Source organism: Tympanuchus pallidicinctus, unplaced genomic scaffold (assembly GCF_026119805.1).
Source record: "Tympanuchus pallidicinctus isolate F22 unplaced genomic scaffold, pur_lepc_1.0 scaffold9, whole genome shotgun sequence".
Classification (NCBI taxonomy): domain Eukaryota; kingdom Metazoa; phylum Chordata; class Aves; order Galliformes; family Phasianidae; genus Tympanuchus; species Tympanuchus pallidicinctus.
Window position 1 is genome coordinate 10,441,273 of NW_026294813.1, and position 120,861 is coordinate 10,562,133.

Here is a 120,861-nt window from a genome sequence, read left to right on the forward strand (position 1 = left end):
TGGCAAATAAGATGACAAACAAGAAACATGTGACTGACAGAAGGGATTTTACTTGTCCATTTCTGCAAATTCTGATAATTCTCCCCTAAGCACTATTTCTTATCACGGAGTTAATTACTTCAGGGGAAGGAAAAAAAAAGGAGAGAAATATTCTGAAAAATATACTGTTTATCTGTTAACCTACAAAAGATGAGCTAAGAGCAAGATAACAATGTAGTGTATTTTCTTTGGTCAGACAACTGTCACTGCTGAGCTCTCTGAATTTATATTAACTAAATAAAATAACTAAAGGCGAGATGTGTGCAATGCGACTACGCTGATAAATTAACCTAGTGTTTGGTATATTTACAGAAAAGATTATATTATCAGATATTCTCAGGAAAGATTGCACTCTGAAGTCCCTAGATTCAAAGAAGAAACTAACACAAAACAAACAAACAAACAAAAAAAACCAAAAAAACCCAACCAAACACCCAGATACCTTTATGAAGCCAATTCTTCATCAGCTGCAGGAACCCAAGAACCCTTACTTGTTCTTCTAATTAACAATGTTAATTTTTTTTTTATGTGCATTGAAATATACGCTAGATTTTGTTTTAAATCTTCTTTCTGATATTTCTGACTCAGGATGACATTCCCATTTCGTGTGAATTTTAAAACACAGAAGTCTCTATACAGTAAAACAAAATAAGTTCAACTATTGTGCATTTTTACAATCCGCTTCCTCCAAGAGCCATTCAATTCCACTTAGCAATCCACTTAAAGTTGCAGCTACAGTGTCCTGCACCTGTAAAAATAATAATATCACAGAATATTTTTTAAATCTCATATATTACAGTTAACAGGCAATGTAATCATATTTTAGCTGCACTCCATGTTTATCTTTAGAGTCAGAAATCTATCAAATTTACATTTTTACCACTCACTTCCAAACCCTTAGCACAAGTTTCCTGAAAGCAAGGTGCAAAATGAAAACATTTTTTAAAGAATTAATTATGAGATTCATTAGAAAAGCCCTGCATTCTTGATATTCTGGTGAATTTAATTTCAATTACTTCAATCGCTACTTGAGAACATTTTATTTACGTTACAGATGAGAAGCTACTTGAAAATCCCTCTAAAAAAATGTCAACACAATTCAATTACAATTCAAGACGTATTATTTCTTTTCAGATTTTGTAATGTATTGAAGTGCCTATTACAGATGTTACACTGAAAAGAAAAAGCTTCTGAAGATTTTTCTTAAAGAAAGCAAAGGAAACAAATTGGGATTTCTTTTCCTACACAACATTATCAGAAAACAAGTTACACGTAACTGAGCCACAATGATAAATATTCCACTTGGCACGCATGAAACAATTGGTCCAGCACTTCAGGTTAAAAAAAAAAAAAAAAAAAAAAAAAGAATTGATTTGTCAAGAACTCAAGGTTCAACAGAAGGACCAGTTCTGTTCAACATTTCTATCCGTGATTTAGTTGCAGAAGTGAAATACATTAAATACATTCTCAGTAAGTTTGCTGGAAAAGAGATGCAGATACCTTGAACCTCCAGACAATAATCAACAGTGTGAAGTTCAACAAAAGAAATGCAGGGAACTGCTCTTGGGAGAGAGCAATGCCAGACATAGGCACACATGGGAGTGGCTGGAAAGTGAGTCAGCAGGAAGGGATCTGGGCATGCTGGTGACAGCAGCTCAGCATGAGCCAGACAGCCAAATGGGCAAATCACATTGTTGAGGACACTGAACAGCACAGTCAGCCAGAAATGATGCTCCTGCTTCAGTTTTGGTGTGGCCTCACCTTGAATATTGTGTGCAGTTTAATTAAAAAAAGGATGTTAAAGTACTTCACTATGACAGGGCTGGAAGGTACGTCCTGTGAGAAATTGCTGAAAACACCTGAGTTGTCCAGACTGGATAAGAGAAGGTCAGGAGGTGACCTCATTGTAGTCTATAACTTTAGAGGAGGGGAAGTGGAGAGGAAGGTGCTGGACTCTGTTTCTGAGATGATAGGATGGGAAGGGCACAGATCTATGCCAGGTGAGGTTGACTGGGCATTAGGAAACGCTTATTCACCATCAGGGTGGTATTCACCATGAGGCTGGAACAGGCCTCTGGGAGGGGTGCCTGATGCCTGCACCTGTCAGTGTTTAAGAGGCATTTGGATAATGCCCTCACTAATATATTTTAACTTTTGGCTAGCCCTGAAGAGATCAGACAGTTGGACTAGATGGTCTCCAAAGATTCCTTTCAACTAAACCGACCAACCAAACTAGACTAAACAATTACATTTCTCTCAGTACATCATGCCAAACAAGTGATAATTAAGAGACTCATGAAAAACATCAGAGAAATCCATCCTATAGTTAAGGCTTTGGGTTGAGATTCAGAAAATTTAAATTCAAATTTAACTGGATTTTCCTTAATTCCTTTAAGACCAGCACTTCACACTTCTTTTCCGTTTTGGCTCCATCTGAAGCTTCTTGTGTGGACACCTGGCCAAACCACCTTTATGGTCAGCTTGGCTAATGCTTATCTTACAGGACCAGATACACTAAATTCTTCATTTAGGTGGAGTGCTTATATAGTATTGTTGAAAGCTGTACACTTTCTTATATAGGTACATTTCAGGAACTATAATGATCTTACATTACATTTGAGCCATCTAGAAACAGAAGATAAAGATTTAAAAGCAAGTACCATCCAGGGTCGAGGTAGCAGATTTAGTTGCAGCTGATGTGCCATATGAACACAAGGAATCCTTTCCACACCAAAATGAGAGACACAAGACAGAACTAGCAGAGGTCTGTTAGGAGGCCCAAGGGCTGGATCAATCATAGCCAAAATATGAGCCAGTTCCTCCTCACGATCATGCTCTAGGAAACAATTTTTAATAAATACATGAATATTAAATACACGTAAACCTCAAGGAGAACATTCATACATATTAATTTTCAATTGTTTTTAATTTTATTTATATATTTTCAAATGCGCATTAATTTTCAGATGCATAAGGTCTCAGAGTTGAGGAAAGAGGACTGGAAGAAAGAGAGGCAAATTATCCAGTTTGCTACTCTCAAGGCTAGATCATCCATCTTTATACCAAACTTAGGTGTTATTTAAAGAGCTCTATAAATTACACATACAGCTTAATCAAGTCCTTAACATCACAGTGTTTTCCAGGTACCCCGCAGAGTCCAAGACTACAACAAGCCACTGAGAAATACTGACACACTATACAGTCTGCAGCCTCAGTATACCTCTTATTTCCTGAATTAACACTTTTCGTCCATTTAAAGCTGATGTATGTAAAGACAATTAACATGATGCTTGTTTGGACTCGTCTTACTATATGACCATCCTGATCTGGATTAATTGCATCTTACACTGCAGCCTTTCTGGTGAAGGCTCTGTTTCCAGGCTGTTCCATCACTACTATCATTCCAGGCTGTCCTCCTTCCTAATCCCCAAGGTTTTTTGTTTTATTTCTGTTTAGTTTGTGTATGTGTGTGTGTATATATATCTAAATTCAAATCATTTACCAGATATAGATTAAATAACTGCCTTACCAATGTTAATTATAACCAAATCCAGGGGACATAACTCCTCACAGGAAAATAATGGAAAGTGTTTAGGTTAAGTAACCTCTGAGTAAGACCTGAAGAAACAGCACTAAAGTGAAGCAATCCGGACATGGATTTTCATGTATTTCATTCTTTTCACAGATCTTTACGACATTCCAGCCATCCGTAAAATACCATTCACGAAATATGAATTAAAACAAAAAAGAGAGAAGTTCCTTACTTTTATGAGCTTCTGCATTAGCAACATAAATGAATCCATCAACTACTTCGCACACCCTTTTAACTTGAGCTATTACGTTGTACTGCACAGCTTGTTGATTCCCTGCAGTGCTGTTCTCCTGGTAGAACATCTTATTCACAACAGAAGCTTGTTCTTCTCTCGCTCTCTTCCTTTCCACACTACAAGATATTAAAATATTTCAGTAGTCAGGTTAATTAAGTAGAGAATACAAAACAAAATCTAGGCAGTATAGTAAAGTGGAAGGAAAGTATTCTAAGCCACCAAAAATTTTCATTCCCCACCCATTTTTTCTACTGTATGTTTACAGATGACAAGCGATTTGTGAGATGCATATGAAAATATACCCGAAAACACAAACTAGCATATGTTTATTGTCTTTTAAGGTATTAAGAGGGACAGGAGGACCTGTTATGTGTAACAAATACGCATGATAAATATATAAAATTAGGGAAATAAGCTTATTACTTCCATATGAAAATGTAGCAGTTGAAGAAGGGAAGAGAAAGAGTGAAGATATGTATTGAAGTTTCAGTTTATAAGGAGTCACATTAAAAAAAAACAAAACAAACAAGAGAATCACAGAATCACAGAATCACAGAATCACAGAATCACAGAATCACCTGGGTTGGAAGGGACCTCAAGGATCATGTAGTTCCAACCCCCCTGCCTAGCAGGGCCACCAAACGCACACATTCAGATCAGGTTGCCCAGGACCCCGTCCAACCTGGCCTTGAACACGTCCAAGGACGGGGCATCCACAACCTCCCTGGGCAGCCCGTTCCAGGGCCTAACTACTCTCCTTGTGAAGAACTTCCTCCTAACATCCAACCTAAATGTTTCCTCCTTCAACTTGGATCCATTTCCCCTAGTCCTGATGTTGTCAGCCCTTCTGAAGAGTTTACTCCCCTCCTGGGTGTAGGTTCCCTTCAGGTATTGATAGGCTGCAATGAGGTCACCCCGCAGCCTTCTCTTCTCCAGGCTGAACAAGCCCAACTCCCTCAGCCTGTCCTCATAGGGGAGGTGCTCCAGCCCCCTGATCATCTTAGTCGCCCTCCTCTGGACCCTTTCCAAGATCTCTACGTCTTTCTTGTACTGAGGGCTCCACACCTGGACACAGTACTCCAGATGGGGCCTCACAAGAGCCGAGTAGAGAGGGACAATCACCTCCCTCTCCCTGCTGACCACCCCTCTCCTGATGGAGCCCAGGATCCCATTTGCCTTTCGAGCTGCCAGAGCGCACTGCTGGCTCATGTTCAGTCTCTCGTCCATCAGGACCCCGAGGTCCTTCTCTGCCGAGCTGCTCTCAAGGCCCACTCCTCCCAGCCTGTACGGGTACCTGGGGTTCTTCCGGCCCAAATGCAAAACCTTGCACTTTGCCGTGTTGAACCTCATTAGGTTCACCCGAGCCCAGCCCTCAAGCCTGTCGAGGTCCCTCTGAATGGCATCCCTTCCTTCCACCGTATCAACCGCACCACTCAGCTTGGTGTCATCAGCAAACTTGCTGAGGGTGCACTCAATTCCCTCATCGATGTCATTAATAAAGATGTTAAAGAGCACCGTTCCCAAGACAGACCCTTGGGGGATACCACTTGTTACCGGCCTCCACCTGGACATAGAGCCATTGACCACCACCCTCTGTCTGCGGCCTTTCAACCAATTGCTTATCCATCGGGTCGTCCACCCATCAAATCCACTTCCCTCCAATTTGGAGATGAGGATGTGGTGGGGGACCATGTCAAAGGCCTTGCTCAGGTCCAGGTAAATGACATCAATCGCCTTCTCTTCGTCCACCAATGCCGTCACTCCATCATAGAAAGCCACAAGATTAGTCAGGCATGACCTTCCCTTGGTGAAGCCGTGCTGGCTGTCTCGGATCACATGCTCATTCTTTATGTGATCGAGCATGTTGTCCAGGAGGATCTGTTCCATGATCTTCCCAGGCACGGAGGTGAGACTCACCGGCCTGTAGTTCCCTGGGTCCTCCCTGCTCCCCTTCTTGTATATGGGAGTGACGTGACCCTTCCTCCAGTCATCTGGGACCTCACCTGACAGCCACGACTTCTCAAATATGATGGAGAGCGGCTCAGCAACCACCTCAGCCAGCTCCTTCAGGACCCTGGGATGCACGCCATCTGGCCCCATAGACTTGTATTCATTCAGTCTAAGGAGGTACTCTCGGACTTGCTCTGCCCTTACAGTGGGGAGGGATTTACCTCCTTGGTCCCCACATAGAGCTTTGGGGATGCAGGGTTCATGGACGTGAAGAAGACTAGAATCCTGGCCACCAGTGAAGACCGAGGTGAAGAACTCATTCAGCACCTCAGCTTTCTCTTCATCTGTTGAAGCCAGTTCTCCTTTTAAATTTACCAAAGTAGGTACGCCCGTTTTGGCCTGTCTCTTCTGGCCAATGTACCTGTAGAAGGTTTTCTTATTGTTTTTCACGTCCCTTGCCAAGTTCAGTTCTGCCTGCGCCTTGGCTTCCCTGATCCCACGTCTGCAAGTCCGGACGGCGTTCCTGTACTCTTCCCAGGTGACACAGCCTTGTTTCCAGAGCTTAAATTAATTCATACTTCCAGAGAAGTATGAAACAACTGAAAAATTGTGCTTTTTTGTGGAGAAGTAATCTTACCTGGTGGTTGAGTACAACGTCAGAATGTTGAATTTTTGATTATTATTCATCTGAAAACTGACTCCTGATCCAATTCCTACAGGAAAGAAAGCATAAAAGATTACAAACACTTTGTCATCGAATATAATTAAGTTCCAGGTTGAAAAATGCAGTGGTGCGGTAAAATGGATACATACAAACATGCTGCTGCTAGGGGTAGTTTGCATACATTATTTCATGATGAAATTTTACACCTGCTCTAAATTGGCCACACAGACAGTTAATTTAACTAAAATAAGCAGCATTAGAAGAAAACAAGATGGTATTTGCATACATTTAACATTTAGGGTCGAACCTAGAAAGCTAAGAGAGGAGTTAGACTTGTGTCTGTCACCCTAAACTAGCACAGAAAAGTTTCTGGACTATTTACAACAAATTGAATTGAAAATGAGAGAAAAAAAGGTAACTAAGAAGTTCTATTTTCACACCATATTTTCACACCTCTTACAGTGATAATGTAATCATTCCAACTGTGCTGCATTTAAATAAAGGAAATAAAGTTTTTGTGAGGTCTGGACGTAAGTGAAATTACAGACGTTAAAAAGAAAGTTTTTAAACTTTGTCAAAATTCCTTTTCATGGTCCTACAACTCTGGAGTTTACACTGTTTGACACTGGATGACTGAATCACATACATGATCAGTCTTGAATTCCTGCATAAAAAACACAAACCTAGTTTTTAACCACTTCAAGCAAGATCTAAAGGAAAATTTCTATTACCACAGCAATTCTGACATGGAATTTAGGATCAAAATAGAAAAAAATAACAAAATCTTGATACCTTTGATTTTTCTTTAATGAAATCATTAAATTTACTGCAGCAACAATCTACAATTCTAATGCTTATTGTATTTATCCTTTTGAATAAATACATGCAGAGAGGTTTTTTTTTTTTTTTTTTTTTTAAAATCAGTATGCTTTTGAGTCTCAAGGGGAGCATTAAAAAAAATCTTTTTCCATTTCTCCCCTGCTTTTTGTTATATCTGTTCATGAAATTAAAATTAATACAAACAATAACCATCACTACCGTTACCATGAATTCGTCTTTGAGGTAAGCCAGCCACTAGCAGGATTTCTGGGCACGTCATCATCTTTTGTACTAAAGAGTCATCCAGCTCTTCCAAACCCGGCCCAAACATAGCAAAACGAGGTTCTGACTGAGTGACCAGCGATTGCAAAAAGGAAGCGACTGCACCATAGCGGGGGCGGCTTGATTTCAAACTTCTTCTGGTCTGGGGACAGCTTTTTTTATATCTGTGTTAAAATAGATGCAACTTAAACACAAAATACAAAACACAAAATACAAAAGTGGTATTAATCAATAAACATTTTTTTAGGTCCCACACTTCTCACGCTTCTATACTTCTATAACTCAAGCAAAGGGTGAAAATGCACTGGTGAAAGTTCCAAACTGATGATTTCAGACATCACCATAAAGCAGGCAAAAGCATCAGTTCATCCAGATTCCAAACACCGACTTTTCAAACCTTTAATATAAATCTTATTGTTTATTAAAAAAAAGGAAAATTAGAAACTCCAACACTGTGCATACAGCACTGTTAGGATAAGAGGTTGCATGGGGGCCTGGGCAGCCTGATCTAGTGGGTGGCAACCCTGCCTACTGTAGGGGGTTAGAGCTAGATGGTTTTAAAGGTCCCTTCCAACCCAACCCATTTTGTGACACAATGGCAATCAGTGACAGATGGTTTCAAATATATGATGTTCTTAAGTATTCAGACCTAAGAACATTTAAATCCTATGTTCAAAATCAGAAATATGTTTTACTTCACATTCAGAGTACCTCTTTCCCATCCAAAGTGAGGATGCAGGGCAAAAAGACTGTAGAGTCTTAGTGCACTTCTTCATGAAGCAAGTTTTATGAAATCATCTTGGGAAAAAGTAACTGCAAATGAAAAACTTTTACTGCAAAGTAACTGAAGTTTAAAAAACCACAACTGAATAATCTGTTTGTCACAGAGTTTTTGTTCACTCATCCAAACACACTATAGAGGTTTCTGTGATTTTAAACTACACTACTTCTAATCACAGACTTTATCTTTTAGCCAGTAATCAACAGAACTAAAACAGTACTACTTGTTATTCCATGCACTCTCAATATTTACTTTTTTTTTTCCTCCTAAGTCTTGAAAATAAAATACAAAAAGCATAAGAATCTAGAATGGCTTGAATTAGAAGAGACCTCAAGGACCAACCAGTTCCAACTCTGCCACCACAGGAAGGATCACCATCCATTAGATCACGATGCTCAGAGCCTCACCTAACCTGGCCTTGAACACCTCCAGGAACGGGACATCCGCAGCTTCTCTGTTCAACCTGTGCCTCACCATCCTCTAGTGTAATCCTCCCCTCTTGTAAAGGCTCTTCAAGTACTGCCACAGCCTTCTCTTCTCCAGGCTGAACAAGCTGAGCTCCCTCAGCCTTTTTTCACAGGAGAGGTGCTCCAGCTCTCCAGTCATCTTCCCAGCTCTCCTGTGGATCTGGTCCAACAGTTCCACATCTTTCTTGTGCCGGGGCCGCCAGGCCTGGATGCAGTACTGCAAGTGGGGCCTTACAAGGGGAGAACAGAGGGGGACAATCATCTCCCTCTTCCCTCTGACCACACCTCTTCTGTTGCAGAGCAGGATTCTGTTGGCCAACTAGGCCACAAGTGCACAGTGCTGCCTCATGTTCAGCTTTCCATCCACCAGAACCTGAAGACCATGTCCACAGGGGTGCTCTCAATGAGTTCCATCTCCAGCTTGTGGAGAAACATATACCTGGGACTGCCCTAACCAAAACGCAGTACTACACACTTGGCCTCGTTGAACCTCGTTAGGTTCTCATGGTCCCACTTTTCAAGCTTGTTCAGGTCCCTTTGGATACCATTGCACCCTTTTGACTGTATCAAACGCACGCTCAGCTTGGTGTCATCATCAAACTTGATGAGAGTAGACTCAGTCCCACTGTCTATGTCACTGGTAAAAATGTTGAATAGCACTGGTCCCAAGATGGACCCATGGGGGATAGCACTTGTGAACAGCCTCTATAGTCATGACCACAACGCCCTGGCTGTGACCTTCCAAACAGTTATCCACAGAATAGTCCAATCTCTGCCTTGAAGAGATCCACATCTCTCTAATTCAGAGATAAGGAATAATCATTAGTTTTGCTGTATTTGAAATACTTTTTAGTACTTTATATAAAGAGTGTACTTTTCCATTGTACTTAAGAACATTTTCATCAACATCACCAGGATTTGCAGCTTCTCCTGTTTTCCTGTGGTATAGTTTACAAAAACCTCTGCTTTCTCAAAGCATCTTACATCCTGCTGAATTCCAAACTGACCAAACTGTCATACAACAGGAAATCAGATTTCCAAAACAGGCAATGGGTTTAACCACCATCAACATTTATTCAGTATCATCTTACCACACAATCTTTCTACTGTAAATATAAAACCTGTCTGTGGGCTGCTGTGCAGGGCTTGTGAATTGTATCAGAGAACAGAGAAATACTTACACTGCCATATAATCATACAGGGCTTCATCGCTGACTTGTGAAAAGGCTTTATTAAAAATTTCTGCGGCTGGGAGAGATTTCCAATCAACAGATGTCCAAATCGGGAGATCCCGCAGGAGAAAATTCCTCCACAGCAGGGGGTCCTGCACAGCCACCCTCCAGTAACAACTCGTGCACCCCAAGCGGCACAGGTCTTGGGGAGAGAGGAAGGACATGATATACAGCTGCACGTCGATCTGCAAACAACCACAGCAGGGGGTTAGCGCTCCGGGAGCCCGACAAACCGAGCGGCGCAGAGGGAGAGTAGGACAAGGGTGCCGCGCATCATGGTGCGTTATCCCTGCTGCCCGATGCGGAAGGCCTAGAGACCGCGGTGTCCTTCCCTTGCTGCAGCGAGGAATTTGGGTTATTCACGCACACCGCGCCCTTACGCGGTCCCGCGCAGCGCCGGAGAAGAAGGAGGGTCTCGCTCACCGGCAGCGCCTGCAGGGCGCTCACTTCCTCCGCCGCCTCCTCGGCGCCGTCTGCGGAGCCCGGCTCTGCGGCCGCCGCACCCCGCTCCCGGCTGCCCCGCACCCAGCGCTCCCGAAGCCCGCGCAGGCGGCCGCGCACCGCCGCCTCCAGCCCGCCGCGCTCCGCCGCCATACCGCCGCGCTCCGCCGCCAGCCGCACCGCGGCCGGAGGCGGCGCCCGCCCGGGGCACGGAGGACACGCCGCCGCGGCCAGCGTGGAGTTTGCGCCGTCAGCAGGCCCGCGAGGAACGTCACCCGCGATTCGATGGAGCTCTTGAACGGTGACGCGTTCCAGAAGCACTACCGCACAGCACTTTGGACCGCCGTGCCGCCCGTTCTTTGAACTCGTGCTTTAATGCAACTTAGCATACATTCTGTACGAGCAGGCAGGCTCGAGGCACAGCAGGTCCCAACCTGGAGCAGACAGTCATCCTATGAGCGCTCATCACACAGCGAGCAGCTTCCGACAGAGCAACAGCGACAATTCTAACTGTGGGTTTTCCTGAGGTAGCATAGCATCTGGTTTGCACTTGTTGTGTTCCATCCTTGGTCTTTTAAAGGTCCCTCACACACAGCAATGTACTTTGTTAACATGGTTTTGCCCAGCTCTCGGAAATCCACCAGTGCACCCTGTGATCTGCAGCCCAGCTCACTGCCAGACACTGAGTTCATCATCTTGAGGTTCTCCTGCTTTCCCTCTCTACAGTATTTCAGTCCCCAGTAGCACATTTCTCCACTGTACATCATGGCCAGTAAGTGCGTGTCGCTAAATATACCTGCAAAACACAATTTAGATCAGGTATTTCATTCTTCTCTTGTGAACAAATATACAGTTTGTTACTTTTTTCTAGTAACACAGTAATCAATGCTGACAAAGGCAACATAAGCCTATTTGAGAGGTAGACTAAAGCACACATTTCTACAATTGCATGACTGAAGCTCCCCAGAAGAGAATGTGTTTTGCTCATTACTTCACCCACTTCGCCCTTTCATAATATTTAAATATTTAAGATGGGCATATAAATACTCTGCTAATTGTGTTTGCCTATTTATCCTAGAGAAGTTCTGTATTTCTTTAAATGCTGGTATGGTGAGGTATATTCATACTAGAGTACTTACGAGCCTTCCAAGTCCAGCAAAAAGATGCTATTTGAGCATTAACATTTGAACATTTTAAGCAGTAGCAGTACTTCTGCCTACTTTTCTCATATCTGTTTGTTTGTTTGTTTGCTGCTTTTGTTCTAAAAAGTGAGTTCAAATGAAATTAAAAAAAAACATAATAGAGATTTCATAAAGTGGAGCAGTTACAGGTGTGTGCTGTATTTATTTATTTATTTATTTATTTTACCTTCACTGAGTAGTCTAGCTGTGTCTTTATCTTGAAGTGAGATATCTCCATCTAAATGAAGAGGGCATCTGAAGCTAAGCATCTTCATCAGGTAATGAACTCCATCATTAAGACACTGAATATAGTTTAAAAGAAAAGGAAAAAAATTAGATAAATTCTCATTAATTTAACGATAGCCAGAAATACTTGCAGATACGAATTTCCTCAGTTTTATTTTAAAGGAGGAAAAAAAAAAAAAAAGAAATTTTAAAAGAGACAAGTCATGCTTTTAACTGTACTTACATGCACTCATACCCTCAGAGCACTTCACAAAATCTCCTTTACCTTTTTAAATAAAGCAACGTTTCCTCTCATCCATTCGCTCCTTTCTTTTACTCTATGGCAATACATGTAAAACAGGGCTCCTTTTCTCCAGTAAAGACATTCTACCAAGTCTGTACTAAGGATGTTGACAGGCTGAAATAAAATCCAGCAAACTGTGATAAGCCAAAAAATAAGCCATCTGAGCTATCACATACACACTCACGCATGCGTACATATTAAATGTCCATCTTTAAAGGCTGTGCTTAACAACAGTGCTCAGTCATATGTCCAGTACTTCGCGTTTATGTTGTCAAAAGTGTCTGGAATCAGGAAATGTTAGTAAGGAAAATTCTCGGCACACAAGTTACTTGAAAAATTATTTTCAGGAATCATTATTTAAATACAGCTAAAACGTATTTGTGTTGGGAAAAATTTAAGATCATTGGGGAAAAAAAAAACAACAAGTGCTACTACCCAAATCAGATTTTTGATTTTTTAAGTAATAAATAGTTAATTCTCTGGATGAATAATGTTAGTACTCACTTCTTCATTTATGCTGCATTCCCTCACTAAGTCTTCTGGGTCTGAAAGAATACAGATAAGTTCTTTAACTTTTTGTAATGAAGATTCCCCTGCAAAATCTTCATCCACAAGCTGGCTTTCCTCAAAATAGGTAATGTCTAGGACAGCCTATGGAAGCAAGAAGATACACAATGTGAAAATACCACCAGCAAACTAATCAGATGGTAGCGTGCAGTAACAAGCGCACACTTGTGACAGTTTGTAAAGGATTACAATTTTAAAGTAATCCTTAATTTTAAAAAGTAACCAGTTAAAAGTATGGTTGTTTGCAGTTGAGGTAACTCTTCATGTCTCTTTATGTCCTACATGTCAATTCTTAACTCATCTCCCAAACCAAATAAAAGCAGACTGGCATTTTATGTGTTCTGTGTTACCACACATGCTAGGTGACACAGATCAGTTCCTGCTGTACCCTACCCTTCTCCCACACACCAAAAGCAGGCAGTTAACGTGCTTCGTATGCACTACCTGTGTGTAAAGCTGTAGAATCGTGGAATGATGTGCTTTCTCTTTCCCTTCTTTACAGAGGTCCTTCAGTCTCTCCAGAGCAGCAGAGCCCTTTGCTAAGAAGATACCTGAAGAAGAACACAGTGCCCCCTTAGCAGGGTCAGCCCTCGTGATGCGTGCAGCGGCAGATAACGCGCAGCTCTCTAGGAGGCTCTGCGCTGCTCGCCCTGCCATCACCGACCGGAGGGCCCCGCGGGCAGCACCACACAGCGCACGGGCACAGCGGCCGCCTCGGTGCCACACAGGGGCGGGCTTCAGCCTCACCACCCGCTCAACAAAGCGGCCTCAACGTTCCGCGGACCGCGGTCTCGCCCCGGGCCCTGACTCCTTATTGGCGGGAGGGCGGTGCCCTCAGCGGCTCGCCGGGGACGAGGGAAACGGCCTCCGTCTCCACTCCCTACGGCCGCCCCTCACCATCGCCGCCCGCTCCCCTCGGCGCCTCCAGCCGCCGGCCCAGCGCCTCCAGCCGCGGCCCCAGCGCAGACATCGCGTTCCCCGCCTCGGCCATCCCCAGCCGCCCACGCTCGTCACCGCGAGACGCTGAGGCTACGGGGCGCCGCCATAACCGCAGCGGCAGCGCCGTGCGCACGCGCAGCAGCTCCGGCGGACCGCGCCTTCTTTCGAGAGCTGTGGGGGATGGAGCCGCGGGGTGGCGCTTTCCCGCCGTCAGTACGTCATGGCGGCGGCGCAGCGCTCGGGCTGTGGGGGTGTCGTTTCCGCCTGGCGATCTCCTTGCAAGCTGCGTGGTGCTCGTTCTGACAGTTATATGGCTCATCTCCCACTGCTGTACCTCCGAAGCATGGCTGCGCTTCGCCGCGGTGTCTGTAACAGAGCACCGCTGTTTGTGTACAGGCATGGATGCTTTTGCTGTTGCGTGAGTTATGTGCCATACAGAAGTGCAGTCAAACAGATCAAACGCAATGCAAAAGCAAAACCAAAAGGAAAAAAAATAATAATTTCGAGATTAAATCTCTTAGCGTTTTGTGTATCCTGTTATTTAGTCCAGCACAGTCCACACCCAAATACATATTTTCATCTAAAGAACATCTGCCTTAATACTGAAAGTACTAAGGTAAATAACTGCATTAGAGGAGACAGGGCTTCATGCCTTAAATGAAATGCAGTAGTTTCCACACTGTCAGTTTTGGGACTGAGAAATGGCTGTGTGTTGCTAAGTCGCCTTCAGGTTCTTCAGATTGCTTCTCGCTTACTCCTGCTATGATTCTCATTTCAACATCCAGCTGTGACTTATGTTGCTCTCTTATTGACTTTTTTTGTTGGCAAATGCGCCTTTAATAGGGAAGGAGATATCATCTAATCTTTCAAGGTGTCGCTTTTGGAGAAGCAAACAAACAAAATTAAAATGGCTGTGTGTTGACTTAATTGACAAAGGAAGCGGTATTGTTCCTCTGCCTGTACTCAGGCACTGCAGCTTATTCTACAAGTACCTGTTCCAAAACTGAAGGTATATGATTTTGTCCAAAAACTATTATCCGATGTTTCTTTAAATATGCTGTGGAATCTGTTTTTGACTTTTCTTGACAGTGGCTTGACTGAAAGAGATGATTCTGTTAATAGCAACCTGGCAAAACAGAAACTGCTAGAAATTGAGAGAAGAAAAAATGCCTTCTCCAAGCTTTATGCCCTCTGGCAGGAAACCTCCAAGCTGTGTGTTGAACCTTATAGAGCTATGATGCTAGTATTCCCCATGCACCTTGCAGAGCACTTTGTTCGAAGGACTGATAAAAGAACAGATGTCTGATTATTTGAGAGAACAATTATTTCAATTTGCTTTATGTTTTGGTTTTGCCTAGAACTTGTTTTAGATAAAAGCCCCTAGATAAAAGCCATTTAGACAAATGCTGGCAATCTTTGAAGACCGTGTCTTGATTTGGGGTTTTCTACTTCTTCCCCTTCTTTTCAGGGTTGGAAAATAGTAAAATTTAGTTTCTCCAAGTTTTCTACAAAGTTAGTTGCATCCTTTCATTTTTTTTTTCTATATGTTCAAGAAAAATATTATTTCTAGGTGTCTCCCAACACAAATCTTATTGAAGCAAAAAGGCTTTTCTCTATAGAATTGTTTTAGGGAATTGTTATAGCGTGATAAAAGAAGTTTCAAGTAAAAGCATTTTCCAGTATTTGTGATAATTTGCTTTCTAGTGCTTCCTAATTTGGAAGATACTGTTACTAGTAAGATGGTGGCTATTTAAAAACGGGCTCTGTTCTTACATTGGTGGAAGAACAACCAAAAGCTTCACAGTATGTAAACAGTTGTGGCTCATGCCACATACATAAGTAATAATTACAGCTATCATTTTTGTCTCAGAAATTTGTAGTTCCAAAATATTCAGTAGGTTCTGTTCTCATTGGGTATGCATTTTTTCTCATATCTATTTGCCACAGTAAATTCTACTGCTTTTTTTTTCCTTCCAAATCAGTACTAATACTCTTTAGTCCTTCTGAAATCTGTTTGTAAATGTGCATGCTGCTAGAGAAACACACTGGTTGTAACTGGTTACCAGTAAAGAATTATTTTTGTCCTGTGGTTCTCTGGCAGTATTGGCTAACTATCCTGATAAATGTAATTTATCTATGAATTTTCTATTTATCTATGAATATATCAGAACAACTATCTTGAATGCGTGTAATCTATGTTGCTTTAGAAGTGGTGACCTCTTTTATTTCTGGAAGCTAAAGAAATTAGAGATAACTATGTGGTTCCTCTGTATACTTAGTGTTACCCCCACTAATTTTTAAAAAGAGGAACTGGAAAACTATGTAGTAAGAAAATGCTTGTTTTCATTTAAAAGTAGAGAAATATCCAAGTAAATAATTTGCACAGCAATGAATTTTACACTTTTATCGTTACAAGCAGTCTCAAGAACTTTGAAATTTTCCAGGCTGTGCAAATTTTCTTGAGCTATGACACATAAATTGGGTGATAAAGAAGTCATTTTGATTTTTGGTGAAAATATGTGTACTTTGATTGTATATTTTAATAGTAACTAGTGATGAAGGTACCACTGAATGGTCTGTTTTGGTCACAAACTGACTTTTCTTCAAAATATCCCTTACCCAGCAATTCCTAGCAGTTTAAAAGTCCATGGTCAAAATTTGGCTTTGAAATGAACAGCAAATATATTAAAAGAGATATACTGATTTCAGTTTAGAGCAGCATGCTTTAAGTTCTGTAGTATCTGGGAAAGTTTATAATGCAGTAACTTGTAAGTATCAGAGAGTGACAGTAAATTACTATGATTTCCATGAGTAGTTAGCATTCATGTGCCTCTCCAGAATCAATATATTTCAGATCCATTGAAATAAGTACCCAGTTTTACTACAAATAATATGTCAGATTTTTCTAATATTTGTGAGGTAATTTGTAAGCTGTCTCTGATTTAAATGTAATAATAATAACTGAGAAAAATATGAGTTGATTTAGTAATGACTGGATAGGCTATGAGCTTCTAATAGAACCTGTACTTGATTTCTGATTGATTATTAAAGTTTGGTGTATATTTTTAAAGTGTTGGGTAGGAATGGCAAAGTTTCATGAGGAAATCAATGAGAAATGACTCACCTTTAGGCTTTGATTAATTAATTAATTTCAATTAAAAAGATTACACACTTCTAAAATGTGCAAAAACAGTGATAACCTAAATTAAAGGCAAATACAATTGCACTATTTTAGTGTGAGTTCAGAATTTGTGTGTGCAGTGGGAATTAGGCTAGTTTATCTGCCTTATGAAGGACAGTATTCTGGTAAGTTATATCTCTAATAATTGATGTGGGTTTAAATAATAAAGGTTTGCTCAAAATATGTTACTTTAGTTCAGTCTTGGATCGTTTTGCACCATCTGATGACCTTTAGTGAGTAAAGAGGCAAGTGGATGTGTCAGTTTCTCAATCTGTTTTTCAGGTCACATAGACAAAGCTGCCTCGGTAAAGATTGTATTGTTGCAGTCAGTCTTAGATGTTGGAATTCCAACTCTGCTAGCTGAAGGTGTATACATTTTGCTTACATAAATAGTTGAGAGAAACTGATTTTATGGAAGTGCATTGTATGCATAGAATATTTGGTCCTTTGCATGTCTTTCATCCCTGTATTTGAAAAAAAAATAGTTCTACTCTTTAAAATAAGTGAAAATATTTTGCATTATGCACAGAAACTATTATGTGTATTTATAGTATGTGAGCTTCATGACTTTCCTGTATCTAATATCTGTAAGAAAGATGGTCAGTATCGTGGTATCACTTTTCAAATGCCTCTCTGAATAACAGAGAGACATACTCTTCCTCATTAGAATTACTGCAGAAGGAGTGGAAAACTGGAATTCAATCCGAACAGTGCTAAGAAAATAGTTATCAGAGCTTTCCTTCATCCTTGTGGAATTAAATTCTGTGAAAATGATTTCTTGAGTTCAGCGTCACAGTGTCACAATGTCATATAAACTATTAAGGAAGCATTAAATTAAGTCGGTCAACTTAATAAGGCTATGTGTTCATTCTAAAATACATTTAAGTCAGCATATTTGATATTTATGATGCCAAATGTGAAATTGGGTACTTTGTTCAACAGATGCAAAATATATTAATTCTGGAGATGCATGTGAACTCTAGGTGGCTATGTTTTTGTTTCTCCTTGCTTGATTGTTTTCTGTTTTACTTGCTTCTAGTATGTTCATATTTCAGATAGTGTTTTGATGAAATAAAAACAATCTTCCTTGTTATAACAAGGTCATCTGCATGTGGGCAACATGGTACCTGCTTGGCATTTATGCATGTTCAGAAAATATAAGATGATTTAGCAGTGATTACTGGTTATTAGAAAGTGGCATATGCTGAGCTTTGAAGTTGGAACTGCTTTATGACTATGAAGAGGAAAGGAACCTGGGGGTGTTGGTTGATGCTTGGCTGAACGTGAGCCAACAATATGTCCAGGTGGTCAAGAAGGCCAACAGCATCCTGGCCTGCATTAGAAATAGTGTGGCCAGCAGGAGCAGGGAGGTGATCATCCCCCTATACTCAGCACTGGTGAGGCTGCACCTCGAGTACTGTGTTCAGTTTTGGGCCCCTCACTACAGGAAAGACGTTGAGGCCCTGGAGCGTGTCCAGAGAAGGGCAATGAAGCTGAACTCTTATGAGGAGTGGCTGAGGGAGCTGGGATTGTTCAGTCTGGAGAAGAGGAGGCTCAGGGGAGACCTCATTGCACTGTACAACTTCCTGACGGGAGGCTGTGATGAGGAGGGATTTGGCCTCTTCTCCTAGGCAACAAACAGGACCCGGAGAAATGGCCGCAAGTTGTACCAGAGAAGGTTTAGGTTGGACATAAGGAAGATCTTTTTCTCTCAGAGAGTGGTCAGGCACTGGAATGGCTGCCCAGGGAGGTGGTGGAGTCGCCGTCCCTGGCAGTGTTCAAGAGGCGTCTGGATGACGTGCTGCATGATATGGTTGAGTGCTTGTGGTAGCACTGCAAGGGCAGTTAGACTAGATGATCTTGTAGGTCCTTTCCAACCTTGTGATTCTATGATTCTGTGATTCTATGATTTTTCTAAAATCATCTTCCTGGAAACAGGGTATATTAGAGCCTGACATAGCAATGCTGCTAGAGAATTTAAGTATCTTTTAAACAGCAAATGTAAAATGTACAATAATCTATAATGCAGTGAAGCAGTTTATTGGCAACAGGCAAGGAAACCTGAATTTTTCTATTTTATGGTTAATGGTCAAAGAACTTTGTGTACTGTGAACAGCTTTGTCACTCTTTTGCCTGGCACATGTAATTTATGGGTTCCTGTAAGTGTTGGTTTGGGAGAACTTGCTTATAGTAAACATCACCTCAGTCTCCAAATGTTACAGATTACTGTGTTTGTAATTTAGTATATTATTTCATAGTTGACTTTTACCTAAGACAGAAATAATGTCATTTGATCAGAAAAAGATCTTACCTGCACGTTCCTAGCACTTAATTACATTAATTTCTGAGTTGCAAAATGGTTTGATGCATGAAGTTGGATTGTTTATCTGGCTGAATACTGCCTTTTTTTTTTGTATGCTGACTGAGTACCAAGCTGATATGGGTGGCTATAATCTGCATGGCAACCTAGACAATTTTCCCCCGGTTTGAAACAGTAAGTTCTTGAGACTGTAATGTGTAACTTACCTTAGAGAACTTTCACCTAACTTGTAGTAAGGTTTTTTTTACATCCTACAGAGTTTTTTGTTCTTAATTTCCTTGGATCAAAGCAAATTAATTCTACTAAGGGGATTTTGTATTAATCTGTGTGGCAGTATAATAGCTGAGAGTTGAGCTAATTAGTTGGCAGTTTAGGGAATCTGGGAATTTGGGAATATGAGAATCTGAAACACTTTCACCATTAGTAATTAGTTTCAGTGCAGTCCATGAGGTCACTGTGGTTACTTAAATATCTCTGTACTAAATTTGCTGCAGATGTAGTTCCTAATTGAGGCCTGCTAGTTTTAAGTGAGGATGTCCATGGTATCTGGAGGAATATAAATGTCAAACTGTGTGCCCTGTTTGAGAGTTCAGTGGGATGTAACAGGGCATCTCTACAGTGCTCAATCTATTCTGGGATTTAACTGGGCATGTTTCATGGTACTGATGATCGTAAATAACTGTATTTGCTAAAGCTGCACAAAGCTCCCAAAACAGAGTGGTGACTTCTTGTGAACTGTTAGAATATGTTTTCAAACTGGCCCCTGGAAAAAAAAAATAAAAATTCTGGATCTCTGAAGAGCTGTTTGGAGCTGGTGAAATTGTGAACAAAAGATCCAAGAGCTTCACAATAAAAAGATGTATGTTCATTAATGCAGGGAACTCAGTTGCGATGTAGGCTTAACAGCCATCTAGCACAAATGTGCACATTTGTAGAGCCAGATAAAAATGTTGTGTTTTACCAAAATCAAGAGAGCTAAAGGAAATCTTCAAATTCTGAGACTAACCAGTACTTCTAAAGATTGGATACATTAATATTTCTTTTTAAATCACCTTGTAACGAATATAATAAAAAAATCAGATTTTGTCCTGTATCTTATGGGATAGGGAATCTATAGGGAATCTATAGGGAACGTGCTTTGTCAGGGGGGTAGGACTCAGTGATCTCTGGAGGTCCCTTCCAACCCCTACAATTCTGTGATTCTGTGATTATGTGAAATCTTAGCTGCGTAAGTAATTCTTCTGTTCATTTGATTGAAACTGAAAAATGAAATGTGAAACAAAATGGCTGTTGTGTTTTCCTAATGTACATGTAGGCTTCAGATCCTGCTTCCAGTTGAGAATACTGACCCATTATTGATGGACTGGCCACTGCAGAAGGAAGCTCTGAACTCATGACAGTTTTTTCTCCAGCAGCTGAATTGAGCAAAGCAATTCAGATAAGAATTGATTGGCACCCAATTTTCCCAGTGCGGGGAACTGTCTCCCTACAAACTGGATGATCAAATACATGGATTTGTATTGCATGTGTGGATCTGCATGCCAGACTCTTGTCACCAAGAACTAAGCACCACACCCATGAAATGGATGGCAAAGTCCAAGTTTCACCTGTAACTCATTTCCTCCTTGAAACTGGTAGACAAGGCTCATGCTTTTCTTCATTTCCAGCTCCAATATCTGTCTTATAGTCTCATTGTGCAGCACTAGCTGCAGTGAGTTATGGGATGTATGATTTGTTTACTGCATGCAATTTCTGCAGAAGTGGCTCTTTGTTACCATGTTAATGTTTTGTATTTCTTTCTGTCAGTTACATTTCAAATACAAGGACAAAGATTTCTTCACTAGTAGTTTTTTAAAGACTGCCCGGAGCCTGCTTTAAAGTAAGTTGTGTTTGCTGATGAGGTTTGTTTGAACATACCCTGTGTAATGTTACATTGCAGAATCTAGAAAAGCCTGTTACAGCAGTGCTAACCAACATGAACTGACATGCAGTGTGACGGATGCTCAGGATTCCTGTTTCCAGTTTGTTTCTGCAGCCCCTTGTGTTATGTTTATGTTTAATCTTCAACAAGGGTAGATTGTGAAATAACCTCATTCTTGCAAAAGAAATCCTGACAAAAAGAAAGAGTAAGAGAGAGATTAGTAACATTTACTGAATTAGAATTTAAACCAGCTTCCAATTTACTAACGTACATCACCTGCACAGATGATGTCTGCAAATATCTGCTGAATGGGCTTTTTTTTTTTTTTCTTCCTTCTCATTCCTCCAGTAAAGGAAAGATAAATCACTTTTCTCTTTTCCAGAGCTAGTAGGTACGCTATCTGTCACAGCTGAAGGTTATTACACTTAACTAATCCAGACAGTATGGATAACAGTTACTAAATATGTGTTATTATAACATGAATAGAGGTGCCAAGGATCATGTTGAACAAGTTACTTTTGTGATCTTTTTTTTTAAATTAAAAACTTCCTAATCAAAGTATTGTATAACTTTATAAATACCCTGGTTTTGAATGGAGTCTAGTATCTACAGTAGTCAGAAAGTTTGAAGTTTTCTGTTTTTAAGACTACCCAACATTGCAGCATGGAGCTGTGTCAGAGGAGGGTCCGGTCGGGGATTGAGAAAATATTCTTCACCACAGTGTGTTTGGGCACTGGAACAGACTCCCCTAGGCAGTGCTCATGGCCCCAGGCTGCTGTAGTTCAAGGAGCATTTGGATAGTGCTGCTAGTCATGGGGTTTGGACTTTGGATGGTCTTGTGAGGGGTTGGGAGTTGGACTCGATCTTTGTGAGTCCCTTCCAAATTGAGATATTCTGTGATCCTATGACATGATGCATGATGTAGACACTGTACTGTTCTGTATCAGAAAGTATGGCATCTTGCCTAAACTATGAGTGTTATAATAGAAAATGGAGTAAATGGAGTAGTATGAAACAAACAAAGCCAACAGATCATGTTTTTTTTTTTTTTGTTTGTTTGTTTTCCCATTTAGGTGGAGTTCTACTAAGTTTCTCAATTTAATAAAAATATTTATTAGCTTTCCATGGGCTGCTGTAGAAGTTATTCAGGGATAAATAACTGCTCTTGCGAAACAGCTGTTGATTCTTTTTCATTATATAGCTTCAGGATCCCTTCATACTCTAATGTCCATTTTTACATCCTAGGCTCAAGAGAAATTGTTACCAAAGTCAGTTGCCAGGACTCCTCAAACTGATCAATAATTTTTTCTTCAGAAATCTTGATGCTGTGATTCTGACACTTGCTTTAATTTTTGTAAATCACTAGAATGTGGCTTTTTTGTTTTACAGTTGAATTTTGCCCTTGGTATTTACATTATGTATGAACTTTCATTTGCCAACTCCATGCTGATTTTTAATGTTAGTTTTCACTAAATCTGAAAATACCCATTTTTCTTTGCTAAGAACGTTTTTTCTTTGTAGTAACTTCCTTTCACTTGAACTTTGGGAATAACTTGAACATTTATGTTCACGTAGTTAACTGAGGTGTTCAGTCATTCATGCAAGTGGTAGCCCTTCTGTCTTCCTCTAGGTAAATATATGTCCTGTAAATGCTCTGAGAGAATCTTAAAGTTTTGGAATAGTATTGCACAGGATCTTGTCATTTTTTCTTATTATCTAGGTCAGCTATAAGTAAATGTTACAAAATTTGTTTAGAAATGAAGTTGTTCATCTCAGTTCTGGTTTTTCCTTATGTACAGACAAATAAAACAGTTTGCCCGTTTGCCAACATTACTGACAGAGAGCCAAACAGGGATACTTCACTGCTGCCTGTGAGGTTTGTGTGTTAGCTGAATTGTAGCTGTATTGGCATTGCTGCAAGGAGGGACCAGCACTGACCAAATGAGATGGATGTGCACAAACAATTCTGAGGGAGACCAGAAGCATTCTCAGGAGCTCGGCTTCTTTGTTGTAAATTAACCTGACAAAAGCTGAATACAGCAAGGCTGGTTAGTTGTGCTGCAGATGAGAACAGCAATGCAGGGAATGTAACTTAATGCAATGTCTGCTCTGGGGGGTTTTCTCTTTTCCTGCATTTATAGTGCTTCTTGCATTTTCCTGTGAATCTTTGTTCCATTTGACAGCTTATTATATGAACTGTTCACTTAGGGGTATTTATAGAAGGTGTAAATAATGGTGAAGGCATGCCTTGAATTTTCCTGCCAGCAGATACAGGAGTGCTGGCACTCTAACGTTCACATCATGTGACTGCTTAAACAAGTATACATCTATTCCAGTAACATTTTCCACCCAAAGGCACCATCTAGCTGCCTGGGAGAGCCCACGTGCTGCCTGGGACTGGCTAACCTTGAGGGCTCTGAGTCTGGAACTTAACCATTGAAAGCCCACATCTCTAAGTTTAATGCTCGTGGTTTCAATTGTTGATCAGGAGTTGACAGGACAGAATGTTAGGCGGTTAGATCTTCTCTGGATGTGCAAGAAAGACGGATCTGCGAATAAACTTAGCACACATCTGGAATCCTGAAAGAAAACTTAACAAGGATACATATGTCGGAGCGAGTTGTCTTGCTGTACAGTAGGGCGCTACCAGTAAAGCAGAGAACACACATCACCACTGATGATCTGTAACCTTAATTAGTACTCCACGTCGGTCGATGCACGTCTGCCATCAGTCAGAGCGTTTTTAAGAGCCGAACTGCTAGCCGTGTTCTTTCTTCAGCGTGCGGGGCGCGGGCTCGGGGACACTGGGCAGGGCCGTGACGCTGCTCGCTGCCGCCGAGGGCCGAGCCCTAGGGGACGCCCCAATTCCGGGGGCTGCCCCGGCCGCTCGAGCGGGCACTCGCCGCCGATAGGATCACTCCCGCGTCCGGTCGCCCGCCGCCGGCTCCCGCAGGCCGCGGCCCCCCGCCGCGCCACCGCCCCTCCGCCAGCCCCGCCTCGGGCGCAGCCGACGTCAGTGGGCGTCGGTGCCGAGCCCCTCACCCTCCTTCGGCACACGTGACCCCGAGCCGCCGTCCTCAGCGTGCTTGGATCTTCCGCCTGCCGCTGGACGGCCGCCTCCTCCTGCTCGCCTCTGCCCGCAGCCCCTGCGTTCCTTCTCTGGGAGTCGCGCATCCGAAGATGGCGGCGTACAAATTCCTGCTGTCGCCTCTCGGCCGCCGCATCCTCCTTCCCGCCGCGCGGGCACGGGGCGCCGAGGTAAAGCGCGACGAAGCGGTCTCCGGGCTGCCGTGACCTTGGCGGGATCCCCGCGGCGAGGCGAGAGGCCGGGGACCGCCCTGCCGCCAACGCCTCCGGGGGCGGTCTCGCCCGTGCGCGTTAGCGAAGGGATGCTTTTCACTGGTTTTTAATTATATATATTTTCGCCATTTATAGGACGCTTCCGGCCCTAGGGAGCCGGACGGGCAGCAGCACTGCTAGCGAGATGCGGGGCGGTGACCGTGGGCCGGGCTGCGGGTTCGGTTTTCTTGCTATCCGGCCGCAGGACGAGGCTTTGCGTACCGGCGCTCCCTGCCCGGGCGGCACTCCGCACGCGCTGCCAGGCGCAGGTGTCGGACCGCGGCCCCGCGCTGCCTAGCGGCTCGCCCCGCTGTCCGCGAAGAAGGTTGCGCCAAACCTCGCCGCTCTGGTGCTTTCCAGCCTATGTGGAGCCAGAGCTAATTAATTTCTTCCCCAGGTGGCTGTACTCATGGCTTTTCTTAGTGCTTCAGTTGAAAAACTGAACGGAAAAACAAATTTGTTTGCTTTCGAGTGCTCGTAGTTGCCTCACATCATGTCTTCATAAGCAAATGATCATCATTTTAGTCTTCATTATGCTAAATTATACTTCTGCTTTTCTGTGAATTTTGCCTTTTTCTTTCTCCCTGTCTTGCTGTTTTCTGCAAAGCTTCTTTCCAGTCAGTTGACCGTTGTGGTTGACTCCTCTATTCCCAGTTGTCCTCATTTTGGCTTGGGTAGAGTTTTCCATAGTGTCTGGCTGACATGGCTGTGTTGGGCTTTGGGTGTGATCAACTGTATTCTCACGCTATGTGTTAGTACTTTTTGAGTGGTGCTTTTACAGAGCCAAAGATGTTTCAGCTTATCATGCTGCCCTGTCAGCCAGGGGCTGGGAGGGGACAGAACCAGGACAGCTGACCCAAACTGGCAGAAGTGATGTGCCACTTTATGTGGTGTTATGCTGAACAATAGAGCTGGGGGGTTGGCTGGGAGCTTCTGATGCTCAGAGACTGGCTAAGCATTGGTGAACACTTGTGTTGTGCATCACTCACCTTAGGTATTCTTTTTTATTATTCCTCCCTTCCCTACTTCCTGATCTATTAAACTATCTGTCTCAACCCATTGGTTTTACTTTGCTTACTCCAGTTCTCTCCACCATCCCACTACAAAGGATAGTGCCCTGCCTGCTGAGTTAACTCTACAGAGTTAACTCTACTATGCATCTTGGGAACCTGGGCTGCCAGAGTTGCAGCCCTGTACAGAGGCTTCAGCTTCCTCCTCCAGTGCAGTCACAGACTGTTGCCAATGATACAGAGAATGAGGAAGGGGCTGAGAAAAACATACTTAGTGTAGTAGCATGGGAATTCTCACTGGAGACACACAGCCTGTTAGCATGCTGGATACATGTGCTGTTCCTTTGTTCTCTGCTGTTATGAAGATTTACCACGTGGTTGCTTAAGAACGTTCTTATCCATATGAGTTGAGCATGGTTATGCAGCAGTACCCAGCCTCCCTTCAGCCCACTTGCTCCGTTCATCTGCCATTCTGTGCCTGCCTGCAGACTTGTTGTACTGAAATACCTGGTGCTGCTAGCCCTGCTTCTTTTGTCATGCTCTTGCCAAATGGGGCCAGGAGGCGTGTGCTTTGCAGTCTGACTGCAGTTCTGAAAAAATATTTCTGAAAGAAACAGCTGTGGTACAGCAGAGAATAGTCTCTTTCTCAGTACTACAGTTCCCACTTAGAAATATTTTTCTGAGTTCATCAAAGTGGATGACTATTAATGTTCCCAATGGGAAGGAAATAAGCATTCATTCAGAAGGCTTTTCTTAATATGCAGTCTAAACCCTTCTAGCTTTAATTTTATGAGGGAAGCAGTTTGTGTAATCTTGAAACTGAGCCAAAAATTACTACCCTGGCTGTAAATGAATCTTAAGACAACTCTGTAGAGAAGAATTATGCCTTAAATTGTGTTTTAAATTGTGTGTAGATTAACTTGTTTGTTATTTACTTGCTCATTCTTCTTTCTCTAAGTTTTCCCACTTGCACTGTAAAAGTAGGAGAGGAAACACCAATAGCTAGTATACTAATTTCCAAGTACTCTCAATTTTTTGAGATTGTGGTGACTTAATCAATTGCAACTGAAGCACTGGCTCTGTGCAGTATTTATCCATGATGATAATAGTGGAAAATAATAAAAAAAAAAAAAAAGAAAAGAGAAAGAAAGGATTTAGGATCACTGCAATCTAAGAATACAGTAGAGAAATTGTGATGATTTCGGTATAGCAGCTGTGCCACAAAGTACACATTTCACATGTGCCCTCCCTTTTTCATGTATTTGTATCAGTCTCCGTGATTCTAGGTTGTTCTCTACCACTAAGACAACTTGAGACTGCATTAGGAGGCTGGGGAAGGATCATGTCATCAAAGGACATCTGGTTACTACAGTGCTGTTCTGCTCTGTAGTTGTTCTTTGGCCTCTCTGTTCTGAATTTGTATTGATGTTGGCTCTCTACTTGTGCGTCTCCTATACTCAGTGAGTTGTGTACCTTTGAATCTACAGTAGTAATATATGAATGAGAGCAGTCTTTTGGTTGCTGTAACTCATGCGTAGGAGCATAAAGATGGAACACGGAGTAATAGCCTAAAACTTCTACACTGGAAGTTCCATACTGAAGAATGTCTTTATGGTAAGGGCAACGGAACACTGGAATGGGTTGCCAGGGAGGTTGTGGAGTCTCCTTTTATGGTAATTTTCAAGACCCATTTGGATGCCTACCTGTGTGACCTACTGTAAGGAGCCTGGTTTAGCCAGGAGTTGGACTCAATAATCTCTTGAGGTCGCTTTCAACCCCTGTGATTCTGAAATTTGTGAATGTGCTTACAGTAAGTAAAACTTTTTCAGCAGTTGTGGATAAAATTCCAGAATTTTAAATCTCTTTGGATATTGTCCACTTGATGCAGGATTAGTTAGCCAGGGGCATGGTTATAATTACAGAACTGGTATGTATTTCTTTTTATTCATTCACTTCTTTTACTATTGTTCCAGGCTTTTGGATGCTATTTTTCTACCAGCTGTCATCGCAACACCAAATTTTATACTGATCCTGTTGAAGCTGTAAAAGATATACCCAATGGGGCAACTATACTTGTTGGTGGTAAATACTTCAATCCTTTATGAGCGCAAGCTCTTACTCTATAGATGAGAAACATTTGTTTTGATTCTTCTAATGTTAACTAATTTGATAATGTGTATACTTGTTTGGGTACTTTAAACAAATAATTTTCAACTCTGCTAATTGAGGGGCAGACCTTATCAGTAAGCATATCCCCATTTCTTAGGTGAGGGAAAAGAAAAACCTTAAATGTTTTTTGTCGGTAATAAAGCATTAGACTTTAATTGGGTCAGTTTGAACACTGAAAGTAAACTCAGTCTTTTGGATTAGCATCATTATTTCAAACAGAAGAAATGAATTTTGATTAGGCTATGATTATGGTAGTGTTCTCTATCCGTACCTGCCTTTTCACTGGCTCTCTGTGACCTTGAACAAATCACCTAAGCTGTTTATGGCTGTGGGAAGTGAAAGCACTACTTATCTACATTATTCTGAATGTGTCATATTTCCAGAAGAGTTAAGGAATTGTGTCACATCAGCTTTCAATGTGACTAGAGTTTTTGAATTTTCACAATTTCTTGTTTAAGCTACCCAAAGACGATCTATTTAGCTTGATATAACTGATTTTTAGTACTGGAGAAGAGTAATGAAAGTATTGTTTAAAACATGGGAAACATCATTGTAGTAATGCAGAATTACAAATAGGAAGAGGGTTTTGGGCTTTTTTTTGTTGCTGTTTATGGGAATAAATGAAAATCTGAGATCCAGTTGCAAACAAAATGCTAATAATCACAGCATCAGAGCCTGGCCTAGGACATACCAAATGTACCATTTTCTTTCATTTTAGGCATATGAGGCTTTTGCATAATAAGTCGGGGTATAAGGTACCTCAGCCTGGGTGGAGATCTGGATTATCTTGCTTCCAGTTTACAGGAACTTAGTTAAGGTTCCCAGATTTTTATCACCTAATTATAGGTTACACTGCATGGGAGAAATCTTTGCTCCTTCTGTTTGAAATTGTTCTGTGCAGTGAAGATTTGAAGGTTAGTTGCGCAGAAATAGGAGGGCTAATGAGTGTAGAGGCACAGTGAGCAGTTAAAACCTGCATCAGGAGAGACACGATCTTGGAGCTCTGCTTCAAAGGCCACTTGCAAATGAGCAGACATCTGATGGTAAACTGCTTTCATCCAGACTGGAAGCATCTAGTTGACTGGGAGATTTCAGTACTGGGGTGCAGATCTTTCCAGAAGTGTTCTTTTTTTTTTTTTTAATCAGCTAATGTGATTTTTTTATGTTCAGAAGATAGTTTTTAATTAACCAGCACACATTCTCACTTCAGTTTAAGCTGTTTTTTCAAACACTTGCTTCGTTTTCAATTTTCTTTCATTTGGCATAGGATTTGGACTGTGTGGGATTCCTGAAAATCTCATTGGGGGTTTACTGAAGACTGGAGTAAAGGGTATTACAGCAGTCAGTAACAATGCAGGGTAGGTATACATGTGTCTGTGGCTTAATAAGTACAGCCTGAATGTTCTGTTCTTGTGAGAATGCTGATATGCGTGGAAAAAGTATTACTTCTCATTGTAAGCATTTTCATGTTCACGGATGTGCTGTTTTTGGAAGTGTTACTTTTGGAGTGGGCCAAGAATACAGTTCTCTATGTATATACAAATTTGTCAGGGAAGAATTGTAAATGCTGTAGAACACAGGCATTATGTATATTTCTCTGTATTTAACTTGTTGATTTAAACTGAAAAAATATCAGTAGTTTGTATGGCTTTAAGGTAGGAAGTTTTCTTGACTGCACTTCAGTGCTTTCTGACAACGTTTTATTGTAGATATGCTACTTTAAAAAGAAAAGAAAAAACTTTGCAGCAACAGTGGAGAATATGATGGAGAAGCTCTATGCAGTACCTTGAATTTATTCAGTATTTCAAATGTTTACCCGTGAAGAAATTCATGTGAAATTGCCAGTGAATCCTGATGTCACATAGAAAAATAACTACAGCCACTTCTGTTGAAGCAGATTATTACTGAAATGAAATTAAATAAAAGTACTGACATACAGAATATAGTGACATATTTGAAATTGGTCTGCTCGGTAAGATTGATGATCGTCTCCTTGCATCGTGTTGGTCACCAGCATCTGCAGGAGGCCCCAAATTTGGTTCAGTGACTTACCCTATTAAATGTCACCTACAGCAACAGAATAATTCTGATGTTATTTGGTTTGTCATAGATTTGAGTAGTGTGGACTGATGTCTCCTAGTAGCATTGCACATACTTTAGCAATAGTTTTCATTGAGGCGCTCATTCTCACCTCTTGCCTTGTGAAATATGAAAATTTACACTGCTGGATATACTGGAGTTACACAGTGCTGACAATAAGGAAGCCAGTTGGAAGAATTCTTGTGTTTTGTTTTTTTTTTTTCTTTTCTTTTTAAAGATGCCTATTTTCAGTGAACAGTAATTCCTGTGTTATTACACTTTACTTTTGATTGATGCATTTGAGATGAAATCATAATGAGGATTTTAAAGGATGAGGGAACTGTTTTTTTTGTTTGTTTGTTTGTTTGTTTCTGTGCTTTCGTCAAATGAGATGTATGAGTGTGTGAGGCAGAAAGAGGGTATAAAGAACTTGATTATCTGTGTGAAACAAAAATAGATGTCAAACCCTGCTTCCTCAATTCCACCAGCCTTGATAAAAAAGTGAATTAGGTTGGAGTGTATTCCAATCTGTTTTGTTTTTAATCAGACTGGTGTTAACATGACTTAAAACTGGAATATCTTACAAAATATGCAGCTATAGCAGTTAATAACGAAAAACAACAACAAAAGAAGCTGCTTTAAAAGTTATTATCCTTTCTTATGTAAACCGTCACAACAAGGGAACTCCAAAAGTTTGGCTGTGGTCTTATGTACTACCTTTCCAAGTGAACATTTAATAATTAGCGAGATCAACTTCTGACTTCTGTTAGCTAATGTTATTGAAACTGTTGCCTGGATAATAAGTTAATACCAATGCCTAGATTGAAATTAGTAATAACAGTATAGGGAAAAGTGTTGAAAAATGTTATTTTGTAAGTTTCATTATAATAAAAAATGTATTTGATCAAAGGCAATGTTTTTCTTCAATCAAAATATACAACCTTACTGATTTTGGAACATTCTTTAGAGCGATCTTGACAATTCTGGAGTATTTGAGTTTGTACATCAAATCAAAACCTAAGTATGTCTCCTTGAAGCTGCATTGCAAAATGTCATATGTTTAATAGAAGGTCACTTAGTTACAGTCTGACTCCTAGATAAAAGTACGTGAAATCCTTATGCTTAGTTCTGTTAGGGTTCTCACTATTATTCTCTCCTGTTTGAATACTTTGGCCACCTTACAAATAAACTACCTCTTTTATTTTTATATTTATTCTTATACAAAGATAGCTGTGGCTTTTTTCTTTTTATTATTATTTTAGACTTTGCTCCAATGTATATGTATGTTGTTTCTATACGCATGAAAAACAGACATCTGAAGGTGAAGTTCACTATGCATTAACCTTTATATTTTTTTTTCATTGCTTCCTACTTGGCATTGCTTGTTGATGGATAATAAATATAATTTTTATTAGCACATAGACTCAAGCCCCACAGTCTCCTGGATGTTAAAAATGAGAGAGTTCGAAATTGTTAGTATTATGAGAGGAAAGACCAGTGACACAGATGAGATCAGTCACTCTTGCTAACACTGATTTCAGAATGATATACATATTTGTGAATTGTATGGGTGAGTGAATGCTTTTGGGGGGCAGACAGAGGTTTAAAAGTGAAGAGAAGCAATGTAGGATACAACAAAGCAGCTGACATTTTGTGTTGTATTCTCTCTCTCTCAGTATGTATGTAGTTGGTGATTGTGTAGGCTGGAATTAATTTGGCTTGAAAGAGTTTCCCTGAGAAATCTTGTGTCTCTGTGGCTGGAGACCTGACTACAAAAAGCTTGGTTGTTGCTGTGAAAGTATTATTTAATTCTTTTTGCTTGGAATTAGTTCACTGAAATCTGATCAGCTCCTTAGAGAAGAGTGTGATGGTCTGTGCCTTCTTTTAGGCATAGTTGGCATTCAAGTCTGTCTCCAGTACAAGCCTCCACACCATCAGATTTTAAAAGTGCTTTACACCTGCATCCTTCTGTTTTGTACAGATGCTAGTGCCTGTTACCTTCAGGGGCTGCTGGAGCAGCAGTAGTGCTGGGCTTTACTAGTAGGAGATAGCATATGTGAAAGCATATCCTCTTGCAGTGGAGAAGAGCAGGAAGGTTCAGCCAAGTTTAGAAATACTTGGCAGTGTATGGAAACAGCTAAGAAGGGAGTGGTATGTGCACAAGATCTTACATTACTGTGCGATGCTGAAGTAAAATAAGGAGGAGAGGATGTCTCCAAGACCTTCCTAAATTCATCTTTGTTGCTGGCAGATAAAGCCTTTTTTTTTTTTTGACCTGTGAAAGCCAAGGATGAGATGTACAGTGATGTATGAAGCACTTTTGTGCACCTTAGTTAGAAACTTGATACTGCTTAACATACTGCCTGCTGCTGTGCAGTGCATTAGTGTATGAACTCTGCACTAGCCAGTGAAATGGTGCATTTAAGAATAGTTACTCTTTTGCCAAGCCAAACAAGGCAAAGTGTTTGAAAGGGAAGCAGTACAAATATCCAGTATCTTTGCTATTTACACAGCTTGCTGCAAGGGAAGCTGGAACTTGTGAACTGGAGAGATAGTGAAAGATATTATGGTGGGTAGGTGTACTTTAATAATACAGACTCTCACACCTTTCTTATAACTTGCTTCAACATTGATATTCATATTTTAAATTTTCCTTTATGATATATGATTATGTCCTTTAATTTAGAGGATTCTGTCTCAGTAAATTTCTAGAATCCATTTCATTTCGTCTTTGCTTTGTTGCTGTTTAAATTTGATTAAATACACTCAGTACATCCTTGTTTTAAAATCTGATTCAGTAAATTCCCAGCACAGTCATGATTAACACATAATACCTTCTTGCACATGTCTGCTTTGTGTCTGCCTTAAGGGTTCATAAGATCTCTTATGTACTGACTTCAGTAGACTTGAGTGTTTCAGACCAGTTTTTGCCATGGCTACCGGAGTGCAGTCTTTCAGGATCTGTGTTACAACAGCAACAACAAAAAAACATTCTTGTTGGTAACAGAGACAAATATTTTAAAGGACAGTTTAATAAATTAGTTTCAAATTACTGTTTTAAATTAACTATAGTTACAAAACAGTCAACTAATTTTGGGTATAATCTAATTCTGATATCAACACTTGGACTCTCTCTGTCCCATCTCAATATACTGAGTTTGTGTTATGAAAAAAATGAAGTCCATTACTTGCACTGGCTGTATATGTGGTCTGACTTGCATACTTCCCTCTGGATTTTGTCTGGTTTTGGGATTTACGTATGCATTATTTTTGAACATCAGGGTTTTACTTACAATAAAAAGTAGAGAAGTCGCAGCTAGTATATCTTAATTTGTAATCATTTGAGTGATCATTTTAAAGACTGGCAATATGCTGTCAGATTATCACAAATATAAGCTGTCTGCTTAGAAGGCATTACCAACCTTTTGTATCTTGTGCTCTTTTTGTAAAAGTTATTTTTGACATTTCAGTGATATGCTTTAGTAAGGAGAAAATAGCTTTGTGTTAAACATTTAGTCCCATGCCTCAGTTCACTAAGTTACACAGATCCGTTGAATCTAAGGCCTGATTTTGGTAATGGACAGTTGTGGAGTCCCCAGAAAAGGAGGTACTCAGTGTCAGTTTTTTGATGCATAGTTTAGATAGTGACTTTACATCATCACTTGGTACCCCATATTGTAAAGCATGAATGGTATTTTTCTGTTCTTAGCAATTTTTTTTCCTGTATTTAAGACAGGGCTAATAATACAGAATGTTAGGACTCATCTCAGTTGTCAATAATTGCTCTGAATTGAATGTATCTCTTAAAACTAAAATATCTGCTAACTTTGCCACAGCCTTCCTAACTGCTCTTGTGTATGTAATCCCCGTGTCCTAATTTGTTCCGTGTAAGTTAATACATCTGTTCCTTCCTTTTAAATTTAAAAAAATAAAAACAACCACGAAACAAACAGAGCCCTCCAGTACAAGTTTTGCTCCAAATTCACAGAACATTGAGAACATTTCCACGTAGTATGTCAATAGGGTGTCAAGGCATGAAAGTGATGATCACTTGTTTTGGAGCTAAAAATATAACTGAAAAAGTCTATTGGAGAGCATGAAAAAAAGCTGGTGTTACACAGAGATATAGTCAAGATGATACTTAGAATTTCTCATGCTGCATATGTCATTTCTTTATGTACATTAAAAAAAATAAACATCCAAAATTAAGCATACTTTCAAAAGTGAACTGTGTGGTAACCAATGACTCTCCCTCTGCTTATGACATGTTGTCAAAGTAATGGGAAAGGTCTGTAAGACATTTCTTGGGTTAGGTTGAGTATTTGGGGCAATTTTCTTCCCTCCCCACCCATAAATTTACATTCTTCATAAATATTCTAATCAGATGCTTTATTACAGCTGTTAGATTGTTCACCTGGTATGAACTTTAAATCTCTCTTGATCTGAGCAGGTCATCTTGCTAATTTTAGTTTGGAAGTTATTTAGGGTTTTAGCAGGGCAGACTGCCCCAAAGTACTAAACTTTGCAATGGAAATATTGAGAAATATCAGTTCAGTAGATTACTTGTTGGTTCTAGTTACAAACAAGAAAAAATAGGTGAAGGACTTGGCACAGTTGAAAAAACGTGTCAACTGGGTTTCTAGGAAAGACAAAACAGAAGTTGACTGAAGTTTCAGCCAGGAGGCTTTTGAAGTATGATGCATGTGTGGTGAAATCCAAATATTCAACAGATGAAGTCTATTCTTTTTAACTTAATGGTGAAGGAAAAATTAGATAAATATTAAAAGTTCTTAATTGAGTGGGGTTTTTTTGTTGTTGTTGTTTTGTTATGATGCAGTATCTAACTTCATAACACAAGGAGATGAGGAGACAGCTAATTTAAGTTCAGAATGTACAGTACTTGTCTTCCTTAGAAATTATCTGTGTTCACAATTTCTTGATGGACTTGGGGTCGGTGTCTGCACTAGTCGTTCTTACATCAGTGATATGCTGGTTGTTTTTGTTTGTTTGCTTGGGTTTCTGTTGTGGGTAGGGGGGTGCTTTTGAGGAATATGACAGTTGAAGAATACTACTGAAGTCACTGGAATAGGGAAGACAGTTTCCCTAAGAAGGCTTTAGTGGTGGAGGGAGAAGTGTGCAGTGCAAATACTGTGGACAAAGAGCAGAGGAGTTTTAATGCTCAGTCTTGCAGGCAGTTCTTCAAGCCATAGACTAGCCACTAGCCATAGACTCCTTTTTCTTCCACCATTAGGAAGGGTTGTTCCAGCTGAATGTGGTTCACTGCATCGTTTCTTTGTCATTTGCCAGGGTTTCTGGGGGCTGTGATCTCCTACCATGCTTTCTGTCCTACCTCTTACTGACTCAGCACACAGAAGCTCCAGTGCTTCTCTCTTCCTGCTGCTAAGTTGCTCCCTCTGGCAGAGCTTCTGCCTCTCTTTTCTGCCTTCGTTAACCACTTTTCATTAGGACAGGTGGATAAATATCCTGGGGAAAAGGCTGATTGTAGTTTTCCTCTCATTGCTCATCTTCCCCTCATTCCCCATGTAATTTTTTGGGAGTCCAAGATAGAAAGAAAAACAGAAACAGATCCTGCAAAGGATCACGTTCTCATAATGTCATGATTACACATCATGATATTTTTTTTTGTGCCTGGGAGGTGGTGGGGGGGGGATCAGAAGTTTGTCTGATTTCTTCAGTAATGCATTTTTTCACATTGGTCAAGTTTTATGCCAATGTTAGGGTGGCCCTGTGAGCCTACAACAATAAGGCTGCATTTCTAAGAAATGTCAAACATGTGGTTAGTGGTCTGTCTCTTTTAGCTGGGTTGTCTATCTAGACTTGCTCTGAAAGTGTGAACGTAGCATGAGACAGAATTGTATGCAACTTCTAGCAGGTTCTATTGAAAACTGAGAAGCTGAAGTTACAAAGTAAAAGAATCAAGATGAAGCCTCTTTTAAGTGGTCAGAAATGGAAGAAATTGTGTTTCCAGACTGTTGAAGGAGGAAAGTCAGGTGTGTCAACACATCAGCTCTTCTTGCACCCATGTCTTTTGATACAATATAACCCAAATATATATGCTGACCTTTTCTGACCAGTGACTTCTAGCCTTGGTGTGATCTCTTCAAAATATCTACCTCAGATCCTGGAGGATCTTTGGACAGCAAGTATATAGAAACACTTGTTTTTAAGAGACATGGAAAAAAGTAATAGTGCTGATTGATGCTCCTCGCTAGTATTTTGAAGTGTTCCCAGTACGGAAACTGGCTGTTTATATGTAGACATCTACTTTTCTTGGACACTATAGACATATATACAAATGCAGGGAGGAGTGTGCACTTACCTTTATTTACTCAAAGGGAGTATGTCATTTGCCGAAGTAGTTTGACATCCCAAGTCTTAGTTTTGTTTTTCTTCTTTCATAATCGATTTCTACTCTATTAGTCTATGTGGGGCTTCTTGGTGTGTGAAGCGTGGAAACTTGATATAGTCATCTTCTCTGTGATGCTGCATAATGTATTTTGCTTGAGAGTCAAAAGCCATAAAGGTCTGAGAACTGCCAAATACCTTAAAGTTATTTGGAGTGCAACTTTGGCATGTAGTTTTGACTGCTTGTAGGTATACTTGAAATTTGTGGGCTATATCCAGCTGGGAGTCTTCTTTGGTTAATTTTTTAATTAAAAGGGCTGACAGTAGTTTTTGACAGGAAGATTTCACTGATCTGGGAGGAATAAAACAATAGAAAGTAATGTGTTGCTAAACAAGAGACACTTGATTGCTATTCCATTTTCTGGTCACTATTAGTAGAATGGAGACCATGAACTTGGATTACTTACATTCTTGAAGGGTGCCATTTTAGATCTCTTATTCTGTTTTTGTTTCGTGTATTCTGTAGATTCAGGTTTCATCCTTATAGAGTAGGAATCTTCTAGAAATCTTGGCAGTTCTGAGGATAAACCATTCTGTATAGCACTAATATGCACTTTCCTTCTGACGGCATGCATGAAAGCTTCCTCTTCAGGGCAACACATTTTTTATTATGCCCACCTTTGTTTCATTTTTTTTTTAAGTGATTGAATTTAGATTCATATATACAGGATGTACTCTTTCCATTTACTCAGTGAAGGATATTTTCCTATCATTTGATAGGAGGGACATAACCTGCAAGGCATATATTTAGTTATAACGTTTTCAGCGCAAAGCTGTAAAGTTCAAAGAAACTTTTGTGCCCTAAATAAAAAGACCAAGAAAGCAACACAATATGGAAAAGGAAAGCTAACAATCACTATTAAGAAAAAAGAAGAAAAAAATGGAAAGCAACCTTACATTGTAATAAACTTCTCTAAATCAGTAGTTGTTTTTTAATTTTATTCCAGGATAGAGATGTCTGGTTAAGGACAAAGTTGAAGAGAATAGAAATGACAGCAGCTTTCAGACACTTGCATGTCTGAACACATGAAATGTTATTTTCTTTGGATATTCAGAAAGGAAGAAAAAAATACAGGAAATGTAAATCAGAATGAAATGTTCAAAATGAAAGAAAAACTAATGTGAATGAAAGATGGAAGAGTTAATTCAGTAATTCAGATAGGCAGCTGAATGCAAATTGAGTCCTTAGAAAAGATGGATATCATAATATTTATTTTCAGAAACTGACACACAAAATAAATGTATAAGTAAAAATGATTGAGTTTTGCAGTGCTGCTTTGAAGGTGAAATTCCCCTGGTAATGGAATTACTTTTGTATTTGGAAAATAAGGCTGCATGGCCTATGTGCTTTCTTGACTGATCCTCAATGCTTTATTTTTTTTTAAATGGACCTCCTTTGATGTATGGAAAAAAGATTGGCTTAAGAAATGAGAAAAAGCTTGGGATGAGTGTGAGAACTTTTATCCAACTCTATTTAATTTCTTATAGACATCTTTGTAGCTGCAGAGTTCTCACTGAGAGGGAACTTTCCTGCAGCAGATGAGAGAATCAAGTGTATCTCCATGGGACCAGGCATGAAGACCTGCAAAATCCTGCTGAACATAATATGCTACAGTACTGTTGCTTCAACTGTGGAAGCAAACAGTTTAAATCTAGGTGAAAAGAGGCAGAAATTTCTTCGGTAATTACAACCGTCTGTTGCCATCCCTTTCTCATGGGTATGTGCAGTCAGAATATGCTCTGCATGCAGAAGTCTCATGTCTGCCTGTTTTGGTTAAATAGCTTGCAAGTTTTGAAATGCTAAGAGCAGTATAAACTTTGTGAATGGTGCATAGGAAACTATGGTTTATGGACAGTTTAAAATACTGCTCAACTATAAAACTCTGCAGACTGTTATTTAACTTCTTTTGCTGTACTGTACTCTGCTTATGCAACCCTGTTCAACCGCTTTCAAATATTAGCTGATCTGTTATGTTTGCTCATTATTTTTTAATAAAGAGAAGTTAGAGTTTGATGGTTTTATTAGGAGTTCTCTTGGTTTGAGTGACACTCACATAGTTGTGCTTATTTTTATTTTTCTCCCATTCTTCGCCCCCAAGATTCCTCATTCTACTTTGCTTTCATATTTTTATTTTTGTTTGTAGTTTCAAAATTGCTGAAAGTTTTTCCTGAAGGGATTTAGAAATATAGGTTGTTTCTAGGCAACACACATTTCTTAAGGCTTTGGCAGTGGGACAGTTTCCACTGTATGGTATTGCATCAGAGCTGGATTTATTTATAGGGCAGAGTTGGGGAATGGAGAAAGTATTTTGAATGGTCTTACATCTAGAGTGCGTAAAATAAATGTAGAAGATTATACTAGAAAATGTTGCTTTACTTACCTGTGTAGTTTCCAAATTGATTGAGTGTGCATAGAAATAGGTTGCCAAATCTTAAAACAATCCCTGTTATTGATGCAGTTGGGAAGCCTGACTTCATATCTTACTTTGTGGTAGTTTCGAGTATTGTGGTAGAAAAGGAATAGCTGATGCTGGTACTGCTCTCTCTGCTCAGCCCCTTTTCCTTCTCACGCAACACTGGAGCCAGTACTGCAATGCTTGCAGGCAGGAAGAGTGTTGTGCTATTGTATCAGTGTGAGTTGGGTTGGGTGCATCCTGGAAAAGAGGATCAGTGTGATCTCGTTAGTGACTTTGGGTTAGTGACTTTCAAAAGCATCCTCCTGCTCACCTGATTCTCCTTGAAACTTAAGGAAATAAGCTTCTCACGTACTGAGATGCTGGAAGTCTGTGTGAAGTAAGCTTATGCTCTTTGTTGATCCATTTGTGTTTGTGGAGCTTTCTGAAGTGTGAAATGCTATTTAGTACGTTTAGTACTATTTAACTGAAATACTGCAGTTTTGTAAGTTAATCAAACAGTATTAAGCTTTGGGATAGAAATTAAATACTGCTTTTCTAGAAAAAAAGTGCATATGGTAACTTTTTGAATCTGGCCTTTTGAAAGGATGCCAGGAGTGTGTAGCTGGAATGTTTAAAATCACTCCTAAATTGATGGAGTGTTAGTGTGTTTCCTAGCAGGTTCTTTCCTTTGATCTGCACATGTGTAGTGTACAAAACAAATACTACCTGGCTTACTCGGCACCATGACTGGATTTTTAAGATGATATTTATTTAATTATTTTTATGTGTAATATAGGGTTGTCTTGTTGTTGTTGTTTTTAATATTACTTTTACATACCTAATTTATATGTATTCTTTCCTTCTTTCTTTTCCCCCCATTGCTGTAGTATGTAACACCATTGTTAGGAAATATCCCTAACAGTAGTTGGAATAGTGCATGAGGAATAGTAGTCTAAGGCATTACTTTCTTCTGTGGCCACTGTGGTAAGAATTCATTTCTGGCTATCTAAAGTAGTAGAACTCTTGTAGGTGAAGAATACCAAGAGAACAAAATTAATATTGAGAAGAGATATATTTTATTAAAGCAATTAACAAAATTTTTTATTGTAAGTGTTTTCCATAAGGTATTTATAATGCAAACACTGGATCTGGTTTCTTTTAGGACTTTTAATATTTTTCACTATTTCTTATTCTGAAATATGAAGCCAGTTGTGAATAATTGTCTTATTGGGTCGAGACAATTGATGACAAATACACAAATACATTACTTTTGTGAGCTGATTTTGGGTTATGGCATCTCTTCTATAGTGAGAGTGGAGGACCCGAGTTCTCCACTCATTTGTTAGAGACCAACAGAAAAGTAGAAGAGCTTGTACCAGTTTGCCAATATCCTGCATAATGTATTAGAAACAGAAAATAAATGTTTGTAATATGGTCTCTGTTTATTTCTGCCTTTATATCATAACATAATGGTTTTCTTGTCCTATCTGTGTGCACAATAGAATGACAAAAGTTTTAACAGTGCTCAAGATTGTCTATCTTGAGAAGATTTGAATTTAGAAACATTTGGAGGAATTGGAACTTGAGGATATTTGTTATGTTTGGCATTCAGATTAAACTGGCATTGTTAAATACAACGTATATGATAAAATCCATGGAATGGTTTGTATTGAGGGAGACCACAAAGATCATCTAGTTCCAACCCCAGTGTCGCCAGAAGAGTTGCCAGCTACTAAATCAGGCACTAGATCAGGTTGCCCATGGCCCCATGTATCCTGGTCTTGTTCCTCTCCAGGACTGGAACATCCACAGCCTCAACAGGCAGCCTGTTCTAGCACCTCACCACTCTCTCTGCAAAGTTTCACCTGGACACGTAATACAAATCTCCCCTCTTTTAATTTCAAACCATTCCCCCTTTCCCTAGTGTTCTCTATCTGTGTAAAAAGTTGATATCCCTGGACGTGCTCAAGTCCAGGTTGGCTGGGGCCCTCTGCAACTTGATGGATAACAACCATGTCCATGGCAGGACATGGGAACTGAATGGGCTTTAAGGTACTTTCCAACCCAAACTGTTATGTAATTCTTTAATCTTCTTGATTACAATGTTAATGTCTCTTGCTACAGTAGACAATTTCTAAATAAGAAAGTGAAATATTTATTGTTACAATATAAATATTCTTTTGATTTTGGTACAGTCCATCACTATAAATGTATCTTTCTTCTTGAGCTGCTGAACAATCGTTTTAACTGGCAATTTAATGTAAGAAGAGTCTAAACAAAAATTTAGTTTTGTTTACTAAGAGCCAGTTTGTATCTGGTGTGACTCTTAGGTAGTAAGGCTTTTTAAAGGAGGATTTGTGTAACATATCATCACTTGTAAAGATGGTGTTTATAGCTGTTGCATATGGAATTTCTTCAATGCCTTAGAAGGGATGAGGTCTGAGAAATGAATTCCTAAATATCAGTATATTGGTTTTGTGTGTCCGTCCAATTCCTCATGTCAGAAATCCTTGAAGATGGCTCTACCCTTTCTATTTAAGTCATTAAAGTTTACCATTGATAAACATTAAATACATTGATATTGTATTTGTATACAATAGAACTATTTTAATCACCCAATATTGCCTTGTGTTTTTCTATGCAGTGTTGACAATTTTGGACTTGGTCTTCTGCTTCAGACTAAGCAGATAAAACGCATGGTATCATCATATGTTGGAGAGAATGCTGAATTTGAACGCCAGTATTTATCTGGTGAGCTTGAAGTTGAACTTACACCTCAGGTAAGTCGTCTATCCAGAGCTGTGGTATGTTTTCATTGAAAAAACGATTAGAATGTTCCTTAACTGCTTTTTAAAATTGATGTGCAATCTTAATGTTTTCTCTGTAAAAACAGGTGGAATTTGCTGTTTTAGGATCGTTAAGTTATAGAGTGCAACTGTGAGATTAAGAACTGATCAGTTAAATTTTGTGATTTATGGCATGGTATGCCTTGCGTTCATCTGAAGTAAATATATATACTTATCTATGTTTTAGCACAATGTTTGTTTTTCATAAGACCTTTTGGATGGTAGATAAACAGGTGAAATCTGTCTGCTGTGGCTCATACCGGGGAGCAAAGATAGAAAATCCCTGTATAACCAAGTGATGGTAGCTTTGCGTGCTTTTGGGGAAAGTGTTTGAGCAGTATCTGCCATCTAGTGGGTAGGATTTGAAAGAACAGACTTCAAATTCAGAATACTGTAAGTTTTTTGTGCTTGTTAGTTAAATCTGTGTTAAATCTCAATATGATCCAATATTTACAACTTCACTTTATAGCACCATAGCTTTAAGACATGGATGTCCAAACTTTCAGCTTTCCTGGGCCACATTGAGTGAACAGGAATTGTTTTGCGCCATGTACATGAGGGCTGCTCCAAAGTAATGCCTCCTATGTTTCCATGGAACTATAACTAATGTAAAGAGCATAACAACAATATTTGATAGAAATCTCAACTACAAAACACTATTTTTCAACAGTCACCACCATTAGCTCTGCATTTTCAGCTGCAGTAAGCTAGAGCCTGCATGCTGTGCAACTCCGTGCATTCCATTTGAAAATTCTTATGTAATGTGGCTATGTCAACTGAAAATGGAGTTGCAAATAAAAAATCTTGAAACCTGTTCTCAAGTTCCTTGATCAAAACAGAAAGCACGGCTGTGTATTTTCTGCTGTTCACAGCACTGTGTTCGGCCAATGAATCAAAACACACAGCTCTCTGGTGTGAGTTGAGCACCCTCCCTGCACCCTGGTGCAGTTCAGACAGCACTCGTTACGCACTGATGCTTGTCTATTGCAGAGTGGTGCGAGCGGTCGGGCTGCTCAGTGGTGGGGGCAGATGATGGCGCAGAGCAGGGGCATGGCCACAGTGCCAGCTGGGGTGGGCTGCATGTGGACCACAGCTTGAACATGCCTGCTTCTAGTGTTTTAGCACTGCCAAGGTACTTGCATAGCTAGCATACAATACAGTCTAAAATTGTGAGTATCAGTCATATTCTGTTTAGATCGAATTCTGCAGCATGTTAGTGTGAAGCAAAGCCTTTGAACTTTAAACAGTTATTCATTTAAACCATTGGGAAGAGCAACATTAGTAAAGTTTTGTGAAGAAGTCCTTGGCCTACATTTCTTTGGTCTGTCTCTAAGAAGCGCAGGGGTGGACAGGAAATCTCTATACTCTGTCAGCTGGCATGGAAATAAGCAGGTACTTCTCACTTTTCAGAAGTCACACTTTTCACCACTGTGTTACCTCAGTATTCATCTTTTCCATCCTCCTACTTCATGTTTGGTAATTCCATCCAAAAGATCTTGTACTCCCTAGGCTTGTGATTTGCTTTGTGGAATGCACTTAAGAGCTGAGTAGATCCTGAATGACAGTTGTGGGTCTGCAGTCCACACTGGTGAACAGTGAATGTCAGTAATGTGTTAAGAGATGCAGGGATTTTATATGTTCTTGTTAAGATAAAATAGCCTTTTGGAAAATGCTGTTTAGATTTTTTTATGACTTCAGGTAAAACTGGAGAGCACTATGTTCTTGTTTTGCAGTGAGGGAGAGATCATGGTGAGATCTAGAAATGCCAGGGCTGCTTGAAACTCAGAGCTCAGTATCATTGCGTGGTTTATAACTGTCTTTTTTTTTTCTGTCCTCGCTTTGCAACCTACAAGAATTCACTGTGTTTCTTCCAGAAATTACTGAGGAAAACACAACCCATGTTTTGGAAGCGGTCATGCTTGATAATTGACTGTGATTGGCCTTTTCTTGCTTCAAGTCCAGAAAAAAATATTTGGGAAAGGACATCAGTGAAAAGCAGGCTGATACAACTTCGACCATCAGTCTGCAATGAATGCTAACAAAGAATTTGAGTTGTTAGTATCTATGTAGTGGATGATTATAGAATACAGTACAGATGGGGCATTCAAATACATTCAAATCAAATAGTTCTATCAAGTTTTGGGCATTCTTTGCAGATGGTATCCAGACCAATCTTCCTTTTTCAGTCTATTGAGTGTGACTCTTTCAACTTGAAAAAAGGAATTTGTTTAATTATCCAACACCTTAAGAAGAAGTTAACATATTGAACTGATGATAAAAGTTAAAAATTCTTACCATCCATGTAGGAAAAAGAGCTCTACACTCTTCTAAATAAGAGTGATGGACTGGGAAAAAAGCTAAAGGAGAGAAGTTGCATAATCCTGGTAGTTGACATTGAGTTGAGTTACAGTGTGCTCTTGAACATTTGGTGACTAGATGTAAAGCATTTATTGCCATATGCAGTACCAGTTCCACAAAGGAGAGCTAAAGTGGGAAGAAGTAGTGCATGTGGTGGTCTGCGGAGTTTAAGGTCAAAGTTACAAATAACATAATATATAAGTAATTCCAATCAAATAATTCACCTGAGTTCGATCTGTTATTTCTAAATGACTAGGTCTTCAATGTGTTTTTTCCACAGGGTACACTTGCTGAACGTATTAGAGCAGGAGGAGCAGGAATCCCAGCGTTTTACACCAGTACAGGTTATGGGACACTGGTGCAGGAAGGGGGGGCACCTATCAAATACAATTCAGATGGCACCATTGCTATTGCTAGCCAACCAAGAGAGGTAAGATGTCAATCTGTTTATAGCAATCTGCTTTTGAAAATGAATTTCTTACAGAATTCCAAGATAAATGGCTGTTTAAGTTTTTTTTCTGGCCAAGTTTAACTTCAGTATGTTGGATTAATGGTGTGGCTTGTTACTAGTTACATTAATTGTCCTCCTTCTGCTCATTCCTGTCCCCTGCAGTGTATCACATTTCTTGGAGCATTGAGTGACTTAACATCAAGAAACTGACTCAGGTGAAAAACTTTCTTGATTCACTTTACCCAATTCTCTGGCCATACCTGCAGCTGTACCCAAAGCCTCAGCGTTAGAAGAGACTGGGCATTTTCTTGTTAAACCACAAAAAGCTCAGTTGATGCATCCAGGAAACGTTCGACAAAATGAAACGCTATTTAGTGTGAGTGTTCAAAATTACAAAGATATCTCTGTGATCTCCAACAGAGAAACATGAACTTGAAATTAGGTGGAAATCTTGAAGAAGGGAATAGGTTTCAGGTACTATGACTGTGTTTGAAGAAATGAGGATGAGGTTAGCGCTCTGAGTTCTCATTATGCTGCAACGAGTGTAATCTCTTACTCAAGAACATCTTACGGGTAAAGATAATTGTTTTTATCATAGAATCATAGAACGGCCTAGAGCGAAAAGGACCACAAAGATCATTTCATTTAAACCCCTCTGCTATGGGCAGGGTTGCCAGCCACCAGACCAGGCTGCCCAGAGCCACATCCAGCCTGGCCTTGAATGCCTCCAGGGATGGGGCATCCGCAGCCTCCTTGGGCAACCTGTTCCAGTGCCTCACCACCCTCTGTGTGAAAAACTTCCTCTAATATCTAACCTAAACTTCCCCTGTCTCAGTTTAAAACCATTCCCCCGGTCCTGTCGCTATCAACCCATTTGAACAGTCATTTCCCCTCCTCTTTATACGCTCCCTTGAAGTACTGGAAGGCCACCATGAGTTCTCCCTGGAGCCTTCTCTTCTCCAAGCTAAACAAGATCAGTTCCCTCAACCTTTCCCAGCAGAAGAGCTGCTCCAGCCCTCTGATCATCTTAGTGGCCCTTCTCTAGACCCACTCCAAGAGCTCCACGTCCTTCTGTACTGGGAGCCCCAGGCCTGGATGCAGTCCTGCAGATGGGGCCTCACAAGAGCTGAGTAGAGGGCGACAACCACCTCCCTCTCCCTGCTGGCCACTCCTCTTTCAATGCAGCCCAGAACACAGTTGGCCTTCTGGGCTGCAAGCGCACACTGCTGTCTCATGTCCAACATCTCATCCACCAGGACCCCCAAGTCCTTCTCCACAGGGCTGCTCTCAAGGGGCTCTTCACCCAGTTTGTACAAATACCTGGGATTGCCTCAGCCCAAGTGCAGCACCCTGCACTTGGCCTTGATGAACCTCATTAGGTTCACATGGGCGCACATAGCCATCCTGTCTAGGTCCCTTTGGATGGCATTGATTTATGCACTGATATTTTCATTATTGAATCATTACAATAGTTGTTTTTCCTTGGATTTCTTATTATGGCATTATGATATTTTCCTATTTGAAGGAATCTTGTTTGTTGAAATACCTTATAGTTTTGATAAGATTTTTTTTTACCTTTAGTATTTGTTAAGAATACTTCTTGTTCTTCTCAGTCTTTTGCAAAGCCAGTAACATCTCTTATGTGACTTGACTGAATCAATGTAAAGTGCAAATAACATTTCATAAATCTCAAATCTGCCTCCACAGGCCCACAAAACTAACTTTTGATATGCTTTTACCAGATTTTCTCCCCTCTGATAAGTATTAAATAATGCTACAGCAGTACTGTGTATACTCTAACATTCTGTATTGTTTAAATAAATGCTGCTCAGTGTTTCTGTGTATGATTTGTGTCTTGTCTACTCGATGGCAGCAATCACCAAATATTCACTGCATCTTTTCTAGGACGATAAATTGTTGTTTTCTTTCTTCTTGCTGTTGTTCTTTCATTTCTGCTATGATTCAGTGCTATACCTAATAATGGAAATGCCTAATGAAGAGATTAGATATTGATTTTCCTTGGTATATCTGTGTTGTTTGGAACTGAGGTCTTGAATGTGAATCCAGTAGATTTAAGTAGCTCTCATTCAAAGCCAGATGAAGAATAACAACGTTCTTGAAGAAGCCACATTGTGGCTGGAGGATCCTCAGTAGTTTCAGGCTCTTAACAGAGAACTTGTGAGGGGAAAGACGGTTCATCTAACTTGTCTTTGGTAGATTGAACTCCCTCCATGGAAGTATGACCATGTCCTGCTCTAATTGTTTAGCAAAGTCTTGTTGGACATCAGTAAACTAATGGATGCAAAAATGAGCTTACCGCTGTTGAATTTTCTAATTTGAATTCAATTCTGATTCTTTTCTCTAAAGTGGTTCAGTTCTGAGCTTCTCTTGTGAATGTGAAGAAAATGTAATTATGTTTAAAATAATCTAGTGATGTCTGCTAGAATACTATTTTCTTAGACCTTGTTTTCTATGTGGGGTATAATTCATGCGATATTTTGCTTCCCAACCCCAATTGTTATGAGAGATTGTGTGTCTCTGGTCTCTAGTCAATCAAGAGAGTTTTTATCTTGGAAAGACAAAATTTTGTATTTATTCTTGAAAAATGCATTTCGTTTTACAAAACTGCTAGCATAGTACCTGTTCATCTGTTACATGTTCTGACTTTCTGCACATTATTGTTACAAGTATTGATCATAAAGATAGTGAGAACCAAATGAAATTCAGCCTGTCAGATGATCTGAATCGTGTACTCAGAATCAAATTTTCTTTGTTTAGATTCGAGGCTTCTGCTGATGGGCAGTGAAAAGCTTTTCAATACTTCTGCTTTAGCAATTTGTTTTTTAATTATTTGCAAAGAGCATGTCTAATTCCAGTTGATGGAGTGGTGGAATATGTATTTTATTCTGTTCTGTGTATGGTTCTTCTGGTATTTTGCTAAACAGACACCTTAGGATGAACCTGAGGTTTACTACCTCTTGGTGCTTTTCTGTGGTTATACACTTGATCTCCATTTATTCAGATAGAATTGCATTAAATAAAATAGTTTGTAAAATTATCCCTGCAAAATAAACACATGAGAGATCTAAATGAAGAAATCTACATCTCAATATCGTACTTTTTTTCTGTAGGTGCGAGAGTTTGATGGTCGTCACTTTATTCTGGAAAAGTCCATTACAGGAGATTTTGCTCTCGTGAAGGCATGGAAGGCTGATCGTGCAGGAAACATCATTTTCAGGTATGACTTGTTCATTAGTTGGAAACCCTTTTCTTGATTGTTGAGATAACAAAAGATAAGAAGCCTTGTTTCATGTGATGCCAAAATAATGTCTTACTGATTTCAATTTCATTCATGTTGTCTTTCCTTACTGTCAAATTGTACTGCTATTAAAAAAAAACTTATTCTGATGATGTCTGAGAATTCAAATGCAGTATTAAATAAAACATTAGTAGTTATAACTTTGGTCTGCTATTCCATATTCATAATGTTGACTGTGGAGAAAGGTAGTGATGTTGTTTCTTTCCATTTTTCTGTTAATTTGCGCCACTTTTATTGTGCAACTGAAGGCTGATACAAGAGGTGTAGGATCATGTATATCAGAACCGAAGGAAGCTAAGTCAGTTTTCTGACCAGACAGTGTTGTGAATGCTTGATTCTGTCCTCAGAGAAGAGCATTTTAAGTTTGTTTGTTCTCAGTTGTCCAGGGGGTGACATCATATGAATTTAAACATCTTTTTAGTGAAGAACAAAGACACTACACTAGAGATTATGTAATTTATTTGGGCTGTTACACTTGTCCTCTGTTTTTTCCTGAACTGTAGCAGGAGAGATTTGCATATGTTTAATGCCTGGTTTTTATTCATTTGTTTTATGGCTCTCAGATGATTAGGTAAGTGTTAAAGCAATTAGTTGCAGTTTACTACATGAAGGTGCTGAATAATGCAGTTTTTTGTTGTATATATTGAGAGCAACAAGGAGTAAGTGAAAAAAAAATCTGTATGAAAGATAGGGGTTAGAGTACTGTTTTGTAGATGTATTCAAGTATATACATACACATGTATTTACATAACTGCATTTTTTCTATACATTATATAGTTAATATAATATTAAAATACTTGGAAAATGAAGAGAGAGATTAATTGACCTAACTCTTAACACAGAATCATAGAATGGCTCGGCTTGGAAGGGACCATAAAGATTATGTAGTTCAGCCCCACTGCTGTGGACATGATTGCTGACTGCTAGATCAAGCATTAGATCAGATTCCCCAGGGCCCCATCCAGCCTGGCCTTGAACAGTTCCAAGGATGGGGTATCTGCATCCTCTCCTGGCAGCCTGTTCCAGCACCTCACCACTCTCTCTGTGAAAAATTTCACCTGACATCTAATATATCTCCTCTTTATAATTTAAAATCATTACCCCTTCCCTATAATTCTCTATGCGTGTAAATAGTTGATTTCCCTCCTGTTTATATACTGGAAGTTTCCAATGAGGTCTCCCTGCAACCTTGTCCTCTCCAAGCTGAACAAGCCCAGCTCCCTCATTCTTTCCCCACATGAAAGGTGCTCCAGCCCGCTGGTTATCATTTTGGTCCTCCTCTGGACCTTCTCTGAAAGCTCTCTATCTTTCTTATGCTGTGGGCCCCAGGTCTGGGCGCTGTACTCCAGATGATGCCTCAGAAAGGCATAGCAGAGGGGGACAATCACCTCCTTTTCCATTCTGGCTGCCCCTCTTTTGATCCTACCCATGATACAGTTGGTCTTTCAGGCTTCAAGTGCACACTGCTGACTCATGACCGCCTTTTTTGTCTACCAAGATCTCCTATTCCTTCTTTACGGGGTTGCTGTCTAGTGCCATGACCCAAGTTCAATACCTTCCTCTTAGCCTTTCTTGAGCCTCATTAAGTCACCACCCTTCAAGATTGTTTAGGTTCCATTAGGTAGCATCCCTTCCTTCTGTAGTGTGAGCTGCACCACTCAGCTCAGTGGTCATCAGTAGGTCATCAGTAAACTTGCTGTGAGTGCACTTGTTCCTACTGTCTCTGTAATTGATAACAATATTGAAGAGAGATGGTCCCAAGATGGATCCCTGGGGTCACTACTCATCACTGGCCTCCCTCTGGGCATAGGTAACTAAACAATTTACGTAATCACAGAACTGAAGGGGCTTGAAGGGACTTCTAGAGATCATTGAGTCCAAAGCAGGACTCGATCATCCCCTTACTAAAGCAGGCACCATAAACCAGGTTGCACAAGTTGGTGTCCACGTGGGTCTTAATATCTCCAGACAAAGGAGACTCCAAAACCCACTGGGCAGCCTGTTCCAGTGCTCTGTCACTCAAACTGTGGAGAAGTTCTCATGCACACTTGTGTGGAACTTCCTATGCTTCAGTTTGTGGCCATTTCCCCTTGTCCTGTAACCGCACATTACTGAAAAGAATCTGGCCTTGTCCTTTTGTCTCCCACACTTTACATATTTATGGACACTGATCAGATACCCTCTCAGTATTCTTTTGAAGGGTTGTGATCAATGGTTCTTTGTCAGGATAGAGGCCAGTCACAAGTGGTGTCCCCCAGGGGTCGGTCTTAGAACCAGTGTTCTTCAACATCTTTATCGACACAGATGATGGCATTGAGTGCACCCTCAGCAAGTTTGCAGATGACACCACGCTGAGCCGTGTAGTCAAGACACTGGAGGGAAGGGAAGCCTGTCTAAAGGACAGGTTGGAGAAGTGGGCCCATGTGAACCTAATGAGGTTCATCAAGGCCAAATGTGAGGTGCTGCACTTGGGCTGAGGCAATCCCAGGTATTTGTACAAACTGGGTGAAGAGCCCCTTGAGAGCAGCCCTGTGGAGAAGGACTTGGGGGTCCTGGTGGATGAGATGTTGGACATGAGACAGCAGTGTGCGCTTGCAGCCCAGAAGGCCAACTGTGTTCTGAGCTGCATTGAAAGAGGAGTGGGCAGCAGGGAGAGGGAGGTGGTTGTCGCCCTCTACTCAGCTCTTGTGAGGCCCCATCTGCAGGACTGCATCCAGGCCTGGGGCTCCCAGCACAGGAAGGACGTGGAGCTCTTGGAGTGGGTCTAGAGGAGGGCCACTAAGATGATCAGAGGGCTGGAGCAGCTCTTCTGCTGGGAAAGGTTGAGGGAACTGATCTTGTTTAGCTTGGAGAAGAGAAGGCTCCAGGGAGAACTCATGGTGGCCTTCCAGTACTTCAAGGGAGTGTATAAAGAGGAGGGAGAATGGCTGTTCAAATGTGTTGACAGTGATAGGACCAGGGGAAATAGTTTTAAACTGAGTCAGGGGGGTTTAGGTTAGATACTAGGAGGAAGTTTTTCTCACACAGAGGGTGGTGAGGCACTGGAACAGGTTGCCCAAGGAGGCTGTGGATGCCCCATCCCTGGAGGCATTCAAGGCCAGGCTGGATGTGGCTCTGATCTGGTGGTTGATGACCTTGCACATATCAGGGGGTTGAAACTCGATAATCTTTGTGGTCCTTTTCAACCCAGGCCATGACTCTTTTCTCAAGGCTGAACAGACCCAGATCTTATAGCCTATCCCCTTTATCATCTTTGAGGCCTTCTGCTGGATTTTTTCCAGAAGATCCTTGCATTTTTTTTTTTTTTTTTTTGTACTGGAGAGTACAGAACTGGTCACAATACTCCAGGTGAGGCCTGAGCAGGGCAGAGTAGAGGGGGAGGATCACTTTGCTTGTCCTACTATGGTCAATGCAGTTATTCCTCCCCAGGTGCAAGACTATATACTTGCAACTCTACACACTATGCATTCCTTATTCACTTAATAGTTCAGCTTTCAAATTCATATCTCTCCAGCTAAGAAATAGGGATGTGGTGTGGGATCATGTCAAAGGCCTTGCACAAATCCAGGTAGATAGCATCAGTCCCAAACTTTGTCTGCTGATACTATCACTGTTTGAACGCAAGCAGACTGGTCAGGCATGATCTGTTCCCTGGTAAAGCTACTAGGCTGTCTCAGATAACCTCTTTCTCATATGTGCCTTAACTTGTCTTCCACTAGGGTCTGTTCCATCATCTTCCTGGGTACATTTGTGAGTGTTGCCAGCCTGTAGTTTCCCAGATTTTCCTTTCAATCCTCCTTAAAAATCGAAATGATGTTTCCCTTTTTCCAGTCACACCGTGACTTTTCAAATATGACGGAGAGAGCTCTTCAGGAGTAAAACCTTTTTCTTTTACAGGAGACAACTACTTCTGAAACAATTTTCTTAAATCTAAAACAAGTTCCTCTCATTCAGATTGTGTAAAATATCTGTCTTCCTCCTTATCATGAGCTCCTTGAAGTATTCAAGGCTGCAGGAGGTTATCCCACAGCCTTCTCTTCTCCAGCCTGAATAACCCCAGATCCCTCAGCCTTTCTTCAGACAATTGGTGGCCATAAATAAACATTTTGAACAGAGTTGCAATCTACCCCATTACCTCTTCTCATTTCCATGCTGAAATGTTTCTTCTAGTAACTTTTTACCTCTATTTAACAATAATTTTATGTTAGTTTCTTTTACTGTCAGATTATCCAGTATGATCTTGAAAGCATCTTTTGCTCAGAAAAGTAGTCACTTGGGATGACACACTGAACTCTTTATTTCTGTCTATCTTCTCCCATCTAAATTAATTTCCTTGCTATTTTAATTCAGTTTTGAAACTTTATTTCCTTTTTATTTTCTATTCTGCCTGGTTGAAGGATTTATTTCCTGTAATCACTACTGCTAAGGCTGTATTCGAGAACTAAGTAAAGGATATAAACTCAAAATCTTTTCTTTCATACTTTTGTATTCTTACATTCGTTTGTTTTAACACAGCCACAGACTGTCCCTTCTGAAGTGTCTGTTAAAGACTTCACAGATTATGTGTATTGCCAATAAAAGAGAATTTCTCAAGATATGTGTTTTGGGACATTGCTTCCATTCTGTGGGTATCTGCAGTAGGAGTTAGTGTAAAAATGCATGGCACGTTGGGATTTGGTCATTTCTGTTCCCTACCCCTCGTGCAGCCACGAGGTGGCAGCAGCATCTCAAAGTTCAGCATAGATATGCCATTAAGCATGGTCATTGGACTAAGGGGTGCAAAAATGAGGAAAAGGTATTGGGAAGTAAGAATGGTCCAGAAAAAAAACCAGTCCCTATGGAAAGGGGGAGAAAAAGGAGATATTGACTTATTTGGTGTCTTGTTTTCATGCATTTTGAAAAAAAAATAAAACCAACAAAAGCAGAATTCCACCTTTTAAGACAGTGAAACCCCATCAAAATACACATTTTTTCCTAAATGTTTTGCTCCACAATTTTATTTCCTTTCTGGAAAGTACAGAAGGGATGGAATGGATCACTTGTTTGTTCCTCGTCTAGGATGCTGGTGCATATCTCAGCATGGTCATATGCGTATCATGTCTTGCTTTTACTCCCTGGAGGTTCTTTTCCTTGTTACAGAAGACCTAAGTGGAAATACTTAGGATTAATGCCAGAGTCTTGCATTGGGTGCCAAAACTAGAACAGCTGTTTCAATCAAGAGAATTTAATTAAGTTTTCTACTGTGCAGATTGCTAGTCTAAGTCCATGTAGCTGCTTAGTCTAATTTATGAAGACATGTAGGATTTGGGATGGTGTGCTTGCTTCCCTATGGAGATGATTTTTATTCTTTGTGCAGAAAAGTTACATGACAATACTTTATACAGCCCAGCTTGCTGCTGCTCTTGAATCTGATAAATGATATCAGTAGCATTCCCAATTTCAATTGGACAATGTGCTGGTTAAAAGTCAAAAGAGCTGTAAATATTCTCTGATTTAGCAAAACGTAATTTTATTTTTTATGTATCTTAGACATTATGGCATATTTTTTTTCCTTATTTCGATTAGACTTTTAAATGTCCAACAGTAATATCTATGGTGTTCATATTACAGAGATTCTTGTATCTACTTGGTTCTGAAATGTGTTTACTTCTTAAGTTTTACAAATTATAATTTTTATTTTTATTTATTTATTTATATTTCAGAAAAACTGCTAGAAACTTCAATCAACCAATGTGCAAAGCTGCCAAGACAACTGTGGTGGAGGTAAGGAGATGAAACACAGTAGGCTCTACATCCCTGTAGTCAACAAACCCCTTTGGCTTGCATGCCATTCTGGGGACAGAGTTCTTTTTTTTAAATTAGTTGGTGAATTTCTTATACGAAACTGTGGTCTAATCTGTTCTCTTGGACTAGCTCCTACTGACCTTGTGTTCAGTTTTAGTGATCAGTTTATCACTTTTCATCTGATTATGGCTTGGACTTTGTTTGCTGTATTGAGCCTTTGAAAAGTTTTATATTTATTAACTAAAAAAATATGTGGATTAAAGAAAAAACAGAAGACTTAGCCTGTGCTTGAGGCCTCTTGTGAATTCTCTCAAGGAAATAAATAACAAAGATTATTTATATAAGACCTGATAATAAACACATAACAACATATATTGAGCATATCGTGGCTTTATCATAGACAAGGTCTCTAAAAATAAATAATGTCAGTCAAGTAGATGCAGGCATTTGGTTATGCCTTGTGAAAGAAGTTGGGCTAGGTTACCTATAATTTTCTTCCAGTCTTTCAGTCTTTTATCTTTGTTGTCTAAAACTATATGGAGCAGCCTACGTTGGAGGTGACATGAAAGTTGTTGGAACTTAGTAATATTGGTGACTGCTTTGTTAGCTTTTTCCCATCCCACAGGAAGGAGAAGAGTGAGCAAACAACTGTGTGGTGCTTAGTCACCTCCTGGGTTATACCACTGGTATAACTCCCTGGTAAATTCTTTATACATTTAATAAAAGCCAAATATGATTGACAGTAAAATGAAAAGAAATTTCTGTAGTGCACTTTCAGTAAATTCTAAGAAGAGTGTTGAATTGGAAGTGTCCCTTCTTAGTTCATGTTCTTGTTTGTTTGTTTTTGTAAACCTCCAGAATAAGATATTTGGTACAGAAACATCCCCAGATAACACATTTAGGGAGTTATTTCTTTATGTAGTATAATAGCAAAATATACCATACTATAGCATAATATACCATAGAATTTGTTAAGTGACTACTGACTTGTGAAAACCTCATGAATTTTTACAGCTGTTTTTTTTCAGAGAGGCTTAAAAGTGTTTTTCCTTTTGGAAGTGAAATAAAAAATCTTTTTTATTCCCTTCATTCTAGCTACTCACTTTTCATACTTAAATCTGGTGCTTAGAGAATCTGAGTAGATCAAAGTCTTCCACCTGCATGCCATTTCATTCTCCCTCTCTACTCTTCTATCCACATGTAATAGTGTAGAATTTTCTTGACAGGGGGCAACAACTATGTGACATTTTTTCTTGGCATAGTTCCATGTAATGTTTGAAAGATCTGCCTTCAAGTTTGTCCGTCTTTGATCTTGGTGCGGCTATATACTGCTATAACTGACATGATTTGGCAAGATAATTAATATTACTTTACAACTCTGTACAACTAATTAATGGGCAAAGAGGCATAAGCAGAGATTTAAGAGAAATTGCTAGCTAAATACAATACCTCGAGTTGACTTGTAAGTATCTTTCTTCTGAAATGGAGTTCAAAATGCTATGTTCAGGATTTTAGAGTTCAAATTCATAGTGTTGAATAGAGATGTCTCAGTACTGTATCTGGAGTACTGAGGGTTATCAGTCTGCGGCTGTCTAGGGCTAATCTCAAGATAGCTGAGGTGACTGCATAAAAGTTCATTGGGCTTCTTATCTGCATTGTTTGAGGCTGGAGGTGAAATTCTCAATCTCACAGAGAGATAGGAAAAAAAAAAAATTCAGTAGGCCAGTAATTCAGATTTTCCCTTTACAGCTGAGGTTCCTGATACCTGTTCCCAGCTTTTTTTTTTTCTTCTTTTTTTTTTCCCCATCTACGGACCATTTAACTTAATGTAAACAGACAGGAGTGGAGATTTGAAGCCATCCCTGGCACTGTGAGCTACAAGTCAGACCTATCTCCAGAATAATGCAGTAATAGCATGGGATATGCAGGACTGCAGTTTCTCAATCTGACGTTCCCTTTCTGAGTTTGAACTCGGAGCTTTATTCTTGTACAACCAGACTCATGATGGCAACATCTGCTTGTCTAGTACAAAGCACCAAGCTGAGGCTACCTACGTAACTAGGTAGCAGAAATAAAAAGCACATCCTTCTGTGTTTCTGGTTTTGAGATTTTTCCTTTTAAAGTGAATGCTGTAGATACACAAAAACATGATTTGTTAATTCTGGTAGCTACTCTGCTGGGTTACTTGTTTCCCTTCTCTGCTTGTTTGTATACTTCCAGTTTTATTCAGTCTTTTGGAAGCAGTCTCTTTTTCAGTAGTAGAGCTTTGTCAAGCGTTAAATTGGAAGGATGGATACTAGGCTATTCACCATCCCTGAATGTGTTGAAAAAACATTTGGATGTGGTGCTCAGGGACATGATTTAGTGGAGTGTGGCTAGAGGTAGGGGGTAGTATGGTTTGGCTGCATTTGAATTTGATAATCTTTAAGGTCTTTTCCAACCTGAGCAATTCTATGATTCTATACGAGTATGTCTCTGTTCGGTTCTCTTAAGTACAGTGGAACAGTATAACTTGAATTTTGGGAGTTAATTTTGATCAAAAAATGTATCCTGCTGTGACATGAACAAAGTAAAAGATGGAAAACCTATCATTCTCTTTGGGCTTGTTCCAGTGGTTAATCGCTCTCACTGGTATAAATGTCTTTTTACTGTAATTAATTTAGATTCCATCCAGTGCTTTTGCTCTCTTCTGCTAGATTAAAAACCTTTCTGGAGCTGGCATTTGCTTACCATGGGATAACTTCTCAGTTCTGCTGACGTGATAAACAGATCGAAGTCTTAATGATTCTAATTGTAAAATATTTTCAGTCCTACCCCTTTTATATCCTCCTCTCTCTGTTGTTTTCTGAAACTTCACAAATGTGACCAATGGAAATGTCTTCAGTACTGATAATAGTGCTGTCAGCTACTAAGGTAGAGTTATTTTTCTGCCCAGTTCTGCTGCATTCCTGCTTGTGCACCCCCAGACTCTGCTGATCATTTCATGCGGGTTGCCTAGGCAGTTAGCTGCTTACATCTTGTTAATAATTTTCTGACATACTTTAAGAAAGGTATAATTAATGATTTCCAGCATGAATTCTTTAATTATGACAGGTATTTATTGTTAACAGATGTTGTATTTTGCTTTAGAATTATCTTGTGTTCTACGATAATGCTGTTTCTGTCTTAGGTTTTATTAGTCCACCAGTCTTTTCCCAGATCTGTTTCAGTGGAATGACACTAGACTTAGTGAGATCTGTATTTCCAAGGGGATATAAGTACTGGAGATCCAGTCTTAAAGTGCAGGAGGAATTGATTGCATTGGTTAACCTGTTGTAAGATATCTTGTGGAGCTCTGAGATCTTTTGACATGCATGCACAGTAGAAAATATGTTTTTCTTTAATGTATTAAATATGATTGAGTTCAGGTCAATATGGCATTTTACTCTGTTCAAGAATGGGAAATATTATTTTTTGTGAGAATTTGGAAGGTAACTTGGCAGTGCTTCCTGATGTGGAGAATAAGAGCAGAGCAGTGGTTCACAGTCTGGTAGCTGTTGCTTACTTAAAAATACTGTTTGTCTTAAACAAAGCTGTCTGTGTTTAGAGAGAGCAGTGAAAGAGGCTGAAGAAATAAGGCTGTGCTGTTGTCGGTTAACGTCTGTTGCTCACAGATGAGGGTTACGGATTTTAAAATTTACCTTGAACAAATTTCTGGTTGAGATATCCAAGCTTCAGCTTTGTTTGTCCTGACAGACCCCCAGACAGGGGGGTCCTGGAGGATGAGAAGCTGGACATGAGCCAGCAATGTGTGCCTGCAGCCTGGAAGGCCAACTGTGTTTCTGGGCTGCATTAAAAAAGGGGTGGTCAGCAGGAAGAGGGAAGTGATTGTCCCGCTCTACTCAGCTCTTACGAGTGGTTGGAAACCCTGCCCGTGGCAGGGGGATTGAAACTAGGTGATGTTTGAAGTCCTTTTCAGCCTAGGCCGTTCTATGATTCTATGGCATAATGACAGTGCTGAAGAGTTTGAGGGACGATTTTAGGCGTTGGTTTTTACTCTGTCCTGGACAAGTATACAGACATCTGTAACAGCCCCACACATCCTTAAGCTGCGTCTGTTCCCTGCTATTGTTCTCTGTTGTGAGACCTCCTGAATGCAACTCTGGCATAGCAGTTTGAGATCTCAGCCATGGCCATGATGTGTCTGTGAGTGGCAACATTCAATATATTTCGACATACTTATTCACTGTTTGAATATCCAGTTCGAATTATTTTCTTTATCAAATTGCAAGAGGATGGTTAAATATATCTGTCTGTGTAAACAGCATTTCCACCTCAAATAACATCACAAGAGGAAAAAAGAGAATGTACTTTCTCATGAAAATACATTAAATAAAAATCATTAAACCCTGTATTTTATCTCTGGTTGCCTGGTAACAACACTGCCACGTCAGTGAGCGTCATTATCTCAGGTACAATGGTCTGTGCACTGAGGGACAGAAGTGGGCTGAAATAAGCCGTTTGTATCCTGTTATCTGTACTAAATAACAGCATTGCATTTTATTGAGGAAACTGAAAAATTAACTTTTTTTTTTTTGTTGTCTGCTTCTCCAAATGCTTTAACACTAGCAAAACTCTCCTTGTTCTGCACAGCCTTCTTCTGAGGAGTTCTGCAAGGCTTTTACATAGTGTCAATTTATAATTAAATGCCTTTACGTACTATTTTAAGGTGGAAAAGTAATCTCTTTCCTCGCCCTGGCGCTCCAGCAATGGAACTCAAGCCAAACCCTTTTACAGGAAGCCCACTCTCAGTTTGGCTCTGACTTTGCACTAGGATTTTATGGGAGACTTCAAATCAGGATTTGAGATCCAGAAGGATGTGGAACAATGGCATACACCCTCCTCTTGGACACTTACTGATCTGTATTGATATAGCCTTTTTCATTAGTTGTCTAGGTACTCAGAGATGACTGACTGTGCTTAGGGATTGGTTGAAAGCACCGCCAGTGGGCTACAGTGGACAAATGTTTTATTTGGCACAGGATGGACTCTTGACCTTATTCCCTACCACTGTCACATCAACTCTTAGCACAAACGACAATAGAAATGTAGTTTTCTTAATATATAAATGCTAGTGTAAAAAAAAAAAAAGTTTGGATGGGTGTGTATATATATATATATATATATATATATATATATATATATATATATATGGAAATCTTTGTATCTAAAGCATCTACAGGTATGTCAGTACATACATAGAATGAGTGGATTGATATAACTAGGTTGTGGCTGCATTCTGAATCAGAGATGTTTATGGATGCAGATTTAAGTAAGTATGAACACAGTTTCTTTAGGATAAAGGAGGATTGGAAGAGTAATAGAGTTTCACTTTGAACAAAATTGGCACTATCTCAAATGCAGAAAAGAAAAATGACAGGAAGTGAGAACAAGGTCAGGTATCCGAGGCAAAATGTTAAAAGTGCAACCAAACAAAAAAACATAGATGCATTGAAGCAAACTCAGAAAAATTCAACCCAATGCAAACTAAAGAAAATGTGAAGGTAGCAGGAAATCATTAGGAATACATACATAGTGGGCTGACCAGAGACTCAATCAAGAGAGTAAAATTAACAATACAGCATACAAAGAAAGCTGATCAGTTTAATGCTCTTCCTACCTCAGTTTTCAATAAAATTAAAAAGCATTTTAGCTGTTATGTACAGAAGGTTAAAGAACAAGTCTGAGTAGGGATGGAGTTGAATTGCAGGGGTTATGTCTTGGAGAAGCAGCTCATGGGAACATTTGCGTACCATTGCTAGAGTAATTGTAGTTTGGTAAAAGGAAGTCCACTGTCAGACTTCAGTGCTTATTTGTTGATGTTATTGCCCTTCATGGTATTTGATTTCTTCCTATTATCTGTGTATATATTAATCATAGAATCATAGAACAGCTAGGGTTGGAAGGAACCTCAAAGATCATCTAGTTCCAACCCCTGCCATGGGAAGGGTTGTCAACCACTACATTAGGCATTAGATTCAGTTGCACAGGGCCCCTTACATCCAACCCGGCCGTGAACACCTCCAAGAATGGGGCAACCGCTTTAGGCAGCCTGCGCCAGTGACCATCTTCTCAGTGAAAAATTTCCCCCAACATCTAATCTACATCTCCCCTCTTTTAGTTTCCCCCTTGCCCTATCATTATCTTGCCTCCAGCTTATGAACTTCCTTTAAGTACTGGAAAGTACTGGAAAGCGAGTTCTTCCCAGAATCTTCTCGAGGCTGGACAAGCCCGTCTCCTTCAGCCTGTCTTTGTAAGAGTGGTGCATTCTTGTGGCCCTCTTCTGGACCCACTCTGATGGCTCTGCATCATTTGTGGGTTGGGGTCTGCACACGGGGTGTTTCAGATTGGCCTCATGAGTGCAGAGAGCAGAGGGAGACGATCCCCTCCCTCACCCAGCTGTCGCCTGTCTGTTGGTGCAGCCCGAGATTCTGCTGGCCTTCTGGGCTGCAAGCACATAGTGCTGCCTCATATTCAGTTCTTCATCTACCAAAACTCCAAAGTCCTTCTCTCAGGGCTGCTCTCAGTGAGTTCTTCTCTCAGTGTGTACGTACAATTAAGTTAGCCCTGACCTTGGTGCAATATCCTGCACTTGGCCCTGTTAAACCTCATTAGGTTCATGTGGGTGCACTGTTTAGGCCTGTGCAAGGGAGAATGAGACAGCAAAACATTTTTACAGCAATTGTGCAGATCATCTTGAAATGTTTTGAGAAGCATTGAAATAAACTGGACAAGATGAGATGTCCTTCAAATATGTAATTACAGTGCATAGCATAATTGGTTATCTACCAGTTGTTGTGGGAAAGGAAAAAAGAAACCAACCTACAAAGCCACCCTTAATTTAGCTTTAGGATCTGGCATAGGCTTTCTATCAGTTTCATCAGTGCACTGACTTCTCGGCAAATGTTATCATCTGCTGATTGGCTACAGACTTGCTTTAGCATATTCTTTTTGAATGTTGCATTTGTTCTTAATATAAGTGACAAGCATAAGAGGATGTTTTTCATTGAATATTATATTCATCACATCAGCAATGATTTTCTGAAGCTGACTGCTAAGTAAGATCATGATATTAACTCAAGAATGTATCAATTTAAAAAGGAAAAAAAGAAAGAAGAAGAAAAACGAATGCAAAGCTTTCAGCATACTGTTATGTAGGGAGGTAAACCTGTCTGAGTAGCAGTCAGTAACAATCTTATCTGCTATGAATTTTAACCATTTAGCATTCAGTACTCCAGCAATGAAGTGCCAAATCTGAACCCACATAATTAGAAGTTTATTCTCTTGAAAATCAGAAGCATGTAAGAAGGGTAGCTTTGTAGGTTGTTTTCTTTTTCTTGTTTTCCATAATAATTTGTGGAAAACCAAATATGCAACACATTACAATTACATTTGAAGTACATTTCATTATCAGTGCTCACATTCTGTGTCACGAGGATTTGAAAATGAATCGGTTTTAAATATACTATAGATTGAACTTCTCATTGTAATAATACGTACAGTGAATCTGTGGTAATTCTTATGCCCTGTCATGTTTTGAATGTGTTGATCAGTGAACAATTTCTGTCTTTGTTTAAAATCACATTTCACATGATTATTTTGCTAAAAAATGCTGCAGTGAGAGTTCTAGGCATGATTCAAGGAATTTATTTGCATGTATGTTTCTGTTTATATCTTAAAGCTTGAATTTTTTTTTTATTGTGCTTTTAATAACTTTTTGTCATTTCTGATAGATTCCTAGCAAAAAAAAAGAAAAAATTGACATCTAAATTGAAAACATTAGAAGAAGATGGTTCACAGTGTGAGTAATACCTACTAGCATGAAACATGCATTTTATAAGTGGCCAAAATACTGAGTTTTAAAAAGCTGCAGTCTAGTAACTATTAATGCAGTGAGAATTTTTGAGCAGTCATTTGAATCAGCAGAACAGATTTTAATCTTTTCTTGCCGCACTCTTCCCTGCAAGTGCTTTAAAAACAAACTACTCAGCGAAGGTGATGATAGCTTTCTAGTACCTGAAAGTGCCCTACAGGAAAGCTGGATAGGGATTTTTGTAAGAGTGTGTAACAAGAGGACAAGGGGAAAATGGCTTTTAACTGGAAGAGGGTAAATTTAGGCTAGATATCAGGAAGAAATTCTTTACTGTGAGGCTGATGAGACACTGGAACAGGTCACCCAGTGAGGCTGTGGATGCCCCCTCCATGGAAGCATTTAAGGCCAGGCTGGATGGGGCTTTGAGCAACTTGGTCTAGAGGGAGGTGTCCCTGCCTATAGCAGGGAATTGGAACGAGATGGTTTTAAAAGTCCCTTCTAGCCCAAACCATTCTATGATTCAATGATTTAAAGCTAAGTGAAGAACTGAGATATCAGTACTGTTTTGACTTCATGGAACGATGATTTTTCTTTTCTGGTGTGGCCATTTATTGTTGTTCTAGCAAGGTGCAAAATATGGTGGCCCACAATGGATGCAGACCACAAAGTATCTTTTTATTTCCATCTCCCAAACAGATGATGCCCTGGTGCTCATTTGAAAGCAGACTAGTTTTCCATACATTCCCAGATTATATTAAATTGTTTCAAATGAACTTGAACTGATAAATTTCAGTGTGTGAAAATGCACTTTCTTTTCACTGATATTCTTTTGAATTATGTGTTGACTTTTTTGCCACTTGTGATTAAGCCAGAGAAAGCAAGAGCTAAATGTTTTTTTAATAATGTCATGTTTAAACTTTTTTTTAAGATTATAGAAAAAATACATAGATTTCACTTTTTTTTGTAAATCTTTGGAATAAATTGGAGGTGTATCTTTTCATTTCTTCTTCTCATTGAATAAAGCACTGACAAGCAGGAAGGAGAGCTGGGATATATTCCTGATCATACAGGGAAAGTGTGTAGACAGTATTTTGTGTAAGCATGCAGTTGGTGCTGTGCTAGCTTCTGATCTAATTATACATATGGATTTTGGAAAGAATGTTTGTTCCAAATTGCAAGTTCAAATGTGAAGTTCTACATTTAAGACTAGAAGAGCTGATTTTTTCAAACACTGAGGGTCAAGAGCTGCAAACGAATTGACTAACACATATATTAGGTTTTTTTAAATAAACAATTTCTCAGTAGAAATATTTCTGGGTACTGTTTTTTTTCTCTATGACCATCGAGTTTGAACTTGTATTTTTTATGGTAATTTTTTTTACCTGTTTGAATCCCAGGCCAATGGAAAGCATACTGATATCTTAAGGTTCACCTTGTATTTTTTTTAAGTGAATTAGATAAGCTCTTATGCACCTTCTTTTCTATTAATTTGCTCTGTTGCTTTGATACGTTTTGTCGTTTGTGTGTTTTTTTGTTCTTATTTTCTATGTGTTTATGTCTGAGGTGTCTTACAGCTTTTGTAGCATCTTGGGATAATGCCAGGTAAGAAGTAGGCTTCCTAGCTTGCACAGCAGCACATTCTTGATGCTGTGATACTAGGTCAAATTTTGTGAGGCATTTTGGAGAGCATTCTGTGCTTTGTGTCTATGTCACCAGCCACCAGAAAAGGACCAGAAATGGACCACCTCTTGATTTCCTGAGCTGAATGCATAGACATTCAGTTTCTCCTGGCATTCATGTATTCAGAAAAGCAGTTTTTACATGTATTTTACCCTTCTATTATACAGATACGTGGTGGTAGATGTAAGGTGTTGAATTTATTCAAAATTATATCTAATCTGGGATCTAAACAAGCACTAGATTTAAGGGAGTCAATTCTGCCACCATACAAGTAGGAATGTGCTGTTAGTGGTTGAATATTTGTTAACCAATTGTATCCAAGTTAGTTTTCTGGGAAGTTCATGGGAAAGGGTGACCTGAGGAGTTAGCCACTCCAACATCTGCTTCAAAGCAACAACTGAACTTTTAGTCACAAGAAAAATGGCTAAATGAATGCGTAGGTTTCTGAGAGTGCTGAAATTTTCGGATATCGATACAGGAAAGATACCTGTAATTAATGTATTTCTATTTTGAGGTCACTGAAGAGGGAAGGGTTACTAAAAACAAGGGGAAAAATAGTTCAAGGTATGTAAGAGTTGGGAAATAAAGCCAGTCAGTATTACCTTGATCTGCTTCAGTAGTTATTCCCTGTGATTAATAAATGCAGAGAGAACAGAAACTTAGTATGACCGGGAGATTAGAGGTTGTACTTGCTATGACTTATTCTCAGATGTGCTAAAGATGATTCTGCACTGTTGCTAGCATGAATCAAATAATTTTCTTGTTGGATATGAGAAACAAAACTACGTTATGTATTCTTATAATATGAAACATTGAATTTACATGTTTATGTCAGTTTCAGCTTCAGATAATAATTTTGATTCTGTAAAGGACTTCATTATTGTTATTCTTTGCTCCCATAACTTGTCTAGTGATCTCCTTCCTGGGCAGCATTCAGGAAGGGTAGTGTTTAAGTGCAAGAGCAGTTTTATTTTTCTTAAAAGTTGTTGCTTAAAATCTCGATGTTCAAATTTCTCTAGTTTCTGATGAAACTGTGGAAATTCTCTGAATGCAGTTGTTTGCTTTCTTCCTGCCTCTTCCTTGGAAAACTCAGACTTCATTCCTCTTCAACATTGCAGAAAAATTGTATTGGTCTTGAATATTTGGGGTTTTGGTGATTGGTTGTTTTTGGATAGCTGCTGTGATATTGAAGATGGAATGTATCTCTGTGATCCACCTTTGGGAAAAAGAAAGTAGTAGAATGTACTGGAATTCTGAGAAATCTTGTAAATTACAGCTGTTCGTAAGGAGTTTCTGAAATAAGAAGGACAACTAATTAATTATGTGTGTGGAAATAACGTGCCATTTCAAGATGAATTGTTTTTTGTCTTCTTCATTGAAATTGCAGTTGTTATTTTTGCTTTCATTTTTATTTTCTTTCCAGAGAGAACCACCAATATAACATGATCTGTTAGAAAATAGCTACTACTGCATGATTTTATCCTGACTGCCTTCCTGTATATCTCATGCTCTTCTCTGATTCTTATTTAAGATGTTTTCATTGGACTTTGGAGTGGTTTAGGAGGACTCACATAAACTGTGAAATACAAAGAATTCCTTCTTAGGTGCTGCAGATGAACTTTCTGTTTTTGTTTTAAATTTTTCACTTCCTCCTTCTGTACTGTAATTACTCTTAATTCGTTTTTAATAGTCAAGCTCCATTTATCTCCTGACATTTAAGTTACATTTCTTCAGATGTGTAGGAGGTTTGAGATCTTTCAGTCTCATTTGTCATTTCTTTGATATGAGTAAGAAAATACAATCTTTTATAGAGATTAAAGCTGAGATTTTGGGGGTTTCAATTCTTCTCTATGATATATGAACAACTGTAATTAAAAAGAAAGTCACTTACTTATTTTTAACTGGTAATCAACTCAGTGATTTTCAATCTAATGTATTTTGAAAATAAGAAGTGAAATACAGGAATAATTTGTTTAGAGTTTATATTGTTGATAGTGTACTGTTCAGGATGGGAAGATTTGGAGCATGCTCAGTAATGTTATTCAGCGGTCATAGCCATTACAGATTAAGCAGGTTCTTTGGTCATTAGGTAGCCCTTAACAAATGAGCAATTTGTTCACTGATGGGATTTTTTACAAGTTCTTTATTTCCCATTATTTTAGTAATATGAAAACTGCGTAATGCAATCTAAAAAATGACTTTCCAAAGTTGTCTTTTCTAGTTTAATGGAGTAACATCAGCAGTGAATAAAAGTTGGCAGACAGTGCTTTTTTTTTCTTTATCTACTTCACAAACATCTTCAGGAAAAATTTACAAGGTTCAGTTTATACATAGAGTCATTTTTACAGTACACGTTTATTGGTGGATCTAATACCAGACATTTATTGTGAAAACTACTACTCTTTCACAACTGTACGTACTGGATAAAACTATCCATTCATAAGAAAAAAAAAGGCCTCCCTTCAAGAAATTTCTGTATTTACTAATTTCAGTTATGATCTTGAAACTTAAGAATATTGTGTGTATTGGTTGTGCTAAAATTTGACTAACACCTAAATGTTTGGAAAAGTATAACTGTGTGGTGGAGCTTCTCCGGAGATTTTCTTCAGATTATTTCATTCATGCATACATGCACATAGCTTTACAGATAGATGCATTTTATAGATAATGAAGTATACTTTCTATTTTTCTTTTAGTTATTACCCCAAAACTGCTACGTGTGAGTACAGAGAGCAGGTAGTGTATATAGCGCAGCCTGTGTTTTCTTTGCTGTCGAACTACAGTGTAGAGGAAAACACTAAAAGCATGAAACGAGAAGTGGCCATTTCAGGAAACAGAGGTTAGCAGGTGCAGGAAATGTGAAAGAACTGACTTAGTAAGACAGAGGCAACTAAAAATGGAATTAATTCTAAAGACTTAGGGAAAAGAAAGGTGAAAGGAATATAATGTAGCTGGGGATAAATTATAAGAATATATAGCTATGAGGTGACAATCCTTAGAAAGTTCATGTCAGTTTTGTTTCTGTAATGGTCAGAGTTGAAATACTGGCCACATGTCTCACTGCATTTTATCTGCAGTGTTCAGAGACAGTAACAGTCTACTAGAAAGCAGAAAGGCATTAAGGTACATAGATTCTTCGTTGATGTAGAACAGACAAAGAGCCTGCTATTCCTGTATTGCAAGAAAAGGAAGCATCCAGTGAAAATACAAGACATGATGAAAAATATTTTTGCACAAGAAATGCAGTGGTACAAAATGTTTTGGGTGCCAAGGAAACTTTGACAAGTTCAGAGTTCATCAGAAACTATGACGCAAGGTGGTCTATGCCAAGCCTTTGACCACAGAGATTCCTAAACTGCATGTTGACAAGAAACCAGGTAGAATAACCAAAAGTAGTTCTTTAAGCTTCCATTCTTTACCAAGAAAGAGGGTTACTGGACTGAAAGGTCTTTCAGAGTGAATTATATCAGTGCCATTAGCCTCAGTGTGAAACTGAACTGAACTTTAGATTTCTGCTGTTCCCCTGCACCTCCTCCGTACACTTATTAAAAAGTTTATTCTAAGTCTGGCAACTTCATTCATTCTAAGACCTGCTTTTATCGGATGACTTAGCATTTGCTTGCTTTTCAGTATTTGAAAGTGTGCTTCAGGAATTTTTATTGACTGATGGCTGTTTCATTACAGTGAAAGCTGGCAGGAATTGAAATTTCATGGTGTGGCTGATCTTAGATCTAGGAAAGCACAGAACAGAATTCAGAACATCTCTTTTACCTCCTTGCATTCAGACAGAAATGACTGAATATTAACCTATTTTGCTCTTTCCTCCATCTCTCTGGCAGTCTTCAGAGTATATTCCATTGTTTTACAGTACTAAAGCTTTTTGTGAAAGTTCAATCTAAATAACTAAAATAATTAAGACTTTTTAAATTGTTTGTCATTAGCCATGGGGAATGTTTGATCACAGTTTCTGACTACCTTCACTCAGACTTTTCTTCAGTAGACCAGACAGACATGACTTTTCCTCTTAGCTGTTTTTTGTTTTTTAAACTTCTAATGATTTTGTAAATGTTGCAATGAATTTTGCAGAGACATACTGACTCTTTGAGCAGTAAACTGAAGAAGTATTAAAATAAGGTTCTACCTAGCATCTAAGGGGGTAAATTTATTTCTTCTATTGTTTGTTGACATGTTTTATTCTAGTTCCATTCTACTGAGTATTTTTATTATTTCAGTTTGATGAACTGATGAGTACTGTGATAATGGATATAATTTTGTAGGGGTTTAATAAAGCTACTTTAAAAATAAGCAATTTAGAAATGTGTAGGTTTGCTAATTTTCCCATCCCCCTCCTCATTCTCAGGAATTCTTCTTCTTTCCACTAGTTCTGTTTTTGACTATATTTTTTTTTCCTGTATAACAAAGAATTATGTATTCTTGTCTGGCTATACTTCAGTTTTATTAAAACATTTAAAACAGCTGAAATTTTTTCACATATCATAAAGCATGTAATTAGGCAGCAGAAACTGGTTAAAAAGTGAGTACTCAAAAGTCTTTCTAGGTTCAAGCATTTTTACATGAATAGTTGTATAATTACAACTTCTTTTCCAGTTTTTGATCAAGAATGCTGTTCATTATCTTAATTACTGGAAGCTTATAACCTTCAAGGTTCCTGTTCTTTCTCTAGAAGTCCTTAGAAACTCTGAGTTAAAACTTCAGAATACTAGCTGAATTTCCTTAAGTGAAAGTAAACCAAGCTACTTTAAAAAGGGGAAAATTGATGTAAATTACAGAAGGAAGTGATATTTTTAAACAAGTGACCGTTCATTCTATGAGTGCTGATACCAACATGAGTGACAGAACACTCTTGTGAATCATAGCAGGGGACAGCTTTTATGTTGTACTTGCAGATAAACTACTATTCAGAAAGTTTGAGTTTATTCATTCTACTTCCATGTGACTTCAATGACTTCCATTGGCAACAATCAGGCAAGATTTGCAAGGACATATACACAGGAAGGAAACTGATAATGTGAAACTCTTGAAACAATGAAAGAATATTTGAGTCATGAATCAGAGCCTACTGGAAGAGAGAACTCATCTCATATGGTCTTGAGATTACTCTTTAATTTTGCTGATACAGGAAAGCTGTACAAACTTTCTACCTTCTATCACTTTGGGATTAAGATTGAAAGTGAGCAAGTGATTAGGACAGTCAAAATAGAACCAAAATATTTTGATTTAACAATTTAAAAGGTACAGGAGGTAATCTGCCTTGATTAGTTATCTTTAAATGTTTTGCTACATTTTGTATCTCTTTGGTAGGATGTTGTATGATGATTTTAGGTGTGTATAGGAATTTGTATGTGGCAAATAAAGGTAAGGTAAATTTAGTATGTGGGAGAAATAGTAGAAGGATAAATAAAATGGAGAGTAAAACTTAACAATAAAAATGTTTTTTAAAAATTCGTACACAACCTTCTGATTATTAGTACAGATGTTCTCCTTTGTATCTGTGAGTGATTGAGGATTGGACTGTAGATGTGATACAAAAAAGACTTACAAGGGAGTAATATTAAATTACAATATTACAATTGCAATATTAAAGAGAACTGAATATACCCAGCTATAGAGCTATTTATTTTTAGATTATTGATCTTATCTAGAAAGATGTTTGGGTTTTGTCTTGCTGTGACTTACTGGGTCACAGTAGTGCTTATTAGAAAGTGAAGGTGCTGGTTCCCATGGCCATTGGATTTTCCATTTCACTTTTGTAGGCCTAGCTTCACCTCTAGTGGCAGTGTAGGCAACACTACAAGAGTTAGGCTGCCAGCAATTTTCAGTGTTTCACTTAGATCATCAAATCATGTTTCTGCTCTCCCTTTCAGAGTTTTTACTTTTTCACGTAGACATCCTGATCAATTTCACTTGGGGAACAGAATGATCTTTCAGGCATTACACATAAACTTATAATCCCTTTTCAGAGTTGTATTATATTGCTATGTAAGTATTTTGACATACTTAATTTTAATTACACAATTAAATGTACGATTGATACCTCCTAGATATTTCTAATTTCTAGATATTTCTATTTCTTTTCAAGCTATGGCAGGGGAGATTCAGGCTGGACATGAGGAAGTATTACTTTTCAGAAAGGGTGGTCAGGCACTGGAATGGACTGCCCAGGGAGGTGGTGGAGTCACCGAGCCTGGGGGTGTTCAAGGAAAGGCTGGATGTTGTGTTGAGGGACATGGTTTAGTGGGAGCTATTGGGAATAGGTGAACGGTTGGGACTGGATGATCTTTTAGGTCTTTTCCAACCTTGGTGATTCTATGATTCTATGATTCTAAGATCCCCTCTAAGTCTTCTCCAGGCTGAACAGACCCAGGTCCGTCAGCCTTTCCTCAGAAGGGAGATGCTCCAGGACCCATCATCTCTATGACCATCCAGCATTTTCCTGTCTTTTTTGAACTGGGAAGACCAGAACAGGACAGAGTGCTTCAGATGTGGCCTCAAAAGGGCAGAGTACAGGGGAAGGGTCACTTCCTTTGACATGCCGGCTGCACTCTTTTTATTGTACTCTATTTTTTTAATTTTTTCTTCTCCCTTTGCTGCTTTTATGGTGGATTTCTTTGTTTGTTGTCATAGAACGAAACACAGTAGGGAGGTAATTATCCTTCAGAAATGCTATATAGATTCTAATGTTGATCACATTTTGTAGTAACAATTGGATGTCAAATCGAATTTTAAATTCTTTAATGTTCCTTCATTGGTGATGGCTGCTAAATGATGTATCCCTACTGATATGTCATGCTCAGGGTCTTGTTTGGGGATTTTTAGACTTCTTTCAGAGATTCCTGAAAGTTTAATTAGTTTCTGATGATGAAGCAGTCTGGAAGCTGTTTAATTTCCTTATGAGTAGATTGTTTCAGACATTCTTCAATTTATGACTTTAGCATTATAGTAATAACACATTTTCTCTGTGATTGGATGCAGGCAGAGTATGTGTGTGAGTTTTATGAGTTTTATTTTGTTTGGAGATGTTTATTTTGTTGAGATGTGTTCTATGTTCTTGAGGTTTTGAGCCTCAGATGAGGCTGAGGTACTGCTGCAGGCATGCGGCAATATCAGGATCCCCACCTAGAGCATTCTGAATTCAGACATAGTCAGAAGGAAAATGTTTATGGTGCTCCAGTTAGGTCACATTTTAAATGTATTGTGTAGGTGCCATTTCTGTTGAATTTGCTTCACTAACTGTAGAAGCTTCTATATCTTTGCAACTAGTTGCTACAGTTCAGAAGTCTTAATTTTGTTTTGAATGTCTTGCAAAGAACAAGTTGTTATGGCTGCAAGTTGTATCAGAGGAGGTTTATGTTGGACATAAGGAAGAACTTCTTCTCTCAGAGAGTGGTCAGGCACTGGAATGGCTGCCCAGGGAGGTGGTGGAGTCACCGTCCCTGGCAGTGTTCAAGAGGCGTCTGGATGACGTGCTGCATGATATGGTTGAGTGCTTATGGTGGCAGTGGTGACGAGGAGACGGTTGGACTGGATGATCTTATAGGTCGTTTCCAACCTTGTGATTCTATGATTCTATGAAACTTTAAGGTAGCTTGTTAGTTTGTAACTTTTAAATTCATACTTCTGCTTTGTACTACAACTTCTTGTCTAGCTTATCATTTCCTTCTATTTGGGTGTAAACTGTAAATGTGACTTTGTACTTTTTTTTCTAAACTGACGTGTACTTTGTACCATGTACTTGGTATATTTCTGTATGGTGATTGTACAAATTGAGCTGTTAAAATATCAACTGCTTTGAGTATAAATGTAAAATATCCTTCTAAGGAATTGTGCTGTTTGCTATGTATGAAAGAAGAGGAAAGATTAACCATGAAAAGTAGCCTATTTTAAAGGGATTATCTGTTTTGTCCAGTTCGTTGGTTTTTGTTGGTGTCCACTTTAGTTAAGTCCACTTAACTGCTCATACTCATTAACTATCACTCTTTTCATATTGTTTGTAAATATTTGTTTTCTTTTTTACTTTTGTAGGTGGAAGAAATTGTTGATATTGGAGCATTTGCACCAGAAGATATTCATGTTCCCAAAATCTATGTTGATCGCCTGATACAGGGAGAGAAGTTTGAAAAGAGAATTGAAGTAAGTAGCCCTTCTTATTGATCACATTTCAGTGTCAGTAGTATTTTAGAATTTTTACAGGATTCTTACGCTAGCCATTAAGTGTTAGCAATGAAAACTTGCCAGGTTTTGCTTAGTACTGGGGTTTATGTATTTACTTAAGTACTTGGTGGAGTATTGAGAATTGAACTTCGTGTTTTATGCCTCAGACTCTCTTATTCAATCCCTAAATGAGCTAGAATAACTTTCTGCGTCCTCAATCACTTTATTGCAGTTGAAAATCTGATGATGAAAAATCCTTCTTCATTCTTCTTTCTTCTCCCAGATCACCTCCTGTAGACACAAGGGAAATACCTGTACTAAGAGCTGATTTTAACAGTAATGTTTCTTTTTTTTCTACTGGGAAGCTTTTTACATGGACAGGTAGAACTAGTTGCAGCTTCTTCTGTGCCTTGTAGTGGATTACATTACATTGTGGAGATTCTGGAACCTTTCTTTCCTTTTCATTAAATGGGACATTTTTTACACAGTGACATTTGTGGTCTGAATAAAATATGCCAATACTTAATAAAAGTTGAGGTAATAATATTAAAACACTGAAAACTTGGAAGGAAATCATCATGTGGTTTTTTTTTTGTTGTTGTTGTTGTTGTTGTTGTTGTTGTTTGTTTTTTGTTTTTTGTGTTTTTTTTTTTTTTTTTGTTTCCATGGCTCTATCTCACTCAAGCTTTGTCCCTCTTTTTTATTTTGTTGATGTGACAAAGCTCTTAAAGTGTAATTCAAAACTGCGTATTTTTCTGATGTGTCCGTAGTCTTGATGTGGAATTATTAAGAATGTTGTTATACGAGCTCGTGGAGGAGGAGACACATAATACAAGGAAGAAACACCTTGACAGAAAGAAAAAGCTGAACAAAGGGAATATAATTATTTTATTTTAAAATTATTTTATTCTTAAATTTATACTAAGTAGTCCTACAAAGACTTTGATCTAAGTAAGCTGATTTAGGTTAATGTATAAAGGGACATTATTATTGTATCTGTTATTGTAACTGTTATTGTAAGTTCTCATTCTGCAAAAGCAGGTGATTGAGGATCTGACTAGCAACAGACTACTAAGCCTTTTAAAAAAATTTTTCTTTGGATATATTTTGTTAGAATGCCCTGCTTCTTCCTTTTGAAATATCACAGTTTAAAAGCTTTTGACTTTCATGGAAGAAATCCATTTTGTGTTTAATAAGTTTCTGTTTTTATTGGACTTCGGCAGTGGGTAAAGTGTTGATTCTTTGTATAAGGAGGACAGTTACAAAAAGTACATGAGCTGCTTGATTATCTAGTCTGAACAAGGGGACTGGGTACGTGCATAGGCACCTGCCCCCTCTTACAAAAAAAAACGAAGTAAGAAGGAGATATGCTGCTGTAAACTATACAACAAAGTTGTAACAGGGATTAATTTTTTTAATGCTTTTATTCATACTTTTCTATCATAGAATGAGGTCTGTTCCAAAAGCATTGTCTCCTATTTTGTTATATTTGCTCATGGAGACAGATGTTGGAGATATGGCAGTAGAGGCTGAACCTTCCCACTGGTGTCCCTTTCCGTTTTGTTTCTGTGTGACAGATGGCAGCAGAGGGGAGCCTGACAGAATGGTGTCTGAAATGAAAATGTGTGTGAAGAAAAGGTGTGTCACTGAGTTCTTCCATGCAGATAAAAAGTCACCCATTGACATTCATTAATGCTTGATGAATGTTTCTGGAGACCAAACAGTGGATGTAGGCACAGTGAGGTGGTGGGCTACCTCCACGAATGCAGTTTGTATGAGACACAGTATGCAGGCTCTTGTTAATGGCTGATGAAAATGTGTAGTTCACAGAGGTGACTGTGTTGAAAAACAGTGTTTTGTAGCTAAGAATTTGCTCTATCATATAGTGTTATTGAACTCTTGGTTGTTACAGTTTCCATGGAAATAAATAGGAAGCATTATTTTTGGAGCAACCGACATCGGTTGGGAATGTCTACCCATATGAAAGCATTAATGAGGATGAATATTAATGGGGAGAAAAGGAATAAAGAGAACCTAGTCTGTCATAATTCATACTGACTTTAAATAGCAGTTCATGCCTAATTGGGCTCACACATGGTCCCTCATCGTATTTTTGTCATCCTTTCTATCCAGCTTTCTGTTTGCTACACAGAAATCTTCCATGATTGTTATTAATTTTTTCAAAATGCGCAAGTGAAGCAATTCTAGGAAAAATATGTTGGACATAAAAAGAAAGTTAATAGGAAGTGTAGGAGAGCTGATAATGACTGATCCTGATTGCTGAAAAGGAGACAGACTTCTAACATAGAGGAAAAAGAAAGTGCAAAATTTCTTTTGTGTTCCTTAAAAGGAATAGAGGATAATTTCGCCAGATCTGTTTTTTATGTCTTAGTGATATGTGAAGAGAAAATGTGAGTGAGTACAACAGAGAATGTTGTTTAGAGCAGCATTATACACTTGGGAGAAATCCATGGAGAAAACCATTTATGTGAAAGAAATATTCACAGAAAAGGTCTTAGAAACTTCTTGAATACTGTGGTATTTTTATGTGCGTGATTTAGAGAACATCAGTTAAAGGCCAGTAAGTCTCTGGAAGACATACCAAACAGATTTATGTGAGATTATGTAGACTTACTGAGAAAATGCAGTTGCCCAGCTCCTCTTTTTTTTTTTTTTTTTTTTTTTGTATAACTGGCATTTGTTGATCTTGTGCATGTCTAGAATGTCATCACTGAATTGAATGATTACAGGGAGGGAGCAGTATTTGAATTTTAGGCTGACATTTCAAAAATCTATTTGGATATCTCTGGAGTAATGATACTCAAACTTGCTAGTATTTGCACTAATGCTTGTTGCTTTCTTTCCCTCTTTTTCTTCTTAACAAGTTATGTCTATCAGATACTTTCTCAGACTTGACAATATAACCAAATAAAAAAGTCAGTGATAGCCATAGAACAATCTTGATTATTCCACTGGCTTAGGTGAGATTGAACTGCTAGAATAAAAGGTCATTCTTTCTAAGAGATGGATAAATAAAATTATTCTTAGATGAAGTATCTCATCAATCACAAATCAGGATTCTGCATCATAAGATGCAAGAATCTGGATGCTAATTTCTGATTATGATTGCCTCCTGTTTTGCAGCGCTTGTCAATCCGAAAGCCTGAAGACTCAAAAGCCAAACAAAAGGCAGGAGATAATGTGAGGGAGAGGATCATCAGACGGGCTGCTTTAGAGTTTGAGGACGGCATGTATGGTATCCTCCAGACATACTATAGGTTAAAGTGATGTCTTGCTAGACTAATATCTGCAGCTACTTATGTTTAATGGAAGTTAATTATCACACTCATTGTTCGTCTTTCACAGAGCCTGGAACTCTCTTTTCTCAATAACACCTGATTGAAACAGATGGGATATTGTGCATGCACGTCTGTAGCTCCTCTTCAGTCATATAGAAGAAGTCATATTCATTAGTGTTGAATGTTTGACAAGAATTTCTTTAAAAAGTTAAGTGCAATACAGATGTAGCTTACTTGAACTGTTTTGATTTTCTTTTTTAGCTAAATAAATATTTGACAGAATGCAACTAGCCAGTCCAAATAGGAAAGTAATTCAAGCACAAGTGTGAGACATCCAGCTAAAAATAGGAGTGTTTGTGGACAACAGTTCTTATGACAGTACAGTGATAACTTTTTAAGTTTGTTTGTGCTGTATGTTCCTATTTGTGCCTTGACCAATTTTCTTCAGCTAATCTGGGTATTGGAATCCCCTTGTTGGCCAGTAACTTCATCAGTCCAGACATAACTGTTCACCTACAGAGTGAAAATGGAGTCCTAGGTTTGGTAAGAATATATCACGGTCACTTAATAGCAATGTGCTTACGATGTTGTACTGCTAGGTTTTATTTCTCCCTGTTGCCCCTAAGCTGCCCATAAGCTACCATAAATAATTATGGTAGAAAACATATTCAAGCTTATTCAGTAGTGCATGATCATAAAATTCTGTATGTGCAAGAAAGTCTTTGTGTAAATGCTCATTTCAGCATTATAGTGCTAATTAAAGTATGTTCCTAAATACTTGTTTTATGGGAAGGACTCAGAACCTGGAGACCAAGTCTTGTGTTTGGTTTACGAGACCACTTCTTTTAGGATAGCTTACGAAGCATAATTTTTGGGGAAAAAAATTAAATTGAATAATATTTTTGCTGTAATAATGCAAAAACAAGTACCTCCGCTCTCTGGTTATGTAGTAATTCTAGCAGCCTCTGGGCAATATCTATCAGTCTTGATATATTAGTTGATGTAAATTTTGTCTTGTATCAAGAACTGTGTTGTGCAAAAGTGAAAAGAAAATGTGTGAATGCATGTTTGTGCTGATTTGTTTTCAGTAATAAGCATGAGAAATAATAAAGCAGTAAGAAATTGTACATCAAATGAGTCATAATGTAAATAAGTTATTAAATAATATGTCTGCCTTATTGTCAGGGTCCTTATCCACTTGAAAGTGAAGTTGATCCAGACCTGATTAATGCAGGTAAAATCTTTTAAATGAATTTAATTTTTGGTAGGTGACTTTCCTTTGTTGATATAAAAACTTTATTTTGATTTGGTATTTAAGCTCCTGATTTATTTATGTATAAATTAATGCATTTCACTTCTTGTAGTCTTTTAAGTGAAGATTGGCTTTGATCAATAGAGGGATTACATATTCTAGCTTATGCTTTTGTTCATTGTCGTAGCAACTGAAGGGAGCTCTTTTTCCAGTCCAGGTGATGAAGATTATCATTTTCCTTTCCACAAGTGGGCTTGTTTGGTGAAGCTGTTACATGAATGTACATTCTTCTTTTCCTGCTACTTTTCATGTCACGTCTTTGAGAACCATTTTCTTGATGATTTATTTGTGGGACTTCTTGTAAAGGTTCTTTACATGGTAGCCTGGCTTCCTCCTGCCTAGTGAGTTGTGTAAATGATATCCAGATGTGTGCTTGCAGAGGCAGCTGCAGCCTGCTTGCCAGGTGCCAGTCATGTGATGAGGCTAGGTGGATGGCTGCTTTCCCTGTTCTTAGGAGAGGACACAAGTCCTAGGTGCTATAGTGAAAGCAGGGATGGGGAGGTCCACAAAGGAGCAGCTCTGTCTGGAAGAACATTACCTTCCTGTCACACTGCCTGCTATGCCTCCCCTGCATTTCTCCAGCTGAATTTCTCTCTACTTCCTACTGCTCAGGGGCCTTACAGAAGCAGCCATTAATCTTGTTATGGCTTATTGCATCTGAATGAGGTCTGATTTCTGTTTTCTTAATGGAAAGTTGTGCTTGCATCTGTTCTGTTTCCACATAAAATTGGACCTCTATATTGCACTGTGATAAGCTGAAGAAACAGCCAAGGAAGTCTGTGTGGAAGAACTGGTCCTGGTGTTAGTGGTCGACGCTCAGCTAAATATGAGCCAGCAGTGTGCCCAGGTGGCCAAGAAGCCCAGGGGCATCCTGATTTATATCAGGAACAGCATTGCTAGCTGGAGTACGGAGGTGTCTGTCCCTCTGTACTCAGTGCTGGTGAGGCTATACCTCAAGTGCTGCACTCAGATTTGGGCCCCTTACTACAAAAAAGGCATTGAGGCCCTGGAATGACCTGCTGGTGAGCAGTCTGGAGCACAAGTCTTATGAAGAGTTGGGTAAGCTACTGGGTTAGTTGGGTAAGCTTACTTGGGTAAGAGTTGGGTTGAGCTGGGCAGAAAAAAACCGGATGAGGTTTAACAAAAGCAAGTGTAGAGTCTTGCATCTGGGGAGGAATAATTGCATGCACCAGTACAGGTTGGGGGATGAGCTGCTGGAGGGGAGCTCTGAGGAGAGGGACCTGGGTGTGCTGGTGGATGACAGGTTGGCCATGAGCCAGCAGTGTGCCCTTGTGGCCAAGAGGGCCAATGGCATCCAGGGGTGCATTAAAAAGAGCATGGCCAGCAGGTCGAGGGAGGTGATCCTCCCCCTCTACTCTGCCCTGGTAAGGCCTCATCTGGAGCACTGCGTCCAGTTCTGGGCTCCCCAGTACAAAAAAGACAGGGATCTCTTGGAAAGAGTCCAGCGGAGGGCCACAAAGATGGTGAGGGGCCTGGAGCATCTCTGCTATGAGGAAAGGCTGAGTGAACTGGGTCTGTTCAGCCTTGAGAAAAGAAGACTGAGAGGGGACCTGATCCAGGTCTATAAGTATCTGAGGTGTGGGGGGCAGAATGGCGAGGCCGGACTCTTTTCAGTGGTGAGTGGAGACAGGACAAGGGGAAACGGCCGGAAACTGCAGCATAGGAAGTTCTGCACAAATGTGCACAAGAACTTCTTTACAGTGAGGTGACGGAGCACTGGAACAGGCTGCCCAGGGAGGTGGTGGAGTCTCCTTCTCTGGAGATGTTCCAGACCTGCCTGGATGCCGACCTGTGCGACCTGCTGTAGGGAACCTGCTTTGGCAGGGGGTTGGACTCGATGATCTCTGGAGGTCCCTTCCAACCCCAACAATTCTGTGATTCTGTGAAGAGCAGCTGAGGGAGCTGGGGTTGTTTAATCTGGAGAAGAGGAAGCTGAAGGGAGACTTTATTGCTTTGTAGAACTACCTGAAAGGAGGTTGTGAGGTGGGGATTAGCCTTTTATCCCATATAACTAGCAGTAGGACTGGAGGGAGTGGCCTTGAGCTGCATCAGGGGAGATTCAGGTTGGACATCAGGAAATACTACTTCTCCAGAAGAGCTGTGAGGCATGGAATAGGCTGCCCAGGGAGGTGGTGGACTTACGGTCCCTGGACGCGTTCAAGAGATGTTGTATCTGAGGGACATGGTTTAGTGAGGAAGTATTAGAAAGTGGATAGTTGTTGTAAATGATCTTGGAGGTCTTTTCCAGCCTTAGTGATTCTATGAAGTAAGCCTTACCTGTTCTTCTATGTGATGCCTTATAAGCTCTTATCGTTGCTAATGGTATAAAACGTGAGCCTGTGCCTGACAAGCTTAGACTTATTACATTAATAATTCCTTACCCTACCACTCCTGCATATATATGTGTATGTATGTAGAAAGTACCTTTCTATCTCTATTAGCTAGTACAATTAAACTCTTTAATAGCCAAGTGAGATAAATCATTGACATCAAACAAGCTTTTAATTTAGTATCATAGTGCAGTCCAGCAATTGTCCGCTGACTTGAAACATTTGCTACCTGGCTTAACTAATTGATACCACTGTCATACTGCTATGTTATTTCCCCATTCAGTATTATGTTTTAAATAAGAAGTTATTTAAGGCATTCTTCTGATCTGAAATTAGAAATTATTAAGGAATTGAGTCCTGTGTTTCAACAGTAGGTAGGTAACGGTTGAGATACTTTGTATAAAGGAAAATGTCAGACACATGGGAGCTGAGTTGATGATTTAATTGAGTTTGAGAGTTTAAGTGAAAGTGTCATTGGAAGGAAAAGAATGTTGAAAGCAAAAAGTATTTATCACAGAAGGTAAAACTCTGCACCCTCATTAGAGCTTAATGATAAGTTCTAGTATTGATATATTTGTAATGAACGTACTAACAGAGTGACAAAGGGAAAAATAGCCAAGAACTTGATAAAGACTGAAAAAAATATTGTGTTTTTATATGGATGTAAAGATGATCTTGACTTATTGTTTGGTTGATAAATATTTTTGAGGTGAGAATGTTGTAGCTAATGTAAGATACTAGAATGTGACATGGAAGTCAGATTATTCTAGTACTGCTAATTCAATGTTAAGCATCTTAGCATCTTTCTCTGAAGGGGCAATAGACAGTACACAAGATTAGATGAATCTGCTCAGTCACCAAAACATCAGTGATATTACTGCTGAAGAATGCAGAGCCTTACTGACACTTTGTTGGATTAAGACTGCTCTGGATGCTTTTCCACCAAATTTATGAAAGCACTGGAAAAAAATAGAAGCTAAATGGCAAAGGAATAGGACTTTTGTTCACATTCGTAACCTAGCCTGTAATGATACAGTGTCAGCCCTCAAAGTGCACATTTTCAAAATAAACTTGAGTTTAGGCTCTTGCAAATTTTTATCTGCAAATAGAACTGCATTTTTCTGAAGTACCTGTTTTGTTGTTTGTCCCCTTTCTTGAATGTCTCAATTCAAGATACGTTATGTTCACTGTAATTTCAAGGTAGGCATTTGCCTTATGTAGAATTACTTACAGGTACAGACTTTATGAGAGCATTTTCAAGAACTGTTAATATGGCATTCTTGTTAAACTGTTGTTTGGCCCTCAGTCTGTGTCCCATTCTTCTCAGCACTGCTGTAGGTTGCCTCTTTCTTGTGTGGTTCTTTCTCCAGGTTACAGCTTACAGACTGCATCGTCGCTCCCATTCACTGGGAGCCTGATAGGTGGACAGTTCAGGCATTCTCAGAACTGGTCTGGGTGAATTCTTCACTTGCTGAATTCTTTGTGATTTGACTGCAGGACCTTAATTCTATACTATTTTAGTCTATCAAATTTGTTTTCCTCAGAAAATCTTTGTGGTATAATAGACGTAAAGTCAATTTTGCAAATTACAACAGATAACTTAGTTGTCAGTTTTAATTTTCCTTTTTACTTTTCTCAGCCTCTTTGTTTCCTTGTTGTCTTCTTTTTCCCTGTTTTCTGGAAAATGTTTAATGATGTCTAATGTCTGTTCCCTGCTGTTGTTACTTCTCACTGTCATCTTATGCTGAAGTCTAAAATTTTATTCTCTAAATTTTCTATGCTTGGTTGATAATTCTACCCACGGCTGTGTTTCTGGTGACTTTCCACAGGCACTCTACATACATGGTTTATTTCTCAGTCTGATCCAAAGTGCTGGCAGTAGTAAGAGTTCTGGACAGAATCAAAGTAAAACGTTTTTGTGTTAGCTCCCTTGCTTGACCTAAGAACTTCACATCACTAAGAGCTTTATTGTTTGTACTTTAAGAAAGCAAAATTAGAATCTGCCACTTATTTTTCTGTTTTCTAAATCATTGTCACTGTAGATTCTGTTGAATTTGATCTGCTCAATCTTCCTTGCAATCTTGCTGTCTCCTGAAGATGTTCTTTCTCTCTTTCAGAAGAGAATTACCTTAGTGCAGAAAGCTAAAGTCAATAGAAATTTTTTAACCTCTGGTGTCAGTGCTATCTTGCATGGTATTGCTCGAGGTCAAACAGGAGGAAGACACAAACTGCTTTCTAGCTTATTGTGGTTGATTTGGCTTATGTGTGATTTCATAATTGTAATTGGGTCCATATTAATACAGAATTAAAAAAAAAAAATACATAAAAAAACTTTCTTCTTCATTAATAGTTTTGGTTTATTTTACTAGAGACAAAATACATAGAAACAGTAACTTATTTCTTTTACAGGTAAGGAGACAGTCACTGTTCTTCCTGGTTCTTCTTATTTCTCTAGTGATGAATCATTTGCAATGATAAGAGGGTATGTAACAAGACATTAGAAGAATAAACTCAGTGGTTGAAGTCATTAGTAATTCTTCAAAATGTGGTTAATGTTTAACAGCTTGCAGAATGGTCATGGACTTAATGAGTGATGATTTACAGAATATTAGGTCCAGCAATTGGAAATTGAAAAACATTGTAACCAGCAGACACCATAGTGATGCTTGTGTCTCCCACCACCTGGCCATGTATAAACATATTTATAACTAGGTTTTAACAATTACTGTTTGGTCATTTCCAAGTATCTAATCTGTACTTGCACACAGTGTATTATCTTTCTTCAACTTGGAACTGTGATCCTCATTCCACCTCCCTAATGGAAATTCACCATCTGCACCTGTTTTTTGTTTGTTTTTCGGGAAGGAGTTTGGATGCAAACAAACACTAAATTGTAATGGCTCTGAAAAGATAATGAGTGTATGTAAATATGTAAAGGAGTGCACTTAAAAGTATGAGTTCAGAGCTGATTGTCTGTGCATGCAATTAACCAAACCCAGACAAAAATAATAGCATTTTTGAGGCTCAGTAGGCAGACAGAAAAATCATCAGCAGTGCATTTAGAGGAAGAGAAAAACCTGTGAGTGACAAAATGGTTGTTACCTCTGTGGTACGCAGTTTTTAAATTGTTGTAATGAGAATGCAAATAAAAACTCATAAAGATTTGTGGGCTGTTACTTGAACATAATCTGCTGATTACACACTGTGTTTCTCTTGCCAGAGGCCATGTTGATTTGACAATGCTTGGAGCTATGCAGGTGTCTAAGTATGGTGACCTGGCCAACTGGATGATTCCTGTAAGTTGGCCTTTTTATTACTGAGAGTATACTGTATTTAGAATAATATTTGTAGCTGATTATGAGGAAAAAAAGATAAAGGATTCAAAGCATAAGGGGTCTTGATGAGCTAATCGAGTTAACATAGAGAATGTCTAACAGTTTTCCTGGGCTCTCAGAATCCAGCCATCTAAAATCACTGTTATGTTAAGTGTTGTGGAAAAATTGAACGTGATTTATGTAAACCTTTCATCTTCATCTTGGATTCAAATGTCAAGCTTTTGAGATGAGGACTGATTCTTTATCTTTAGGGAGCAACAGCACTCGTGTAGTTGTAACTGGAGCAAAGTCTTTGAAAAAATATGTGAAATACTGTTGAGCTCATCATCAAGTGGAAAACAAACGAGCAAACAAAAAACATTGCCTGCATTATTTTTCTCACTGTTGATCACAGCATTGGTATTTTGAGTACACCTAGAGGAAAGTAACTTTGCTTTATTTTATTTACGTGAAAAGTCCTGCAGGGTTCAAGCTTAAAAAATATAAGCCAAACTCAGTATTATTAAGGAAGCAGATGACCTAGAGCCACGTGCAGGACACATTTTATAGTTTAAAATTAGACAATATTCAAATCATTTACAAGTTAGATATTTTCAATGACTTTGAATATTGCTTGTATCGGAATTACATGGAAAACAGGCATTATTAGCCTACCCTAAGGTATTTTGAAGTATTCTTGTAGGTAGAGTTCAATATGGTTTTAATCTATCTGTGTATCTGTTTAAATTATCAGATAATTTTTTTCTTTTGTTTAGCTGGTTTGTTACAGTCTGACATTCCCTTTATGCTTTTGCAAATTCTAAGTCACGATATTAGCATGTCCCTATACTTTTACATTGAAGATTACTTAAGTCTTTAGATTTTCTTTTTTTCCAGTCCTTTGGCTCTGCAAAAGCTATCATAAATGTTCCATTATCTAGAATAGACTTCTGTTTAGCAAAGTTGTTTCTGAAAGGCTTATAAGAAAGTGGAAGGGAAAAGATTAAATTCTCAGTAGTAGGATTGGTTGGGGTTTTTTGTTTGTTTGTTTTTTGTTTTGTGGGGCTTTTTTCTTTCCTAGATTGAAGCATTGTTCAAAATACTCAAGTGAACAAGTACTAAAAATCCTCACTCTACACTATTCCTAAACCAGGAAAAATGTAGATATGATAGTTCACAGTTGAAATGTTTTAAAAAAAGCCCCCCTATTTCATCAGTAGATAGGTTTTGATGACAAATAAAAAGTGCTTCTAAATTCAACAGGATATTAAATTTCATGCAGTTGCATTTGTGCTGAATCTAAAAGCTATTAACTAGTTTTCATTCTTGAAAAGCAGTGTCATGAACAGGGGCAATTCATTACTTGCTTTGATGATTGATTTCATTTTACGTTTTTTTGTTCTAGTTTTTCAGAAAAGACCCAACTGTTCTATCTCTTTAATTATATTTTTATGTCCACTCCCATTAATTATTGGTAGGCCTTTCCTGCCATCTTCCAAAACTGTTTAGTAAGCAGTATTCTGGGCTGTTACTGATTGCACTTTTTTTATGCACTTGTAGGACTTATTTGTTTAAAAAAAACTTCCAGCTCAAATCAATGTGTAGTTCAGGATTTTTTTTCATGCAAATTTTTGCTGTTTTTTTCTGTTCTGCAACATTAGTCACTCCTGCTTTTAGTAAATGCGATAATCTACATCAATTTATAGTACAACAAAATAGGTTTTGATATTACTTAGATACTGAATTAAACATTAACTTTTTGAAAGGCCTATCAAAATAAAGCTTTTTTTTTTTTTTTTTTTCCCCTCACAAATATTTTACTATTGTACTTAGATTAGTGTGCAGAGCTTGTTCGATTCCTGTCAGCATCAGTTGCTAAAGATAAATCAGTTATGGAAGCTATCAGAATTGTTTCAGTGTTATTTCTGACTTGGTACTAACACCTGTGTTGAAGCAAAGTGTTGAACAGTCTGAACTTCTAAAAGCTAAATTTAGACTCTTCTCTTAAACTTTTGAAACTGAGGAAAATGTACAATGTTCAGAGGTACAGCGTTTACAAATAACACATGTAGTAGTAGTAGTAAAAGGCAATGCTTTCTGCAACTAAATAGTTTTAATTATTCCAGTAACTCCGTGTGCTTTTTGCTTCTTTGCCATAGAGAGGTATTTTTTCTGGTTGTGATGTTGAAATTTCTTTACTGATAGCATTTTGGAACTTATTTTTCAAGATCTGAGCTATCAAAAGATGAAGCCAACGCCCTGCAGTAGAAGAGATTGTTTTACAGATGTTTCTCTAAGTGTTTTAATCTTAGATTGTACTTTCAGTTTTTCTCAAAAGATTGTAGACTTGCGTATTCCTTCCTTTCATGCTTGATATTTTCTAGACCATGCTGACTTTTGTTTTGAATCCATGATGAGAGCATTATTTTCTGTATCTTCTGTTGCTTATGTATCTTCATTCTGTTCAGTTAGGCTTCCCCCACATATGGGAATGACATATATGTCAGAGTTGGGAAGTATAAAAAACAAACAAATACCAAACTTTGAGTAACTCTCATTTGCTCTTTTTACTACCTTTAAGGTGCACCTTTTTACCAGCATTCATGTATGTGGCTAGAGAAGACTAAGAATATTTTAATATTTCAAGCATGTTTAGTAAACTGTGCTGTTAGCTTGCATATGCTGAAGTTAATCTCTCAACAGTGGCATTCATTGCATTAAACACAACTATGGGTTCTTGTCTTCCTCTCTTTGTAACTTGTCAAGCTAATGAGAGGTGGTTTCTGAGGAGGGAAAGAAGGAAGTGGCAAATTTATGAGGAGCTCCTGGTAACAGAGTGCAGCTGGGAGGGGGTGGCCAAGAGAGATGTGTAGGAATGCTGAGGATGTGGCTGTGGAGTAGGGCAGACTGGTGGGAGTGAATAGGAGCCATGACTACTGGAAGCTGTGTTTCACTTCACAAGTGAAGGGCAGAGACCTATATATGACATGTATGTTTCTCTTAAACTACTGCTAAAAAACCATTGAGCTCATAGTGGAGAAGCCCTGCAAGGAAACTGATGAATATGAAAAGAGTAAAATGAATATAATTTGTGACATCACATTTCATGAGGTGGAAACTTAATAGAGATAAAAGGGAGGAGTATAATTATGAAGCATGTCATAATGAGCGGGTAACATATCATAGAATGAAGGACAAAGAAAAGGCTGAAGTATTCAACATCTTTGCCTTAGACTTCATTGGCATGGTTTCTGTAGCTAGTGGTAGAATTCAGGGAAGTGAGGCTGCTACTTACTGTAGAAGATGACTAGTCAAATAACATAAACAACTACAAGTCCACAGTGCTGAATGGAATATATGTGGTGTTGCCAGGGAAGCTGTCTTTTTTCTGAACCATGAGGCTGAGATCACAGACTGAGTGAACAGGCGTTTCAGGAGTACTCAGCACAGATTCACGAAGGGAAAATTAGAGATGAGAGAACTGGGCAACTGGTAGAGCTCAGAGGGTTGTGATCAGTGCCACAGAGTCCTGTTGTGGAAGCCTGTAGCTAGAAAGTGTTCCTGTGCAATCACTACATTCTTTTTTAACAATCCTCATCCAGTGACTTGGATAGAGTGCACCCTCAGCAAGTTTGCTGATTATACAAAACTGGAAGGAGCAGCTGACACATCAGAAGGCTGTGCTGCCATTCAACAAGCCCTGAACAGGCTGGAGAATTGGACAGTGAGGAACCTGTTGAGGTTTAGCAAGGGCAGGTACGGAGTCCTACACCTAAGGCAGAATAACCCTACTCAATACAGATTAGAGGCTGACCTGCTGGAGAGGAGCTCTACAGAGAAGGGCATGGTGTCCTGGTTGATGACACGTTGTCTGTGATCCAGCAGTATGCCCTTATGGTTAGGAAGGCTAGTGGTGTCTTGAGGTGCATAAAAAATGTGGCCAACAGGTTGAAAGGTTTTTTATGCTGTCTCCCATGACATCCTGATAACAAAGCTGAGAAAGTGTGGGATAGATAAGTGGATGGTGAGGTGGGTTGAGAACAGGCTGACTGGCTGAGCTCAGAGGGTTGTGATTGGTGGCACAGAGTCTTGTTGGAGACCTGGGACTAGTGTTGTTCCACAGATGTAGGTGCTGGGTGCAGTCTTATTCAATATTTTCATCAGTGACCTTGATGAGGGGATAGTGTCCATTCTCAGCAAGTATGCCTGTGATACAAAGTTGGGAGGAGTAGCTGACATACCTGAAGGCTGTGCTGCAAGACCTGGGCAGCTAGAAACCAGATGAGGTTTTAAAAAAGCAAGTGTAGAGTCTTGCATCTGAGAAGTAATAACTGCAATTATCAGTACAGGTTGGGACATGACCTGCTAGCAGGGAGCTCTGTGGAGAAGGACCTGGGTGTCCTGGTGGACAACAGGTTAGCCAGGAGCCAGCAGTGTGCCCTGGTGTCCAAGAATGCCAGGGGCGTCCTGAGGTGCATTAAAAGGAGAGTGGTCAGCAGGTCAAGGGAGGGGATTCTCCCTATATACTCTGCCCTAACCTGGAGTGCCCAGTTCTAGGCTCCCCAGTACAAAAAAGACAGGGTTCTCCTGGAAAGAGTCCAGAGGCGGGACATAAAGATGATAAAGGGCCTGGAGCATCTCCTCTGTGAGGAAAGGCTGAGCGACCTGAGTCATTTCAGTCTTGAGAAAAGAAGACTCAGAGGTCATCTTTTAAATATCTTAAGTGTGGGAGTCAAAGGGACATTGCCAACCTCTTTTCAGTGGTCTGTGGGGACAGGACAAGGGGAACTGGCCATAAACGTGAGCACAGGATGTTCCACACGATATGTGAAGGAACTTCTTTACATGGGAATAATGCAGCATTGGAGCAGGCTGCTGGGGAGGTTGTGAATTCTCCTTCTCTGGAGATATTTAAGACCTGCCTGAATGCTTTCCTATGCAACATCCTGTAAGTTATCTGCTTTGGTAGGAAGTTGAACTCGATGATCTTCAGAGGTTCCTTCCAACTCCTACAGTTCTGTGATTTTATTATTCTGTTAGCAATGGCAGTTTTGGAGATGATGCTGGGACTGGTACTATTAGCATCTCTATTCCTTACAAGCAGTATAAACTAAATCAAATGTTGATTAAGAAAGTTAATACTAACTTTCCATAGTATTATGCAGGATTATAAAATTAATGTTTTGATTGCTGAGATAATGCATTTAGGGGCTGCGTAAGAGTGTGATACAATTTGTAGAGGGTGGCTGAGTTTGGCTGCATTAACATGGATTGTTTTTGGAAAAAAAATAAATCATCCTTTAATTTAGAAGCAGCAGCCTTAATTTTAATGCTCAGTCTTGCAGTAGCCGAAGTTAAAGGATTTAGGAGTTGATAATGAAGTAAGTCAAAAGGGAAGACAAATTTCACAAAGATTTTAAGCTTTATCAGAGAAGATTATCTATCTGAAAAGATGAGGAAGCAATTAAAATTTAGTAATAAATCTTCTAAATTGCTCTCTGTAGAGGTCAGTATAATGTCAGACAGTAAGAATGTAGTTTTATACATTATTGGTTGCCCTTTTGCATTTATTTTACAGGACTTCAAGGTTCATATTTTGCAAGTTTTTGACTTTGTGCTTAAGGGGAACTGAAGTTTCATTGGTAGAGAAAGGGAAAAGAAAAAAGGAAAGTAAACTGGCAGAAGTTATCTGAGTCTGTGATTTCAGGATTGAGAATTTTTTTTTAATTACTATTTGTAGGACCTAACCTAAAAGCAAAAGGCTTCACAAGAAGCATGTTTCTGACTTGAAATGTTTTATTGTTAATGTTGGGAGAAAGGACATGCATCCTTCAATACCTGCACATATTGCATGTTCTTCTCTAACAAGCCCAGTTTGAGACTATGTGCCTGTTTGCCTAAGTAGAAGAATTGCCAAACAAACTTTATCTTCCTTTTTAATGCGAACACACTGTCTTGTAACTGTTGCACAGAGTGCATCAAGCTGTCAGCATTCTGTTTCAAGTTGTACAGAATGTTGGTGTAAGAAATATTTTTAGTAGTGTTTCTTTCAATTTTTTGTTTGTAAACTGAATAAATGCTACAAATTAGATAAATTGTATATAAGCATACAGATTAATTACTTTTAATAACTGTTACCATCTCCTTCTAATAGTCTGACTTCATTTAATGATTATTTATGACATGGTGTGAGTAGAGCATATACAGTAGCAGTTTAACAAAGAGGAAGAATGAAACATGCAGTTACCTAGATACCTGTAATCTAAGTTTCAGTGGGATATTATTTTAATATGAAATTTGTTTTCATAGAATCACCAAAATTGGAAAAGATCAACCTACAAGATCATCTAGTCCAACCATCCACTAATCACCAGTAGTTTTCACTAAACTAGGTCCCTCAACACAGTATCTAAACATTCCTTGAACACCTCCAGGCTTGGTGACTCCACCACTTCCCTGGGCAGCCCAGTCCTGTGCTTGACCACTCTTTTGGAAAAGCAATTTCCTAACATTTTAGATGTCGGTTTTTCAGGGACAACTGTTTTGGATCAAAGACTGCAGTAATATATCAAGTAACTGTTCCTATCCCAGTAGATAGAAATCCCGCAGAGTGATGGAAGCCCTTTGCCTAGAAGCCCTGCAAAGCCCTTGTAGCATGAAATTACTACTGTTGGAAGTGTCGGGAGCCTTAAAGGATAAAGGAAGAGTTTTGTGTTGGCTGTAGCTCTCCTAACTTTTTGAGGGCTTTTCTATACCATTTGTATTCATTCTTCTTTGTCAGACTGCATGATGGAGGGACTGTAGGAACCCACTCTTCATATTTTATTCATATTCTCTCTTAAATTTTTGTTGTGGAAAGTGGCAGGTATGCAGTAGGCATCTATGTAATGAGAGCAGATGATGAAATTCTGTTTGACCTCAAAATACTAACAAATACCAGAAGACTCCTGATCTGTGGGTTAGTGGTAACAATGGTGACTACTGTATGCAGCCAATATTCAATTATTGCACAATGTGCTGTGTGTTGGGGAATGTTATACAGAGGAAAATGGAAGACATTACTTCTGCATTACACTGAAATAATATTCATCATTATGAAGTCCATCAATGTCAATGAACTATGCCACAATCTGCTCTGAGATGCTCTTGAGATATAGTTTCTCAGTGCATTCATTAGAATTTCTCTCAATCATCTGAAACTGTTGCTAGCATTTACTTCAGTTTAGTTTTATAGGAAGTAGATAAAATTTGACTAATGTTCTTTGCATTTGCATTATGCTGTCTTCATTTTCTGTTCATAGAAAGTAACTATATAAATACGTAGGCGAGTAATGAGTGGTATCCTCCAGAAGTCCATCTTGGGACTGGCACTCCTTAGTATTTTTATCAGTGACATAGATAATGGGATAGAATGTACTCTCAGCAAATTTGCTGATGACACCAAGCTGAGAGGTGTGGTTGATACAGCAGAAGGAGGGGGTGCCATCCAGAAGGACCTTGATAAACTCAAAAGTGGGCCCTTGTGAATCTAATGAGGTTCAGTATAGTGCAAGGTTTTGCGCTTGGGTTGAGGTAATCCCAGATATATATACAAACTAGGAAAAGAACTCCTTGAGACCAGTTGAGAAGGACTTGTGGGGATCTGGTTGGTGAAAAACTTTACATGAGCCAGCAGTGTGAGCTTGCAGCCTGGAAGGCCAATGGTGTTCTGCATCAGAAGAGGGCTGGCCAACAGAATAAGGAATGTGATTGTCTCACTCTACTCTAACCTCACGAGCCCCAGGCAGAGTACTGTATCAACGTCTAGATCCCCCAATACATGAAAGATCTGGAGCTTTTGGTGTGGGTCCAGAAGAGGGCCTTGAAGGTGATCCGAGTGCTGGAGCTGAAGGAACTGGGCTTGTTCAGCCTGGAAAAGAAAAGGCTGGGGGAAGAACTTGTTGCAGTCTTCTGGAATTTAAAGGGAGTATATAAACATGAAGAAAATCAGCTTTTTATGTGGGTAGATAGTGATAGGGAGAGAGAATGGTTTTAAATGAAAGGAGGGGTTATTTAGATTAGATGTGAAGAAAGAAGATTTTTGCTCAGAGAGTGGTGAGGTATTGGAGTAGTTTAAGGCCAGAGTGGATGGAGCCCTGGGCAATCTGATCTAGTGCTTCACTTAGTGGTTGGCGGCTCTACCTGTGACAGGGGATTGGAAGTTGATGATGCTTGAGGTCCTTTTCAATCCAAGCCATAGTTAGTGCACTTATTTGTGCATATTACATTTTAATGAAAATGTATTAATAAATGTTGCCAAGAGTTATTGGTCACTTGAGAACTTGTATTCCATCTTCTCTAAGGTTTTACTGAATTTTTTATTTTAATTTCTGTCATGTATGACAGGAAATACCTGGTCAACATTCTTGAAAATCAGGTAATTCTCTGCATGGCTAAGCCACGGAACTAAGACATTATTTTAAACATCCTCTAAAAAAACAAGCAAACAAAGAAAGAACTTCAGCATGTTGTGTATATGTGCATAACAGTGCTGGACTCAAATAGTTGCATTCAGTCAGTATTGAATGCTTGTGTTCCATTGCTCACTCTGCTGATTCAAAACTCTTAATAGTTTCCTGGTGTTTCTTACTAATGGTTATTCAGTTGTACTCAGTAGAATCTAATCCAGCAGTCATAGCTGATAATAAAGTTACATTAATTCTGTAATTGCAACACAAAGTCATAAATATCAGAGGAGGAAAAAGGACAAACCAAGTATATTTCAGAACATTTCAACATTCTTCAACTTTATCCATCTTTCTTGATTGTCTTCATCCAATCTTTTTTGCAGAAGTCAAAAGTGAAATAGCAGGCGTAGCTTTCATTTTGGAATCAACTATAAGCCTACTTTTCTTTTAAACACAGCATATGGCTATAAGCAGTGGACAAAGGATTGTGGTTTCTATTCAGTTAGAGTGGATTTATGCATATTTTTTGATGTTACCTTCTGATTGACATCTTTTATAATGCTATGATCAGTGGTAGTATGAAAAATGTCATGTATGATACTTCTGGTTAATTGCATGTGATTCTGATTATCTTTTTTGTTGTGCTGTGTATATCACTGTTTCTTGAATGCATCATTAGTGTCTGCTTTGATGCTCAGTTTATGTGCTGTTTGTTTCAAAAGATTATGTTCTTTTAACTTAGCCAGACCAGTTGAGATGCATTTTATCCTATGATGTTGAGAGTAGCCATAAATACCAGCTATGGAAGAGAAGATCTGGCCTTCAGGAGAAATAGGAAGCATGCAGAGCAAGAGGATGGATTCAAGACTCTGATAGTGTTTGAAAAGGCTTCCTCTTTTCTATCAGGCACCTCTCTTTACTCTGTTTGAAATACCCATATGCATAGTAACCATCTTGCTATACAGTATCTTTATGACTTACTATATCATTTTGGGAAAAACTTCATTCTCTTAAAAATATGTTGTATCTTGACTATCTCATCCTCTAAGGTACTTAGTACCTTAGAGTACTCACAGACTTCTGTTCGAATGCTGTAAGTTATCATTGGTACTCCCATCAGACCTACAGAAAGGCTGCTGCTTAGGAATCATTATTAAACAAAATGGCTTACTTAGACTCTTTAATGTTGTATTTTGACCACCCAAATGGTGTTCAGATGTGAAGATGTCAGATGAGAAAAAATGTACTTTCATCTGCTTTTATTTCTTCAGATGTTTCCTAGCTGCTGTAGCCCTTTAGGTATTAGAGCTAAAAGGCCTGGTAGAACCAGCTAATGACATTGCCAGGGTGAATGTACTGATAGCATAATCCTGAGTGCAAACACATTCTTGAGTTACTACGGAGATAATGTGTCGTCTTCAGTTACTCGTCAGTGAGTCTTTGGCAGGCTGACAAGAGGTCACTGCAGTTTCTGTGAGAGCTCTGTATTTCAGAGTAGGTTGGAGAATTATAAGAGCAGTGCCAGGAAGTTAAGTACAGAGAAATCCTCTCATTGCCGTTATGTATTTGCAAAAGAGTATTTAGTAGTAATGTTAATTAATGTGATTAATATTACTCTGATACAAGAAATTTTGAAGGAGTTGTTTATAGATACTGGAAGACGTGATTTATTCTTCACTGTGGAAAACAATTTTTTTTTTTAATATATATTGCCTTTGGTTTGATGAAGAAGCTTTCATTAAATTGCTGTCTTGACAGCTTAATGAGACAAATCTCTTCCATATGCTCTGTATCATGAGCCATAGCTAGTAAGGTACTGAACTGCCTGCCTAATAAGTGGAAGCACAAGAGAAAAACTTTACAGTAGGAAGTCCCATGTTGTTGAATCATATACTTTTAGATTTCGTATTTAAAACAGCATAACCATATTTCTGTCCACAATTTATTTTAATGAAAGATAGCAAGTGTGAAAACAGAGGAAATATGAAGCGTTTGGGACAAAAATAGTTTATTTTGATCTCCAAAATTCCTTTCCTCATGCTTCTTCTAACCTTCACTGTCATACCAGGTCCTTTCCCAAGTGACTCAGGAGTGATGTGAGGTCATTGCCTTCTGTTTTCTTGGGGTGTCTGGCGTTTGCAGTCTAAAAATAACTACTCTCCTTGTACTAATAGAATACTATACTTACAAATGTTGCACATCAGAAGTTTGCCAAGCCTGAACTGCTTACCTTCCAAGATCATATGTGTTCAGTTTAAGATGGTGGAAGCAGGCAGGGACTGAATGCCATAGCAATATAAAAAGCAGAATTAGGCATATCTGCACACCATAATACAGCTGCTATTACAACAGGTGCAGTTTTGACACTCCTTGAAAGAAGAATGAGTCTCAGAGGCAAAATGCATTGCTTGGTCTGAGGGACTAACTGGAGTGAATAATGCTCCAAACTCATTTATTTGTCCATGATCTGAAATGACATCCAAATACATCTGCAATGGAATAAAAGGAGTGGTTTGTGATGATATAGTGTTACAAGCAATGTCCTTCTAAACTTCAAGGTAAAGAGTGCTAAGATGTCCTTGTTGCTATGTTCAAATGCAAAGATTTTCTTTTGAGGCAATAATGACATTTCTATAATTGTGAGAATGAATGCTTCATTTTAAGTGATAGACCCCCCTATAACAAGATTCACTGTTTCTGAGTGTCAGGGCTCCCATGAAGTCACTGGCACTACTCTGATATAAGTTACACTGTGACATTGCAGGTGACAGTGAGCCCTTGTTCCACTTATTATTCTTCTGTTTGCATCACATGTAGACCCCAAAATGAGAAAAACAGTAGCTTTTTAATACAGTGTGATAACAGTTTACTGCTCAGAAGAAAGCTGATTATCTTGTCCTGCCATTGCAACCTGTGTATTGTTTTTGCTGTGTCTTTTTATTTTCCTTTTTAGTACAAATGTTACATTTCTATTAAAATTTTGATTTCAGGGTAAAATGGTGAAGGGAATGGGAGGTGCCATGGATCTGGTATCTAGTGCCCAGACAAAAGTGGTTGTCACCATGGAGCACTCAGCCAAGGTAAGGCTGTATCTTCTATGTGACTCACTCTGCTAGAAAAACAAAACAAACATTTTACATTAATTCTGTCACTTCATAAGGATTTTACAGATTTATTACTAGTTACAATTGTACTTCTTGGCCTCGTGAAAGTTAATTGTTTATCATGGAAAAAATTAAATATTAATTTGATATTTAAAAGCTGCATACTTTTTTCGTTGCTTGTGCAAACTTAATGAGAGTTACAATTGGCAGAGCTACGGTAGATGCTACCCTGAAAATTTTACTCTTCACGTCAGAATAATTTGGGAAATGAGGTTCCCAATGGCTCAATATTTGTTGTACTGGGAAAATATTTACCTTTGAAGCTATCAGTCAAATTGGTACTGACAGCTTGATAAAACAGATCTTTTTGGCATGATACTACGCAGGCTGCCTTACTTGTTTTACTGTGACGTGGTAGAGGTTAATCTAGAGACCTTGTTGTAGAGATAGGTTTGTAGATATAGACAGTGTTCCACAGAGGATCATAGAAAGCTTTGAAAATTTTAAAAATTGTACAGTCTTAGCTATGAGAAAAGCTGTTTGAAGGACAGCATCTTTAGTCCCAAGGAACTATAACAAATGCTTAAAAATGACTTTCTATTTCATTTTTTTTTGTTTCTCTTATTCATAATTTGTTGGTGTAGACACCAAAGCCTCCTGTAAATCAGTGCAAGTCAAGAGGTATGTTCAAGATTAATATCTCTGCCGGTATATGTAGGGGTAAGCATAAGGAATTTGCCTGGCAGTAAATATGAAAGATAACTATATTAATAGTTGTGGAGTTCTTTTAAATGTGACTTAAGGAATGAATCTTCACTTTCTATATTTTTCAACAAGTTGGGGTTTTGTTGTTGTTTTCTGATTTGGTTTTTATAGAAGCTGTGATTTCTAGTAGTGCATTGTAAGTAACAGAACTGGGACTGACCCAGTGGTTCTTGTATGCATATGTGTAAATAAATAATCAAAAGAGCAAAGCAAATTTGTCTGACTTGCATCCCTATCACAGCCCCACAACAACTGGGTGTCTGAGTATCCCTTCACTTATGCACATATTTCAGATAAGTAGGCCAGGCATAGCTTTTATAGCTTTTTTCTTTTTCTTTTTTTTTTTTCTTTTTTTGACATACATCTGTATAACTTGGATTTTTATATATATGAGGTTCCTGGTATGTACTTCTAGAAAGCCTGTTTCAGGCTTTACTGTCTTCCATAACTTACGTATTTACTTTTGTAGGAATATACTGCACAGTGAGTCCAAGTATATGGGGTTTTTTATTTATTCTTATTTTACAATGGAGGGCTCTTTCATCCTAACTATACAACTGCACCCTTTTGGGACTGCTGCTACTTTGCCCAAAAATGAAGAAGGTAAAGTATAGAAGTTGAATGTGAAAAATAAAAGCAAAACCATCTATATCTTCTGTTACATGTTTTAGATGGTTTTTTGTTTGTTTGTTTCTTTGTTTGTTTTTAAGTAGGTGTTAGTGAGAAAATGTGGAAGAGTGATGCCCAAGCAATTGTATGACCTATAATGCCAGTTCTGAAAGTCAGAAGCCTTTATTTGGGGTGACTTTTACAGAGCTGATTTTTTTTTTTTTTCTTTAGCATGAAGATTTTCTCACAAATTGTAATTTTAACCATACCTAAGCATTAGATGAGCCCTCTTTCCTCTTCCCAAGAGTCAGGTGGGCTACTGAGCAAAAGAAATGTATGCCTGTATTGTTGGAATCTGTTTTATCTGCAGGCTTCTTTAATTAGGGACATTGTTGTTGTATTACTTTCCAAATAAATAACAAGAAATTTATCATTAGACATTAAAGCCTCCAGTAAATAAATGTGAGTCAAGGTCTGATGGACTGAAATACAGTGGAAAGCCACAGGATATATGCAATAATAAATAGTTGTAGTAGTTAGCTTTGTTTGATCTGTCATCTTGTAATGGATCTTTTAATCCTTTTCAAGTGTTGTTTTTTCTCTTTTTGTACTTCTTGGTGTTTGTTTGTTTGTTTTATATATAACAGCGACAGCTTGTTAAACATTGCTCAGAATATATCCTGAGTATGCATGTTGCAATTTTCAAACTTAGCAATAGGCTGAATCCAGTGCAGACAAAATACAATTAACACTAAATTATGAGGGTGAAACTGGTATCTCTCTTCACACTCAAGGAACCACCCAAATAATTTATTCTGATATGCAATATATTAAGAATAATAATGAACATCCTTTGCTCCCAAATATTTTAATTTTTGATAACTTAAATATTTACATTTCATGAAAGCTGAAAGATACAGAAGAAAAATGACAGGACTTAAATGACATGTAGAAAAATTCAGAGTAAGAAATATCAGTGAGACAGAGTAGAAATATGAGGGATAATGAAGGTACGGATGCAGTATGGCTAGTCACTGCCTTATTGGAAAAAGAAAAAAAAATGGGGGGTAGACAACTGAAACTATAGAAACTAGCAACCAGCAGGTTTGAAACAAGAAGTATTTTTCAGAGTCAGCTAATGAAATTGTGGATCTTTAGCAGAATGTTATTGGAGCTCAAAGCATTACACCCATATGAAAGGGATTAAACTATTTTATGAGTTTGCCAGTGACAATTAAATAGTGTTGCCCAGAAGCAGTTGCTAGCCTAGAAAGCCTAACCATCACAGCGTGTCATGAACCAGGAGGGAATAGCTGATGAAGGGTGGCTCAATTTTTCCTCTATCTGTTTAGGCCACTGCAAGACACTTGGATGATGGATTCAGTTTAATTTACTATGATAGCTCTTGTGTATTTTTTGTGAAATTGATTTTTGGTTAACTGTAAAGACCAGAATTTAGTGTTGTTATTTAATCTTTGAACAGTCACTGTGCACCTGTGCCCAGTCTGGTAAATACTGCCAGAAGATATAGAAGTCCTTACATCCACACTGTTATCGATGTACTTTGCAAAATAGCATAAAGTGCTGGTCACTTTCAGATGGCGTAATGACTTTCAGGTGCCATAATGACTTGACTACACAACTAAAACAGTATAATGGAAACTATTTTTAAGCGTGTGCTTTAGTCATGACTGAAACACGGGGCACTGATTTTCCATCATTGTGATTAGTTTTTGTTTTGATATGTTGTACAAAACTATGGTATTTTTTGTCCATAAAAGTGTCCATTAAAAATGCAGCAGAATTTTTGAGGACTGCTCCAAAATTAATGCCTCCTATTTTATTATGTTGGTACACAACATTAGAGCTGGGTGATGGCAGTAGAGAACAAACCTTCCCACCAGTATCCCATTCCACTTTGTTGCTGCGTGACAGATGGCAGCAGAGGGGCAGTCTAACAGAATGGCATCTGACATGGAAGTGTGTATGAAGCAAAGGTGTGGCAGTGAATTCCTCCATGCAGAAAAAATGGCACCACCAGCATTCATCAACACTTGCTGAATGTTTCTGGAGACTAAACAGTGGATGGGAGCACAGTGAGGCAGTGGGTGATGTGTTTCAGCAGTGACGTGAAAGAAGCTGCGTTCTGTATGGCCATACTGATTTTTAGAAGAGTGGCATGCAAGTTCTTGTTCATTATCCAGCGAAAATGCATAGCTAATGATGGCGACTATGATGAAGAAGTGTGTTTTGTAGCTATTCTTCATGTCTGTTGTAGTTACCGTGGAAATAAACAGGAGGCATTACTTTCCCAGCAACCTACGTATTTAAAGCAGAATGAAACAGCCTGAGGTTGTGGAGATCTACACAACAAACTTTTCTTCATTTATCTGAATAAATACTGTATAAATTCAGATAGTAAAAATTCTTGCAATTCCACTTGGATTCCCATACTGATAATGCCCTGATGGATGAGTTCTGAAAGCCACTTTTCATGCTACAATAACGTTCATCTCAAATGTTAAGAAGCTGGAATGTATCACTTTTAAGGGTCATGGAAGCCACTCAAGCTGTCATCTCTGCAAGTCCATTTTGTTTTTACTCAGGAATAAAACGAAGATATATTTAATATGTAATATATAAATAATATATATTATTATTATCATATATAACAAAAATATTTAACATATTAAGCCTTAAGGCAAATTGATGATTGCATTTTTAAAAAGTATTGCATTCACATGGTTAAATGAGACATGCAATACTCCAAGAGTTTTGAAAGGCATAACTGGAAATTGATAGAGGAAAAACAAACAAAAAACCCCTCAGACCTAAGCACCTAAGCCTTATACATCCAGCTTTGTGTCAGTAGCTATGCCTTTTCAGTAGGCAGTATTTTACCCACTATCTAAAGTAGCTACCTTTTGATATCTAGGAAGGGAAGCATCTTAAAGCAAGTCCTGATCTCTTTATACGCATTACTTTGTACTGTATTTATAGGCTGATTGGTACTGACAAAAGTAAAGGCAGTGTAGCTTCTCTTATAGTACTTGAAGATGAGCATATCTTGCTCATCTCCTAGTCTGCTTTTGTGCTTTTCTAGAGTGACAGAGGAGAAGGAAATGGAATGTGGGTAAAGAAACTGGCCTTACTATTTTCAAAGCGTGAGTATGCACGTGAGCCATAGGGGTTCAAAATGCCTATGAGTATGGCTGGTCCTGCACATATTGCTTATAATAAATGAGGCAGAGTAATGTTATGTTCACAATGTCATTCTCTAACCTTTACATGTCATCAATAAGGTCCCATGTGTGACTTATCCTCACACTGCAGTAGAAGAGGAAATTATTGAACTTCTAAACTCAGGAGCCGCTGAGTAGTACACTGAGAATCTTATTCGACATCTCATTATAGTCAGGGCTTCAGTTAGAACTGTTCCAAGTTGTCAGCATTGTAATCTGCCATGAAAGTGAGTTCAGATAATGTTCTGAGTGCAGTGAATGTTTCAATAACACTGAATGCTTGCAGCTGTGGTTTTCCTTTTTAATGTACATACTTGAATTCAGAGAAAGTTGCACTGTTTTTTAAAATTAACATTTGTTTGTATACTGTTAAACGCAGGGTAACGTCCATAAAATCTTGGAAAAATGCAGTTTACCACTTACTGGGAAGCAATGTGTAAATCGCATCATTACAGAGAAGGTAAAGTTCTTTTCTTGAATTCTTTTCAATTCTTTTCTCCTCTCAGTGACACTAAGTGAAAGCAGTAAAAAGTGTGGTAAAAATAAAGAATATATTCAGTATCTGTTGCTTGTGAAGGACAAAGACTCCTTTTGAGTTCAATTCCAGAGACACGTTGGCTCATATTTTCCTTTTAAATCTTTCACTGATTACATCATGTTGGATGGTTATCACAGTGACCATCAGAACAGAGATGCTATCCATGAGAAATATGCAAGGAACATGTTTGGTTATTTTTTCCAAAGTATACCTGAAAACTTGCCTCATAAGATGCAAATCATGAAATGCACGTTTTCCTCAAATGTTCATGTCAGGTAACTGGCATCTTTCTTGGTATATATTACAAACTTAGACACATGATCTGTCCTGTTGCTATCTTTTGCTTTCACTTGATTGCATTTGTGAAGCGATTTACTGTCCAGTGCAAGTCTGTTTGATATTGCCAGTGTTCAAAGTGCATTAGTGGATCTTTTCAGCAGCGTACGTGACTTAGGATTTTTGCTGTAATCATATTCCTTTTATTATCAATGTGTACATTTTTAAAGGCTTTGAGTAATCCCTCTGTGAGCCATCTGTCACACTAAGTAGAATGCTTCAAAAGTGCTGATGCAGAATTTGTTTTCTCTCAGTGGAGTATTGCTACTGTCATTTAAAGTTTTCCTCTACAAACAAAGGGAGAAGAAATGAAAATGTGGATGTTTTTCTGTAGAAAACTGGCATTGAACAAGGACTGACAAATAAAAATGTGCAGAAAATTTCTGAGCCACAGTGCTCATCAGGTCTCGCTGTTTAATGAAGGATGACACAAATGTACAACACTATTTAGATTGTATTATAGACTGTTTCATCGCTAGCTTCCTAGTGTCTGTTTTCCTTAAATTCAGCTTTTCTTTTAAGACTCAGAAGTACAATTTCAGTCCCATAGTATTCATGAAATCCTTTGGATTAGAAGGGACCTTAAAGACCACCTAGTTCCAGCCCTCTTGCCATGGACAGGGATACCTTCCATTGGAATAAGCTGCAGAAAGCCCCATCCAACTTTTCCTTGTACACTTCCAGGGAAGGCACATCCACAGCTCCTGTAGGCAAGCTGTTCCAGTGCTTCAACAGTACTCATAGCTGAGAATTTTGTCCTAATATCTAATCTAAATCTACCTTTTTGTTAGTTTAATGACACTAAACCTTGTGCTATCACTCCACTTTGTGATAGCCCTTTGGTGTAATGGAAGGCTGCTATAAGGTTCATAGGTTTGGTGCTCCCACCTGCTGATCACCCTCATGGACCTCCAATGGACTCGCTCCAATCACCCCATGTCTTTCTGGGCTGGGGGGCCCAGACCTAAATTCAGTACTTTGGGTGGGTTCTCATAAGCCAGAGCAGAGGGTGACAATCATCTCCCTTGCCTTGCTGGTCACACCTCTTTTGATAACCCCAACATGCAACTGGTTTTCTGGGCAGCAGGTGTGTACTTCAGGCTCATGTTGTTTTTCATCTACCAGAAGCAGTGAAGTCCATCTCTGTAGGGCAGCTGTCTATCCACTCATCATCCTACCAGTATTCATATTTGAGTTTGCCCCAGCCCAGGTGCAGGACCTTGCACTTGGCCTTGTTGAATCTCATTAGGTTCATATGGCCCACCCTGCATGCTTGTCAAGTTCCTCTGGGCGGCATTCCTTTCCTGCAGCATGTCAACCACACTGCTTATCTTGATGTCATCTGAAAACTTGCTAAGGGTGCACTCCATCCTACTGTCCATTCCACTAGCAATGGTATTAAATAAATCCATTCCTAGTAATGACCCTGAGGAACACTGCTCTCTGGTACCATTTTCCTTCCAAGTTCAATTTTCACTGGACTTTTGCTATTGGCTTTTTAAAATTTTATTTTATTTTAGGAAAATGAATGTAGACTTGGTGGTTTTTGTGGCAGCTAGCTTGCAACCTGTGTATTCTCTGGGCACCATTATAGTGTGTGTTGTTCTACAGGTGTTCTTCCGTGCTTGAGAGACTTCAAAGTGGAAAGCTTGTCTTAGGAAGGCATCAGGGAAAAGGCTCCTTCAGCTACATCACCTGAGGATTCATTTTAAAAATAGAACAAGAAAATTTCTCTTTCTTAGCTAGCTACAAAAAAACTAAAATTTGTAATGTTTAATAGCTGTTGGAGGTGCTGATCATCTGATAAATTCATCAGCCACCATTTACCTCCCTATAGTCCTAAAAGCAAAACAAAAGAATGAGGATGGCTTTCCCTGTTTTTTTTCATTACCTCTTGGCGGACATTGTCTTGTAGCAAAGAATGTCTCAGCCATTTCCCTTGCATCTTGCATTTCTCACCACATCAGAGCAGGAGACACTGTCCTTATTTCATGCAGTGAAGAGCAGTTGCCCATTTTTTCCCACAAAATCAACACATCTTACACTTCAGATTCTTTCAGGTATGAATAAATCTCTACTGGTCAGTCTGAAATGTGAAACCAGTTGATAATGGTATCATTTTTTACTGAAGAAATTCTTTTTAGCAAATTGATTTGTACGATATTACTACTTGGATCTTCAGTTTTTTAATAATAAAAATTAATTTGGTGCTATTTGAACCTGACAGGCTGTGTTTGATGTGGACAAGAAAAAGGGACTCACCCTTGTGGAAATCTGGGAAGGACTGTCAGTGGATGATATCAAGAAAAGCACTGGCTGTGACTTCACAGTAAGTCATTTTACAAACAAATACAGTTGTTCCTTTTACATTGCCTTGTCGTTAATCCATAAAGCCACTGATTTCTTTACCTTTACATTCTTTCTTAAATATCATTTAATGTTAACACAAAACTGACTTACTAGTAGAAAGTACAGTGGAACATAACTGATTCCATATGTGTGGTCAATAACAAACGTAGTTTCTTCATGGCCTCATGCATTCATACAATAAAGCTTTTTCTTCTGTATTGTAAATCTGGCGGAGAGGTCAGCTTTTTTTTTTTTTTTTTTTTTTTTTTTTTGTGAGGATTGTGAATTTGACAATATACACTTGTCTTGTGAAGGTAATTGGGAATACTTGATAATGAAGGATAGAAATATTCCTCTTTGCAGTTTCCAGACCTAGAGCACATTTTTACAAGATTGCTGATGTATTTAATTTGAGGATTAACTTTAGGTTGAATTTGAAAGGTGCTGTGTTTAGTAACCATATGCATAGAATGAAACCGTGGAGAATGACTTTGTTGTAAGGAGACGCCAGCTCTTACATGTCTTCGTCTCACTCCAATTTATAGGAGGGAGAGGAGGTTCTTTTTTAACATCTGTATACCCAGTGTGAGATTAAGAAACAACAGTTCAAATGTTGGTCCAACCAGTTTATTACAAATCTTAATTAGGGAAATAGAGAAAGGGAGGATGGACACTATTATGAGTTAGGGTAATGGGGAAGGGAAAGAGAGAGATAGGAAAGAAGAAGCGAGGAGTCTTTATAGGAAGCAAGAGATAGTCGCCACCATGGATGCAGTGTGGTTCGTAGTTCAGTCTTTGATCTTCAGTAGTGGTGGGTCATTGGGCATTGTTCTGTTGATGACGACTAGGAGAACGAGGACTATGGCAATGATGGCCCCTTTTCAATGCTTTCAAAGTGGTCGAGTCAGCTGTCTTTGGAGTGACAGCTCAAATCCAAAGTGGTCGAGTCAGCTTTCCTCGGAGTGGCAGCTTCTGGCTCTGGGATCTCAGCGGAAACTCCTTTGTTCCCATTTTCCAGGCCTTGCAAGCAGATAAGAGGGAGCAGGGATACCCATCTGCATCCTGTTTTTCACAGAACACGATGTTATCATTCCCCAGTTTTCCCATACCTAGCTGGAGCTGTTTAGTCACAGGCCAGATCTTCCGCCCGTAAACACTCCTGAGCACTCTCTTCCAGAGGCAAGCAGCTCTGGAGGAGGGGGCTTTCAAATATTCCTGAAGTGATGTCGATTGTCACACGGTTAGCACCCATCACTTGGCTCCTCAACAAATCAATCACAGTCTTACAAAAAGAAATACCTCAGGAAGCAAGCTTTGAGCCAAAAAAAAAACAAAGAAGGATTTTCACAGTCTTGAACCTGTTTTTTGGAAGGAGTTGGTTTCTTTTTGATTCAGAGGATCTATGTATGTATGTATGTATATGGGAGTTGGTATTACCGGAAGTAATTTCCAGCCTGTGATGGAGGCAATTGAAGCAGAAGGATCCAGAGTATTCAGGGAAAGAAATGAATAGCTCAAAACGATGGGCTAGCAGAGAAAAGCTTTGCAGTAGCACATGGCAAGACTATTAGGACTATTAAGAAAGAATTAGCACCACCTCACTGAGCCATTAGCATTTCCCTGTAAATGTTACAAAGAAATGGTATAAAATTTGAATTTTAAGGATGGCCTGAAGTTAGCAATTGGTGAGCAGTGTAATGCTGTCTTTGTTCTGGAATCTGTCTCACCAGGCTCTAGAGGGGTCACTTCACAGCCACCTGTTTCCTGTTTCATGAAGACAAACTCCACCGCAATCTGCTTTGTGTAGCTGCCTTGGTCATGATGAAATCATGAGCTGCACTAAAGGACAGTTATGGGCATGAAAAGTGTAGATGCTCCTTGGCTTGTACACTTTTCTGTGTTTATCTGAAAGCAAGCAGCTTCCATAAATGCTTGCAAAGCACGTACTGTGCTGACCTCTGCCAGAATATGTGCGTGGGTCAGCATTACCTGTTGGGCCATAGTTCCTTAAAAATGCCTGAAATTTCTATAGCTCTGCAAACACACAGAATGAACCAGAATGATCTGTTCACTAAAGCAGTGGTTTGGAAAAGCACTAGCTCTTCCTTTCTCCCACGTTTTTTTTTGTTCCTTTCCCTCCTAAAGGATGTTTCCAGGTCACAATGACCCTGTCCTTCTGTCATTGAAATCTTCACCAAAACTGCTATTGTATTGGCATTGGTGGCTGCAAGACTAGGTCACCCTTGCATGATGCTAGATTTAGAACTTGATTTTAATACAGTGAGCAGGTGCAGATCCCTAGCTTAATTTTGAAGTTGAAAGAACAGCGATTTGAGCACTGTGGTAGACAGTTGTTCAGAAAATAGTATCCTTAGTCTTTTTTCCACATTTCAAGACTTTGCCTCAGGCTCCCTTGCAAGAGTAACAGTTGTGCTTTGATTATTTATGTTCCCTGAATGAGACATCTTGTTCTCATTTGTACTGGCGATAGAAACTTCATTGATACTATATTACAGCAGTAAATGCAGAGATTTTTTCCTTGGTTCGTTTTGCTAGTTTGAAACAGAACTAATGGGTAAAAAATAAGGAGCTGACCCTTTCCTGACAGCTTTTCTCTGTGGATGCAGAGTTATCTAAACTAAAATAAGCATAGATTTAACTATGGGATTGACTAAGGAATGACTATACCTTCATATGTAACTACATCTCCCTATGCAACTACTTCTTTTTGGAGAGCTTTGTAGTCCTTATGGCTTTTTGAGACACATTTTGCTGTATGTTTCCATTTTAAAAAAAGGAAAGGATTTAGAATCAAGGGTCTTGATTGTAGACTGTTGTAAAATAAAAAATTCACCCTGAATTCTACTGTGTTATGAAGGCAACACATTGGCTTATCTTGTATATTTAAATGAGAATTGTTGCTCCTTAGGAAATAGGCTGCCTTAACAGGTAAATATATTTGGCTTGTACTTGTTTATACCTTTGGTGAGACCATGAAAGCAGAGACTGAGAAAGCATAATTTGTAGATTTTATTTTTATTTAGATTTTTGTAATAATGAGTGCTCAGCTTTACAGAAAGTTCTTAAAAGGTAATAACTTGCTTTTTTACTCCTGATAATAACACTGGAAGTTATTAGGACTCAGCACCATTCAGGATCAGGCCTTGAAAGACTTGCTTGGTGTAGATAAACATAATGAAATAACCATGGACATGTTGTGTGTTGGAATTCTGGAAGTCAACAAGCTTGAGTTGTTGGGAGCATTGGGAGTACCTGAGGCCATGAATCCTCAGCTACAGTCATCCTCTTACAAGTCTGAGGCAAACCAGACCACAAAGTATACTGTTGCCCATTCACCTGCCTGTTAAACATCAGCAAAGCATGTTGAAACATCCAAGATGAGCTGTAATTCCAGCAAGTGAAATAATACTAAGAGTGTGCTGCTTAGGATGTACTATAAGAAAGTAATAAACATGCATCTTTGTGCTGTGAAATAGCCATTGTTAAGCATGTTCAACCTTTATCAAAATCTGTGCTGATTGGATGATTCTGCTGCGATTTAAAGCAGCGTGCTCAGAGGGCTTTCTGCACTGGAGACTTGTTTTCCTTTCCTGTGTTACCGTTTTGTTTTTTTGGGTTTGATGGTTGGTTGGGGGCTTTTTTTTGGCTTTTTTTTTTTTTTTTTTTTTTTTTGGTTATTTAACCGGATTTATTTAAAGCAAACAATTCTATTTGCATCCAGTTCCCAGTAGTGTATGGTCTTTCATTACCTCTGTTATGTTCAGCAGACACTGTGGCACTTCACTCTCCTGGGGATCAGACCTTTTCAGAGGTGAATAGTGGTGCGCAAAAATGACAGCTGTTAGCATCAAATGTGCAGACAGTGCTATTAATGTAGTATGCTCATTGAAATGTAAAACACTAGAGGTTTTGATGGTACCAACCCTATGACGGGAGAAAAGCAATAACCTACTCCAATAATTGTCTTTTGCCATTGCAGTATTCAAGTTTTAATGGTGCTGTCTTCATCCTCTAGCAAGAGTGTTTTCCTCAATGCCACTATTCGTAGGTGAGGCCCAAATTAAGTGAGGCACATACCTGCTTTGAGTTGGAAATGTTGAAACATTTCTGGAACTGTCTGGGAATGTTTATGTGCTCAGGAAACTTTTCCAGCTCCTCTACACTTGTAACTTCTACATCTGTTTATTATCATAGTTCACAGAGAACTTTGTAAAATCAATAAACGGTTTCCATCCACTGAAAATATTTCATTAGCATTTGATATAGTAAACACATTCATGAACTAAGCTTTTCTTGATGACTATTCTCATAAGAATGAAAGTGATGACATTTTGTGGCTAGAGGAAGGATAACTTAGAAATTGAATTCGTACTGGAAATACAACCTTCCTATGCGTGAAAAAGGCCTCTGTATATCATTCTTTAGTAAGTTGAATTGTTCAGTACCGTTAAGTGAAAAAGATGGGATAAGGAGGCAGGAGCACAGTATATTGTGTTTCAGTGGGACAAACTAACCAACTGGAAGCCCGCTACCTGTGGAACTGTCTGTCATCCTGAACAAGCAAGATCACATGAATTGATTCAGATCTCATCCTGGGGAACCTATATAAATAAGGCTGAAAACAGGATGTATTTAGTGAGGCTTGGATTGTCTGTGGAGAGGTTTTCCTCAAGATGTAGTGCAGGCCTGCAGTCATGTCTAACAATGAAGTCCAAAGTCTGCTCTGTATTGCTTCCACTTACACCTTCTTTCTTCATCCTCTCTATTTAAGCTTACTGTGTTTTATTTATTTTTCATTGGCTGGAGACCTTCCAGTACAACAAATGGATTTTGCAGATGCATAGAATTACAACATTAGAATTGTACAATCAGAATTGTTTGAGATGGAAGGGACCCTTAAAAGACATCTAGTCCAACTCCCCAGCAATGAACAGGGAGATCTACTGCAAGGTAGGATTGCTTGGAGCCTGGGCCAGCCTGGCCTTTGGATATCTCTAGGGACAGGGCATCAACCACATTACTGGGCAACTTGTTCCAATGCCTCGTCACCCTCCCTGTAGAAGACTTTTTCATGGAACCAATCTAAATCTCCCCTCTTTCAGTTTGAAACCATTTCCCCTTGTTCTGTCATCACAGACCCTGTGAAAGAGTCTGTCTCCTTCTTACACTGTCTCTTTAGTTACTGAAAAGCTGCTATCTGGTTTCCCTGGAGCCTTTCCTTCTACAGGCTGAGCAGCCCTAGCTCTTTCAGCCTGTTCTCATAGCAAAAGTGTTACTTTCTTTGGACCTTCCTATTTTTTATGGCCTTCCTATGGATGCACTCCAACCGCTTCACATCCCTCCTGTGCTGAGGACTCCACATCAGGATGCAGTACTCCAGGTGAGGTCTCACCGGAGCAGAGTAGAGGGATAGAATCATCTCCCTCAACCTGCTGACCACAAGTATTTGATGCAGCCCAGGATATGGTTGGCTTTCTGGGCTGCGAGGCCACAGAGCTGGCTCATGTCCAGCCTGCCATCTACCACCACCATCTACCAAGACTTTTCATCAGGGCTGTGCTCCATCCTGGTGTCCCCCAGCTTGTACTGATAGCAGGGGTTGCCATGACCCTGGTGCAAAACGTTGTGCTTGGAAAAATGGCACCCCCTGACATTCATCAACACTTGTTGAACATTTCTTGGAGACCAAAGAGTGGATGTGAGCACAGTGAAATTGTGGGAGTATGTTTAAGCAGTGGTGACAGCACATCCCCACTGAGTTTTCTCTTCAACAGCCAGAACATACCCAAGTTACTCAGCCTTTTCTCGCACAGGGATTGCTTCAGGCCCTTAATCATCCTTGTAACCTTGTGGCCTTGTGACTGGATTCCTAGAAAATCCCTGTCCTTCTTTTAACTGGAGAGCCAATAACTGGACACAAGACCCTGCACTTGGATTTGTGCAGGTTCACTTGGGCCCACTGCTCAGCGTATCTAGATCTCTCTGTATGGCATCCCATCCCTTGGGTGCGTCTGCTGCACTGTACAGCTTGGTGTCATCTGCAAGCTTGGCGGGGATGCACTTCACCCCACTGTCAGTGTCACTGATGAAGATCTTAAAGAGCACTTGTGCCAGCAGTGACTGCTGAGGGACACCACCTTGTCACTGATGTCACTGGGATATTGAGACATCACCCTCCACTCTCTGGGAATGATCTCATAACCAGTTCTTTGTCCGTCATACAGTCCACCCGTCAAATCCATATCTTTGCAGTTTGGAGGGAAGTGAGAAGTTTGGAGTGTCAGAGGCCTTACTAAAGTCCAGATGGATAACATCAGTGTCTCTTCCCTTGTCCACTGATGCAGTTGTGCCCATATTAAAAGTGGCAAGGTTGATCAGTTAGGACCTGCCCTTGGTGAAGACATGGTGGTTATCTCGTATCACGGTCCTCTTTTTCAAGTACCGTAGCATAGCTTTCATGAAGATCTGCTCCATGATCCTCCATGCACTGAGTTGATGCTGAAAGGTCTGTAGTTCTGAGTCATCCTTTCTACTCTTTTAAAAATGCATATCGAGTGGCCTTTTTTCCACTTACCAGGAACTTCACTTGACCACTGTGACTTTTCAGGTGTCATTGAGAGTGGCTTGGCGACCACAGCAGCCAATTCTTTCAGGACTTTCAGGTGTATCTCATCAGGACCCATAGACTTACGCACATTCAGGTTCCTCAGGTGGTCACGAACCTGATTACAGTAGGAGTAGGAACATTTGCTTACAGTAGGAGGGAGATCACTCTCCTAGTTCCCACTTTCTGAACCAATGAATGGAAGAAGGCAACTTTAAAGCAAAAAAATTAAAATTAGTAAACATATACATTTGATTGTATATTGTCTGATAATATGCACATTCCACAACTTGTTTAACTCCTTCTGAGCAGACCTATCATTGATAGACAGCATCTTCTCTCTAGGTGTGTCAGGATGAAAGCCACAATGAACTTGGCTACTGAGTAAAAAGGTGTAATTATTATTATAGGATTCCTTGGTGTGCTTTACACTTCTCTGATAATTCAGTCATATACTGGGTATCACCTATTTGCCCCTGCATTGTTCAATGTATTGGTACGTTATCACAAGTGGATTAGGAGATGATAGTTGAAGCAATTGTGCCTCAAGCTATCTGTCAGATTGCTGTTCATGGCAAGCACTGTACACAGACTATAACCACTTATTGGCCAATATATTAGCTATTTTTTTTATATGTTCATACCATCTTGTACACTGTAATTGAGTAACTGCTTCACCTGACCTGAGCTATACCTTCTTGGAAGCCATACAAGAAGGCCACACAGTTATCAGGGTCAAGCAGATTCATCTGTCCAGATTTAATTTACTTGCATTCTTAAACCAGAAGCCAACTCAAAATAAATAAAGTTTAAAGACTAGATACTAGCACCACGAATGTCCCATACTTATACATCAGAAGGTTTAGTGGTGCAAGTGTTGATCCCTGAAATACCTCCAGTATATGGGTTTAAGTCTTCATTCTTCAGTAGCATGTAATTAGAGGTGAAAGTGAACTATGAGTTGTACTGCTGTATCTGTATGCCAACTGTTCTGTTTTTTTTTCTCTCCTTGCTAGGTTTCACCAAAACTGATACCAATGAGGCAGATTTAAACCTGCAGCAGAATCTGGGCATGACTTGCTAGAAGGCTTGTTTCGAAATGGAAGCTCAGTGAAGAGGAATCGATGACTGTTTTGCAGTTTTATTTTTTTCTTTCTTTCTTTCTTTTCTTTTTTTATTTGATTTAAGGGCTTTGTAGGTAGTTTCCAGATAGTTAAGCTCAGGCTGTGATTATCAGCCTAAGTGGAATTTTTCTTCCATAGCATTACCAATTTTAATAGAATTGTGCGTATATTCCCAAGATTTCAAATAATGTTATACTAAGAAGTTAGTGAACATTGTCAGAAAAAATGCCTTGTAGTCTCACTGCCAAATAGTACATTTTTTACAGAGATTCACAAAATGACCATGCAATCTTTTTTGCCTCTGCTTTTGCTGATGTCACTGAACTTACAGATCACCCTATCATTCTGTAACTACAGCACTATGTTCTTTCTCTTCTAAAGGTGTGGGTTTTCTTGTGGAGCGGCGTATAGCAAATGCATGCAGCTAAAGAAAGACATCAGTAATATGGACTTCTCTTTTCCTGAACTTTTGAATAAGTCTTTGACAAAACTTTTTGTATCAATGGAAACATTTGGGTCCTTAGCCCTGAATGTATCTGCTGTTTCCTCTGTGTCTGTTGTCATTAAGACACCTCCCAGAGTCCACCTCTAACCCTTCTGTTTAAACTGTACAAGCTAGAATGGGGATAGTTTGCAGGAGGAAGATAAAATGTCTCTGTCCCCCTGCAGACAATTGATTAGCTGTACAGCTGTTCCATCTGAACCCACTCTTAATGCAGTTAGAATCCTTCTTCCAACCTCCATTCAAAGGCAAATGAAGACTGTTTCTGGAGTGAGGCTTGTTCTTCCAGTGTTACACAGAGATGCAGGGGACAAAAATGTTGTGGGCATCTGGGAGATTTCTTCAGAAGTGAATACAGTTGATTAAAAGCAAAAACAATAACTTTGCACCACTTGCTGATCAGAGAATCAGCTACAGAGTTTGGAACCCAAACTCATGATAACTAGAAGGCATACCATGAGACAATCAAAGTATAAGTCAGCTTCTGCTATTTGATTCAGATCTTATTTTCTCTGTTCTTAATTATGGACAACTATTTCTGCAAATCAGTAACGTAGTTATGACTGCACTAGATCTCACCCCTTATTAGCACAATAGGTCTTCCTTATACAGAGCATGAATTTATGGGAAATATATGCTTACTAAGATAGTGTCATTTCCAGATAGGATGATTTCTGTCATTCATCTAAATAGGAACACCTAAGGCCCTTCAGTGAAAATAATTCGTGATGTATGTTTTATGTCAGAACAGGAACAGATTAAGTGTGTAAACAGTATATGCATGAAGAAATATGCCTTTCATATATGCAATAGGCAGTGTTGGGATATGGTCATAGAATCATGGAAAGGTTTGGGTTGGAAGGGACCTTTAAGATCATCTAGTTCCAACCCCTGCTATAGGCAGGGACACCTCCCTCTAGACCAGGTTGCTCAGAGCCCCATCCAGCCTGGTCTTGAATGCTTCCAGGGAGGGAGCATCCACAGCCTCACTGGGTGACCTGTTCCAGTGTCTCACCACCCTCACAATAAAGAATTTCTTTATAATATCTAGTCTAAATCTACCCTCTTCCTGTTTAAAACCACTTCCCCATATCCTGTCTTTTATAAAAAGTCCCTCCCTGGCTTTCCGGTGGGCCCTGTTCAGGTACTGCAAGGCTGCTATAAGGTCCCCCTGAAGCCTTCTCTTCTCCAGGCTGAAAAGCCCCAGCTCTCTTATCCTGTACTTGTAGGGGAGATATTCCAGACGCCTAATCATCTGATCATGGTGTAGAAGGGCATTCTAATACTGTGTGGACAAGGCTTTCAGTGCATGTGTAGAAGACATATAATAATTTTCAGGGAACCAGATATGAAATTCCTGCAATGTCTAGCTCTATTACTAGCCTTTGGACTGTACTGGTAACCTTGCACTGGAAAAATGTGCTGCACTTCTCCATTCTAAAATGAGAAATACTACTTTTCCATGGGATAGTTATAAAATTAGACTTGACCCATACATGGATTTTATAGCAGTTCAACTGTATTGATTTGAGAGATTACTTTTGTTTAGTTGTATATAACTGCTAAGCAGTTCTTTGATAATCTCTTGTTAATAACAGAATATGTTCTTGTTTTTCACACAAAGGAATAAACAAAATACCTGTTTTAGCGCCTTCATGCTAATACAAAAATAATCCCATAACAACTAAGTTATATGACTTGATCTAATATGTAGTAGTGGGTGGTAGGCCATTGAATAGGTTGAATGTGTAGGCAAGGCTATAATGCTGAGCCCATGAAAAGAAATGTCTTGTACATACACTAGATACGTTCTAATGTTCCACAGTTTGCAGGTGATTTCTTTAATAGCTAATTTGTATGCAAGACATGAGATTGCATTGATCAAAGTGTTCCAGAATACCTTAATCCAGGATTAGCACGCATTTTTACCTAGCTTTGGTTTCCATATTTCCTCTATCTACTCTCTGTGATATTCCCTCAGTCTCATAATTTTCTTAAAGTTTGGCTACTTCTACTTCTGTGGAACAATCTAAGGTGCAGACTGAATTTCTGTTCACAGAGGTTTTGCAGATTAAGTCTCTGTGTAACAAAGGGTGATTTTCAGATTTATGAAACAGTGTTGGTTTCAGATAGAGCAGCATAGAGACCTCTGCCGCACTCCAGAAAAACAGGTCAGTGACAATTCTGACCCTTGTGGTGCTTTACACAGTAAAAGATGCCTAACATTGCCTTCAGGCCAAAGAGTTGGGTGGATGCGATCTCTGAAGATTTCTTTTTCATTGTCATTTAAAGCTTTTGTGGGGAGCACTCTGAATGGATGCTGTTTTTAAGGGTATATAAAAACTGTGTACAGGAGAGGGGAGTCAATAGTAGTTTACCCAGGAAAAAAATGTATTTACGTAGTGGGATGAGTCTCAGAGAAATCCACAAAATAAATGTTGTTCTGTTGCAATTATCTCTGTTATGCTAGTCATAGAACTGATTAGGTAATTACAGCATGTAATTATTGGGATATATAGTGTATGGGAGAAATTTCCGAGGGTGGCATCAAGTTTATGCTGCTTCTTCTGTAGAACTATGCTTTGCTGGCATACGCACAGAAGCCATTATTGTCTGTAATATATGGCTTATAAAAAGACTAATGATTGATAATGTTTGGGACTTCAGGACGTTGGTTTCTGGCTCAAAGAATTTGGAGCCAACAACTGCACTTCAGCTTTTCCAGTTCTCCACGTATTGCCTTGAGAATTGTCATCTGTGCTCTTGTTTCCTGGAAAAGGGGATGTTTTGCTTCTTCCCTAACAGGAAGAATAATTAGCAAAGATCTGTGAAACACATTATGTTTTCAGCTTGGAGGTCACCCTTGATGAGCAGCTTTTTTACTTGATAAATGTTTGATTTCTGTTTCTTGTTTGTATCGATGTAATGCAAAAGAGCAAAGATGGATGTGGTGCTGAAGGCTGGGGAAGCGAGGAGAACAGGCGCTCTCCGTATACACCAGTGGTGCACACATCTGCATGTCACACTTGAACTTTTTATCTTGAGGACATTGTTTTGTGTAGAATACTGTTATTATGAAAATGCTTGCATGTGCACCAGCTAATTACAACAAGCTGTGACTCCAGTTTTTTTAGCTGAGATCTGTAAAGCAGGATTAGAAATTAAAACACTTTAAGTGATTTAATTCTCTGTGGACCCAAGTGTGGCTCATAGCTATACTCTTAAGCAGTAGTTGTGATGATCGGTATTAGACAGATGGCAGATCCTCATTTTTCTTCCATGGCTGTAAGAGAGCTGATATGCAAGAACGTTTATTGAGGCATCACTGAGGTTATCGGTGCTTCACAGCATTCTTGAGACAAGGACAGATGATGCTTTTTGTTGGGAAGAAGATGGAGTTCTATTGTTACCTAGGTTAGACTTACTTTGTTTTTCTTGACTTCATCCCTGAAAAAGCAAGAAATGAATGATGTAAAATGTTTTACTGTAAGCTCTGTAAGCTATACATCAAAGTCCTTCTATGTATTTGCAAAACAATCAATAAAATGAAGACTAAAAATCCCAGGTTACATCTGTCATGACTGTTTTTCATGGTGTTCTGTTCTGCCATTATGAGCATTAAAAGATTAGCTTGTGTTCATACCAGCACGTCATACCTGAGCACACATAAAAAACCCTCAGCTGCTTGGCTGGAGGTGGAAGGATCTGTTAAATAGAAATAATAAAGTTTGAAACTCAGCCAATGGCTGCGTGCTTCACATGCACTCTTCTCGTCAGTTTCTGTGTTGGGTCAATCTCAAACATAATTATCACATTCATTTGTGTAATGACTTGTTTTTCAATCAAGTCAAATAATGGACTGCATATATATAGTCCTTAGAGAAGTGCTTTTTACCTTTTGATTGAAACTACCACAGAAATGATGGCATTTGAGATGTTTATTATCGACGTTAGTGTGTGGCTGCACTCTGAAAATAGTACTGGGTGACAAATGAAAGCCAATTCCATTATCCACCTAGTGAATGATAAATTGGATGATTGCAAAGTGATGAAAATGCTTGTCTGTGGCGAATGAGGTCACTGTTTCAAACAGAATATATGTGTATGTGTGTCACAGTATTTTATCTCCCATATCATAGGAAAGCAAGCTGATAAGTGAAGAAAAATGTTTGGTCTCAGGAAAAAAATCTTGATGACTTGCTCTGGAATGAGATTCTTCAGTAATTTATGTGTGTGGTCAAAACTCAGCATTCTCTCATCCCCAGGAACGCAGTCTAAGGTAAATGATAGCACCACCAAGAGAGTACTTGTGGTTCTGAAATACATTCATGTGAATGCAGAAGGTGAAGTTTCCTTCTGTGCCCTTCAGAGTATAGGTATAAAAGGAGGAAAATGCAACCACTGAATTACAGATATATCTGAGCAGTTTTGTGGCATCTTGCATATCTTCTCTTGTTGCCTGTTCTGCAGTATCCCTTTGTTTCTGATGCAGTGCAGTGCTATGCCAATCTACTGCAGTAGAGTAGGGGTCTTAGCTTTGAAGATTCCTGCACCATATGGTCATATGGTGCAACTTCAGGAGACAGCTGTGGGTGGAAGGAAGTTTCACCTAAACATGCTTACGTAACATCGGATTTTGAGAGTAAAATCAAAAAACAGCACCGATAAAGAGTAGCTATTCTGTTTGCATTCCAGAACATGTTTAGATATACACTGTCCTAGATGCAGGCCTCAGAAGAAGCATTTGCCTTCAGTGGCAATGGAATCCCAGTGTGACTCCCATGATACTCACATTTTTATTTTATTTCAAACCAACTGAGGGAGACTGACTGTTTATACAACCTGATTGTACTGGGACAATGGGGAATGTTTTTAAACTGATGGGAAATTCAGGTTACATGTTAGGAAGAAATTCTTTACTCAGTGTTGTGGTGCTGGCAAAGCTGCCCAGAGAGCTGTGGGTGCACCATTCCTGGAGGTGCTCAAGGCTGGGGTGCATGGAGCCCTGGGCAGCCTGAGCTGGTTGGGGGCAGCCCTGCTCACAGCAGGGGTTGGGAATGGGTGGGTTTTAAAGTATTTTCCAAGCCAAGCCAGTCTATAATTCTGTGATTTTATTTTTGTAATGTCTGGCAGAAATGAGTAGAACCATCACCAGTAGAAATCTAGGACTAGAATTTCTGTGCTCTGAAAGGTGTCCCCTGAGCAAGCACTCCACAGAGAAACTGTTAAATTCCTGTACAGCTGTGGTAGGCACTTAGACTGCAGCTGCTGCAAAGCATCATATTTGTCCCAACCGTATGGCTGTATGAGGTTCTCAAGCTGGATGTCCATCAGCCTGACTGCAGGAGGCTCTTACCAGGTAGGCAGGTTTGTGTGAATTTCAACATTAAGTGGCACAGCCACAACTTCATTAAAAATGGATATTGTGCTTCTTTCTCTGTGTGAAACCAGTGAGGAGAGTGTCACGGTTTGGTTCCTATCTCTTCTCAGGAAGATTCACAGCACACAAACCTTGTCCAGAATAGCAAGCACAGAAGAGATCCTGAAGATACTAACAGACCTAGCGGTCCAAGTGGTGCAGTGTGGTGGCATCTCAACACAGTTCACCATGAGGCTTTCCCTTTTCCAATGAAGTTGCTTATGTTAAGCAAATCCTACCGAGTGTCTTCATGGAGAACTTTCTTTTCTTCACCTTTTCTCCTTCCCCTTCCCCCCTTTTTCTTCTTTTTTTTCTTTGCCTTTCTCTTCTTTTTCTCTTTTTTCTTTTTTTTCTTTTGTAAAGTCCTAAATGTTCCCTTTGGATCTATCAGCCAGAAAGTACACACTATGTGGGTAGAAAATGGAAGTGAAAACTTTTATAAATGCAGGGAAACATGTTACAAAAAGCAGTGCAGATCTGCAGCCAGAAGAATTAGAATATTTGCATAAATATAGCAAAAGCAATGTGAAAAGCAGAATTAAAGGTTACCTGAAAAAAATGAAGGCAAGCTGCAGAAGGAGTACTTTGGTACCACCTACATGAAGTATACATTATTTCTAGGACAAATTCTATCTCATTTGTTTAGGTGGTGAGTGAGTGAAGACTAGAAATTATTTCTGATGCCTATATCTGGCAAAGCAGTCCTTCCCCCTCCCCTGTGGTGACGGGGAAATCTGCTGGTATGAGCAATTAACACTTTCTCATATCTGCCTGTGAATAAAGCAAGCTACGCGGGGCCAGAGCAGAAAAAGTTGTCCAATACGTTTCCCTAAAAATACGAAATTTAAAGCTATAATCAGAAACACTGTCTTGCCAGTCATTTCTGTCTATCCATCTCACGTTTGTTGCAGTAAATCATAACTCTCTTCCCACCATCAGCTCCTTATGGTGTCCTCCTGGAGGGGCAGCTCCTCTTGCCGGGATGCTGCTGGGGCTGCTCCATTCCAGCAGCCTGCCTGATGGCTTGGCCTCCTCCTGCGGAGCAGGCAGAAAGGTGCAATTGTGTGTCTGTATGTCCACACCCAGAAGAGCAGAGCTGGTCTGCTGTCTAGTTGCAGAACCCCAGAATTTCTGAGGCTGGCACAAACTCTGTTCCATCTGCTCCAGCCCTGGTCCGGCAGGGACACCCAGAGCAGGGTGCTCAGGGCTGTGTCCAGGCTGCTTTTGGAGATCTCCAAGGAGAGTGCACAGCCTTTACCAACATGTACCAGTTCTCCATTAGCTGCAAACGTGCCACACACTTCCAGTGTGTTGCAAAGTGACAGGACAGGCCTGTATCACATCTATCTACCTTGGCTGTGTGTAGCCCAGAACTTCTTCAGAGAAAAGGCTGAGGCCCAGGGGAACTACTTCTCCATCCTGCTGTTGATTCTATGAGGAGGTTATGCTGTTATCTCCTTACTCTTCCAGCTTACAGGCTGCCGCCTGCTGACTCTGCTGCTGTATCGATTCATATGGACATTTTCAGTTCTTTTCTCCCTAAGGCAACCAACAGCTTGGAAAAAGAAATAATATAAAAAAACCTGCATAAATCTGCTAGCTGTAAAACTGAAATATGGTGAAATTAGTCTGCAAAGCATATCCATGTTCTCATTAAGAGCAAGCCAACATTTTTAGGATATGTTAACTGCCGCAGTGAGGAAAAGAGACTGCAGATCAATAGAAAATAAACCACTGCCTCGCAAAGTCCCATTTATAATTTGCACAGACTGCTTTGGGCGTAGAGCTGCAAAAGTGCTGCAATCTGGAAATAATCTCTGTCAAAGAGGACGAAAATCTAGCAGCAATCTCTACTGTCACAGGGGAACCAGAGAACGGTGAGAATCACTGATAGCCTCACTGCGGAGGGCAGAGAGGTGGCAATGGGTAATTGCCTGTATCACTGCCTCTGTCAGCCTCTGCCTGCCCAGCTGTTTGACCCTTGAAGAACAAACCCTTTGGGAATGTACCCTCCCGAAAGCTTGTTCCTACGAGGGTTTTTACCTGTGATGCAGATAAGGCAGCTGAGCTCTCCCCGACCAGCAGCATTGGTGTGTTGGTGGTGGGAAGGAGACCCCTGTCCGGTTCTAGGGACAGCAGGTTGAATTGACAGCCAGAACCCCCAGATCTCTCTCCCTAATCCTGACCCTAACAACTAAATGTAATTTGAGGTGTTCTGTAAAAAGGTAGTAAAGAATGAGGGCAGGAGAGGGACTTGTGTGGGAATTCCTTGCTGCCCAGCACTCCAAGCCTCATCTGTTCTCACAGTGTTTCACAACTCAGTAGGACTTGGGAAAATCATACCTGGCAGCAGTCGTTCACCTGTGTAATTACACAGGGGTAACACATACCAGGAAAGAAGGTCCAGTTCCACCATGCTCCTTTGCAGGTGAAACAACCTATGGTAAAAATGAATGCAGCTCCTGGTTAGTGTTATTGAACCTTTAAGTTGGGAAATGAAAAAAAAAAGATAACTTAGTTTGCTGAACACATTGTCAGCATCAGCTTTGCTGTTCATCTTCTCCGCTGAGGGGTCTACTTTTTATTGCTGTTTGTTACCCCGGTGAGATCCATTCCGTATGCAACCTTGCATATGAGTGATGGGCACAGTTAAAGCTGGAGACAAAGCTGACAGCACCTGGGTCTGCACCCGTGGATATGCAATGTCTAAACAGGCTGAAAAAGACAGAAGGAAAGGTAAATTCTCAACTGGTTCCTGCCGCAAAGGCCCAGGACAACAAAGAAAGCAAGCTGCTGTGTCCAAGAGGTGAATGAAATTGGAGGGCTCTGAAGCACAGTCCTCTCTTGTGGCATAGTACAAAATAAGATTTCAGGGATATTTGCTAATCCCAATAAATGAAAAATCCCTTCAGCCGACAGCCATCTTTAAGAGAGAGCAGACAGAGAAATGTCTCTTTGCACCTTACCCCTTGACTTCCCTTCCCTACCTGCCATGTGCAGACACACCAACTTCTTCTTTCACATTTCACACCACATGCAAACTTATATATACACTGATTTCAGATTCTCACTTGGAACAAGAAAGAGTTTGTATTTGTATGTTTTCTTCCATAAATTCTACCAGCACAGTCTCAGGCTAATGCGCAAGTGCAAATTAATGGCAGAGAAGCAGAAGACAGACACCTTACAATGATGGTAAGTGGCACAGGGCTAGAAATGCTACATTTAAAAAAAAAAAATTAAAATCTCTTCAGCCAGCTTAGCGCTGAGTTATGTGGAAGAGGGGCTGGGTACCATATTATGAACAGTAGTGACTGAAAATCCATGGTTTGGTGTTGAAGCCACTCAAAAAGATGGCATGGTGAGGGCACACGGGCAGTGAGTGGAGAATAACAGAATCCTAGAATTGTTTGAGCTGAAAGGTCATCTAGTCCAACTCCCCTGCGATGAACAGGGAAACCTACATTTACTCAGAGCCTGAGCCAGCCTGGACTTGAATGTTTCCAGGGATGGGTGTCAATGGTTTACTGGCTGGTTTGTCCCAGTTCCATGACTAATGGGGCAGGGAAACACACGGACCCACACCCTGGGAAAGGAAAAGGGAAAAGTGGAAAAGGACAGGGAAATGGGCCTAAAAACAAAACAGTGACAGTGATCTGAGGAGAAACAAAACTAACTTACTAAATAGGATATTGTAATGCAAGATAACACACTATAATACAATATAATACAATATGATTAGGATTGAAGCTGGTAAAACAAATAAAATGAGAGAAAGTGTCCGAAAGCTAAAGGCCTTACTCAAATGCTGAGGTAAGATGATCTAGGAAGCTCACATGCTGCTGAGATCAGCAGAAAGGGAAAGAGGAAATGTCTCATGATATTAGAACAGGTTTATCTTTCCTTCTGAATGGAAAATGGAATCAGAACAGTAGTACGTAGTTCTCTTCTGAGAACCAGGTACACAGAACCTAAGGGGTCCTGGTATACAGTACAAAACAAAGGGGGACTTTTTATAAGGGCATGTAGCGACAAGATGATGGGAAATGGTTTTAAACAAGAGGGAGGGTTTGGACTAGATATTAGGAAGAAATTCTTTATTGTTAAGGTGGCGAGACACTGGAACAGGTTGCCCAGCAAAGCTGTGAATGCTCCTTCCTGGAAACACTCAAGGCAAGGCTGGACGGGGTTGTGAGCAACCTTTTCTAGTGGAGGTGTCCCTGCCTATAGCAGGGGACTGGAACGAGATGGTCTTAAAGGTCCCATAGCATTCCTTAATTCTATAAAAATGTGAGAATATTCGGGTGAACCACTTCATTTTACAATTCAAATAGAGTTTCAGAGAGGAAGTGGTTTCCAAGGCCAAGAGAATGCTTTCGTGTTTGCCCATGTCTGGAAGAAGCCACATGGAACTTGTTTTAAAGGAAGCTGTTGGCAAACTGTTGCTGGTTTTCCTGGTGCCAGAAGATTTATTATGCTTCCTCCCATCTGACAGCATCATTAAAACTTCCTCCTTCCATTTAACCTTTGCTTCAGCTCTTACTGAGTGTGAGGTAGATTTGGCTATGTATATATTCCCTTGTGATATGTCCTTTACATAATAAATTGTCCCGTTGATCTCCAAGGGGTGGCAAGTTGAACTGATACCCTTTTTTTCCACAGCAGGTCATTCTTTGGGGGAACGAACCTGCTCCAGGAGATAAGCAATGGGGCAGGATAAAAGGCTCATTTCTCTGACCTTGTTGCTGTTCATAGCATCATAGTATCACCAACATTGGAAAAGACCTTTAAGATCATCTAGTCCAAACGTTCACCTACCACCAGTGTTTCCTCACTAAACCACATCCCTCAGCACAACATCTAAACATTTCTAGAACACCTTCAGGGACGGTGACTCCACCACCTCTCGGCACAGCTCATTCCAGGCTCTGACCACTCTTTTCTTCATACTGAAGATCCAGACCATTTCCAAGACTGCTCAAAATGGAAGTTCTCAAGCCACCGTTTCAAAGAGGGGAATATTACAGGACTATTTGTTGAAATTCCTCACACTGCAGCACTGATTTGGGTGAGATTTCAGGCTGTGAGTGCCTTTAGAGAGTATTACTGGCATGGCTGAGCATCCTCCCACCGGCTTTTGGAGCAGCTGGGGCAGGACTGCCTCTAGTGTCCTTCCCAGGGTTCACTTCTACCGTCATCCATGAAGGGGCCATATTCAATTTTCAGCAGCATTTCATGAAATTGTATTATTTGTAGTCCTGTGTCCATTCACATCATCTTTACTCTCTGAAAATAAACTTAACAACGCCTTTGCAAGCTTTTGTTATTTGCTGAGTGCTGTGGGATGTTGTGTTTCTGAGCTAACAAGCACTTAGAAGAGACTATGATTTGTCTCCTGGGTATGTTATCTTGCTATTAGCTGTAAATAGGGATGTAGATAATGTTTTAGCTCTGTACCATTGAGAAACAACAAATTAGACTCTTCCCCAGGCTCTTACCCTTCTTCACAAATCTTTGTTAATTCCAGGAGAAATGGAATGAAAAATCACTGTTTGTAGATAGATATGGATGAAACTCCTCAATTCATATGCTTGTGAATGCAACAGCTGAAATTTTTTAACAAGAGCTTGTTGAAATTCAATATCCCTTTTCCTGGGAAAGCCCCACAATGTCTCTGTTTTCACAGCAAAGTTTCCTTTATAAAATGAAATAAAAAGCAATTAATTTCAAATTGATTTAAATTTAAACATTTTGTTTCAGTGAAATAGATTTTCTATTTTTAATAAAGTGTAATGCAAAATAAAACACTTCAGAAGTGAAAGCCACTCGAGAACATGAAATATCAAAATGCTCCTCCTCAGTGCAGCTAAAGCATTTGTTTTTAGTGTATTTGTAAACTAAAACAAGCAGCTTCCAGATATTCTCTGGAAAGTTCTGCTTCTACAGCTGCTTGAACTTTCTTTTCCCCAGAGAAACTCCTGGTGCTTTCCTGGGGGCTTCTTCCATGGGGAAATTGGTGGGCAAAGACAGGCAGCAAAAGCACTTGCAGATGATCAAGCAAAAAGTGCAGAAGCTGTCCCTGCCTGTGCCCTGCTTCGCCAATAGAGCTGAGCTCATGTGCTGTCTGTCCTCCTTCAGATGCACTGGAGAGATTGTGAACATTCCTCACCACCCGCTCTGAGATGCCAAAGCTTTGCTCAGCCTTTGCTGACGCTCACTGCATCATTTTCATAACTGATGTGTGCAGAGGTGCAGGATCTGGACTCAGCACTCCAAAATGTGGTTTAAACACCATACATAGATTTTGGAAACACGAAGGGATCCCAAATGCTCAGAGTTCCCAGGGCTAATAAGGCAACAACTTTTCCAGAAACTGCCTCAGCCATGCTCAGTTTCTGCCCCAACACATCACAGCTCACACAGAAACCATGCTTAACGAGCCTTTTTCTTATTATGTACTCACCATACTGCCAAGATTTCTTGTGAGACTACACTGAACATCAG

General features: G+C 39.3%; 3 protein-coding genes across 3 annotated transcripts in view; 1 reads left to right on the top strand and 2 right to left on the bottom strand.

The window, feature by feature from the left end:
• Window positions 1-10,729, bottom strand: part of FBXO4 (F-box protein 4) — an 11,838-nt gene extending 1,109 nt beyond the window's left edge. The window contains exons 1-7 of the mRNA XM_052670382.1: window positions 10,485-10,729; window positions 10,011-10,246; window positions 7,525-7,745; window positions 6,454-6,529; window positions 3,804-3,982; window positions 2,700-2,875; window positions 1-787 (exon numbers count right to left, since the gene is read on the bottom strand). The exon at window positions 1-787 is cut by the window's left edge and continues 1,109 nt beyond it. Coding sequence (XP_052526342.1) covers window positions 698-787; window positions 2,700-2,875; window positions 3,804-3,982; window positions 6,454-6,529; window positions 7,525-7,745; window positions 10,011-10,246; window positions 10,485-10,655 — 1,149 coding nt within the window. The 5' untranslated portion in view covers window positions 10,656-10,729 and the 3' untranslated portion in view covers window positions 1-697. The remainder of the gene's footprint in view (window positions 788-2,699; window positions 2,876-3,803; window positions 3,983-6,453; window positions 6,530-7,524; window positions 7,746-10,010; window positions 10,247-10,484) is intronic.
• Window positions 10,730-10,857: 128 nt separating this feature from the next.
• RIMOC1 (RAB7A interacting MON1-CCZ1 complex subunit 1) lies at window positions 10,858-14,118 on the bottom strand. Its single transcript, XM_052669998.1, has 6 exons — window positions 13,677-14,118; window positions 13,224-13,330; window positions 12,717-12,863; window positions 12,195-12,326; window positions 11,871-11,985; window positions 10,858-11,298 (listed from the first exon to the last, which is right to left on the bottom strand). Exons 1-6 carry the CDS (start codon window positions 14,116-14,118, stop codon window positions 11,009-11,011), a joined length of 1,233 nt encoding a protein of 410 aa, XP_052525958.1. The 3' UTR covers window positions 10,858-11,008.
• Window positions 14,119-24,202: 10,084 nt separating this feature from the next.
• OXCT1 (3-oxoacid CoA-transferase 1) lies at window positions 24,203-112,502 on the top strand. The gene is made up of 17 exons (XM_052670374.1): window positions 24,203-24,398; window positions 27,463-27,571; window positions 28,926-29,016; window positions 41,204-41,339; window positions 44,044-44,193; window positions 47,346-47,452; window positions 53,236-53,296; window positions 70,893-71,000; window positions 74,166-74,277; window positions 74,769-74,863; window positions 75,506-75,554; window positions 80,393-80,465; window positions 81,204-81,279; window positions 92,735-92,824; window positions 97,844-97,924; window positions 100,566-100,667; window positions 108,329-112,502. The coding sequence occupies exons 1-17, from the start codon at window positions 24,321-24,323 to the stop codon at window positions 108,362-108,364; spliced, it is 1,554 nt and encodes a 517-aa protein (XP_052526334.1). The 5' UTR covers window positions 24,203-24,320; the 3' UTR covers window positions 108,365-112,502.
• The last annotated feature ends 8,359 nt before the right edge of the window (window positions 112,503-120,861 follow it).

Coding starts and splice junctions, on each gene's coding strand:
- RIMOC1 (XM_052669998.1), bottom strand. CDS start 14,118: ATGCCTGTACACAAACAGCGGTGCTCTGTTACAGACACCGCGGCGAAG. Junction 12,864..13,223: donor TTCTACAGCTTTACACACAG/GTAGTGCATACG, acceptor TTGCTTCCATAG/GCTGTCCTAGACATTACCTA. Junction 11,986..12,194: donor ACGTTGCTTTATTTAAAAAG/GTAAAGGAGATT, acceptor AACTATATTCAG/TGTCTTAATGATGGAGTTCA.
- OXCT1 (XM_052670374.1), top strand. CDS start 24,321: ATGGCGGCGTACAAATTCCTGCTGTCGCCTCTCGGCCGCCGCATCCTC. Junction 24,399..27,462: donor CGCGGGCACGGGGCGCCGAG/GTAAAGCGCGAC, acceptor CTATTGTTCCAG/GCTTTTGGATGCTATTTTTC. Junction 75,555..80,392: donor TCCAGACCTGATTAATGCAG/GTAAAATCTTTT, acceptor TTTCTTTTACAG/GTAAGGAGACAGTCACTGTT.